The following is a 141257-nucleotide window of genomic DNA, read 5'->3' as shown; positions in this document are numbered from 1 at the left end:
TTCCCGTTGTAGCTTGGATTGTGCAGGTGATTCTGTGTAGGGTTGTTGATGGACACTCCAAGTTTTTTTCCTGGGGGACCGCTGGATAAACTCTGCTTCTTTCCCAGCTGTTGGTTCTATCATGAGATATAGGGAGTGGAGATTACACAGGAATAGTCCAAAGTTGTGGGGTTTTGAGGGGGGAAAAATCAAGCGTGCATTGCAACCATCTTGAGTTCCTGCTGGATAAAGAAAGCTTGTTTTCACACATGTGAGTTTTCCCCTGACTCCTTAGCGTGAAGGCAAAACCTGCACTTTGACTCAGTGGTGCATTTGGTGCTTCTTCTATATCTATAGGTCACCTCCCCCCCGCCCTCCAAAGAATGTGAGGCATTTTAATGTCATCTGTGACAATACCTGAAGCAGAAGCACCCAGCCAACGGCTTTCCTCTCATAGAAGGAAGGAAGAAGCTGTTCAAGAGGGCTTTTTTACACAGGTGATAGAGTTGCATTGTACTTTTTTTTTTTTATGCTATTCGTAGTGCCTCTTTCTCATAGGGACTCAAGGCGGATTACATGCAGTGAGTCACGCAGAGCTGCTGAGCCAAGCCTCTCTTCCTTCTGTTGGCTGAGGCTCAAGATGCCAGTGAGGTGGATTAGGCTGAGTGTGTGTGTTTGCCTGTGTTCTTTATAAAGTTTATATCTTCCCTGCTTGGCATTACATTTTATGACACATACGGTCCAGCCCAACAAGGTGGAGATCTGACCCTTATAACAAATGAATTTGACACACACACTCACCCCGTCCTAAAGTGAAGAACCCAGTCTTGACTTTCTTCTACCTTTTGGGATCTGGAGGTAGTTCAGAAGGACCCCAGGCGGACATTGTCTTTTATTCTGGAGAGAGCAGCCCATCCAAGCAGCTAGGTGACCCTGGAGGTCCGTTCTAACTCAATGATTCTAACTGCCTCCCAACAATTGACAATAGCCCCAGCAACCCATGGCAAGTATTTTATGGGACCGCTTGCTCCTCCCCATCCTTGAAATCCCAAAAGTGCCCGTAGGCTCAACAACAAGATTGGAGGTTCATAAAAAGAACATCAGAAGAGCCCTGCTGGATCAGGCCAGTGGTCCATTTAGTCCAGCATCCTGTCTCACACAGTGGCCGACCAGTTCCTCTGGAGGGCCAACCACAGGGCAGAGAGGCTGAGGCCTTTACAGGAAGATCAGAAGAGCCTGGTTGAATCTGACCAGCGGTCCATTTAGTCCAGCATCCTGTCTCACACAGTGGCCGACCAGTTTCTCTGGAGGGCCAACCACAGGGCAGAGAGGCTGAGGCCTTCATGAGAACATCAGAAGAGCCCTGCTAGATCAGACCAGTGGTCCATTTAGTTCAGCATCCTGTCTCACATAACTGGCCAACCAGTTCCTCTGGAGGGCCAACAACAGGGCAAAGAGGCAGAGGCCTTCAGAAGAACATAAGAAGAGCCCTGCTGGGTCAGACCAGTGAGGGTCCATCTAGTCCAGCCTCCTCTGGAGGGCCAACAACAGGGCAGAGAGGCTGAGGCCTTCATAAGAACCCTGCTGGGTCAGACCAGTGGTCCATCTAGTCCGGCATCCTGTCTCAAATAGTGACCAACCAGTCCCTCTGGAGGGCCAACAACAGGGCACAGGGGCCGAGGCTATCTTCTAATGTTTCCTTCTGACTCTGGGATTCCTCACGTAGACCAGCAGAGTCTACCCCTCTTGGTTTCACGGACCATTACTCTGCCTGCATAACCTCACCAAACTCTGCCTTTTGCGAGCCGAAAAGGAATTCTTCACGTTGGTCTTCTTGCGAAGGTGCAGGAGAAACAAACTCGTGGGCAGCTGCCGGCTGCTGTTAATGCCGCAATCATGGAATCGGTGGGCTTCCTCTCCCCCTCCCTGCCTCCTGCCATCTGTCAGCTCTGTGCTTATCTTGAGACTGTAGATTCCTTGGGAGCAGAAATTGTCTTTTGCTTAAGCCATTTGGCCCCTCTTTCTATACGAAGTTGCCTTCTATTGAATCAGACCCTCCTCGGCCCATCAAGGCCAGTCTTTACTCAGACTGCCAGCGGCTCTCCAGGGTCTCAAGTTGAAGTTGGGTTGCCGGTTCCCAGGTGGGGTACAAAAGGAGAAATCCCTGTGTAGCTCAAAAGCTGCTCTTTTTCATTCAAGTAAACATCATATTTTATCAGCGTTCATTAAAGGTACAGAAATCATCACATAATCACAAAATTCACTTGTAAAGAAAGCCACTATGTAAGTGGTGATAAAGCATTCATACTATAGTCCTTAATCAGTGTTTGGACATAAAGCGCAAAGTTTCCAAAAGCAATCTGAGCAATCTGATACGTCTGAGGCTTTTTCTCTCCGGTGACAGATGCACTGTGAGGACTACCTTGCAAGGTTGCTTTTGGAACCTGAGGAGTTAGTCGTGTGTTAGTCTGTTGCTGCAAAATAGTAGAGTCCGGAAGCTCCTTTAAGATGAACACATTTTGTCGCAGATGCGCCTGAGAGCTGTGTTTCTCAAAAGCTTATGCTACCGCAAAATCAACAAAATTTGTTATTCTTAAAAGGTGTAACTGGACTCTTTACCAGGGCTTTTATTGTAGAAAAAACCCAGCAGGATCTCATTTGCATCTTAGGCCACAGCCCTGACATCACCATTGTTTTGTACAGGGCTTTTATTGTAGGGAAAAACTCATCAGGATCTAATTTGCATATCAGGCCACACCCCCTGACATCACCAGGGCTTTTTTGTTGTTTAGCAGGAATGCACAGGAACACAGTTCCGGCTGGCTTGGCACCAGGGGGTGTGGCCTAATATGCAAATAAGCTACGGCTGGGCTTTTTCTGCAAAAAAAAATATCCCTGTACAAAACAATTGTGATGTCAGGGGGTGTGGCGTAAGATGCAAATGTGTTTCTGCTCGTCTTTTTCTACCAAAAAACCCCCTGAACATCACCATTGTTCCACAAAGGACTTTTTGTAGAAAAAGCCCAGCAGGAACCCTTTTGCATATTAGGCCACACCCCCTGATGCCAAACCAGCCGGAACTGCGTTCCTGTGCGTTCCTGCTCAAAAAAAAGAAAAAAAGCCCTGCTCTTTACTATTTTGCAGCCCGCACCTGGAGTTTGGCAACCCTACAGTATAGCAGTTGGCTTTGAGTGAGGAGGAATGGGGGGTAAATAAGAGTGGGATCAAGAGAATGTAGCATTTGCTTTAAACACTTACAATCCTGCACTTTGTTATTATTGTTATGAATTGTCACCTGCAGACATTTGACTGGTAGATGGTGTTCTGCACTTTGAGATCTAGCCAAGTGCTCGGGGACTGCAGGTGTCGCTTCACAGGCTGCTGGCTGTTCCGAGGCTTCCGGAGCTGAACTGGTGTTATTTGCTCAGTGCTCCGAATGCCCATCTGTTTCTTGAGACTTCTCGGTTCTGCTCCAGGGGCCCTGATGGCAAGTGGCGTAATAATTCTGCGGAAGTGTGCTTGCGCATGAAAGCTGATGACTTGAATAAACCTTTGTTGGTCTTAAAGGTGCCACTGGGCTCTCACTTCATTCAGCTGGCATAACGGCCACCTTTTTCTCCCGGAGGTGCTCGAAGTCGATTCATATTCGGAGAGCTTTGGTGCTGGTTAGGATGAAAGCATTTCCTTCCAATGTTCTCTATGGGAGATTTCTTCAAGTCCCCCTATAGCGAGAGACTATGGCCGATTTTGCACTCACCTTACGCCGCCGTCACGTCCGTCTTCTCAGTGCGGCATCCTCCCAATTTCCTACTATTTGCGTCGGGGCTGCAACGAACATCACGGTTTTTGCGCAGCGAACGGAAACTGGGTTTTAGCGGTTTCCGAATTGCTGCGTGAAAACCGTAATGTTTGCTGCAGCCTCGGCGCAAATAGTGGGACATCGGGAGGACACTGTGTGAGCGGCGTAAGGTGAGTGCAAAATCGGTCATTGTCTATGCGGGTTAAGCTCGCCTGATTTCATCCAGCGTATTCTATTGAACCGCCAACTGTATACTAATTTCAGGAAGGTTCTGTTAGATAGTCTTTCCTTACCATCCTATAATTAAGAAAATAGGATTGATTGCCGTTTCCTACTAAATGACAACATAACTGATATCACAAGAGCTGTTGCTAGATTCTTGGCTGAAATCGTCAAAAATCATTCTAAGCAGGTTTTATCGTGATTCTTAATCTTATTTTAGCCTTTTATGCTTTGAACAGATATATTGGATTGTTGTTTGGTTGACAAGTGTCTGTATATCTCTTTTGGTTATGCCCATAAAAGTGCGTTGTTGCTATTGTCTATTCATAGGTCTTGGTATTTGGTGCTCTTCTCCTGTTCTTTCTTTTCTAGGATTGCAATGTCAGTGGTTTGAACCCTATTTCTCATCCCGCCCCCCTACAATTGTGCTATCAGGGGTGTTATGCTCCAGTTGTTTATCTGTTTACAGTCGGAAGTCCCGAAGAATCTTTGTTTCTTCGTTCTCTGTGATCTTGTCTGGTTTGTCATTCCGTGAATTTCTGGCTGATGGTAAGCCATACTCCTTGCAAAGGTTCCAGTGCGACATAGATGCAACTCTGTTGTGAGGTTCTTTATAGCCGGTTTGAGCAATTTTACTGCAGGCATGGACTATGAAGTCAATTGTTTCATCCTTCATATGAACATATGAAGCTGCCTTATACTGAATCAGACCTTTGGTCCATCAAAGCCAGTATTGTCTTCTCAGACTGGCAGCGGCTCTCCAGGGTCTCAAGCTGAGGTTTCTCACACCTATTTGCCTGGACCCTTTTTTGGAGATGCCAGGGATTGAACCTGGGACCTTCTGCTTCCCAAGCAGATGCTCTACCACTGAGCCACCGTCCCTCCCCTGCTCTCCAGGGTCTCAAGCTGAGGTTTCTCACACCTATTTGCCTGGACCCTTTTTTGGAGATGCCGGGGATTGAACCTGGGGCCTTCTGCTTCCCAAGCAGATGCTCTACCACTGAGCCATTGTCCCTCCCCTTCATCTTGCGAAGTCGACATTGGCTGTCATCCCCGGTCTTCAGAAGCTAGGCTGTTGTACTATTCCTTTTGAGTGCCTGCTCTTGGCTCTTGTGCAGCTGGAATGAACCCTTCTGTTTCTTTCTGAAGGTGCCTTTTGGGAGCCACTTAATTTTTTTTGGGTTTTTTTAATTGATTTATTTTTTGTTAATTTATATTCCACCCTTTCCCACGAGTGGACTCAGGGTGGATAACAACAAGAGTTAAAACAATTAAAAACTACAAGCTAAAACCGTAGGATACAATGAAGAAGAAGAAGAAGAAGAAGAAGATGAAGATGATGATGATGATGATGATGATGATGATGATGATGATGATGATGATGATGATGATGATGATGATATTGGATTTATATCCCGCCCTCCACTCCGAAGAGTCTCAGAGCGGCTCACAATCTCCTTTACCTTCCTCCCCCACAACAGACACCCTGTGAGGTAGATGAAGATATTGGATTTATATCCCGCCCTCCACTCCAAAGAGTCTCAGAGCGGCTCACAATCTCCTTTACCTTCCTCCCCGACAACAGACACCCTGTGAGGTAAATGAAGATATTGGATTTATATCCCGCCCTCCACTTCGAAGAGTCTCAGAGCGGCTCACAATCTCCTTTACCTTCCTCCCCGACAACAGACACCCTGTGAGGTAGATGAAGATATTGGATTTATATCCCGCCCTCCACTCCGAAGAGTCTCAGAGCGGCTCACAATCTCCTTTACCTTCCTCCCCCACAACAGACACCCTGTGAGGTAGATGAAGATATTGGATTTATATCCCGCCCTCCACTCCGAAGAGTCTCAGAGCGGCTCACAATCTCCTTTACCTTCCTCCCCCACAACAGACACCCTGTGAGGTAGATGAAGATATTGGATTTATATCCCGCCCTCCACTCCAAAGAGTCTCAGAGCGGCTCACAATCTCCTTTACCTTCCTCCCCCACAACAGACACCCTGTGAGGTAGATGAAGATATTGGATTTATATCCCGCCCTCCACTCCGAAGAGTCTCAGAGCGGCTCACAATCTCCTTTACCTTCCTCCCCGACAACAGACACCCTGTGAGGTAAATGAAGATATTGGATTTATATCCCGCCCTCCACTCCGAAGAGTCTCAGAGCGTCTCACAATCTCCTTTATCTTCCTCCCCCACAACAGACACCCTGTGAGGTGGGTGGGGCTGGAGAGGGCTCTCCCAGCAGCTGCCCTTTCAAGGACAACCTCTGCCAGGGCTATGGCTGACCCAAGGCCATGCTAGCAGGTGTAAGTGGAGGAGTGGGGAATCAAACCCGGTTCTCCCAGATAAGAGTCTGCACACAAACAACATATATGTCACAGACCGCAGTTTCCAATTGGGCACATTATATCAATACAGCAGTAGGCCCAGAGATGGAATAATAAATTAAGATAAGACAGCATGATGACAAGTAAGGGAGGCCAAGCAGATGGAAGCAAGGATGTCCGCTGGCTCAACCAAAAGCCCGGTGGAGTAGCTCCGTCTTGCAGGCCCTACGAAATGGCATTAATTCTGTTAGTCCCGTTATCAACTTTATTCTCTCTGTCAGGGGTGGCCAACGGTAGCTCTCCAGGTGTCTTTTGCCTACAACTCCCATCAGCCCCAGCCATTGGCCATGCTGGCTGGGGCCGATGGGAGTTGTAGGCAAAAAAACATCTGGGGAGCTACCGTTAGCCACCCCTGCTCTGTCTTTCAAATATTGCCCCACAATGTAAGTGCATTTCCTTCCAGTTGTCAAAGTGAGTTTTGATTGCAAAGTTTTAATAATCTTCTTTGGTTTCTGCAACCCTAAATAAGTTTGCCTCGTATACTTCAGCTGGAAGCTTCTCTCCGCTTTTCTTGATGTAGTCATTCAGTGCTAGAAGCAGTGTGGTGATGGTGATGGTGGGGGTGAGTCAGTTATTTTGACTGGTAGGTGGTATTCTGCAATTCAAGATCTAACCAAGTTCTTGGGAATCGCAGGGGTATCTTTGCAGAATCCTTGTTGTTCCAAGCGACCCTTGGAACTGAGCTGGTGTTATTTGGTCCATGCTCAGAACATCCAGGTGTTTCTTGAGTTCTTACACTTCCATTTTTTTTTCTCCCTCCAGTTAAAATGAGGATCGATGCTGCATGGTGCTGTACCCCAAGACTGTGCTGGTTATCAGTTTGCCTGGATTCCAGCTCTAGGCTCCTTCAAGCCTTGTCCTTGCTTAGCTGCAGTGAATCTTGCCTGTGAAAATCACAATGATAAAATCAAATCTGGCTGCCAGTGAATTGGGGCAGGGGACAATGTTCCCTCTAAACTGCGGAATCTTGTGAGCAAAAATTCTATTTTGTGAGCTACTGGTATTAAAATTGTGAGCTACCGCATACATTTTTGTGCTCTGGGGTCAATTTTCCTGAGCTAAGACAAAAATGTGTGAGCTGGAGGCTAAAAATCTGTGAGCTAGCTCACGCTAACTCAGTTTAGAGGGAATACTGGCGGGAGAGAATCCTGCCAGAGAGAGGTCACCGAATGATTCTAAATGCTCCGTTCCACTTCTTTCTGCTGTTAAGCTTCTTAAGACCGCAATTTCAAGAGATCTATCCAAGAGTTCCCTTGGTGAAATTTTGGAACCCTTTTGCTTGCATACTCTTTAATGGCACATTGAAAAAAAATATCCTTAATCTCCTCTTGTTTTGCTTCTTCAGATGCGCCCAAGTTTTTCAAATAGCAGGGAGCTGCGTTTCTGCATAGGACAAAAATATCTGAATGGAAGTCTCCTTTTCAGATTGCATTGCTTTTTGTACAAGGCAGGCAGGTTGCTGATATAGAAGTGTCACAAACATACGTTTGGTTCTTAGAAGTAAGACTACATTATGGTTGATAAGATTTTTGTAGTACTTATTTTTGCAAATGGGACAGTTTGGTCCCCTTGAATATTTTGGAAATAGAGGCAGGTTGGCGACATAGAAGCATTGCAAAAATACGTTTGGCTCTTAGAAGTAAGACTACCGGTTTGTCGGGAAATAATATATTAAGTGAGCACTTATTTTTAAAATGTCCTTTAAAGAACACCACCGCCCCAGGATCTGAATTTTAAAGAGGAGAATTCATTGTTGTTCTTTGTTCTTTCTCCAGCTGTGTTTTATATCTTATATAGTTATATTCTCACAAAGAACAGAGACAGACTTTTTTTTTAAAGAAAAAGAACACATCTGCAAATTTTATTTAAAACATTATGGTTGATAAGATTTTTGCAGTACTTATTTTTGCAAATGGAACAATTTGGTCCCTTTGAATATTTTGTTTTTGGTTCAAATTTTACTTGGCAAGAAAAGACACCAAGCATGGAAAGAGAACAGGTTATTGATTTTGAGTCATCTTTTCTTCTCTCTATTTGAGCTCGAGAGATCGGTTTTATAACCACGTTCCCCCTGACTTTACAATTAGAGAGTTCAATCCAACTAATGTTAAGCACATTTAAGGCCTTTCAGTGGGGAAGTTAAGCACCTACTCTGCTCTTTTGAAGTCCGTGAAAATTTAAAGTTCTTAATTTCGGCTGCATTCTGCCTGTGCCTTTCTGATATATCTCTTATTTTAGCAAACATGTGTCACACTAGAAATACTTCCCCTGACATTTATGTAGACATAGTTTGGATTAACACAGAATTCTTTTGGCGAAAATCTGTTGGATGATCCTATGAGATCTGAAATCATTTGGGCTTCTAAACGGCCTCAATAAATACACTCACTCCTTGCCAGCTTGGTATTCCGTGCTCCTGAGCCCATCAGAAGGGCAGCTGTCTAATGAACTTGCTGTCCTTTCTCTCTCTCATTTTTAGCTCACAAATTTTGGGGGATGGAGGGAGCAGGATCGTTGGTAACATTTAAGGCTAAGGTACATACTGAATTTATAAAATCAATACAAAACGCACACGTATTTGTCAAGGAGGGAGAAAAGACGACAAGAAGCTGATTTCTTAGGGGCGTCCATCGCCTCGCTTCATGTGTCTGTGAAAAAGGTGGCAAAACCCAGTAAATTTGCACAGATGTACATATTTATTATTTATTTATTATTACTTTAGACATTTATCCCGCCCTCTCCGCAAGCGGACTCAGGGCGGCTAACAATCAGTTCAGACATCTGCAGTTATGATGTTAAAACGATAAAATACAATTTAAAAGCATTTTATTGTGCTGTTCCACTTCAGTATAGGCGGGCTCTTTCTTTCTTCTGACGGTGATCATATGATGATCGTAGTTCCTCAGTGGTTTAGGGTGGCAGTCCTCTCCTGGTTTAGGTGCTGAAGACCTGTCGAAATCATTCAGTTTTGCAGAACCCGCAGAATTGAGAAAGATCCTGTAGGGCCCTTAGGGCCTCTGGGAGGGCATTCCACATTTCTGGTGCTGCAGCTGAGAAGGCCCCCCTAGCCCGTGTAGAACACAGTCTGGCCTCCCTTGGTCCCGGGATAGATAATAGGTTTTGTGTCCCTGAATGCAGTGCTCTCTGAGGAACATGTGGAGAAAGGCCCCCGACCGTATAAAATTCAAGGCTAAAGTTTGCACACCTGGATGCACTGTGCCCAGATTAGTCAGCTCTGTCGGCACGTCTGCCAAATCAGACACCTTTGTCTGCGCCAGTCTCCTCTTAACAGCCGAAAAGGGGGCTAATTTAAGTCCGTTCACCCCCTCAGGCTGACTGCTATCAGATCCGAAACACTCTTTGGTGCATGCAGTTATGAGTTTGTTCTCCCCCACAGCACTCTGCTCACCGGTTCAAAGGTAGAGTACAGATGAGCTTACACCCCACATTCGGTTCGGAGACTTGAATTATCACACAGAACCAGCTTCCTTTTCCAGGATCAGGGTTTTGCTGTTTTGGGCAGCTGCGGAACCCAAAAAAGAAAGAGCAATATCATCAGAGATTAAAGTTCAGAGGTGCCTTTGCGGGGGAAAGGCAGGCTAAAATGTCCTAAGTAAAAACAAATAAAAACATAGTGTTATAGGGGCCGACTTTCAACTTGTACAGAGCTTTATTTTCCTGGGGGAAGAGAGGGAAGCGAAGATGTAAGAGGCAATCATATAGAGGATGGTGTAGAATTGTTTTCTGTGGCCCCAGAAGGCAGGACCAGAACCAATGGGTTGAAATTAAATCAAAAGAGTTTCCGGCTCAACATGAGGAAGAACTTCCTGACCATTAGAGCGGTTCCTCAGTGGAACAGGCTTCCTCGGGAGGTGGTGGGCTCTCCTTCCTTGGAGGTTTTTAAGCAGAGGCTAGATGGCCATCTGACAACAATGAGGATCCTGTGAATTTAGGGCGAGGTATTTGTGAGTTTCCTGCATTGAGATTCGAGTTTTCGATAGCAAGAGAGCGGCGCTTGGTGGGTTCATTTTCTTCATCACAGGAGCCTCTCTTCTCCTTTCACATCCGGTCTCTTCCAGGGAATGAAAGACGGTGGCTGCAGCCCTCCTGATGAGTGGGATGGAAGAGACCTCCTCAAAAGTACCTGGGGGAGCATCAAAAGCTAGCTCTCCACCTGGGGAAGCAGTCAATGTCGACCATTTTTATCCCTGCCCGCTGCCACTGCGCCACCAAAGCCAAAGGCAACCGAACTCAGCTATCCCTCCCCTGTTTATTAATCTACAAGAGCATTGCTGTAATACCAATCATGTGAGAACCTTGGAGGAGAGCTAAGAATGGAGCTTGCACAGTGCACCAAATTGTTTTTTGTGTGTGTGGAGGAAACCCTCCCCCTAGCACCACCGCTGCCCCCCCGCCTCCCAGGGCTTAAGAGGAGAAAATCCCAAACCTTCGGATCTAAATGCCCAGAGAAGTCCTGGGCTGCAGAATCTCTTACCCTAGCTCTAAATCTCTTTTCGATTCAGGTTAAGCTTCTCTTTTTATTACAGATTATAGGGATCTCCCACTGTATCACTTCGGGGTTATCCTTTTAACACATTTTGCTCTTTCTAGCCGGGGTTATTTTTTTTGTGGTTTCCGTGGGGTTGGGAAGACGTGGCCTTGGGCTTTTCTCCTCGATCTGTCCCCCCAGACCAAATCTCTGTTATGCTTCCTTGCAGAGGGACTCAGCGGTTCTCGGGGCGCTCACCTCGGATCTGGAAGAGATCTAGACAGAAGGTAAGAAAGCTCCCCCCCCCCCACAAAAAAAGAGTCGTGGATGGGACGTATGTGTCTAAATTGGAGAAATAACATTATGCCGTTTCTATCGCAAAGTGGTCATTGGCCATGTAGATCTTCCATCAGTGGAAATGTCCATTGGGTAAAATTATATTTCTTTTACTGGCCTGCCTTGAGTTGCGATTAGAGAATGGGTGAAAAATCCATCAATTACCTTTTGCATCTTTTCCATTCTGATGAAGAATTTCCACGAAACCCACAAGAGGATGCAGAATGCCTCGATCCTCTTTTGACGCTACAAAAGAATTGCTTCACCACCTTTGGGTTTTCCTCCAAAGGAGCAGCTAAAATCTGCTTTCCCCAAATGACGGCATAGCTCTTGTTAGCCATATGTAACTTGGAGAATCGCCACACAGAGCCAGATTCTTAGATTCATATGTTCAATGAAGGAAAGTTAGGGGAAATAAACGAAGGTTTCGCAATATGATTAACTTGCGTTGTTTTTGAGAGAAATAGTGCTACCGTGTTGACATAAATGAATGTAATTGCATTTTCTCTTCTTAAATATCTAGCTCGTAAAGATGTTTCCTTTGTAAAATAACCAGAACAAAATTCTTTTTTAAAAATACAAATTAGATTTAAAAAACTTCCATCTCCCCTAGGCGTCCTTTATGGGAAGTTTGATGGGGAAAGTCCTATACTTACCTATAGACGAGCTAAGAGTAGACGCTTTATCTCTTTGAAAACTGACATTTTGTCTCATTTAGGGGAAGAAGATGCATTTTAAGCAAAGAGTAGCTAAAGTCTGAATAAGAAAGAGATGATTCAGTTAAAGTTTGATGGTATGGATTATGGTGTTTATTTTATGCAAACGGGATCAGAACTCTACCACATCAAATATGTATTACCTTACAATCAACGAGAAAGGACTGGATTCCATTATAAACGACTTTTTAAAAGACAGGATAGACTGCTAAAAAAACCCAAATTCAGTTAGATGTGTACAAGCTACCAGTGTTCTTGGGATTAAAATGATTTAATTTTAATTTTAAAAAGCTAAACTTGGCAGGATGGCGTCTTTGAGTTTGATGGACTTTGGTCTTTTTTGCCTTTTCGAGCATACTCTTTTTTTTTTTTCCAATTAAAACTGTCGCATCTCCAGCATTGATATTGGTTTCTAAATAAGAATTCTTAAAAGGATGTAACTTTTTTTTGCTTTTTGAATCCAGTATTGGCTAGGTTTCTTTCTTCTTTTTTTTAATGGCGTTAACCTTTTGCTTAAACCGGAGGAGTTCTGAAGGTGGGTTATATTAAACTATGTATCATTTTAAGCATTCTGTATTTTGTTTCCCACATAACTCATGATTTCGAAGCATCGCCTTGATCTGCTTTATATAAAAAGAACTAACCAACAGACAAACCATCATCACTCATCTTAACTCCAAAGCTTTTTTGTTTCAAAGGATTCTCAGTCCATTCCTGCTGGGCAGCGTATAAACCTATAATCCCAGCCACTGAGAAGAGAGGGCGATGTTTTAAATGGGAAAAAAATATCTAGGGCAGAGTAACATCTGCCACCCTGAGTCCCTCTGCCCATACATTTCGCTAAAGCCAAAAGAGGGTTTATCAGTTTCCCGACCTTAAACAGTTCGTATATCCCAGGGTCTAAGATGCCCATCGCTTGTATGCTAATATTACACATTTTTCTAAAGCCTTTGCAATTATTCCCTCAATAAAAAATAAATTAAAAAAAAAATTGGTTTAAAACTCTCCAGTTTGGGAAAAGAGAACACGTCTCTCACCAGAGTTAAAAAAAGAAGAAGTCTCATTTGATTCTGTTCTATTAACAAGTAAAAGCTGAGTTGTTTTTTTTTTTTAAAGTAAATACCAATAATACAAATAAATGAAAATTCCTTTTATCGGTATTCAGCAAACTCCGACTTTTTTTTTTAACTTTATAGAACCCTTCAAAAATGACTTTGTTTGTGACAGCATTTACTTCAAAAACCATCAGTGAAGGTCTTGTGAAAATTAAGATTTTATGGAAAGGAAAGGAAAGGTCCCCTGTGCAAGCACCAGTTGTTTCCGACTCTGGGGTGACGTTGCTTTCACAGCGTTTTCACGGCAGACTTTTTACGGGGTGGTTTGCCCTTGCCTTTCCCAGTCATCTACACTTCCCCCCTCAGCAAGCTGGGGACTCATTTTACCGACCTCGGAAGGATGGAAGGCTGAGTCAACCTCGAGCCAACTACTTGAAAACTCAGCTTCCACTGGGGATCGAACTCAGGTTGTGAGCAGAGAGCTTGGACTGCAGTACTGCAGCTTTAACACTCTGCGCCACGGGGCTCTTCAAGACTGTATAGCCAAAGGGAAATCCGATATACCTAGCCTTAAGTGCTGAGGTCATCAGGATAAAATATGTACAAGATGGTGCTAGAAAATGCTGAAACCGCAGCCGATCTAAGGCGACCCAGAAGGGTTTTCAGGGCAAGAGCCGTTCAGAGATGGTTTGCCGTTGCCTGGGTGTAGCAGCCCAGGATTCCCGTGGCGGCGGCGGGGCCGGATTAAAACCTGTGATGGCCCCTAGGCAGTCGAAATCTTGGGGGGGGGGCCTTGCAGATTATCTCAGAGTCAGACCACCTGTCCCGCCGCCCGTGGCCCCCGCTGCAGCCTGCAGGCCCCTTCTTAAAAGCCCCTTTGACAAAGCTGCGGGGGAGAGGCAGAGAGAGGCAAACTTGGTGACAATGCCAGCAGCAGCCGCCCCAGGCAAGTCGGGCAAAGAGCAGCTCAGTTGCTGGCTGCGCGTGCAGGCTGGGAGGGCTGCAAACAGGGGGGAAACTGGGGGGGGAGCCATCCCAGGGCCCCTAAAGGCATGGAAGCCCATAGGCCAGTGCCTACTCGCCCTAATTGTTAATCCAGCCCTTCTCGGTGGTCTCCCATCCAAGCACTAACCATGGCTGACCCTACTTAGATCTGATGAGCTTGGGCTAGCCTGGGCCATCCAAGTCAAGGCAAGAGACGTTCGCAGGTGGTTTGCCATTGCAACCTTGGACTTCCCAGGTGCTCTCCCATCCAAGTACGAACCAGGGCTGACCCCGTTTAGCTTCTGATAGGATTGCCAAGTCCAGTTCAAGAAATATCTGGGGACTTTGGGGGTGGAGCCAGGAGATGTTGGGGGGTGGAGCCAGGAGTCGTTGTGGGTGGAGCCAGGAGCAAGATTGTGACAAGCATAATTGAACTCCAAAGGGAGTTCTGGCCATCGCATTTTTAAAGGCACTACACGCCTTTCAAATGCCTTCTCTCTATTGGAAATAATGAAGGATATGGGCACTTCCTTTGGGGCTCATAGAATTGGACCCCCTGGTCCAATCTTTTTGAAACTTGGGGGGTGTTTTAGGGAGAGGCACCAGATGCTATACTGAAAATGTGGTGCCTCTACCTCAAAAAACAGACCCCCCCCAGACCCTCAGATACCCGCAGATCAATTCTCTATTATTTCCTATGGGAATAAGTCTCCATAGGGAATAATAGAGTTCCCAGCAAACATTTCCCCCCCCCCCCGCCTCTCTCTGATGACCCTGAAGCGGGGGTGAGGGCCTCTAAACCGGGGGATCCCCTGCCCCCACCTGGGGATTGGCAACCCTAGCTTCTGAGATCTGAGAAGATCAGGCTAGCCTGGGCCACCCATGTAAGGGATATAAGGGATACTTTTCTGATTAAAAAAAAAAATTGCACAACCCATCTTATTTGAAGCAAAACAAAGGTGAAGAAAAATGGGTCACATGCCCCTACCCGCAAGGGCTCCGTCCTCCACGCTGTAGCCCCAGAACCAGAGCAAATTATGTTCCTTTCCTCCTCATTAAGGGTTGCCAAGTCCAATTCAAGAAATATCTGGGGACTTTGGGGGTGGAGCCAGGAGGCTTTGGGGGTGGAGCCAGGGTGTGACAAGCATCATTGAACTCCAAAGGGAGTTCTGGCCGTCACTTTTAAAGGGACCACACGCCTTTTTAAATGCCTGCCTTCCATAGGAAATAATGAAGGATTAGGACACCTTCTTCTGGTGCTCTTAGAATTGGACCCTGTGGTCCAATCTTTTTGAAACTTGGAGGGTGTTTTGAGGAGAGGCACCGAATGCTATGCTGAAAATTTGGTGCCTCTACGTCAAAACACAGGCTCCCCCCCCCCCCGCACCTCAGATACCCATGGATCAATTCTCCATTATACCCTATGGGAATCACTTTCCATAGGGAATAATAGAGTTCTCAGCAGACATTTCCCTCCCCTCCCCCCGCTTTCTGATGACCCTGAAGCAGGGGGAGGGCCTGCAAACCAGGGAATCCCCTGCCCCCACCTGGGGATTGGCAACCCTATTCTCATATCACCAGGCATTTGCATGTCCAGCTCTTGCATCCTATGAGAGTTCGGGAAGTCCTTTTGCAGATGCACAACTTGTACCAGGGCAGCAAAGAACCTGGCTTCCAGGGGAGGTTTGACACCCGGTGTTCTTGCGAATTGTCTGCATCGGGAGTCCACGTATGACTCAAAAGACAGATTAGAAATGTAACAAATAAGATATAATTTTTAAAATAAAAAAAATGGTTAAATTGCCCTATACTGCCCACTCCCATGCATTCTCACGTAGAAGCAGTTTCCACTTCCAACGCTTTTTCCCAAGTAAGGATTGCAACTTTTCACGTTTGTGGAAATCTTTGCAGTATCTTTTAAAACGTGCGCGTGTGAGAGTGTGCGTGTGTGTACACCTGGAAGTCATGGCGGCCTTTAAGGACTGACCCCTACAGGGGGCCTGGAGGATATGCAGGAAGATGGCTGAATAAAGCCTGCCCCTGCCTTCTGGCTCTGGTATTCCAAGGAGGTCTCCCATCCAAATACTTGCCAGCGTCGGCCCCGCATAGCTTCCAAGATCTGATGAGATTAGGCTTGCCTGGGCTATTCAAGTCAGGATTTTTTTCAGTATTCTTGAAGGGGAGAGGCAATACGTGCAGAAATGATTATTTTGTATCAAGGAATCACCCTTCTCTTCTTCCCCAAAACATCAGATAAATTGCTCTATTGACAAATTTAGGGCATTTCTCCAAGCAATGCTAATTACACCTTTTTAAAACTGGATTGTGGCTTGGTTCACACTACGGTGCCTTATCCCAAGTCAGTCCATTAGGGTTGCCAGGTCTGGCTCAAAAAATATCTGGGGACTTTGGGAGTGGAGCCAGGAGACTTTGGGGGTGGAGCCAGGAGACTTTGGGGGGTGGAGCCATGAGCAAGGCTGTGACAAGCATGATTGAACTCTGGACAGAGTTCTGGCCATCACATTTAAAGGGACTGCATTCCTTTAACATGCTTTCTCTCCATTTGGAATAATGAAGGATAGGGGCACCTTCTTTTGGGGCTCATAGAATTGGACCCCCTGGTCCAGTCTTTTTGAAACTTGGGGGTTGCTTTGAGGAGAGGCACCAGATGCTATGCTAAAAATTCGGTGCCTCTACCTCAAAAAACAGGACCCCCGCAGAGCCCCAGATACCCATGGATCAATTCTCCATTCTACCCTATGGGGAAAAGTCTCCATAGGGAACAATAGAGTTCCCAGCAGACATTTCCCTCCCCTCCCCCCGCTTTCTGATGGCCCTGAAGCAGGGGGAGGGCCCCCAAACCGGGGGATCCCCTGCCCCCACCTGGGGATTGGCAAACCTACAGCCCATTGATCAGTCTCTCAAGGTTAATATTGCCTACCCGGCTTGGCAGCCGCCCACTAATGAAACTCTCTGGGTTAGTATTGCCTTCTCTGACTGGCAGCCGTATTAAAACTTGATACCTTCTTCATGCAAAGGAAATGCTCTACCACTGAGTCATGGCCCCTTTATCACAGCAAAGGCCATAAGAATTACATTTGACATTCTTTGAGAATAAGTTCCAGACTAGTCCAGGGTTGGCCAAACTTGCTCAACGGAAGAGCCACACAGAATAAGCACCAGATGTTTGAGAGCCGCAGAGCTGGAGTAACAATGAGGCCAAGCGGGCACTGGCCTAAGGGCTCCCGTGCCTTTAGGGGCCCCGGGCCAGCTTCCACCCCCGCGCAGCCAGCAACTGAGCTGTTCTTTGCCCGACTTGCCTGGTGCGGCTGCTGCCGGCGTCCTCACCAAGTTTGCCTCTCTCTGCCTCTCCCCCACAGCTTTGTCAAAGGGGCTTTTAAGAAGGGGCCTGCAAGCTGCAGTGGGGGCCATGGGTGGTGGGTGGGCAGGTGCTCGGACTAAGATAATTTGTGAGATTAGTTTGACTGCCCAAAGATTTTGACTGCATAGGGGTCTCCACAGGGTTTAATCTGGCACTGGAGAGCCGCAAGACATGAACATCCCATGTTTGAGAGCCGCAAGGAAGCCAGTTGGCTTGGCATGGAGAAGTGATTTAAAGAATCATAGAAGCATGGAAGGGAATTCCAGGGTCATCTGATTCAACCCCCTGCACAATACAGGAAACGCACAAACACCTCCCCCTAAATTCACAGGATCATTGCTGTCAGATGGCCATCCAGCCTCTGTTTAAAAACCTCCAAGGAAGGAGAGCCCACCACGTCCCGAGGAAGCCTGTTCCACTGAGGAACCACTTTAAGGGTCAGGAAGTTCTTCCTAATGTTGAGCCAGAAACTCTTTTGATTTAATTTCAACCCATTGGTTCTGGTTCTACCTTCCGGGGCCATAGAAAACAATTCTACACCATCCTCTATATGACAGCCCTTCATTTGCCATGGCCTGCCCGTGCAGAGAGACCCTGAGCTTCCTTGGAGGTCTCCCATCCAAGCACTAGCCAGGGACGGCCCTCCTTAGCTTCCTCGGGAGGTGGTGGGCTCTCCTTCCTTGGAGGTTTTTAAACAGAGGCTAGATGGCCCTCTGACAGCAATGAAGATCCTGTGAATTTAGAGGGAGGCGTTTGTGAGTTTCCAACATTGTGCAGGGGGTTGGACTAAATGACCCTGGAGGTCCCTTCCAAATCTAGGATTCTATGATTCAGAGGTGTTTTGCCATGGCCTGCCCGTGCAGAGAGACCCTGAGCTTCCTTGGAGGTCTCCCATCCAAGCACTAGCCAGGGACGGCCCTCCTTAGCTTCCCAGATCTGATGAGATCAGGCTATCCTGGGCCATACCCGTCAGGGCTTGCAATTCAGTAGATGCCAACAATTGCTTGCCCATTACTGGGAGAATTATTATTATTTTAGCAAGTCCTTAGCACAAAAACCCAAGAGCCCCGTGGCACAGAGTGGTAAAGCTGCAGTATTGCAGTCCAAGCTCTGCTCATGACCTGAGTTTGATCCCGGTGGAAGCTGGGTTCAAGTAGCCAGCTCCAGGTCAACTCAGCCTTCCATCCTTTCGAGGTCGGTAAAATGAGTACCCGGCTTGCTGGGGGGAAAGCGTAGATGACTGGGGAGGGCGATGACAAACCACCCCCTAAAAAGTCTGCTGTGAAAACGTCACGGTGCGACGTCATCCCAGAGTCAGAAACGACTGATGCTTGCATAGGGGACTTTTGTTGTTCAGTCACAAAGTCACGCCAGGCCCTCCTGTCTTCCACCATCCTCCGAAGTCTGCTCAAATTTGTGTTAGTTACATCAGTAACGCTGTCCAGCCATCTCATCTTTTGCCGTCCCCTTCTTTTGCCCTCCGTCTTTCCCAGCATCAGGGCCTTCTCCACAGGGGACTACCTTTACCTTTTAAAAAAGGTAAAGGTAGTCCCCCGTGCAAGCACCAGTTGTTTCTGACTCTGGGGTGACATCACATCATGATATTTCACAGCAGACGTTTTATGGGGTGGTCTGCCATGGCCTTCCCCAGTCATCTACACTTTCCCCCCAGCAAGCTGGGGACTCATTTTGCTGACCTTGGAAGGATGGAAGGCTGAGTCAACCTGGAGCCGGCTACCTGAAACCAGCTTCTGCCGGGATCGAACTCAGGTTGTGAGCAGAGAGCTTGAATGCAGTACTGCAGCTTTATCACTCTGCGCCACGGGGCTCACTATCTTTGCTTTATTAGCACAAAAACTGTGATAATAAATGCAGGAGGATTTGCTGAATCGGTAGACAAATCTGATTCTCTTCTGGGTTGTACCTACTTTCTTGTCTCTTTTGCCACCGTAATTTTTGAAACTTTTTTTTTAAAAGGGGGGCAAACGTTTAAAACTCTGTCATTGTGGTTTTCTTTTCTTTTTTTTTAAAAAGGAGGTGGTGGAAATTGGGAAGTATTACCCAACAGCACTCCCGAGGTGACGGACTATCTAAGGTGCTAAAAGAGGAGCAAAAAAGGAGTCTATCAGATTGCAGGTGTGATTCTCCTTCCTTTGTTGACAAGGACAATTGAAGCCCTTGAAACTGGAAGGGAAGCCCCTTTGAAGGGGGTAGTGATGGAGTGTATCAACCTTTCAGCCACGTCTCTGGGCCGGGGAAGTGTTATCTGGAAAGCGCCCCCCCCTGCCTCCCCTGCTGTTTGTCCTTCTCCTTAAAAAGATACGGCTTCTGCTTTTCGTTTATCTCTTTAATTTCTTTTTAATCTCACAAGTTGAAGACCAAAATCATGTTGGGGACGGGGAGACAAAAGAAGGGGGAGAGGGCCGGAGAGGGAAGTCAACAACGCCCCCCCCCCCTCAGGCCCTGGGCAATAAATGAGGTTAGCCCGGGACTTCCTGATTGATTTAGGAACAAAAGGAAGAAGGCGCGGTAGGTGAGAGAAAAGCCAAAGGAGATAAGGAGTGAAGATGGCCTTTATGCTAAAAAGAGAAATGCCTGTTATAGCTTAGAGGGGTAAATAGCTATGTTGTATTAGATTAGAACATAAGAACATAAGAGAAGCCAGGTTGGATCAGGCCAATGGCCCATCCACTCCAACACTCTGTGTCACACAGAGGCCAAAAAATCCCATCAGGAGGTCCACCACTAGAAGCCCTTTTACTGCACCCCCAGCCCCAAGCACAAGAATACAGAGCATCACTTGCCCCAGACAGAGAGTTCCAACAATAAGCTGTGGCTAAGAGCTACTGATGGACCTCTGCTCCATATTCTTATCCATTGCCCTCTTGAAGCTGGCTATGCTTGTAGCCGCCACCACCTCCTATGGCAGTGAAATCCACATGTTAATCACCCTTTGGGTGAAGAAGGACTTCCTTTTATCAGTTCTAATTTCATTGAATGCCCACGAGTTCTCGTATTGTGAGAAAGGGAGAAAAGTACTTCTTTCCCTGCCTTCTCTATCCCGTGCATAATCTTGTAAACCTTTATCATGTCACCCCTCAGTTGACGTTTCTACAACTAAAGAGCCCCAAGCATTTTAATCCTTCTTCACAGGGAAAGTGTTCAAATTCTTTAATCTAGTTGTCCTTTTCTGCATTTTTTCCAATGCCATAATATCCTTTTTGAGGTGCGGCGACCAGAATTGTACACAGTATTCCAAATGAGGCCGCACCATCGATTTATACAGGGGCATTATGATACTGGCTGATTTGTTTTCAGTTCCCTTCCTAATAATTCCCAGCATGGCGTTGGCCTTTTTTATTGCAATCGCACACTATCTCGACATTTTCAGGAAGTGATCTGCCACAACCCCAATATCCCTCTCTTGGTCAGTCTCTGCCAGTTCACACCCCATCAACTTTTATTTATAGCTAGGATTTTTGGCCCCGATGCGCATCACTTTGCACTTGGCTACATTGCTATTTTTTTCCTGATTTTTTTTTTAAATTAGGCATTTAAAGCGGAGTTAGTGTAGTGTAGTGATTTGGACTTGCCAGATCAGGAGACCCAGGTTCGAATTCCCTCTTGGAGCTAGAGTTGCCCAGCTCCCCTGGCTATCGGAAGGGGATGGGGGTTTGGGTTGCCAGATCCAGGTTGGGAAACTGCTGGAGATTTGGGGACAGAGCCTGGGAAGGTAAGGAACCTCAGTGGGGCACGATGCCACAGAGTCCACCCTTCAAAGCCTTCATTGTCTCCAGAGGAAACTGATCTCTGTTGTCCAGAGATGAGCTGGAATTTGACGGAATCCCCAGGTCCCCCCTGGAGACTGGCATCCCTACTTGATGCATAGAAATTCACTGTGTGTGTCACAGTGTTCTCACACTGTCACACGTTCTCAGCCTAGCCCACCTAGCAGGGCTGAGGCGAGGCTAAAACGGAGGCGAGGAGAATCATGGAAGGCCCCTTGGGGAGAAAAGCTGGCTCTACATCAGGGGTGGCCAAATTTGCTTAACATAAGAGGCACATGGAAGAAATAAGATATTTGAGAGCTGCAAGACATGAATGTCAGATGTTTGAGAGCTGAAAAAACATGAAGGCAGGCAGGCAGGATGGCAAAGAGAGGAGGGAGGGAGAGGTGGAAAGAAAGCAACTTTAAATGCATTCTCCAAGCTTCTGGCTGGCTTGGCTCAGAGGAGTGACTTAAAGAGACAACAATGATTAATCAGTTATGTACATTTAGTACTGTAGTTCAGTACAGAATCCAAGCCCGGTCTGGCCGCTGCAAGGATGCTGTGGACGCTCTCCAGCTTTTACGATTGTTGTACAGACAGTTGCGGCTGGAGCCTCAGAGATCAGCAGAGAGCTTAGCACAGAGACATTTTGAATCTGACAAAGGGGAACCGTGAATGCAAAACTGTTGATCTCTGAGGCTCCGAATGCAACTGTCTATACAACAATTGTAAAAGCTGGCAAGCGTCTTTAAAGTTAAAGTTGTTCTCCCTCCACATCTGTTTTCCTTCCTTCCATCCCTCCTTCCTTTCCTTTCTGATGGCTTGGGAAATGCCTTTAAAGTTAAAGTTGTTCTCCCTCCCCATCTATTTTCCTTCCTTCCTTCCTTCCTTCCTTCCTTCCTTCCTTCCTTCCTTCCTTCCTTCCTTCCTTCCTTCCTTCCTTCCTTCCTTCCTTCCTTCCTTCCTTCCTTCCTTCCTTCCTTCCTTCCTTCCTTCCTTCCTTCCTTCCTTCCTTCCTCCCTCCCTCCCTCCCTCCCTCCCTCCCTCCCTTCCCTTCCCTTCCCTTCCCTTCCCTTCCCTTCCCTTCCCTTCCCTTCCCTTTCTAAATATAAATTTGAAGGAAATATCAGGCGTTCCATTATTGAATTCTAGGCCTGAAGAAGGCGAATGAAATGGATAGCCACCTAGGCCAGGGGTGGCCAACGGTAGCTCTCCAGATGTTTTTGCCTACAACTCCCATCAGCCCCAGCCAGCATGGCCAGTGGCTGGGGCTGATGGGAGTTGTAGGCAAAAAACATCTGGAGAGCTGACCTAGGCCATTCATTGCTGCTGCTGTTACTGTAACATCAACAAATTTTGTAATTTTGCCAGTGTTGTTAAAATCTGGCATCTAGTGTGGAGTGTTTTTCTGTCAATAATATTGATAATAAATGGTTTGTTTCAAAATATCGAGTAGCGAGCCAAGACTCATATCAACAGTTGTTACTTTTATACAGTTTTTCCCCCTTTTGTTGCAATATCACTTTTCTGTATAGCCATCTCTTTCTATAAGAGCCCCATGGCGCAGAGTGTTAAAGCTGCAGTACTGCAGTCGGAGTCCTCTCCTCACGACCTGAGTTCGATCCCAGCGGAAGCTGGTTCAGGTCGCCGGCTCCAGGTTGACTCAGCCAAAGTCGGTAAAATGAGTCCCCAGCTTGCTGGGGGGAAAGCGTAGATGACTGGGGAAGGCAATGGCAAACCACCTTGAAAAAAAGTCTGCCGTGAAAACGCGAAAGCAACATCACCCCAGAGTCAGAAACGACTGGTGCTTGCACAGGGGACTACCTTGACCTTTAAGAGCCCCGTGGCGCAGAGTGGTAAAGCTGCAGTACTGCAGTTGGAGCCCTCTGCTCAGGACCTGAGTTCGATCCCAGCGAAAGCTGGTTCAGGTAGCCGGCTCCTTTCATTGTGATGGCCAGAACTCCCTTTGACGTTCAATGACGCTTATCACACCCTTGCTCCTGGCTCCACCTCCAAAGTCTCCTGGCTCCACCCCCCAAAGTCCACAGATATTTCTTGAATCGAACTTGGCAACCCTATCTCCGGCAACCAGAGATCAATTGTAAAGGTGGGGAGATCTCCAGGCCCCACGTGGAGGCTGGCAGCCCTAGATACAGCTCTTGCTCTGGCGTCATCTCTTCCTTTTCTGATTTCTGCTCCCTATGATCCATCTTTCCCCCCTTCCCCTCTGTCTCCACCCCTGGGCCTTCATGAGACCATCCAAAGTCCACCCATGGTTGGGTTGCCACCAGTAGGGATGGGAAGGGTAGGGTTGCCAAAACTCCTGGAGATCTGGGGACGGAGCCTGAGGAGGACAGAGACCTCAGCCAAGGGGAATAAACTGGGCGGGGGGGGGGGGGGGCTCAAGATTCCCCGGGGTTTCTCAGAAGGGCAATGCCTCCCTCTCGGGCTGCCAGGGAGCATCATGAAACCTGTGCAGCCTCATCCTCTCCATCTATACGGAGGCCACCAACTCCACTTTCATTCTCTGGACTGGAGCATTTAATGGCTACATGGGAGCCCGTCTCCCTCCACTGCCTGGCCTTGGGTTTTTTCCCCTTGGGGTCTTTAGCAGTTCTGCCTAAAGGCCCAACTCTCGACTTGTGGGTCACCGAACTGCACAGCATACTGGAAGTTAAGGTGGTTTGGGTATCCTGGAACATAGCAGCTTTAGCTCTCTCCCTCTCTTTCTTTCTTTCTTTCTTTCTTTCTTTCTTTCTTTCTTTCTTTCTTTCTTTCTTTCTTTCTTTCTTTCTTTCTCTCTCTCTTTCTTTTCCTTCCTTCCTTCCTTCCTTCCTTCCTTTCCTTTCCTTTCTGATGGCTTGGGAAATGCCTTTAAAGTTAAAGTTCTTCTCCCTCCCCATCTATTTTCCTTCCTTCCTTCCTTCCTTCCTTCCTTCCTTCCTTCCTTCCTTCCTTCCTTCCTTCCTTCCTTCCTTCCTTCCTTCCTTCCTTCCTTCCTTCCTTCCTTCCTTCCTTCCTTCCTTCCACATCTATTTTCCTTCCTTTCAATCTTCCTTCCTTTCTTTCCTTTCTGATGGCTTGGGAAATGCCTTTAAAGTTAAAGTTGTTCTCCCTCCCCATCTATTTTCCTCCCTTCCCTTCCCTTCCCTTCCCTCCCCTCCCCTTCCCTTCCCTTCCCTTTCCAATGGCTTGGGAAATGCCTTTAAAGTTGTTCTCCCTCCCCATCTATTTTCTTCCTCCCTCCCTCCCTCCCTCCCTCCCTCCCTCCCTCCCTTGTGGCTCTCAAACATCTAACCTCCATGTCTTGAGGCTCTCAAACATCTGGCATTTATTCTGCGTGGCTGTTATGTTAAGCAAGTTTCTAGGGGATCCCCAGGACACACCCGGAGGTTGGCATCCCTAGCTCACAGCTGCATTTGAGAAGACAAATATATATATATATATATATATATATATATATATATATATATATATATATATATATATATATATTTGGCTTGTTGCGACGCATCTCGGCACGGTCAAACAGACATCCTGGGAAACACCTCCCATCTGTTAACAGTTTATGGGGATTTCGTGGGCTGTGCTTCTTATAAAATGTCGGCTGTTAAAACGAAATGAGCCGTACTCAAGCGCCGTCAACGCTGGCAAGCGCCGCCATCCTCCCCAGGGGGAGATGAATCCAACCTCCTCCTCCTTTTCTGATTTTGCAAAAAATAAAAAGTGGCCCCAAAATGACTTCCCTGAAGCAGAAGAATTCATAAGACGAGAGGGGCATTTGCAAGGGGTCAGATGTAATTCTTCTTTTCAAAGAAAACGGCCACAAGATTTCCAGCCAGTACTTTAAAACATAGGGAGAAATGAGGGACTGCTTTCCGATATGACCGTCGACATGACCACAAATTCTGAGCCAGCAGCCTTGAAAGCATTGCTTGTTTCTCAGAGCCAGTTCATGGGGAATCTCTAGCGAAGCAAAGGCAATCTACACATGCTCTATGGTCCTCTTGATCCTTCTGCGGCATAGCTGAGACTTGGCCGTTCAGGTGTCGGAACAAACACAAAAAGGAACAAGTACAATGATTGCCCATGTATCTTTACAAGGCTACATTACTTATATACAAGAAATAAAGATTCCCAGAAGCCGAGGCTCTGATACACACCAGAGGAGTTCCTGTTATCTCCCTTGGCACAGCCTGTTCAATATTCCAAACAGTCTCATCTTTGTGCTTCAGGCTTTATTATAGAATTATGGCCTGACAAAGGGTCAAAACAGATTTATAAGAACATAAGAGAACATCAGAGAAGCCATCTTGGATCAGGCCAATGGCCCATCCAGTCCAACACTCTGAGTCACAGAAGAACATCAGAGAAGCCATGTTGGATCAGGCCAGTGGCCCATCCAGTCCAACATTCTGAGTCGCATAAGAACATAAGAGAAGCCATGTTGGATCAGGCCAATGGCCCATCCAGTCCAACACTCTGTGTCACAGAAGAACATAAGAGAAGCCATATTGGATCAGGCCAGTGGCCCATCCAGTCCAACACTCTGAGTCACATAAGAACATCAGAGAAGCCATGTTGGATCATGCCAATGGCCCATCCAGTCCAACACTCTGTGTCACAGAAGAACATAAGAGAAGCCATATTGGATCAGGCCAGTGGCCCATCCAGTCCAACACTCTGAGTCACAGAAGAACATCAGAGAAGCCATGTTGGATCAGGCCAGTGGCCCATCCAGTCCAACATTCTGAGTCACATAAGAACATAAGAGAAGCCATATTGGATCAGGCCAGTGGCCCATCCAGTCCAACACTCTGAGTCACATAAGAACATCAGAGAAGCCATGTTGGATCATGCCAATGGCCCATCCAGTCCAACACTCTGTGTCACAGAAGAACATAAGAGAAGCCATATTGGATCAGGCCAGTGGCCCATCCAGTCCAACACTCTGAGTCACAGAAGAACATAAGAGAAGCCATGTTGGATCAGGCCAGTGGCCCATCCAGTCCAACACTCTGTGTCACATAAGAACAGAAGAGAAGCCATGTTGGATCAGGCCAATGGCCCATCCAGTCCAACACTCTGTGTCACACAGTGGCCAAGAAACCCCCAAGTGCCATCAAGATCCAGTGGATCCAGAAGCCCTTTACCTGTGACATCCATTGCTATGGTTTTTGCTATGTGTTGTGATCTTAGTTTTGTGGTTCAACATTGCATATGCATGTACTGCACCCTTTAAGCATAATTAACAATAGCAAGGGTCTTTGTAATTAGTGGTGGATGGTTTTTTGGGTGTGCGTTCCGTTACTACAGTGCTTTTTCAGAACCTCCAGGGGGCAGCTGGAGATCTCTTGGGATTCCAACTGATCTTAGGGCTGCCAAGTCCAATTCAAGAAGTATCTGGGGACTTTGGGGGTGGAGCCAGGAGACCTTGGGGGTGGAGCCAGGAGCAAGGTTGTGACCAGCATAATTGAACTCCAAAGGGAGTTCTGGCCATCACATTTCAAGGGAATGCCTTCCCTCCTTTTGAAACAATGAAGGATAGGGGCACCTTCTTCGGGGGCTCATAGAATTGGACCCCCTGGTCCAATATTTTTGAAACTTGGAGGGTGTTTTGAGGAGAGGCACCGGATGCTATGCCACAAATTTGGTGCCTCTGCTTTAAAAAAACAGTCCCCCAGAGCCCCAGATATTCATGATTCAATTCTCCATTATACCTTATGGGAATCAGTCTCCATGGGAAATAATGGAGTGCGCAGCAGACATTTCCCTCTCCCCCCATGCCTCCATTTTCTGATGATCCTGAAGTGGAGGGAGGGCCTCCAAACCGGGGGATCCCCTGCCCCCGGCTGGGGATTGGCAACCCTAACTGATCTCCAGGCAACAAAGAATCAGTTCCCTTGGAGAAAATGGCCGCTTTGGAAGATGGACTCGATGGCCTGATATCCCATTGGTCCCTCCCCTCCCCAAACCCTGCTCTCCTCAGACTCCACTCTGGGGGAGCTGTTTTTTGAGGTAGATGCACCAAATTTTCAGTATAGTATCTAGTGCCTCTTCCCAAAGTACCACCCAAGTTTCAAAACGATTGGACCAGGGGGTCCAATTCTATGAGCCCCAAAAGAAGGTGCCCCTATCCTTCATTATTTCCTATGGAAGGAAGGCATTTAAAAGGTGTGCTGTCCCTTTAAATGTGATGGCCAGAACTCCCTTTGGAGTTCAATTATGCTTGTCACAGCCTTGATTTTGGCTCCACCCCTAATGTCTCCTGGCTCCACCCCCAAAGTCTCCTGGCTCCACCCCCAAAGTCTCCTGGCTCCACCCCCAAAGTCCCCAGATATTTCTTGAATTGGACTTGGCAACCCTATCGCTAGGTGACCTCGGGCCTCAGATTGCCAAGTCCAATTCAAGAAATACCTGGGGACTTGGGGTGCGGAGCCACAAGACCAAGATACATTGGGGGTGGAGCCAGGAGCACGGGTGTGACCAGCATAACTGAACTCCAAAGGGAGTTCTGGCCATCACATTTAAAGGGACAGCACACCTTTTAAGTGCCTTCCCTCCTTTAGAAATAATGAAGGATAGGAGCACCTCCTTTTGGGGCTCATAGAATTGGACCCCCTGGTCCAATCCTTTTGAAACTTGGAAGGTATTTGGAGGAGAGGCACAGGATGCTATGCTACAAATTCGGTGCATCTACCTCAAAAAACAGCTCCCCCCCGAGCCCCAGATACCCACAGATCTATTCTCCATTATTCCCTATGGGAATCGGTCTTCATAGCAAATAACGCAGTGTGCAGCAGTCATTACATCCCACTGAAGTCCCTCCCCTCCCTAAACCCTGCTATCCTCAGGCTCCACCCCCAAAATCTCCAGATATTTCCTGGCCTAGAGCTGGCAACGCCTACATCTGTGCCTGGAAGCTCGCTGGGTGACCTTCGGCCAGTCACACACTCTCAACCTGTCCTACCTCACAGGGTTGTCTTTCTGTGTAGGTGCGTACAGAGGGATTACTTCACTTCCATTGTCTTTATAATCCATTTCCATGATCCTTATCTAAACACCCCTGCAAGGTAGGTCACTTTTAACGCCCCCTGGCAGACCAGGGTGGCTGCTCGCCAAAGGCCACTGAGCTGAGCTTGAAATCAAAATGGGACTCGCTCCTGAGAGACTTGCTCCTGTTTTTGATTGGTGCAGGTGGATCGCTGTCTCGGTCTGAAGCAGCAGAGCAAAGTCTGAGCCCGGTGTGCGTGCAAGAAAATGCGCTTCTATCCAGAATTAAAAAGCCAGTTTGGTGTAGTGGTTAAGTGCGCGGACTCTTATCCGGGAGAACCTGGTTTGATTCCCCCACTCCTCCGCTTGCAGCTGCTGCAATGGCCTTGGGTCAGCCATAGCTCTCTTAGGAGTTGTGCTTGAAAGAACAGCTTCTGTCAGAGCTCTCTCAACCCCACTCACCTCATAGGGTGTCTGTTGTGGGGAGGGGAAAGTAAAGGAGATTGTGAGCCGCTCTGAGACTCTGAGATTAAGGGCGGAGGGTGGGATATAAATACAATATCTTCTTCTCTTTCTCCTCCTTCTTCTCTTAAAGATTCCCCTGGATGCAAAGTTTGTTCTGCTGCTGAGGGTTGCTTACCCAAGCCACAATGTGTATATTGCATCCAGCACTGCCCCCCCCCACCCCGCCCAAGTTCAGTACTCCTTTACCCCAAAAATGTGAGGGAGGGTCTTCTCAAAGGAGCCAAGCAACAGAATTAGGTTCTGGGGTTTTGTTTTTGAAAGCATCCAATTTGCTGTTTTAATGAAGTCTCCGTTTAGTTACAAATCTCCCACCCTAGACCAAGGGGGGCAGCCCCTTCTCCCCAAAAGGACCCTGCAGAGTTTTTAAAATGTGTTTGACTAAAACTGCCTCGTTTAGGTAATAATAGACCCCCAAAGTGTGGGGCTGATGGGCCTAATGGCACCCCTTTGCTTCCCCTTTTGAGTTGCTAAAGGCTGCCCTCCCTTGGCCCCACCTCCTCTGTGTCCAGATCTCTGTATGGAGCCGTGGGGGGGATGAGTTGCAGTGTCATTTTTGACTATCAATGAGGTCCAAAGGCCTCCAAGCCATTTTGGCCAACGACTGGGGATGGGTTTAGCAGCAGAGAAGGGCTTCTGGAAGTTACTGATTGGATTAGATAAGGGAAAACCAAACCACTGGAGTCGGTCCCGGTTTCCTCCATCCCACCCAGAAAGGTGTGAAGCCCCCTCGGATCCTTGACTTCTCATTGGCCGCTCTCAACCTTCTCTCGCCGCCCCTTTCCTGCTTGGGCCCTGGCAAGCATCTGTGTTATCTTTTTCTCTTCCTCTGCAGTTCCCGCCACCCTTGGGCACCGAGTGGAAACAGGAGGATCACCTAGGGTCCTGCCCTTGGAGACCTCGAGAAGAGACCTGAAGCTCCCTTCTAACTTGCGGGAAGCCGAGCGGAATCGTTGGGGCTCCAAACCCTGCTGAGCATGATGTCCTATATCAAGCAACCCCATTATGCCGTCAATGGGTTATCCTTGGCCGGGCCAGGGATGGATCTGCTCCATTCGGCGGTTGGATACCCCAGTAAGTAGATTTCCAGTGTTCCTTTGTCTGGTCGCTTTCAGTGTCAAATCCATGCTTTGAGTCCAACGGTGCCTTTTAAGACCAACCAAGTTTTATTACTTATTTATTGTGTGTGCACCAGTGTTCCCTCTAAGCTGAGTTAGTGTGAGTTGGCTCCCAGTGTTTTAGCCTCTGGCTCGCACATGTTTGTCTCCGGTCAGGAAAAATGGCCTCAGAGCAAACTAGTTTTAATGCAGTAGCTCACAACTTTAACGCCGGGAGCTCGCAAACGACGTTCCCTCTAAGCCGTGGAGTCTTGTGAGCAAAAATTCTACTTTGTGAGCGACTGGTATTAACCTTGCAAGCGACTGGCCTTAAAAGTTGTGAGCTGCTGTATCAATTAGTGTGCTCTGGGGGTATTTTTCCTGAGCTCAGGCAAAAATGTGTGAGCTAGAGGCTAAAAATCTGTGAACGAGCTCACGCTAACTCACCTTAGAGGAAACACCGCTCACAAAGTAGAATTCTTGCTCACGGGACCCTACAGATTAGAGGGAATAGCATGCACACGAATACCCAGAACTGAATTTAGAGGAAACACCGCTCACAAAGTAGAATTTTTGCTCACAGGACCCCACAGATTAGAGGGAGTAGCATGTACATGATTACTCAGAACTGAACTTTGTTGGTCTTAAAGGTCCCCCTAGACTCCAACTTTGTTTTGCTGCGTCACACCAGCACGGCTACCCATCCGGAATCTCAATCCGTGGTTTGCATTTCAGAGAAAATCTATCTAGCACCTCTGTTCGTGATTTTGGAGGAAAGCGCCTATCCTAAAAACCCTGGGATTCAGCCAGGGCACGGATGGAGATTCGGTTAGACTTGATTATGGGATTGTTTGCGTTGGCTGAAATTAATTGTCAGATTGGGAAGGGGAAGCCGGACGGTCAACCCAATACGAAGAGGGCGGTATTGACTAAAGCTGAGTTTTTGCTTTAAGATCAAAACCAAGCGCATATTTACTGATTATATATTGAATATCTAAAAAAGGAAAGGAAAAGGTAGCCCCCTGGGCAAGCACCAGCCCTTTCCAACAACGTTTTCACGGCAGACTTCTAAGTTGGCCTTAAAGGTGCTATTGACTCCTATTTTGTTCTACTACTTCAGACCAACACGGTTGCCTGCGGGGTGGTTTGCCATTGCTGTTCCCAGTCATCTGTAAATAATAACCTTAGTTTCCCCCTGGCCCTTCTGTTTTAAAACATTCTGCTTCATAACCTTGAATATGTCTACTTAGGGAGGAACCACTGCATATCTCTAACGTGGGTGGAACTTTATGGCACTATAAAGAAATCTTAGCCTTTAATGCCATTGGTGAACTCTGGCATTACTGAGATCCCTGCCTACCCCAAATCCTACCCACCCATGTTCCACCCCAGAGCTCCAGGAATTCTCTAACTGGGAGTTGGCAGCCCTATATGGGAAACTCCTGGAGATTTTGGGTCTGGAGTCTGAGGGGAGCTGAGATTTGGGGACGGGAGGAATCGGAGATCAGTTGTAATCCCAGGAGATTCCCAGTTACCACCTAGAGGTTAATCAACAAAAAGGGATCACAGTTGATAAGACAGGCAATGAAAGAAACAAATGCTGTGATGTAGTGGCTAACAATGTTTGATAAAAGCCATTTAGAAACCTTTTTAAAATATCTTTTTATGCTTCACTAGAAATAGCCATTCACATAATAGTATTATCAAAGAGGTCCATTCTTCACATTCTGATCTTAACAAGAAAGATCCTATGAGCACCCAGATGTAAACTCATTTTGTCAGTGGAGTTCCTCAGGAGTATAATATTGTTATGTGAATGGATATTTCTCGTGAAGTATAAAAAGATATTTTAAAAAGGTTTTTAAATGGTTTTATTAGACATTGTTGACGACCTGGAGGTCGGCAGCCTTAGTACTAGGGTTGCCAAGTCCAATTCAAGAAATATTTGGGAACTTTGGGGGTGGAGCCAGGAGCAAGGGTGTGACAAGGATAATTGAACGCCAAGGGAGTTCTGGCCATCACATTTAAAGGGACCGCACACCTTTTAAAACGACTTCCTTCCATAGGAAATAATGAAGGATAGGGGCACCTTCTTTTGCGGCTCATAGAATTGGATCCCCTGGTCCAATCATTTTGAAACTTGGAGGGTATTTTGGGGAGAGGCACTGGATGCAATGCTGCAAATTTGGTGCCTTTACTTCAAAAAACAGCCCCCCCCCCAAGCCTCAGATACCCACGGATAAATTCTCCATTATTTCCTATGGGAATAAGTCTCCATAGGGAATAACGGAGTGCCCAGCAGACATTTCCCTCCCCTCCCCACATTTTCTTATGACCCTGAAGTGGAGGGAGGGCCTCCAAATTGGGGGATCCCCTGCCCCCACCTGGGGATTGGCAACCCTACTTAGTACTAGTGGGAAGCAGGATTCCAAACCACTGCCCACCAGGCCAGCTGTATGTAGCTCTGCTCACTGTACCTGATTCCTTGACTGATGAAGTGTGCTTAGAGCACACGAAAGCTTACATTCTGAATAAGACTTTGTTGGTCTTAAAGGTGCCACTTGCGTCCTGCTTTGTTATACAGCTTCAGACCAACACAGCTGCCCCTGTGGATCTAAGTACTAGTGAAGTTCTGGATAACAGAATCAATGAAACTTCAGCATGTGCTTATGTTATTGTCATCCTTTTCCCCTCTCCCCACCCCCCCCCCCCAAAATAAAACAAAATCAACCCTAATTTTGCAAGAGAATGGGTTAAAAAAAATCCGTATTACTAAATAAATAACTTCAAATTGATTCGAGGCGTATACCAGGGGTGAGTAGTTGGAGATGTTCTTACAAGTAACCGCAATTTTTATCTTGTTGTTTTTATTACCTCAGAGTAATATCGGCTAGCTTGTATTGTAATAAAACGATCCCAGAACAATTTTCAAGTCAGGGGGAGAAAAAAAGAATTTACGAAGAAGCAAGCCCGTAATTTCCATCCTATTGCCTGGCTCCAGGCCTTTGGGGGAATAGGACAGGTTCCAAAATGTATTTTAAGACCTTACAAATGAGAAAGCAGGAAGCAATGGCTAGAGCTAACAAAGCCCAAACTCGTTCTTTTTTCAATCTGCGGTCGTGTTTGAAATTTCGCTGTGTCTGGGGTGGAAATTCCACATTGCTTCCTTGGTTGCATTGTCCCCAGTAACTTCATGTGGCTCTTTTGCACATATTGCGTGGCTCTCAAAACCTTCACCACCCCCTCAGCCAGCTTGGAGAAGGCATTTAAAATTAAAGTTGCTTTCTTTCCTCCCTCTTCCCCCATCTTCCTTCCTTCCTTCCTTCCTTCCTTCCTTCCTTCCTTCCTTCCTTCCTTCCTTCCTTCCTTCCTTCCTTCCTTCCTTCCTTCCTTCCTTCCTTCCTTCCTTCCTTCTTGGGAAATGCCTTTAAAGTTAAAGTTGTTCTCCCTTCCCATCTATTTTGCTTCCTTTCAACCTTCCTTCCTTCCTTTCTTTCCTTTCTGATGGCTTGGGAAATGCCTTTAAAGTTAAAGTTGTTCTCCCTCCCCATCTATTTTCCTTCCTTTCCTTTCCTTTCCTTTCCTTTCCTTTCCTTTCCTTTCCTTTCCTTTCCTTTCCTTTCCTTTCCTTTCCTTTCCTTTCCTTTCCTTTCCTTTCCTTTCCTTTCCTTTCCTTTCCTTTCCTTTCCTTTCCTTTCCTTTCCTTTCCTTTCCTTTCCTTTCCCTTCCCTTTCTGATGGCTTGGGAAATGCACTCTGGAAAAATTCTGCCCATCCCTTTGTAGAGTGCGACCCACATCTTTTAATACTTTCTTGCACCAGTGGAAAAATCCACCTAATGCTGTTTCATAGCCAGTGAGCAAAACCGACCAAGTTTTACTGGTTCTGTATAAGAATATAAAGTTGTCAGGTCTCCTTGGGTACCTGTGGGAGATGGGCAGGGGTAGGGTTGCCAGATCCAAGTTGGGAAACTCCTGAAGTCCCACAGTGGGTCTCTACTTCCCAGGACATGGCCAATACGTGCTTAGAGAAGCATCTCTCCCCTTTGTACTTTGTGAGCTTGTACTAACGATCAGGCCTCAGATTCAGCGGGAGCTCACAGGAGCACAGCTCCTGAACCTTTCTGAGGGTTCCCCTCCTCCTCCCCACCTACCTTGTTCATTGACTAGTAGGGGCAGCTGCATAACAATCCCTGGATGAGCTCCACCACCTGTTTTTCTACAAAATGACCCCTGCTAGCAACTGTCCCATTTATAGGGCTGCCAGATCCAGGATGGGGAATTCCTGGAGATTTGGGGGTGGAGCCTAGAGAGGACAGAGACCTCAATGGGGCACGATACCATGCAGTCCACCCTCCATTTTCTCCCCGGGAACTGATCTCCGTAGTCTGGAGAGGAGCTGTAATTTCAGGGGATCTCCAGGCCGCACCTGGAGGCTGGCATCCCTAGCTGGAGTCCAGCAGCAACGTAGAAACCAAAAAGATTTTGGGGATCTGAGTTTCTAAGTTGCCGCTGGATTTGAATCTAGCTCTTCCACCGCAAACCAGCAAGGCTGCCCTCCGAAACTAATTATACGAGGGTCTTAGAAGTCCTGCAGCCATTAAAATGCCCTTCATCACCAATAACCCTTTGGTGCTTAGAGCATGAAAAAGAGAAGCGCGTGAGACAAGCAGTGGCCATTCTTTTATTTTACTGCATGAGCAAGATCAGTTGTTAGTCTTACTAGTTATGACTAAGAATTGCTATGCTTACAGGTATAAAGACTTAAGAACATAAGAGAAGCCGTGTTGGATCAGGCCAGTGGCTCATCCAGTCCAACACTCTGTGTCACATAAGAACATAAGAGAAGCCATGTTGGATCAGGCCAGTGTGGCCCATCCAGTCCAAAACTCTGTGTCACATAAGAACATAAGAGAAGCCATGTTGGATCAGGCCAATGGCCCATCCAGTCCAGCACTCTGTGTCACATAAGAACATAAGAGAAGCCATGTTGGATCAGGCCAATGGCCCATCCAGTCCAACACTCTGTGTCACATAAGAACATAAAAGAAGCCATGTTGGATCAGGCCAATGGCCCATCCAGTCCAACACTCTGAGTCACATAAGAGCATAAGAGAAGCCATGTTGGATCAGGCCAGTGGTCCATCCAGTCCAACACGCTGTGTCACATAAGAACATAAGAGAAGCCATGTTGGATCAGGCCAATGGCTCATCCAGTCCAACACTCTGTGTCACATAAGAGAAGCCATGTTGGATCAGGCCAATGGTCCATCCAGTCCAACATGCTGTGTCACATAAGAACATAAGAGAAGCCATGTTGGATCAGGCCAGTGGCCCATCCAGTCCAACACTCTGAGTCACATAAGAACATAAGAGAAGCCATGTTGGATCAGGCCAATGGCCCATCCAGTCCAACACTCTGTCACACAGTGGCCAAAAAAAACAGGTGCTTTCAGGAGGTCCATCAGTGGGTCTAGAAGCCCTCCAACTGTGCCTCCCCCAAGCACTAAGGATACAGAGCATCACTGCCTCAGACAGAGAGTTCCATCTGTACCTTGTGGTTAATAGCCACTCATGGACCTCTGCTCTATAGAAGAACATAAGAGAAACCATGTTGGATCAGGCTAATGGCCCATCCAGTCCAACACTCTGTGTCACACAGTGGCCAAAAAATCCAGGTGCCTTCAAGAGGTCCATCAGTGGGGCCAGGACACTAGAAGCTCTCCCACTGTTCCCTCCCCACAAGCATCAAGAATACAGAGCATCACTGCCCCAGACAGAGTTCCATCTGTACCTTGTGGCTAATAGCCACTCATGGACCTCTGCTCTATAGAAGAACATAAGAGAAACCATGTTGGATCAGGCTAATGGCCCATCCAGTCCAACACTCTGTGTCACATAGTGGCCAAAAAATCCAGCAGCCATCAGGAGGTCCATCAGTGGGGCCAGGACGCTAGAAGCCCTCCCACTGTTGCCCCTCCCAAGCACCAACTTCTGTTGTGTAGCTCTCAAACCAGTGTGTAAAGGAGGCGGCGGGGGGGGGGGGGGGCAAACCTGGGAATGTAACAGGCATGTGTGATGAGGAGGGAAAGTATTTGGCTTCCAAATAACCCCAAGGCCTTTAAAAAATGCTGCTTTTCTCCAACAAGAAATACAAGAATCAAGATTTGAATGCTGTTTGAAGCATCCAGAAAATGTAAAGACACATGAGAGAATCATCTTGGAGATGAAATTTAGAGAAGAGTGATGGAGGGGGGGGGGAATCTGGGAAATATCTTCTTGCCACAGTATTAGAAGAGCCAGTTTGGTGAAGTGCATGGACTCTTATCTGGGAGAACTCCATTTGCAGCTGCTGGAATGGCCTTGGGTCAGCCATAGCTCTCACAGAGCTGTCCTTGAAAGGGCAGCTTCTGGGAGAGCCCTCTCAGCCCCACCCACCTCACAGGGCGGCTGTTGTGGGGGAGGAAGATAAAGGAGATTGTGAGCCACTCTGAGATTAAGAGTGGAGGGTGGCATATAAATCCAATGTCATCGTCTTCTTCTTCTTAATTCCCCTCAAACTTTGTTCTGCTGCTGGGGATTGCTTATCCAAGCCACGATGTGTATATTACACCACTACGCCCAACGGGCTCTCAAAACTGTCCTATAACCCTGCTCTTGACAGTTCAGCTTATTGGTTGTCATAGATTTTCTGGGCTGTGTGACTGTGGTCTTGGCATTGTGAGACCTGATGTTTCGGCAGCAACTGTGATTGGCATCCTCAGAGGTATAACCCAGAAAACTGGAGTTCTCTCTGGGTCAAATTGGGAAGAAGTTGGTAGGCAGGTAATTTATATCTACTCAGGCAGGTGGGGTAAATTACTTGCCTACCAACTTCTTCTCAATTTGACCCAGAGAGAACTCCAGTTTCCTGGGTTACACCTCTGAGGATACCAGTCACAGTTGCTGGCGAAACATCGGGTCTCACAATGCCAAGACCACGGCCACACAGCCCGGAAAATCTACAACAACCAATAAACTGAACTGTCAAGAGCAGGGTCACAGGACAGTTTTGAGAGCCGTGTGGGTGTAGTGGTTGAGAATGGTGCTCTAATCTGGAGAGCTGGGTTTGATTCCCCCACTCTGCCACATGCAGCCAGTTGGGTAGCCTTGGGTCAGTCATAACTCTCTCAGAGTTCCCTCAGCCCCACCTACCTCACAAGGTGCCAGTTGTGGGGAGACCCAGCATGGAACAATGGTTAAGAACGTCAGACTCTAATTTGGAGAACCGGGTTCGATTCCCCACTCCTCCTCCACATGCAGCCAGCTGGGTGACCTTGGGTCAGTCACAGTTCTCTCAGAACTCTCTCAGCCCCACCTAACTTAATGGGAGAGGAAGTTGTAAGCTGCTCTGAGACCCCTTTGGATAATGAAAGATGGGGTATAAATCCAATCTCCTTCTCCTCCTCGTCTTCATCGTCATAACCTACCTGCCTCTGTCATAACCTCTCTCCCTTGTGAGGAACCTCCGTCTTGCATCTGTTGAAAATGAGCTCTTCCCCTAACCTTAAAAAGATAGTCCCCTGTGCAAGCACCAGTCGTTTCTGACTCTGGGGTGACATTGCATCGTGACGTTTTCACGGCAGACTTTTTACGGGGTGGTTTGCCCTTGCCTTCCCCAGTCATCTAGCAAGCTGGGGACTCATTTGACCGACCTCGGAAGGATGGAAGGCTGAGTCAACCTGAGCCAGCTACCTGAACCCAGCTTCCGCCGGGATTGAACTCTGCGCCACGGGGCTCTTCCTCCCCAAACTTTACACTGGAATAAAAACTGTCTAGTCCTTAACACTCCAAGACTGTTTCTTTTTGGCAGGAAACGAGAGTCTCTGGTGTGTGTGTTTTAAAATCAGCTCGGCATCCACAACCTTTGACATTCTGAGCAGTAGATAAACAGAGAGACGTGTGTCTTATCCTCTAGGGTTGGGTGTGGAGGGTGGAAATGAATGGTTATCTAATCAAGAGATAAAACCAGTTGATACTGACACCAGGAAATAAGTGTCCGGGGTGACAACTGATATGCAGGATTGATTTGCAAATCCCCACGCAAATCTCTAACCAGAAGTGCATTTAGTGGAAGGATGCTAGCCTCCAGGTGGGAATTGCAGCTCCCAGATTTGCAGCTCATTTACTTCAGGCTGCAATCAGTTTCCCTGGAGAAACTGACTGCTTTGGAGGGACTCTGTGGCATTGTACCCCATTGAGGTAGCTGTCCTCTCTAGACTCCATCTCCAAATCTGGATCTGGCAGTCCCAGGGGTGGAATTCTAGCAGGAGCTCCTTTGCATATTAGGCCACACACCCCTAATGCAGCCACTCCTTCGAGAGCTTACAAGGCTCTTTTTGGTAAGCTCTTGGAGGATTGGCTACACCAGGGGGTGTGGCCTAATATGCAAAGGAGCTCCTGCTAGAATTCTACCCCTGGGCAGTCCTATAAGTGGAAGGGTCATTGGTATAAACTCATGAAGTGCAAAGGGGAAAAGATGTTTTTCTAAGCACGTATTGGCCATGTGCTGGGAAGTGGTTGACCCATTGTGGCTCTTCAAACCTTGCCCTTGTGTACATGGGGACCAACTTTGCCCTTCGCACTTTCTGTCTCAGCACTGCTGCTAGAACATCCGTGGAAGTTAGCCAACTAATGAAAATATTCATAATTTTTTTTAAAAAATAATGTATTTTATTTATATCCCACGTTTCTCCCCCAATGGGGGACCCCCAAAATGGCTGACAACATTCTCCTCTCCTCCGTTCAGTCGTTACAACAACCCTGTGAGGTAGGATAGGTTGACTGGCCCAGCAAGATTCCATAGAATAGCGGGAGGATTTGAACCTGCCTCTCCCAGATCCAAGTCTGACACTTTAACCATGACATCAGGCTTGGCAATCATTAATAGTAATAATTAATAACATATATAATCTCTCTCTCTCTCTCTCTCTCGGCTTGGCTTCGCGAACGAAGATTTAAGAAGGGTGCAATAGTCCACGTTTGCTGCAGGCTCGCTGGTGGCTGACAAGACCAATGTGGGACAGGCAGGTCCGGCCACAGCGGCTGCAGGGAAAAGTCTGATTTAGGGTTGGTCCTGTAGCAGTGCGATTCTTCCTCAATCTCCTTTTGTCCTCAAGACCAGCTATGCGTGTGTTCTCAAAGGAAGAGACAGCCTGGTGGATGGTGTGCCTCCATGCTTTGCGATCTGAGGCTAGGTCAGACCACTGGTGATGGTTGATGTGACAGGTGCTAAGGGATTTCTTCAAGGAGTCCTTGTACCTCTTCTTTGGTGCCCCTCTATTTCGATGGCCGGTGGAGAGTTCGCCATACAGGGCAATCTTGGGAAGGCGGTGGTTTTCCATCCTAGAAATATGCCCTGCCCAGCGCAGCTGCGTCTTCAACAGCAGTGCCTCGATGCTGGTAACCTCTGCCCGCTTGAGGACTTCAGTGTTGGTCACAAAGTCACTCCAGTGGATGTTGAGGATGGTGCGAAGGCAGCGCTGATGAAAGCGCTCAAGGAGTCGCAGGTGATGACGGTATAAAACCCACGATTCGGAGCCATAGATGAGGGTTGTCATCACAACCGCTTTGTAAACATTGATCTTTGTGCCTTTTTTCAGATGCTTGTTGCTCCACACTCTTTTGTGCAGTCGGCCAAATGCACGGTTTGCCTTTGCCAGCCTGTTGTCAATCTCCTTGTCGATCTTGGCATCTGAGGAGATGATGCACCCCAGGTAGCTGAACTGCTGGACTGTCTTCAGAACTGATTCACCCACAGTGATGCAGGGAGGGTGATAATCTTCCTGGGGTGCAGGCTAATAAAAAAAGAAACAAACAATAAAATACGTTATAAAAATCACATTTTTAAAACCAGCCAAAAGTTTGCCCGGCGCATCATTAAAACAATTAAACTGGAGCTTATGATAACAGACAAAAACACAACAACTACAACTGAGCAGGATCACTGAGGGAATGTGAAATGAAGCAAACCGACAAAAAGTCTTTAGCTGCAGATGGCAACAGAAGGGGTTGTATTTTCAGAAATTTGCAGATTAATCTTAGCAATGGCAGAGAAGCACCCTGAAAAATCTGACGCAGGGAGTTTCGGCTCTCAATGCTCATACTCTGAAAAGCTTGCTTGTTTCTAAGGTGGTAGGGATTCAAATCCAAAGGGAGTTCTGGCCATCACATTTACAGGGACCACACACCTTTTAAATGCCTTCCCTCCATTGGAAATAATGAAGGATAGGGGCACCTCCTTTTTGGGTTCATAGGATTGGATCCCCTGGTCCTACTTTTTTGAAACTTGGGGGGGGGGGGGGTGTTTTGAGGAGAGGCACCGGATGCTATGCTGAAAACTTGGTGCCTCTGTTTCAAAACATAGCTCCCCCAGAGCCCCGGATACCCATAGATAAATTCTCACTTGTACCCTATGGGAATCAGTCTCCATAGGGAATAATGGAGTGCCCAGCAGACATTTCCCTCCCCACCCCCCTCACCCACACTTTCTGATAACCCAGAAGCGGCGGAAGGGGGATCCCCTGCTCCCACCTGGGGATTGGCAACCCTAGCTGGACCTGCCTCTTTTTCAGAGTAAGTCCCCCCTACTGGCCAGGAGATCCGCAGCAAGGAGGTGGGGCCTGGTGGTGGTGAACTTCCACAGGGGGAGGGGGTGTTTGTCAACCCTACCGCTCCTCCCTCCTTGCCCTGCTCCCAGGTCTTCGCACTGCCCCTGCCCACAGCCCGGACAGTGTATGCAGCTGGACAAAGAGGTGACAGAGCACGCATAAGAGGTTAAGTGCATGGACTCTAGTCTGGGACAGACAGGTTTTATTCCCTGCTTCTCCTCCACAAGCAGCTGCTGGAGTGACCTTGGGCCAGTCTCATCTCTCTCAGAGCTGTTCTCTCTGTGCTCTCTCAGCCCCACCTACCTCACATAGTGTCTGTTGTGTTAATCACCCTTTGGGTGAAGAAGTACTTCCTTAAAACAAATAAAAGGAAGTCCTTCTTCACCCAAAGGGTGATTAACATGTGGAATTCACTGCCACAGGAGGTGGTGGCGGCTACAAGCATAGCCAGCTTCAAGAGGGGATTGGATAAGCATATGGAGCAGAGGTCCATCAGTGGCTATTAGCCACAGGGTATATATATATGTATATGTGTGTGTGTGTGTATATACACACACACATATATTGACCACTGTGTGACACAGAGTGTTGGATTGGATGGTCCATTGGCCTGATCCAACATGGCTTCTCTTATTTTCTTATGTTCTAAGAGAAAGGAAGAAGGCTGCAGATTTATACCCCGCCCTTCTCTCTGAGTCCCAGAGCAGTTTACAATCTTCTTTATCTTCCACCCCCCACAACAGACACCCTGTGAGGTGGGTGGGGCTGAGAGGGCTCTCACAGCAGCTGCCCTTTCAAGGACAACCTCTGCCAGAGCTACGGCTGACCCAAGGCCATCCCAGCAGCTGCAAATGGAGGAGTGGGGAATCAAACCCGGTTCTGCCAGATAAGAGTCCGCGTACTTAACCACTACGCCAAACTGGCTCTCCAGGAGATTGTAAGCCGCTCTGAGTGAAGGGCAGAGTATCAATCTAATCTCTTTTTCTCTTCTCATAAGTGAGTAGGCAGGGCAATGGCATGCTGATGCCAGCCCTGTTTGAAGTTTAAGATTCAGCCCTCTATTTTGCATGTGAGTTTCTGAACCCACACCGCGCCCAGTCTGAGGTCTGGAAATTTGGCTGTCTGTTGCATTATGGGAAGTGCGCTTTCTTACCTTCCTCTGGATAAACTCCTCCCCCTTTCTATGCAGCTACTCCACGGAAACAGAGGCGGGAGCGGACCACCTTCACCCGGGCTCAGCTGGATATCTTGGAGGCGCTGTTCGCCAAGACCCGCTACCCTGACATCTTCATGCGCGAAGAGGTGGCCCTGAAAATCAACCTGCCCGAATCCAGAGTGCAGGTATGTGCGCAGAGAATGAAGGGCCGGACTGTCTCTCTCTCGGCTTGGCTTCGCGAACGAAGATTTAAGAAGGGTGCAATAGTCCACGTTTGCTGCAGGCTCGCTGGTGGCTGACAAGACCAATGTGGGACAGGCAGGTCCGGCCACAGCGGCTGCAGGGAAAAGTCTGATTTAGGGTTGGTCCTGTAGCAGTGCGATTCTTCCTCAATCTCCGTTTGTCCTCAAGACCAGCTATGCGTGTGTTCTCAAAGGAAGAGACAGCCTGGTGGATGGTGTGCCTCCATGCTTTGCGATCTGAGGCTAGGTCAGACCACTGGTGATGGTTGATGTGACAGGTGCTAAGGGATTTCTTCAAGGAGTCCTTGTACCTCTTCTTTGGTGCACCTCTATTTCGATGGCCGGTGGAGAGTTCACCATACAGGGCAATCTTGGGAAGGCGGTGGTTTTCCATCCTAGAAATATGCCCTGCCCAGCGCAGCTGCGTCTTCAACAGCAGTGCCTCAATGCTGGTAACCTCCGCCCGCTTGAGGACTTCAGTGTTGGTCACACTGTTGAAGGGGCAGACTGTACTATTGGTAAAAAGGCCAATGCAGAGGCTGATTCTCTAATAGCATTAAGCTTCTCATTTCTCTTTCAAAGAGCCTGACGTTCACACAAAAATGAGAAGCTTCATGCTGTGATTAGAGAACGGAGAACGGGGTTCCTAAATAACTGAGACGTTAAACTGAAGAAGGAATTGAAACGTCATCGAAATCTAGAGAGAGACGTCTTTTTAAGAAAGCAGCTGTGTTGAAGCCACGTTCCTCAGGAGCACCCGCATAAGAACATAAGAGAAGCCATGTTGGATCAGGCCAGTGGCCCATCCAGTCCAACACTCTGTGTCACATAAGAACATAAGAGAAGCCATGTTGGATCAGGCCAATGGCCCATCCAGTCCAACACTCTGGGTCACATAAGAACAGAAGAGAAGCCATGTTGGATCAGGCCAGTGGCCCATCCAGTCCAACACTCTGTGTCACATAAGAACATAAGAGAAGCCATGTTGGATCAGGCCAATGGCCCATCCAGTCCAACACTCTGTGTCACATAAGAACAGAAGAGAAGCCATGTTGGATCAGGCCAGTGGCCCATCCAGTCCAACACTCTGTGTCACATAAGAACATAAGAGAAGCCATGTTGGATCAGGCCAATGGCCCATCCAGTCCAACACTCTGGGTCACATAAGAACAGAAGAGAAGCCATGTTGGATCAGGCCAGTGGCCCATCCAGTCCAACACTCTGTGTCACATAAGAACATAAGAGAAGCCATGTTGGATCAGGCCAATGGCCCATCCAGTCCAACACTCTGTGTCACATAAGAACAGAAGAGAAGCCATGTTGGATCAGGCCAGTGGCCCATCCAGTCCAACACTCTGTGTCACAGAAGAACAGAAGAGAAGCCATGTTGGATCAGGCCAATGGCCCATCCAGTCCAACACTCTGTGTCACATAAGAACATAAGAGAAGCCATGTTGGATCAGGCCAATGGCCCATCCAGTCCAACACTCTGTGTCACATAAGAACAGAAGAGAAGCCCTGTTGGATCAGGCCAATGGCCTATCCAGTCCAACACTCTGTGTCACACAGTGGCCAATATATGTGTATGTGTATACACACACACACACACACACATATATACATACTGTGGCTAATAGCCACTGATGAACCTCTGCTCCATATTTTTATCCAATCCCCTCTTAAAGCTTGTGGATTTCAGCTGGACTATTTCCAAGTTTGGACTTATGTCTATTCATTTGGGGACAGGGTTTTTTTGGCCCCCTTGGGGTTTCTGTTACTTTAAAAGGCCCTAGCACCGCCGCCCTCTGTCATTATTGTATTGCTTATTATGTGTTGTACACAATCCTTGTAATATATTTTTGCAAACTGAATGCCAGTGTACTACTCGGTGGCTCTCTCAATTATGGCTCAGGCTCCCAAGCGGCTCAAAGAGTCCGTTTTGGATTCAAGAAATTGACACTTTGGGGTATATTTCCTTAAGGGGCTTGTTTCTCTTTATTGTTCTGTAAATTTATAGAAATATTAGTCACTTGCCACTATAACCTTTGGGTTGCGCTTATGTTTGAACCTCCGGGTGGGGTCTGGAGATGTCCCACTATTGCAGCTGATTTCCAGACTATAAAGATTAGTTCCCGTGGAGCAAATGGCTCCACGTCTTTTTAAGAAAGCAGCTGCGTTGAAGCCACGTTCTTCAGGAGCCCCCGCACAAGAACATAAGAGAAGCCATGTTGGGTTCCTCAGTGCTGTGCCCTACTGAGGCCCCTGTCCTCCCCAAAACCACCCCCCCAGGTTCCACCCCCAAATCTCCAGGCATTTCCCAACTCAAAGGTGGCAACCCTAAGAATAACACATTTCCGATTCATGTCCAACGCACTTTGCAACACACGGAATGGCCAGCTCCACTTGCAGATGGTCACTAGAAGAGGACCAAAGCAGGAGTCAAGTTACGCCTTTAAGACCAACCAAGTTTTATTGAGAACGTCAGCTTTCGTGTGCTCTCCAAGCACACTTCATCAGACGAGGGGATCAGGTAGTGCGGGCTGAAATGCAGGCAGTTTGTTGTTTAAGAGTGCCCACTGCTTGTGGTCACATGATAAAACAGTGTGGCTTGGCCATTGGATCTGGATGGCCATAAAAGGTAATAAAGTTCCCTGCCAATAAAGGGATGAAGTGTGCTTGGAGAGTGCACGAAAGCTTCCGTTCTCAATAAAACTTGGTTGGTCTTAAAAGGGGCAACTTGACTCCTGCTTTGTTCAACTGCTTCAGACCAACACGGCTGCCCTCTTGGATCTAACTAAAGTGGATCGGAAGTGTATAATTCGGCACGTGTGAAAGCGAAAGGCTCCGATTCTTGCCCTCTGTTGACCTTCCCACCACAAATGTTCCCTTTTCTCTGCTGTCCCGACTGCCAACTTTCTTGGTAACGGTGCACAAGTGTAAGCAAAACAGAGGATATATCCAAGCACTATGGAGGCTCTTGTCAGGGAGTGCCTAAAAGTCCTCATCCAGGCCAGCTGATATCCAGGTCAAGAGGAGCCATCCACAGGTGCGTTGCCATTGCCTGCCTCTGCATAGCAACCCTTCACTTCACTGGTGGTCTTGCATCCAAGTACTAACCAGGGTTTAGCTTCTGAGGTCTCTAACGATATTGGACCAGCCTGGGCTATCCAGGTCAGGGCAGAGACGAACAGAGGTGGTTTGCCATTGCCTGCCTCTGCACAGCAACCCTTCACTTCACTGGGGGTCTCGCATCTACCAACCAGGGCTTAGCTTCTGAGGTCTAACAATATTGGGCCAGCAGGGCTATCCAGGTCAGGGCAGAGACAGAGGTAGTTTGCCATTGCCTGCCTCTGCATAAGAACCCTTCGTTTCACTGGTGGCCTCGCATCCAAGTACTAACCAGGGCTTAGCTTCTGCGGCCTAATGATATTGAGCCAGCCTAGGCTATCCAGGTCAGGGCGGAGACAAACAGAGGTGGTTTGCCATCGCTTGCCTCTGCGTAGCAACCCTGGCAAAACCACCTTTGCTTGTCTCTTCCCCTCACCTGGATGGCCCAGGCTAGCCTGATCTTGTCAACCCTGGTTAGTATTCAGAGGGGAGTCCCCCAAGGAAATCCAGGATCTCTCCACAGAGGCAAGCAATGGCCAACCACCTCTGTTTGTCTCTTCGGCAAGGCTTGTTGCAGGGTATATATCCACCTTCCAGTCAGTTCTGAGCTTCTTGACCATCCCAGGTAGGCCACCCCAATTGCTCGTTACTGTTTTAATTCCCGCAGCGTCCCATTAAAATGGGTCCCCGCAAAAACCCAAGCCCTTCTTTTCAGTACCACCCCTGGAATTAAGTTTAAGTTTATTAGATATATAGATATATATATATATAGATATATATATATATATATATGTTTATTATATTTATATTTATTGAGATTTAAATTAAGTTTATTAGATTTATATTAGATTTATTTCAGGCTCAGGGTGGCTCACAACCAGTAAAATCAGAACAGTTCACATACACTGCATTATACATTAAAATGAACAATTAAAACAGTTAAAACAGTCTGGTGCTAATATCAGTTGACAATATTACATTTCCGATACCCCGTGACGCAGAGTGTTAAAGCTGCAGTACTGCAGTCCTAAGCTCTGCTTACGACCTGAGTTCGATCCCCAGCGGAAGCTGGGTTTTCAGGTAGCCGGCTCGAGGTTGACTCAGCCTTCCATCCTTCCGAGGTCGGTCAAATGAGTACCCAGCTCCTGGGGGGAAAGTGTAGATGACTGGGGAAGGCAATGGCAAAGCACCCCGTAAAAAGTCTGCCGTGAAAACATGAAAGCAATGTCACCCCAGAGTCGGAAACGACTGGTGCTTGCTTTTCCTTTCCTCAGTATATAAGACGTCATTCCCTACTCCCATATCAGTCATTCCAGACTAAAGGCCAGCCGGAATAGTGTTGTCTTAACGGGCTTTGCGGAACTGGGCAAGGTCCCGCAAGGCCCTAACTTCTTCCGGCAACCAATTCCACCAATAGGGGGCAGCAATCGAGAAGGCTCTCTCTCTCTCTCTCTCTCTCGTAGACTTTAATCTTGCCTCCCTCAGCGTTTTCACCTAACGCTTATTCGCTCTACCCTTTGTGCAGGTGTGGTTCAAGAACCGCCGGGCCAAGTGCCGTCAGCAACAGCAGCAGAGCACGGGCCAGGCCAAAGCGCGCCCGGCAAAGAAGAAGACCTCTCCCGCCCGGGAGACCAGCTCGGAGACCAGCACCAACGGGCAGTACAGCCCCCCACCGACCGGCACGTCCGTCACGCCCAGCTCGAGCGCCAGCGCTACTGTCTCCATCTGGAGCCCTGCCTCCATCTCCCCGATCCCGGACCCCCTGTCCGCATCCACCACCCCCTGCATGCAAAGATCCACCGCCTACCCCATGACCTACACCCAGGCCCCCGGTTACACCCAGACCTACGCCGGGTCAACCTCCTACTTCAGCGGCCTCGACTGCAGCTCCTACCTGTCTCCCATGCACCCGCAGCTGTCCGCTCCCGGAGCCGCCTTGAGCCCCATCACTACCCCGACCATGGGCAGCCACCTGAGCCAGTCGCCGGCCTCCCTGTCCAGCCAGGGCTACGGCACGGCCGGGCTGGGCTTCAGCTCCGTGGATTGCCTAGACTACAAGGACCAGGCCGCTTCTTGGAAGCTCAACTTCAACGCCACCGACTGCTTGGATTACAAAGACCAGAGCTCGTGGAAGTTCCAGGTCTTGTGAAGGGCTCACTGCTCCTCTCGCTTCCCTTCAGAGAAGCTCCTCCTTCCTTGGCGTAGCATCTCGGGACAGCTTTCTCCACCCGCCGCTCGGGGTGAGACCCACCCAGCTTGCTTCTTCTCTCGATTTCCTAGACTCTCCCCAAAAGCGGAGATCTCTTCATGCCCTCCGTGGCAGCTGCAAGGGCTTCGGACTCGGCCGTCCTACGCGGATTTGGGCACCGCTTGGTCTCTCTCTGCCGATTTTGGAAACTCTCCTCTGACCGCGGGTGGGGGAAACATGGATCCGTGCGGACGTTAGGAACTCACGAGCCGCCTTGGGCTCCGGATGCTAGGACACGCAACTCCTTTGGATCTTTAGCTGGAACGTGGCGGCTGATAGCAGATTACTCCTTTGGCAACTGGGCTGCAGTTTAGACTCTCGATCCAGGGGGAGATCTGAGCTCCAGGCTGCGCTTGACGAAAGCAAAATCAAAGCCCACCCGGTTAATGGATAGAATTTTCACTCTGCCGTTTGCCAGAAGTGGCACATTCCGCAGCAGACGAGGCTGTTAGAGACTTCTCTGCAATGTTACCTCCTGTTTTCTCTTTCTGTCGCTGTCTCTTCCGGGTTTGTGGATGAGCCACATGGGGAAGACTTTTTTCCATCATCGATGTTCTTTCTAAATACTAGAACAAAGCAGTAGGCAAGTGTCACCTTTAAGACCAACTAAGTTAAACTTAGTCTTAAAGGTGCCACTGGACTCCTGCGTTGTTCTATTGCTTCAGACCAACTGTCTTTTCAAGATAGATCCAAGCGGGCAGCTGTGTTGGTCTGAAGCAACGGAACAAATCAGGAGTCCAGTGGCACCTTTAAGACCGACCAGGTTTCATTCAGAATGTAAGCTTTCGTGTGCTGGAAGCACGGTCTGATGAAGTGTGCTTCTACCACACGAAAGCTTACATTCTGAATAAAACTTTGTTGGTCTTAAAAGGTGCAACTTGACTCCTGCTTTGTCTTTTCAAGAGGCAGGGTCGAAGGGTGAATTCACTAGGGTTGCCAACTCCAAGTTGGGAAACACCTGGAGATTTGGGGGCGGGGCCTGAAGAGGGCGGGGTTTGGGGAGGGGAGGGGCTTCAGTGGGGTACAATGCCACAGAATCCACTTTCCGACGCGGCCCTTTTCTCCGAGTGAACTGATCTCTGTCGCCTGGAGGTCTGTCGTAATCCTAGGAGATCTCCACTCCATCCACCACCTGGAGATGGGCAGCCCTAGATTTAGCAGACGGAGGAGGAACCATTTTGATTTCCCGCTTCAGGCTCTGCGTGTATTATTTTCAGGGCTTTTTTTTTGTGTAGCAGGACCTCCTTTGCATATTAGGCCACGTCCCCCTGATGCAGCCAATCCTCCACGAGCTTGCAGGGTTCTTCGTACGGGGCCTACCGGAAGCTCCAGGAGGATTGGCTACATGAAGGGTGCGTGGCCTAATATGCAAAGGAGTTCCTGCTATAAAAAAAAGAAGCCCTGATTATTTCAAGCTTCACAGTGGGTCTCTGCGTTCTGAATTCTTCTTTCTTAAATGGTCTTTTTCAAGAAAACAACAGCGGGCAGCTGGGGAGGGGGACTTGACCCTATTTCAGGGAGTCTTTTGGACTAGTGAAAAATTAATGGGCGTCGCATCGGTGATTCCACAAAACAGGTGACACCCCCCCCCCCCATTTAAGAGTGTGAAAATAGCCGACAATAATCCTTTTTGCTCCGTGTGAGAAAGCTTCGTCTTTGAGGTGTGAAACTGAAGTCCTGTAGGACGTCAAAAGACAAGCAAGATCTCCAGGGGGTAAGCCAAAGGTGGCCAAACTCGCTAAATGTAAGAGCCACACAGAATAAACATCAGATGATTGAGAGCTGCAAGACATGAACGGAAGAAAGGAAGATCCAGGTGGGCAGCTGGGTTGGTCTGAAGCAGCAGGAAAAAGGTAGAAGGAAGGAAGGAAGGAAGGAAGGAAGGAAGGAAGGAAGGAAGGAAGGAAGGAAGGAAGGAAGGAAGGAAGCAGGGCTTTTTTTGGAGCAGGAACTCCTTTGCATATTAGGCCACACACCCCCTGAGGTAGCCAATCCCCCAAGAGCTTACAGGGTTCTTAGTACAGGGCCTACTGTAAGCTCCAGGAGGATTGGCTACATCGGAGGGTGTGGCCTAATATGCAAAGAAGTGCCTGCTCCAAAAAAAAAGCCAAGGAAGGAAGGCAGGCAAATAGATGGGGGGGGGGAGGAAGAAGTGGCAAGAAAGCAACTTTAAACGCATCCTCCAACCTGCTGGCTGGCTCGGTTTGGAGAGGTGATTTAAAGAGCCTTCTCCAAGCTGGCCAACAGGGTGGTGAGGGATCAGAGAGCCACGCGATATGTGTGAATGAGCCACATGTGGCTCTCGAGCTGTAGTTTGGCCACCCCGGTATAAGCTTTCAGGCTAGCCTGATCTTGTCAGATCTTATCAGAGTGCCAGTTTGGTGTAATGGTTAAGTGCCCGGACTCTTATCTGGGAGAACCAGGTTTGATTCCCCACTCCTCCACTTGCACCTGCTGGAATGGCCTTGGGTCAGCCGTAGCTCTGGCAGAGGTTGTCCTTGAAAGGGCAGCTTCTGGGAGTGCTCTCTCAGCCCCACCCGCTTCACAGGGAGTCTGTTGCAGGGGAGGAAGGTAAAGGAGATTGTGAGCCGCTCTGAGACTCTGTCCTTGAAAGGGCAGCTGCTGGGAGAACCCTCTCAGCCCCACCCACCTCACAGGGTGTCTGGTGTGGGGGAGGAAGGGAAAGGAGATTGTAGGTCCCTCTGAGACTCTGTCCTTGAAAGGGCAGCTGCTGTGAGAGCCCTCTCAGCCCCACCCGCTTCACAGGGAGTCTGTTGTGGGGGAGAAAGGTAAAGAAGATTGTAGGCCGCTCTGAGACTCTGTCCTTGAAAGGGCAGCTGCTGTGAGAGCCCTCTCAGCCCCACGCACCTCACAGGGTGTCTGTTGTGGGGGAGGAAGGGAAAGGAGATTGTGAGCTGCTCTGAGATTCGGAGTGGAGGGCAGGATATAAATCCAATATCACCATCATCATCTCAGAAGCTAAGCAGAGTCGGCCCGATTAAGCCTTGGAGGGGAGACCACCCAGGAAGTTTGGGCTGCTCCGCAGACAGAGCGACGGCAAACCACCTCTGAACGTCTTTTGCCCTGGCGCGGGTGGCCCATTTGATCTTGTCAAATCTCGGAATCTCAATAGGGTCGGATCAGCCAGTCCTCGGGGGGGGGGGGGCGGTGCTTACGCAGAGGCTGGCAATAGCAAACCACCTCTGAGCGTCTCTTGCCTTGAAAACTGCACTTTGCTGTGACTTGACGGCAAAGAAAAACAAAAGGCTTTCTGGAGTCAGGCTGCCCTCTGCCCTCCAGAGTTGTGTGCAGATCAAGTTATTTCTGGTCCGTTCCAGACTTCTGCTATTCTAAGACGTTGCTTATTTAATGTTCAGGGCCTTTTTTTGTAGCAGGAGCTCCTTTGCATATTAGGCCACACCCCCTGACGCAGCCAATCCTCCTGGAGCTTACAGTAGGCCCTGTACGAAGAGCCCTGTAAGCTCCTGGAGGATTGGCTGCATCAGGGGGTGTGGCCTAATATGCAAAGGAGCTCCTGCTACAAAAAAGCCCTGATATTAGGCCACACACTCCTGATGTAGCCAATCCTCCAAGAGCTTCCAGGGCTTTTTGTACAGGGCCTGCTGTAAGCTCCAAGAGGATTGGCTGCGTCAGGGGGTGTGGCCTAATATTCAAAGGAGTTCCTGCTACAAAAGAAAGCCCTGATTACGTCCCATTTTGTTGATTGCACTGACTCTCTCTGTATAATCTGCCTCTAGTCCCTGTGAGAAAGGCAGACGATAAATAACTTAAAATACAAGTTATGGTTCAAGGCATAGGAACAGACCAGCCTGAGAATTTCCACCTGGTCAGCTGGCAACTGTACTGGATTCAGCACCATTCATTGCCAATGCACGAATTGCTTATGTATATTTTTAAAAATCCACATGGTGAGAATTTGTTATCCAGCTTGGATTCATGCAGAGATGGATAAAAAGGTCAAGGTAGTCGCCTGTGCAAGCACTAATCGTTTCTGACTGGGGTGACGTTGTATCACACTGTTTTTATGGCAAACTTTTTACGGGGTGGTTTGCCATTGCCCGTGGCGCAGAGTGGTAAAGCAGCAGTACTGCCGTACTGTGGCCTGAACTCTCTGCTCACGACCTGAGTTCGATTCCAGCGGAAGCTGGATTCAGGTAGCCGGCCCAAGGTTGACTCAACCTTCCATCCTTCTGAGGTCGGTAAAATGAGTCCCCAGCTTGCTGGGGGGGAAGTGTAAAAGACTGGGGAAGGCAATGGTAAACCACCCCGTAAAAAGGTCTGCCATGAAAACGTTGTGAAAGCAACGTCACCCCAGAGTTGGAAACGACTGGTGCTTGCACAGAAGACCTTTCCTTTCCTTTTTCCTTGCCATTGCCTTCCCCAGTCACCTACCCTTTCCCCCCAGCAAGCTGGGTACTCATTTGACTCGGAAGGATGGAAGGCTGAGTCAACCTCAGCCGGCTACTTGAACCCGGCTTCTGTCAGGATCGAACTCAGAGCCGGGAGCAGAGAGCTCGGACTGCAGTACTGCAGGTTTACCACTCTGCGCCCCGGGGCAGAGATGGATACAGAATCTAATTTTGTTTGGTTTGGGGTTTTGCTGATTAAAGGTAAAGGTAGTCCCCTGTGCAAGCACGAGCCATTTCCGACTCTGGGGTGACGTCGCTTTCACGTTTTCACGGCAGACTTTTTTAAACAGGGATGGTTTGCCATTGCCTTCCCCAGTCATCTACACTTTCCCCCCAGCAAGCTGGGGACTCATTTGACCGACCTCGGAAGTATGGAAGGCTGAGTCAACCTGGAGCCAGCGGCCTGAACCTAGCTTCCGCTGGAATTGAACTCAGGTGGTGAGCAGAGCTTGGACTGCAGTATTGCAGCTTTACCACTCTGCGCCACGAGGGGGTTTTTTGCCGGTTACATCTAAACAAATTTTATTTAGGGGAAAAAATAGGGTTGCTAGGTCTCTCCTGCTGGGGGTGGGACTTAACAGGAGAAAGAGGAAGACCCAGGCTACATCATCGGCATTGCACCGGAAGTGATGTCATCTCACTATGACGTCGCCCCAACACTCTGGTATTTGGGCAAAAACTCTATGGTAAAAAATGGTTCTACCATAGAGTTTTTGCCCAAAGAACAGAATGGCACCTGGACACCGCTGTTGTAATACTGTCACTTCCTGTGCACCATTGGCAGCATGTCCTACACTGTCCTCTTTCTCTGATCGTCAGCTGGGAGGTAGGACCAGGTGAATGGGGAACCACACTTTCGCTGAGGGGTCTGACAGTCCTAGGAAATGGGAAGGGGAGGGGGTGAGATCTAACTTTTTCTAGTTAAAAGTTTCCTTTGAAATCAGGATTTTATGAGAACAGAAGATGACTTTGATAAATATTTGTAAACAATATGATTAACTTTTCCCCGCTTGTGCAGTAGTATGTGCAGAAGGGATCTAGGGGTCTTAGTGGATCATACGCTGAACATGAGTCAACAGTGTGATGCGGTGGCTAAAAAGGCCAATGCAGCTTTGGGCTGTATCAACAGAAGTATAGTGTCCAGATCACATGATGCGATGGTATCGCTTTACTCTGCTCTGGTAGCACCTCACCTGAAGTATTGTGTTCAGTTTTGGGCACCACATTTTAAGAAGGATATAGACAAGCTGGAACAGGTCCAGAGGAGGGCTATGAAGATGGTGAGGGGTCTGGAGACCAAGTCCTATGAGGAAAGGTTGAGGGAGCTGGGCATGTTTAGCCTGGAGAGGAGGCGACTGAGAGGTGATATGTTCATCTTCAAGTACTTGAAGGGCTGTCACATAGAGCAGGGGTGGCCAACAGCTCTCCATATTTTTTTTGCCTACAACTCCCATCAGCCCCAGCCAGCATGGCCAATTCCTGGGGCTGATGGAAGTTGTAGGCAAAAAAAACATCTGGAGAGCTACCATTGACCACCTCTGATATAGAAGATGGTGTGGAATTGTTTTCTGTAGCCCCAGAAGGTAGGAACAGAACCAATGGGTTGAAATTAAATCAAAAGAGTTTCCGGCTCAACATTAGGAAGAACTTCCTGACCGTTAGAGCGATTCCTCAGTGGAACAGGCTTCCTCCTCGGGAGGTGGAGGGCTCTCCTTCCTTGGAGGTTTTTAAACAGAGGCTAGATGGCCATCTGACAGCAATGAAGATCCTGTGAATTTAGGGGGAAGTGTTTGTGAGTTTCCTGCATTGTGCAGGGGGTTGGGCTAGATGACCCTAGAGGTCCCTTCCAACTCTATGATTCTATGATTACAGAACTCAGTTTTTAAATTAAAAAAACAATAATACAGGTTCTGTTTTGTAAACACTATTAGAAATTTCTTAGTCCTAGTTTTGCTAGTTGTAAAAAAAACAAAACAAAACAGGAAATTATTCCTTTTGCTGTAGATGAAAAACATGTCCACGCAAGTTTTATTTTTTTTTTGACAGCTCTAAATATTTATTGTCTTAGTCCGTGACGAACAATTTCTTGTACAGTTCCAAAAATTGTTGGTGGTTTAAAAAAAAAAAAGAGGAAAAATGTTAAAATGTAAAAAACAAAAAAATAGATGTAAAAAAACCCATGGCTCAGTGTCTTTTTTTTTTTTAAGAACATAAGAGAAGCCATGTTGGATTAGGCCAATGGCCCATCCAGTCCAACACTGTGTCACATAAGAACATAAGAGAAGCCCTGTTGGATCAGGCCAATGGCCCATCCAGTCCAACACTCTGTGTCATATAAGAGAAGCCATGTTGGGTCAGGCCAACGGCCTATCCAGTCCAACACTCTGTGTCACACAGTGGCCAAAAAAACCAAGTGCCATCAGGAGGTCCACCAGTGGGGCTAGAAGCCCTCCCACTGTGCCCCCACAAGCACCAAGAATACAAAGTGTCACTGTCCCAGACAGAGAGTTCCATCAATACGCTGTGGCTAAGAGCCACTGATGGACTTCTGCTCCATATATTTATCCCCTCTTGAAGCTGGCTATGCTTGTAGCCGCCACCTCCTGGGGCAGTGAATTCCACGTGTTAATCACCCTTTGGGTGAAGAAGGACTTCCTTTTATCCATTCTAACTCGACTGCTCAGTAGTTTCACTGAATGTCCACAAGTTCTTGTATTGCGAGAAAGAGAGAAAAGTACTTCTTTCTCTCCCTTCTGTATTCCGGCTGATAATTAAAACCATTGAATTTGCAAAAAAAAAAAAAAAAAGGGAAGCCATAATGGATAATATGAGTTGTTCACTGGAAAAGAGAATAACGCTACGAAAAGTTGCAGGCAAGAGAAGAAGATGCAACATGAGAAGTCGCAGCCTGCAGTTTGCAGAATCCAAGCAAGGCTCTTTTAAGATACAGCATTTGGGACATCATTCATTCACAGGGTCTCCATATGTTGGAAGTGACTTGATGGCACTTACCACAAACACAATATGACTTGGGTGACGGCACCAGATTGACTGTGGGTTTGTGTCTGGGATGGAAAGCACTGGACATACATGAACAGATTTGAGGATTGTTTTCTCTTACTCTCTGAGTTACATGAACATATATGAAACTGCCTTATACTGAAGCAGACGTTTTGGTCCATCAAGTATTGTCCACTCCGACTGGCAGTGGCTCTCCAGGGACTCAGGCAGAGGTCTGTCACATCATCTCCTGCCTGGTCCCTTTTAACTGGAGATGCCAGGGGTTGAACCTGGGACGTTCTGCATGCCAATCAGACGCTCTACCACTGAGCCACAGCCTCACTTCATAGCCCTCCAGGGTCTCAGGCTGAGGTCTTTCCCATCGCCTCCTGCCTGGTCCTTTCAACTGGAGATGCTGGGGATTGAACCTGGGACCTTCTGCATGTCAAGCAGATGCTCTGCCACTGAGCCACAGCCCCACTTCCTGGCTCTCCAGGGTCTCAAGCTGAGATCTTTCCCATCCCCTCCTGCCTGCGTCCTTTTAACTGGAGATGCTGGGGACTGAACCTGGGACCTTCTGCTTACCAAGCAGATGCTCTTCCACTGATCTACAGCCTCACTTCATGGCTTTCCAGAGTCTCAAGGCTGGGTCCTTCCCATCACCTCCTGCGTGGTCCTTTTAACTGGAGATACCAGGGATTGAACCTGGGACTTTCTGCACGCCAAGCAGAGGCTCTTCCACTGAGCTACAGGCCCCACTTCATGGCTCTGCAGGGTCTCAGGCTGAGGTCTTTCCCATCCACTCCTGCCTGGTCCTTTTAACAGGAGCTGCTGGGGATTGAACCTGGGACCTTCTGCATGCTCAACAGAAGCTCCAGACCGCTAAGCCACAGCCCCTTCAATTGCTTTGGAGCCTGTCAGGATCTGGAATAAGAGTTATGCATGCGGGTCAGGTTGGTGGGAGACTGGGAGGGAGGTCAGGATGTCAAATTGACCAGGAAAAAAAAAATCCATCCTGGCCTGGCCATGTGATTGAGCTGAGGAAAGCAAAGCTTTTCCTGGCACAGAAACCGGCCTTGTTACCTGCTGATGTCCGTAGAGCAGGATGCTGTTTAGGACACAGTAACCGGACAGCTGGCAACCCTGGACCAGGTGAAAGCATGCACAAGAATTTTGAAGCAGGGCTGTAAGGGCTGCTTGCGTTACAGCCCCGTCCCCCCTGTCTGAAAATTAAAAGTTTATGGGCAGGATTCTTCAAACTACACCAACTTGGCCATATAGAGGTTCTACCCTTTTAATGTTTGGACCTAGTGTTGCCACTTCAGGTTGGAAAATTCCTGAAGATTTGGGTTTGGGGGAGGCAGGGTTTGGGGAAGGGAGGGACATGATAAGAACATAAGAGAAGCCATGTTGGATCAGGCCAATAGCCCATCCAGTCTAACACTATGTCACATAGTGGCCAGAAAACCCAGGTGCCATCAGGAGGTCCATCAGTGGGGCCAGGACACTAGAAGTCCTCACGCTGTTTCTCCTCCCAAGCACCAAGAATACAGAGCATCACTTGCGCCAGACAGAGAGTTCCAACAATCTCCGCTCCATAGGTTTATTCAATCCTCACTTGAAGTTAGCTATGCTTGTAGCTGCCACCACCTCCTGGGGCAGTGAATTCCATGTGTTAATCACACTTTGGGTTAAGGACTTCCTTTTATCCATTCTAACCCGATTGCTCATCAATTTCATTGAGCGGCCAAGAGTTCTCATATCGTGGGAAAGGAAGAAAAGGACTTCTTTCTCTACCTTCTCTATCCCACGCGTGATCTTGTCAGCCTCTGTCATGACACCCACCAGTTGATGTTTCTCCAAGCTAAAGAGCCCCAAAGCGTTTTAACCTTTCTTCATAGGGAAAGGGTTCCAACCCTTCAATCATTCTAGTTGCCCTTTTCTGGGCTTATTCCAATTCTATAATATCTTTTTTGAGGTGTGGTGACCAGACCTTGGCTGGATATAATAGAGACCACCCTCTAAAGCAGCTGTTTCCTCCAGAGGAACCAATCTCTGCAATCTGGAGATCAGTCGTAATTCCGGGAGATTGCGAAACCCCACCGGGAAAATGGCAAATCTAGTTTTGTTGTACTTCCCCATCATTTCTGCCAGTTTGGTGTAGTGGTTAAGTGCGTGGACACTTATCTGGGAGAACCGGGTTTGATTCCCCACTCCTCCACTTGCACCTGCTGGGATGGCCTTGGGTCAGCCATAGCTCTGGCAGAGGTTGTCCTTGAAAGGGCAGACTCTTATCTGGGAGAACCGGGTTTGATTCCCCCACTCCTCCACTTGCAGCTGCTGGAATGGCCTTGGGTTAGCCAGAGCTCTGGCAGAGGTTGTCCTTGAAAGGGCAGACTCTTATCTGGGAGAACAGGGTTTGATCCCCACTCCTCCACTTGCAGCTGCTGGAATGGCCTTGGGTTAGCCAGAGCTCTGGCAGAGGTTGCCCTTGAAAGAGCAGACTCTTATCTGGGAGAACCGGGTTTGATTCCCCCACTCCTCCACTTGCAGCTGCTGGAATGGCCTTGGGTTAGCCAGAGCTCTGGCAGAGGTTGTCCTTGAAAGGGCAGACTCTTATCTGGGAGAACAGGGTTTGATCCCCACTCCTCCACTTGCAGCTGCTGGAATGGCCTTGGGTCAGCCAGAGCTCTGGCAGAGGTTGCCCTTGAAAGGGCAGACTCTTATCTGGGAGAACTGAGTTTCATTCCCCACTCTTCCACCTGCACCTGCTGGAATGGCCTTGGGTCAGGCAGAGCTCTGGCAGAGGTGGTCCTGGAAAAGGCAGACTCTTATCTGGGAGAACCGGGTTTGATTCCCCACTCCTCCACTTGCACCTGCTAGAATGGCCTTGGGTCAGCCATAACTCTTGTAGGAGTTGTCCTTCAAAGGGCAGCTTCTGTCAGAGCTCTCTCAGCCCTACCCAATCTGGTGTAGTGGTTAAGTGCATCGACTCTTATCTGGGAGAACTGGGTTTGAGTCCCCACTCCTCCACTTGCAGCTGCTGGAATGGCCTTGGGTCAGCCGTAGATCTGGCAGAGGTTGTCCTTGAAAGGGCAGACTCTTATCCGGGAGAACCAGGTTTGATTCCCCACTCCTCCGCTTGCTCCTGCTGGAATGGCCTTGGGTCAGCCGTAGATCTGGCAGAGGTTGTCCTTGAAAGGGCAGCTGCTGTGAGAGCCCTCTCAGCCCCACCCACCTCACAGGGTGTCTGTGGTGGGGGGAGAAGATATAGGAGATTGTGAGCCGCTCTGAGTCTCTGATTCAGAGAGAAGAGCGGGGTATAAATCTGCAGGCTTCTTCTCAGCCCCACCCTCCTCACAGGGTGTCTGTTGTGAGGGGAGAAGATATAGGAGATTGTGAGCCTCTCTGATTCAGAGAGAAGAGCGGGGTATAAATCTGCAATTCTTTTTTTCTCCTTCCTCCTGCTTTCCGACTCTTTTTGCTCCTGCTTTCTTTCGAGATGGCTTTCCACCTCCCGGACTCAGCAACCATGCGTGCGCACACACCATTCATCGTTGTGTGTTTTTTTTACTTATCTAATTTAGCAAATGCCCCAATCCTCTTAAGACCGCAGCCCGCCCTCCCTCCGGCCCAGGGCCCTGCGCAGATTGGTAACTGAATTAGAGGGAATTAGGGAGCCCGCTAAGGATGACAAATTGGTTCTTCGATGCCCGGCGACAGCTGACCCCCCCCCCCCCCCAGGAGCTGCCAGCCAAGTCCCCCTGGGTAACCTCCTTTTAATTAAAGAGAACGGGAGCCCTCCGCAGAGCGGTGGTGGCACATGGAGATTAGAGGCCCGGGGAATGGCAGGACAACTTGGAAGCTCTTTGGCCTACATACTCTTTGGGCAGCCTTCGGTGGAAAGAAGAGCAGTGCCTCGGGGTCACGAGCACGGGGACAATTGGAACCAGAGGTGGGCAACTTATGGCCAGCCCTGGGAAGGGAGGCCCACGTGGGACGAGGCCCACGGGGACTGTTCATCCGGCCCTCAAGCTGCTGAACTGGTTTTCTCTGGGACATCAGCTTGAACCCGTGCTTCTAACAAAAGGGCTTCACCGTACTGCTTAGGGTGGCCAGGTCCAATTCAAGAAATATCTGGGGACTTTGGGGGTGGAGCCAGGAGACTTTGGGAGTGGAGCCAGGAGACTGGGGTGGAGCCAGGAGCAAGGGTGTGAGAAGCATAATTGAACTCCAAAGGGAGTTCTGGCCATCACATTGAAAGGGACCGCACACTTCTTAAATGTCTTCCCTCCATTGGAAATAATGACGGATAGGGGCACCTTCAACACCTCATGAAAAACAGAATAACAAATTAAAAATCAATGTAACTTAATACACAGTTCTTTACATCATAAAGGTTCACATTTGAATAAAGATTTTTAAAAAGGTCGTCCCCTGCGCAAGCACCAGTCGTTTTCGACTCTGGGGTGACGTTGCTTTCACAACGTTTTCACGGCAGACTTTTTACGGGGTGCCACATGGCTCAGTTCAGTCCTGCAATCCCCAAGGGCCACACCAAGTGACCTCGAGGGCCATATACGGCCCTCAGGACGGAGCTTCCCCACCGCTGCTATAGGATATAATGGAGAATTGATCCGTGGGTATCTAAGGCTCTGGGGGGGGGGGCTGTGTTTTGAGGTAGAGGCACCACATTTGTAGCACAGCATCCAATGCCTCTCCTCAAAACACCCTCCAAGTTTCAAAAAGATTGAACCGGGGGGGTCCAATCCTATTAGCTCCCAAAGAAGGTGCCCCTATCCTTCATTATTTCCAATGGAGGGAAGGCATTTAAAAGGTGTGCAGTTCCTTTAAATGAGATGGCCAGAACTCCCTTTGGAGTTCATTTGTGCTTGCCACACCCTTGCTCCTGGCTCCACCCCCAAAGTCCCCAGATATTTCTTGAATTGGACCTGGCAACCCTAGGCTGCCATGTGATTTGGCCAGTATCCTGCAGAGAACTCTCATCTTCATCAGTTCACCTTGATCAGTTCCGCAGGGCCTGCAAGACCGTCCTTTTTAAACTTGCACACTTGGACTGCTAGGAAGATCGGTAACTAAGATCTGCCAATGCGGTTTGAAGATCTATACCGCCGAATAACTGTACTTATTAGATTGGTTTTTAATGTTATTAAGTTTATTGTTAATGTTTTATATTGTTAAATTTAAAGGCTTTTATCCATTATTGTATGTTCCCATAAAATGTTGTTAGCCGCCCTGAGCCTGCCGAGGTGGGGAGGGCAGGATAGAAATAAAATTTATTATTATTATTATTCATAGCCTGGCTTTGGGCTGCTGTGGTGCAGACAATCGAGCATTCGCCTCCTTTGGACCTTCTTGCCAACACTGTTCCTGCAGCATGGGACCATCACTCGGGGGGCTGGAGACTATGGGCTGGAGTTTGCATCCTGCGCAGCAGAGACCTGGTGTATTTCACCTTGGAAGGTGAGGCAGGAAGCGGTGAAGGTAGGGTTCCCAAGTCCAATTCAAGAAATATCTGGGGACTTTGGGGGTGGAGCCAGGAGACTTTGGGGGTGGAGCCAGGAGACATTAGGGGTGGAGCCAAGATCAAGGCTGTGACAAGCATAATTGAACTCCATAGGGAGTTCTGGCCATCACATTTAAAGGGACGGCACACCTTTTCAATTCCTTCCTTCCATAGGAAATCATGAAGGATAGGGGCTCACAGAATGGAACCCCCTGGTCCAATCTTTTTGAAACTTGGGGGGCATTTTGGGGAGGGGCACTGGATGCTACAGGGAAAATTTGGTGCCTCTACCCCCAAAAACAGCCCCCCCAGAGCCTCAGATACCCGCGGATCAATTCTCCATGATTTTCTATGGGAATAAATCTCCACAGGGAATAATAGAGTTCCCAGAAGACATTTCCCTCCCCTCCCCCTGCTTTCTGACGACCCTGAAGCGGGGGAAAGGCCTCCAAACCAGGGGATCCCCTGCCCCCACCTGGGGATTGGCAACCCTAGGTGAAGGGGTTGCTGGTCAGACTGCACAGCCAGTGAGTGAAGCTGCACCAGTCAAAATTCTCTCTTCTGCACACTAAGGAGGATCATAGCCAAGGCTCTGCCTTGCGTTTGTCTACTCAAGGACTCTGCTGTTGAATTTTCAATTGCCTTTTATTGGAGTCCTCAAGTTGCACCCTCTACTAGAAGATGGAGACCTGGCCCCTGTTGTCCGCACGGCCTGGATTTCCAGACTGGACTACTGCAACACTGCCTATTCGGGGCTCCCCTTGAAGACAACCCGGAAGTCTCACCTAAGTGCAAAATGCCGCTGCTGGATTACTGACAGGGTAAAGCGAGCGTGTTTATATGCTGCCCAGGGGTCAGTTCATAGAAAAATAGGTGCCGGAGTTCATTTGCAGAACTCATTTGCATATGCCACACTCCCCCTGGGCATGGGCTCTTATCTGGGAGAACCGGGTTTGATTCCCCACTCCTTCACTTGCACCTGCTGGAATGGCCTTGGGTCAGCCATAGCTCTCACAGACCTATCCTTGAAAGGGCAGCTTCTGGGAGAGCTCTCTCAGCCCCACTCAGTTTGGTGTAGTGGTTAAATGCACAGACTCTTACCTGGGAGAACCAGGTTGGATTCCCCACTCCTCCACTTACACCTGCTGGCATGGCCTTGGGTCAGCCCTAGCTCTGGCAGAGCTTGTCCTTGAAACGGCAGCTGCTGGGAGAGCCCTCTCAGCCCCACCCACCTCACAGGGTGTTTGTTGTGGGGGAGGAAGGTAAAGGAGATTGTAGGCTGCTCTGAGACTCTTCAGAGTGGAGGGCGGGATATAAATCCAATATCTTCTTCTTCTACCTGTCAGCTTTATGTTTTGATTACTCTCCCATTTTTTGTGGGGAAAAATATTAGAAAGTTTGTAGGTGGGGAAGGCGGGATATAAATCGAATAAAATGGAATGGATTCTTAAAAGTTCAGCAAAATTCTCACAGAGGGTTTGAACGGTGGAACCCAGAAGCAAGTTTTTTGTGGGGGGGGGGGGGGAGGGAAAAAGAGAGCACCATAAAATTTAGAGGTTCTGGAGCTCCGCTCCTGCCCAGAATAAGGCCTGGTCGCCCATTTTCAATTGTCTTCTGAATCTGATCCATTTGGAGATTCCAGTCCAGGTGGTAAAAGATTTTTCTTATTTCTGCCGATACAAATAGGCTTCCCAATCCCCAGGTCCCAGAGGGGGATACCCCGGTTTTACAGGCTTCCCCCCTCCCCCAGCCAGCTGGCCGGCGGGGGAAGCCCCACCCCCACAGCCATCATGCACCTCCATGAACAATTCCCATAGGGAATGATGAGGAATTGATCTGCGGGTATCGGGGGCTCTGGGGGGGCTGTTTTTTGAGATAGAGACACTAAATTTTCAGTATAGCATCTAGTGCCTCTCCTCAAAATACCTCCCAAGTTTCAAAGAGATTGGACCAGGGGGTCCAATTCTATGAGCCCCCAAAGAAGGTGCCCCTATCCTTCATTATTTCCTATGGAAGGAAGGCATTTAAAAAGATGTGCAGCCCCTTTAAATGTGATGGCCAGAACTCCCTTTAAGTTCAATTATGCTTGTAACACCCTTGCTCTTGGCTCCGCCCCAAAGTCTCCTGGCTCCACCCCCAAAGTCCCCAGATATTTCTTGAATTGGACTTGACAACCCTAGATACAAACGTGAGGAGTATTTAAGGCCCATGCAATAACTTTCAATTTACAGGATAGATTCTGCTCTTCTGGCTACAGGCCTGGCATTAATTCCTTTCTAAAAACCGTCCCCCTTCTTTGCCTCCTGTTTCCAGGAAGCGAGACTGGTCAGTCACGTGAGGACTTACATCACAGCGGGGATTACAGCACTAATGGATTTGAAATGTTGTTCCAGGACAGATTTAATAGTTAAAGGAAATGGATTTTCCTCCCCCTCCCTCCCGACTCATCAAAGTAGCTGAAATAAAAATGTGTTGGAGGAGGGGAGACACCAGCGAGTGCGAGTCTTCCAAACGACAAAGGGGCCACGCTTCCACCAACCAACCTCTTTGCCCCACCCCAGCCTGCGAATCCTGTTCTCTAATCTCCAATTTGTGCAAAAATTCCCAGTTGGGAGACCAGACAGCTCACGCCAAGGAATATTATTTGAATAAACTGTGTCCTGAGATATAAAATGTTGGCTGCTCTTTGCACTGTTCTTTGTCCTACGTGGGTGTCCCCAGAACTCCTTCCCCAGTACAACACATCCCAGAACGCTTTTGGTTCCTACTTGGTGTACGAGGCTAACGAAGGTTAGGGAATTTGTTTTTACTGGTGCCCTTTAATACAGAGATGGAGAAATGATGGCTACCAGTGCTTTTCATCTGGCCCACGGTCAGACGTCAGCCCACTGGATCTGCTGCTAGAGCTGCCAGCCTCCAGGTGGTAAAGGACTAAGAACAGGGGTCGCTGTGTAGAAAAAGAGGTGGTGGAGCTCATCCAGGGATTGTTACGCAGCTGCACCTCCTATTCAACGGACAAGGTGAGGGGTGGGGGAGAAGGGGGAACCCTCAGAAAGGTTCAGGAGTTGCGCTCCTGTGAGCACCTGCTGAATCCGAGGCCTGACTAAGAAGTAAACCATGATATAATAACGAATACAATTGATTGCTATTACGAAATATTTCCTTTACATTCTTTGTAAAATAACTCAGTTTGCAATTACAATAAATACTACATCTTTTCCAACATAATTTCCGGGTGATGCACCAACGACAATACACATTTCCCACACCACACAGTCACACTTTCAACCTTAGACCATAGCCAATAAATTCATTGACAAGAGAATTCCGTATTTTTTCCCTATTTCGTGCGGGAAAAGTGCTTGTGCAAAAAGAGTGCTTGTACAATAACAAGTGTTGGTAGCATGGATCCAGCACTTTATTGTACAAGCACTTTTTTTGCACAAGCGCCCTCTGCCCCATTGGCCAGCTTGGAGAAGGCATTTCTCTCTTTGAATCCCTTCACCAAGCCAGACTGTGGAGGGAGGCAGTTGCTTTCTTTCCACCTTCCTTCCTTCTCCCTCCCTCCCTTCCCGTCCTGTGGCACTCAAACATTTGATGTTCATGCCTTGCGGCTCTCAGACATCTGATGCTCATGTCTTGTGGCTCTCAGACATCTGATGCTCATGTCTTGCAGCTCTCAGACATCTGATGCTCATGTCTTGCAGCTCTCAGACATCTGATGTTCATGTCTTGCGGCTCTCAGACATCTGATGCTCATGTCTTGCGGCTCTCAGACATCTGATGTTCATGTCTTGCGGCTCTCAGACATCTGATGTTCATGTCTTGCGGCTCTCAGACATCTGATGCTCATGTCTTGCGGCTCTCAGACATCTGATGTTCATGTCTTGCGGCTCTCAGACATCTGATGTTCATGTCTTGCGGCTCTCAGACATCTGATGCTCATGCCTTGCGGCTCTCAGACATCTGATGCTCATGTCTTGCGGCTCTCAGACATCTGATGCTCATGTCTTGCGGCTCTCAGACATCTGATGTTCATGTCTTGCGGCTCTCAGACATCTGATGCTCATGTCTTGTGGCTCTCAGACATCTGATGCTCATGTCTTGCGGCTCTCAGACATCTGATGCTCATGTCTTGCGGCTCTCAGACATCTGATGCTCATGTCTTGCGGCTCTCAGACATCTGATGCTCATGTCTTGCGGCTCTCAGACATCTGATGTTCATGTCTTGCGGCTCTCAGACATCTGATGCTCATGCCTTGCGGCTCTCAGACATCTGATGCTCATGCCTTGCGGCTCTCAGACATCTGATGTTCATGTCTTGCGGCTCTCAGACATCTGATGCTCATGCCTTGCGGCTCTCAGACATCTGATGCTCATGTCTTGCGGCTCTCAGACATCTGATGTTCATGTCTTGCGGCTCTCAGACATCTGATGCTCATGCCTTGCGGCTCTCAGACATCTGATGCTCATGCCTTGCGGCTCTCAGACATCTGATGCTCATGCCTTGCGGCTCTCAGACATCTGATGCTCATGTCTTGCGGCTCTCAGACATCTGATGCTCATGTCTTGCGGCTCTCAGACATCTGATGCTCATGTCTTGCGGCTCTCAGACATCTGATGCTCATGTCTTGCGGCTCTCAGACATCTGATGTTCATGTCTTGCGGCTCTCAGACATCTGATGCTCATGCCTTGCGGCTCTCAGACATCTGATGCTCATGCCTTGCGGCTCTCAGACATCTGATGTTCATGTCTTGCGGCTCTCAGACATCTGATGCTCATGTCTTGCGGCTCTCAGACATCTGATGCTCATGCCTTGCGGCTCTCAGACATCTGATGCTCATGCCTTGCGGCTCTCAGACATCTGATGCTCATGCCTTGCGGCTCTCAGACATCTGATGCTCATGCCTTGCGGCTCTCAGACATCTGATGCTCATGCCTTGCGGCTCTCAGACATCTGATGCTCATGCCTTGCGGCTCTCAGACATCTGATGCTCATGCCTTGCGGCTCTCAGACATCTGATGCTCATGTCTTGCGGCTCTCAGACATCTGATGTTCATGTCTTGCGGCTCTCAGACATCTGATGTTCATGTCTTGCGGCTCTCAGACATCTGATGCTCATGTCTTGCGGCTCTCAGACATCTGATGCTCATGCCTTGCGGCATGCTCATGTCTTGCGGCTCTCAGACATCTGATGTTCATGTCTTGCGGCTCTCAGACATCTGATGTTCATGTCTTGCGGCTCTCAGACATCTGATGCTCATGTCTTGCGGCTCTCAGACATCTGATGTTCATGTATTGCGGCTCTCAGACATCTGATGCTCATGTCTTGCGGCTCTCAGACATCTGATGCTCATGTCTTGCGGCTCTCAGACATCTGGTGTTCATGCCTTGTGGCTCTCAGACATCTGATGCTCATGTCTTGCGGCTCTCAGACATCTGATGCTCATGTCTTGCAGCTCTCAGACATGTGAAGTCTATTCTATGTGGCACTTACATTAAGCAAGTTTGGCTACTCCTGCTCCAAAACATCCATTTTCTCCAGGGGAATTGTTGTCTGTAGCTTGGAGATGCGCTGAAATCGCATGAGATCCCCAGGCCCTGCCTGGAGTCTGGCATCCCTAACTGACAAATCACCTCTGAACATCTCTGGCCTGGAAAACCCTATGGGGTCCCAACAAGTTGGCTTCCAAGTAACTGCACATCCTCAGACACATGGCCTCTACTCCAGGGGTGACCAACGGTAGCTCTCCAGATGTTTTGCCTACAACTCCCATCAGCCCCAGCCAGCATGGCCAATGGCTGGGGCTGATGGGAGTTGTAGGCAAAAAACATCTGGAGAGCTGCTATTGGCCACCCCTGCTCTACTCTGTTTGTGCTGGCTGTTCTTTTGCACAGTAGAGTTCCCAACGCTGGGGCAGGTAATTCCTGGAGATTTGGGGTTCAGAGCCTGGGAATCGCGGTGTTCAGGGAAGAGAGGCGACTCCGTGGGGTATAATGCCAGACAGTCCATAAGAACTTAAGAGAAGCCATGTTGGATCAAGCCCAATGACCCATCCAGTCCAATACTCTGTGTCACACAGTGGCCAAAAAACCCAGGTGCCATCAGAAGGTCCATCAGTGCGACCAGGACACTGGAAGTCCTCCCACTGTTGCCCCTCCCAAGCACCAAGAATACAGAGCATCAGACATAAGAACACAAGAGAAGCCATGTTGGATCAGGCCAATGGCCCATCCAGTCCAACACTCTGTGTCACACAGTGGCCAAAACCCAGGTGCCATCAGGAGGTCCACCAGTGGGGTCAGGACACTAGAAGCCCCCCTCACTGTTGCCCCCCCAAGCACCAAGAATACAGAGCATCACTGCCCCAGACAGAAAGTTCCAACAATACACTGTGGCTAATAGCCACTGATGGACCTCTGCTCCATATGCTTATCCAATCCCCTCTTGAAGTCATCTATGCTTGTAGCTGCCACCACCTCCTGTGGCAGTGAATTCCATGTGTTAATCACCCTTTGGGTGAAGGACTTCCTTTTACCCATTCTAACCTGACTGCTCAGCAATTTCACACAGTGCCCATGAGTTCTCGTATTGTGAGAATGGGAGAAAAGTCCTTCTTTCTCTGCCTTCTCTATCCCATGCATAATCTTGTATCATGTCACTCCTGAGAGCCAGCCTGGTGTAATGGTGAAGTGTGCAGACTCTTATCTGGGAGAACCAGGTTTGATTCCCCACTCCTCCACTTGCAGCTGCTGGAATGGCCTTGGGTCAGCCATAGCTTTCACAGAGGTTGTCCTTGAAAGGGCAGCTTCTGTCAGAGCTCTCTCAGCCCCACCCACCTCACAGGGTGCCTGTTGTGGGGGGAGAAGATATAGGAGATAGGCCATGAGTCAGAGAGAAGGGCGGGGTATAAATCTGCAGCCTTCTTCTGTCAAGGTTTCTCCAAGCTAAAGAGCCACTTTCCATAGCAGCCCTTTTCGCCAGGGAAACAACCAATCTGGGAGATCTCCTGGCCCCATCTGGAGGTTGGCAGCCCAAGGGGGAAGACGCGGATGGTTCAAGGAAGAAGGAACAAGCCTGATGCTGACAGGATGGATTGAAAAGGAGACGGGATGCGGCTGTGTGGTGAAGGCGAGGAGGGGGGGGGAAGAGTCAGAAAATTTAATCCGTAAACCTGTCAGCAGGTTTTAAAGCACCAAAGTAGACTGGCAGATTGGGCGTTAATCTCCCCTGATCCCCCAGAGACAGATGGGCGGAGGCGATGCCCACAGAGGAGACCTTGAGAAGGTGAATCTCGGAGAGGAGCACCAGCGTCTGTCCCTCCTGGGCCTGGAGAGGAGGAGGACTGAAGGAGAGAGAGAGAGACCGGGAGGGGAGACGGGGAGGAGAGATAGGGAAAGAGGGTTAAGCTTGGTTGACATTTCCTAATGAAGGGGATAAGCGAGGAGGCAAAGGCTCCAGCTGGGCCTGGCAACAGGAGAGACGACCTTGCCCCTCTCAGGACTAGGGTTGCCAAGTCCAATTCAATAAATATCTGCGGACTTTGGGGGTGGAGCCAGGAGACTTTGAGGGTGGAGCCAAGAGACTTTGGGGGTGGAGCCAGGAGACTTTGAGGGTGGCGCCAGGAGACTTTGGGGGTGGAGCCAGGAGACTTTGGGGGGTGGAGCCAGGTGCAAGGGCGTGACAAGCATAATTGAACTCTAAAAGGAGTTCTGACCATCACACTTAAAGGAATTGTCCACTTTTTCAATGTCTTCCCTTCATTGGAATAATGAAGGCTAGGGGTGCCTTCTCTGGGGGCTCACAGAATTGAACCCCTAGTCTGATCTTTTTGAAACTTGGAGGGTATTTTGGAGAGAGGCTCTGGATGCTATACTGAAAATTTGGTGCCTCTAACTCAAAAAACAGCCCCTCCCAGAGCCCCAGTTACCCGCACATCAATTCTCCATTATTTTCTATTGGAATAAGTCTCCATAAGAAATAATAGTGTTCCCAGCAGACATTTCCCTCCCCTCCCTCTGCTTTTTGATGACCGTGAAGCAGGGGGAGGGCCTCCAAGCTGGAAGATCCCCTGCCCCCACCTGGGGATTGGCAACCCTACCCCCGACTCCCCCAGCTGTCGACAGAAGGGCTGTGGCACCTGATGAAGCATCACGCACCATTTGAGACGATCGATTGGTGAAATTGGTATAAATGGGCATATGAACATATATGAAGATATGAAGCTGCTTTCTACTGAATCAGACCCTCAGTCCATCAAAGTCAGTATTGTCTACTCAGACTGGCAGCGGCTCTCCAGGGCCTCAAGTGGAGGTTTTTCACATCTACTTGGCCTGGACCCTTTTTAATTGGAGATGCTGGGGATTGAACCTGAGACCTTCTGCCTGCCAAGCAGAGGCTCTACCACTGAGCCACAGCCCCACTTCATGGCTCTGCAGGGTCTCAGGCGGAGGTCTTTCCCATCTCCTCCTGCCTGGCCCTTTTAACTGGAGGTGCCAAGGACTGAACCTGGGACCTTCTGCTTACCAAGCAGATGCTCTACCATTGAGCCACTGCCCCTCCCCATAAATAATATGAACGCATGAAGCTGCCTTCTACTGAATCAGACCTTCAGTCCATCAAAGTCAGTATTGTCTACTCAGATTGGCAGCGGCTCTCCACGGTCTCAAGCGGAGGTTTTTCACGCCTACTTGCCTGGACCCTTTTCAGTTGGAGATGCCGGGGATTGAACCTGGGACCTTCTGCTTACGAAGCAGATGCTCTACCGCTGAGCCACCGTCCCTCTCCCAGCATCTACAAGCAGCAGCCCCTTGACTTGGATATTCCAAGCAAGCCCAGTCTTGTCAGCTCTCAGAAGCTAAGCAGGGCCGATCCTGGCTAGTATTGGGGTGGGAAACCCGCAAAGAAGTCCAGGGTCACTGTGCAGAGGCAGGCAATGGCCAACCACCTCTGTTCCTCTTTTGCCCTGACATGGATAGCCCAGGCTAGCCCAATCTTATTACATCTCAGAGGTTAAGCAGAGTCGGCCCCGGTTAGCACTGAGGTGAGATTTCACCAAGGAAGTCCAGGGTTGCTATGCAGAGGCAAGCAATGGCAAGCCACCTCTGCTTGTTTCTGCCTGACCTGAGTAGCCCAGGCTAGTCCATATGAAGCTGCCTTCTACTGAATCAGACCCTGGGTCCATCAAAGTCAGTCTTGTCTCCTCAGACTGGCAGCGGCTCTCCAGGGTCTCAAGCTGAGGTTTTTCACACCTATTTGCCTGGACCCTTTTTAGTTGGAGATGCCGGGGATTGAACCTGGGACCTTCTGCTTCCCAAGCAGATGCTCTACCACTGAGCCACCGTTCCTCCCCTAAATCCAATTTCATTAACTCTAGGTTTGATCACGATTAGTATTTGGATGCGAGATCACCACCATGGAAGAATCCTAGAATCACAGAGTTGGAAGGGACCTCCAGGGTCATCTAGTCCAACCCCCTGCACAATGCAGGACACTCACAAACACCTCCCCCTAAATTCACAAGATAGACTCCTAGAATCACAGAGTTGAAAGGGACCTCCAGGGTCATCCGGTCCAACCCCCTGCACAATGCAGGAAACTCACAAACACCTCCCCCTAAATTCACAAGATAGAATCCTAGAATCACAGAGTTGGAAGGGACCTCCAGGGTCATCCAGTCCAACCCCCTGCACAATGCAGGACACTCACAAACACCTCCCCCTAAATTCACAGAATCTGCATCACTGTCAGATGGCCATCTAGCCTCTATTTCAAAACCTTCCAGGAAGGAGAGCCCACCATCTCCCAAGGAGGAAGCCTGTTCCACTGAGGAATCGCTCTAACGTTTCAGGAAGTTCTTCCTAACGCTGAGCCGGAAACTCTTTTGATTTAATTTCAACCCATTAATTTCAAGACCAGGGTTGCTACGCAGAGGTAGGCAAGGACAAACCACCTTTGAACAACTCTTGTCTTCAAAACCTTAGCTGCGACTGATAACTGAAAAATCCGACAAACATACAGAAATAGCTTAGGACAGTTGAAGATGCTTCATCATTAGGTGTTCACTGGGGTGGAATTCCAGCAGGAGCTCCTTTGCATATGAGGCCACACCTCCCTGATGTAGCCAATCCTCCAGGAGCTTACAGGGCTCTTTTTTTGTAAGCTCTTGGAGGATTGGCTACATCAGGGGTGTGTGGCCTAATATGCAAAGGAGCTCCTGCTAGAATTCCACCCCTGGGTGTTCATATCATAGCAGAAACCCTCTTAGACTAAGAGTCAGAAAAGCTGGGTTCAGAATCCCCACTCGGCCCCCCAAGCTCACAGACCACTTTGCACTCGCTCCGCCTTTCAGCTTGATGCACCCTGCAGGATTGTTGTGCAGATAAAAGGTTGGGAACTGTGAGGCCATCTCAAGTTCTTTGGAGGCAGGGCAGGATTGAAACAGATCGGTCTGAGAGGAGTCCCTTCCGGTGTGCAAGAAAGGGGGGGGGCACTTCTTCCAAATAAAATAACTGCATCGCCTGAGCTAGTTTGGTGTAGTGGTTAAGTGTGCGGACTCTTATCTGGGAGAACCGGGTATGATTCCCCCCTCCTCCACTTGCACCTGCTGGAATGGCCTTGGGTCAGCCATAGCTCTGGCAGAGGTTGTCCTTGAAAGGGCAGACTCTTATCTGGGAGAACCAGGTATGATTCCCCCCTCCTCCACTTGCACCTGCTGGAATGGCCTTGGGTCAGCCATATCTCTGGCAGAGGTTGTCCTTGAAAGGGCAGACTCTTATCTGGGAGAACCGGCTTTGATTCCCCACTCCTCCACTTGCACCTGCAGGAATGGCCTTGGGTCAGCCATAGCTCTGGCAGAGGTTGTCCTTGAAAGGGCAGCTGCTGTGAGAGCCCTCTCCAGCCCCACCCACCTCACAGGGTGTCTTGTTGTGGGGGAGGAAGGGAAAGGAGATTGTGAGCCGCTCTGAGACTCTTCGGAGTGGAGGGCGGGATATAAATCCAATATCATCTTCTTCTTCTTCTTCTTGATCCAGAGGTGTCAAATTCGTTTGTTATGAGGGCTGGATCTGACATAAATGAGAACTTGTCGGGCTGGGCTGGGCCATGTCGGGCCGAGCCATGTGTGAACCTATTTAAGATGAGTCAGCAAAGATGTAAACTTCTTAAAGGACACAGACAAACATGACTAAAGATTTAATTAAAAGGAAAAAAAATTCTTAAAACATGAGCACTCATTGGTCTTAAAGATGCTTTCTTTGTATTTCTCCCAGGGGATCCGGGATACTGGGCAAGGAAGCTCGGGCTCTTTCCTTCCTTCCCCAGGGGACCGGGAGGGGGGAGGAGCCTCAGCCAATGGAGAAAAATGAGGTTTTGCCCTATTGCTCCCGAGTGATTGAGCAAGCCTTGCAAAGCAAGCTGAGATGCAGAAGGAAGCGAGAGAGAGGGAGAAGGAAGCAGATGACAGCCAGTTGCTCGGGGGTCTGATAGAAGCTGGGGGAGAACAGGGACCTCCATGGGTACAACGCCATGGAGTCTACCCTCCAAAACACCCATTTTCTCCAGGGGAACCAATCTCTGAGGTCTGGAGATGCACTGCAATCTCAAGGGATCCCCAGGTCCAGGGGTGGGATTCTAGCAGCAGCTTCTTTGCCCATTAGGCCGCACACCCCTGACGTAGCCAATCCTCCGAGAGCTTGCAAAAAAGAGCCTTGGGGCATTAACGACATCAGGGGTGTGTGGCCTAATATGCAAAGGAGCTCCTGCAAGAATTCCACCCCTGCCCAGGTCCCACCTGGAGGCTGGGGTCCCTCTTTTTAAGGAACATTGATTAAAAAAAAAAAAAATTAAAATGTTACTTTTCTGCCTCCCCTCCGGTCTTTTCTGTTTGCCACCAACAGGGTTCAGACCACAGTCTCCATGGAAGACACCAGTGGAGAAGATAAAGGTCCAGCCCCTACGGTTGCCAACTCTCTTTGGGAAACACATGGAGATTTGGGAGGTGGAGCTTGAAGTGGGCGGAGTTTGGGAGGGAGCTTAACAGGGTACAATGCCATATACAGCCCACCTTCCAAAGCAGCCTTCCCCCCCCCCCGCCCACGATTCCTGTTGACTGGAGATCAATTGAAATTGCAGATCTCCAGCCACCACCGGGAGGTTGGCAACCCTGGGCCCGGCAAGGGTTGTGGGCGGGGCTAGCAGGCCCCCCTCCTATTGCCCCTCCTGTGATTAGCCTGCCCGGCGTCGCAATGGAAGTTCCGGGGAGAGTTTGACGCGCCTCTGGCGCCACCTGCTGGTCAAGTTCTCGCCACGCTTGATCTCCTGCGAATATTTCGCTTTGAGCAGCAAAATCGGTCCTATCCTCTTTCAAAACGTGAAGGAATCGGGCGTGCTGGGTCACATTCCGAGCCGTGCAGCCTAGCAGCCTGTTTCCAACGACGAACCAGCCAGAATTACCCGAGAAGTGGTAGCTTCTGCAGAACCATCTTCGAATCCAGGGGCGCCTTTAAGCCCAACAAAGTTTAACTCTGCGGAAAGTTGCCAAGTCCGAATCAAGAAATATCTGGGGACTTCGGGGGTGGAGTCAGGAGCAAGGTTGTGAGGGTAGGGTTGCCAATCCCCAGGTGGGGGCAGGGGATCCCCCAGTTTGGAGGCCCTCCCCCCCCCCGCTTCAGGGTCGTCAGAAAGGGGGGGGAGGGTAGGGAAATGTCTGCTGGGAACTCTATTATTCCCTATGGAGATTTATTCCCATAGAAAATCATGGAGAATTGATCCGTGGGTATATGGGGCTCGGGGGGGGGCTGTTTTTGGGGGTAGAGGCATCAAATTTTCAGTATAGCATCTAGTGCCTCTCCCCAAAATACCCCCAAGTTTCAAAAAGATTGAACCAGGGGGTCCCAATTCTATGAGCCCCAAAAGAAGGTGCCCCTATCCTTCATTATTTCCTATGGAAGGAAGGAATTGAAAAGGTGTGCCGTCCCTTTAAATGTGATGGCCAGAACTTCCTTGGAGTTCATTTATGCTTGTCACACCCTTGTTCCTGGCTCCACCCCCAAAGTCCCCAGATATTTCTTGAATTGGACTTGGCAACCCTATGTGAGGAGCATAACTGAACTCCAAAGGGAGTTCCAGCCATCACATTTAAAGGGACCGCACACCTTTTTAAATGCCTTCCCTCCTTTTGGAAATAACGGAGGCTAGGGGCACCTTCTTTGGGGGCTCATAGAATTAGACCCCCTGGTTCAATCTTTTTGAAACTTGGAGGGTGTTTTAAGGAGAGGCGCCAGATGTTATGCTGAAAATTTGGTATCTCTCCCTCAAAAATCACCCCCCCCCCAGATACCCACACATTAATTCTCTATTATACCCTATGGGAATCGGTCTCCATAGGGAATAATGGAGTGCCTAGCAGACATCCCCCCCCCCCTTCTGATAATCCTGAAGCGAGGGGAAGGCCTCCAAATCGGGGGATCCCCTGCCCCCACCTGGGGATTGGCAACCCTAATTCTAGGCAGAAGCTTTCGTGTGCGTGCATGCTTCCTCGGGGATCTTTCTTCCGGCCCTGCGGAGAGGCGAGGCGAGTTCTGAAGTCCGGTGCATGCACAGGAAAGCTTAACCCCAGAATTCAACTTTGCTGGGCTTCAAGGCGCCGCGAGACTCCAAACTTGGTTCTGCTTTTTTCAAACCAACGCTGCCGCCTACCTAAATGTTGTTTCTGCAGGCAGCTATGCGGGTCTCCCAAAAGCGCAAAGGAGGCTCTCCAGATCCCAGGCAGAGAGCCACGTCTTACCCCAAACCTACAACCACGACCCCCTTTTCATCCCAAGGGACCACACCGAGGATCGAACCAGGGACTTCCCGCCCCTAAAACCCGGCTTCCTCCTTCTCATAACACTGCGCTCGAAGCCCAGACCGTGTACCCTTTTGGAGAAACTTGAAGAAGAAGACTGCAGATTTGTACCCCGCCCTTCTCCCTGAATCAGAGTCTCAGAGCGACTCACAATCGCCTATATCTTCTCCCCCCGCAACAGACACCCTGCGAGGTAGGTGGGGCTGAGAGAGCTCTGACAGAAGCTGCCCTTTCAAGGACAACTCCTGCCAGAGCTATGGCTGACCCAGGGCCATGCCAGCAGCTGCAAGGGGAGGAGTGGGGGAATCAAACCCGGTTCTCCCAGATAAGGGTCTGCTCACTTAACCACTACACCAAATAAACACGTGCAACCATTTCGCTGGTTACCGAAAGGACCCTCTGATTTTCCCCCTGGAGCGGTTTAGGGCGAGAGGATAAAGAGAGGAAATACAGGTAAGGCCGGGGAAAGCCTGACCCGCTAGATTTCTGCCTGCAGGGGGCGGCTGTTCAAGCCCCAGCCGCGCGAGATCCCACCTGAGGGTCATCCTTTTTTTGGAGCTGAGCCAGCGCGCAGCAAAAGCGCACAGCAAGCAAAAGGGGACTTTTGAACCCCGGGCCAAACTCCTCCCTTGTGGGTCAAGAAAGGAGGGTCGGGGTGGGAGGGGCAAAGGGTCATGTGAGAGAGGAGCCTTTTTCTTTGAATTTCAAGCGCTGGGGCAAGGAGTTTAAATTGACCAGCCCTGGTCAGTTTCTGTCTTTCGATCCTGCGGGGAGGCGAAGAAGCGAGATGGGCGCCTTGAAACTCTCCTTCGGGGCTTGCTTGCTCCTGCTGCTCTCGGTAGCCCAGGCGGGTGAGTCTCGAAACCGTCGCTTTGGCAAAGTTTTAGCACCGGAGCTGGGAGAAAGCCGGCCGGGCGTGCAGTTTGTTTGGTGGTTTCCCGCCTGGGCTGTGTGGCTGCGATGCAGCGCGCTAGCCACAGGGCTGGTTTCCCAGCCGGAGTGCCCCAGCTCCATTCCCCCCACCCCCAATCATTGGGGTTTTCCCCTTTCCTCAAAATCGGAGAGTTCATCTTGTTATCTCCCCATCCAGTTGTTCCAGTAAGTGTCAGGGGTTCCGTAAAAGCCTAGGCTTTGGTGTTTTAGAAAAGCAAGCCTCTACCATCTTCTGTTGCCTTTCCTGTTATATCTCCGCAGCTGAAAGGGCCAGAGACTGACTTTTTAAAAAAATGAAAGCTGGGAATTATATTTATGCATCATGCAGTTGTTAAAGGTCACAGGGGGAGTAAAATTGGTATCCCCTTGCAAATCGACAGCCAACTTTTTAAGAAGTTGCAGTTGGATTTTGCAAATCGACGCCTAACTTTTTAAAAATTTCGCTGTTTCTACAGCTGGCCCAGTCTTAGGGAAGGGTGTGTTGCCAGGGCTATGTCAGGAACCCCTAGAGTCAGTGGGTGCTTCACCCCAGCAATGACCGCATCCGTATACAGTCAGGATTGGGAACCCCATAAAATAACCTCTTTCCTGCAAATGAACCTTGTCTTGGTGATTTCCTTGATGTGAAGCTAGACTGGAACTCAGAGCCAGTAGTGAGCATCTGGGCTGAATTCTGGAATACATCAAATAATAATAATGCAGAATACATGCACAACTACGGTGCCTTTCTTTCCTACAAAAAAGCCAAGGTCTATCTTTGTTCCAAACCTCTTTAAATGAAATTAACATTTGGGTCTTCTGCAGTAATGGGTTAATTTCTCCTACTCGCTAGATGCCATTTGTAACCCCTTTCTACCACCAAGCACCAGTGTGGTGAGTAGAGTGCTAGCTAGGCTTGCCAACCTCCAGGTAAGCCCTGGAGTTCTCCAGGGACTACAACCGATCTCCTGAAAACAGAGATCAGTTCCCCTGGAGAAAAAAAATGGCAACTTCCAAAGGTGGACTCCAGGTTCTCTTGCCCCTGTCCATCTCTCTCCCCAAACTCTGCCCTTCCAGACTGCACTCCAAACTCTCCAGGAGTTTCTCTACCAGGAGTTGGCAAGCCTAGTTTCTGGCTTTGGAAAGAGCTGAGTTCAGATGCCGACTCTGCTTTAAAGCTGAGTGGCTTGGAGGTCATTACTGCCTCTCAGCCCACAGGGGGGTTGTGAGGATAAAAAGTGGGGAGAGAACCATGAATGAAGAATAGGATTTTTTAAAAGGGGGGCTATAGATTGGGGGGGGGGGGAGGTGTAGCTCTCTCCCTTTGTGGGGACACGATAAGCACAAATGCTGATGCGGGGGGGCATGCAAATCCAGAAAAGAGCATTGTAGAATTATAAGCCCTGTGGTTCGCAGCCTCTGACTCTGGGTATTCAAGGTAGAGAACTCACACAGTTACATTTCCCTCCCTCTGCCATACTGGAAGGCCGATTCACAGGCACCGCGTAGTGTATTTGGACAGAGTTTGCCAATACGCATCAGGTCAGCTGGAGTCCTTAGAACCGGGGTGGCCAAACTGTGGCTTGGGAGCCACAGGTGGCTCTTTCACACATAACTACGTGGCTCTCGAAGCCCCATCAGCCAGCTTAAAGGAGGCATTTCTCTTTTTAAATCACTTCGCCAAGCCAGCTGGCAGCTTGGAGAATGCATTTAAAGTTGCTTTCTTTCCACCTCTCTCTCCCACCATCTATTTTCCTGCCTTCTTTCCGGCATTTACTCTAGAAGCCAGTTGGGTGTAGTGGTTAAGTGCGCGGACTCTTATCTGGGAGAATCGGGTTTGATTCCCCCACTCCTCCACTTGCAGCTGCCGGAATGGCCTTGGGTCAGCCATAGCTCTGGCAGAGGTTGTCCTTGAAAGGGCAGCTGCTGGGAGAGCCCTCTCCAGCCCCACCCACCTCACAGGGTGTCTGTTGTGGGGGAGGAAGGTAAATAATAATAATAATAAATTTTATTTATATCCCGCCCTCCCCGCCTAGGCGGCTCAGGGCGGCTAAGGCGATTGTGGGCCGCTCTGAGACTCTGTCCTTGAAAGGACAGTTTTTGGGAGAGCTCTCTCAGCCCCACCTACCTCACAGGGTGTCTGTTGTGGGGGAGGAAGGTAAAGGAGATTGTGAGCCTCTCTGAGACTCTTTGGAGTGGAGGGCGGGATATAAATCCAATATCTTCTTCTATGTGACTCTTACATCAAGCAAGTTTGGCCAGCCCTGCCTTAGAACATATTTTACCGGAGTTTGAAATCTGATCCAATTTGAAAGAAATGCGTTTGTCCTCCCTCTTAGCTGGTTAAGTAAATCCATCCTTTAAAAAAAAAATCCATTTTTTTCCCTTGTTGATGAGGATTGGAAAACCACCTTAGCAGTTGCTATAATGGGGCTTGCCTGCAAGAAAAGGTGATCTCCATCTATTTTAGACCTTTGAGTCAAAAGGAGGGTAAGATAACAAGAAGGCAGAAGCTGGGGGTGGGTAGGTTTGGGAACAGTCCGCCCCCACCCCCCCATGGCAGCCATTTCCTCCAAGGGAAACTGTACTCTGAAAATCAGTTGAAGAAGTGAGCGGTGACTCCCAAAAGCCCTGCCACAAATGTTGTTAGTCTTTAGAGTACTACTGGTCTCTTGCTCTTTTCGACTGCTACAGACAGACTAACCACCCATCTTGATCTATCGCCATGGAGATCAGTTATAATTCCAGGGGATCTTCAGGCCCCACCATAAGGTTGGCAACTCTGGGCCTAAGGACATTGATGTGAAGAGCCAGTTTGGTGTAGTGGTTAAGTGTGTGGACTCTTATCTGGCAGAACCGGGTTTGATTCCCCACTCCTCCACTTGCACCTGCTGGAATGGCCTTGGGTCAGCCATAGCTCTGGCGGAGGTTGTCCTTGAAAGGGCAGACTCTTATCTGGGAGAACCGGGTTTGATTCCCCACTCCTCCACTGGCAGCTGCTGGAATGGCCTTGGGTCAGCCAGAGCTCTGGCAGAGGTTGTCCTTGAAAGGGCAGACTCTTCTCTGGGAGAACCGGGTTTGATTCCCCACTCCTCCACTGGCAGCTGCTGGAATGGCCTTGGGTCAGCCAGAGCTCTGGCAGAGGTTGTCCTTGAAAGGGCAGACTCTTCTCTGGGAGAACCGGGTTTGATTCCCCACTCCTCCACTGGCAGCTGCTGGAATGGCCTTGGGTCAGTCATAGCTTTTGTAGGAGTTGTCCTTCAGTTTGTAAAAACAATTTTTATTATTCTACAACATATTATATCACTATTTCAATTACTTTCCACCTCCCCATCCCCATTTTCAAGACTTCCCCGGTCTTACTTACAATATAAAAAACTAAATGTTCTTCACTTTATATCCCAAAATCTTTGACATTTCTTGGTGGATCATTTGCCAATGTTGTATATCCCTTTCACAAGTCCACCAGATATGGTAGAAGGACCCTTCATGTTTTTTACATTTCCAACATCGATCAGACATCTGATGGTTTGTTTTTGACAGTTTTTTTGGTGTCATATACCATCTATACAACATTTTGTAGCAATTTTCTTTTATGTTATTACATGTCGATATTTTCATAGAGATCTTCCATAAATATTCCCATTGTTCCATCTGAATTTCCGTAGGAGTTGTCCTTCAAAGGGCAGCTTCTGTCAGAGCTCTCTCAGCCCTACCCAATTTTGTGTAGTGGTTAAGTGCATGGACTCAAATCAGGGAGAACCAGGTTTGATTCCCCCCCTCTTCCACTTGTAGCTGCTGGAATGGCCTTGGATCAGCCATAGCTTTTGCAGGAGTTGAAAGGGCAGCTTAGTGTAGTGGACTCTAATCTGGGAAAACTGAGTTTGATTCCCCACTCCTCCACTTGCAGCTGCTGGAATGGCCTTGGGTCAGCCATAGCTCTGGCAGAGGTTGTCCTTGAAGGGGCAGCTGCTGTGAGAGCCCTCTCAGCTGCACCCACCTCACAGGGTGTCTGTTGTGGAGGGGAGGAAGATAAAAGAGATTGTGAGCCGCTCTGAGATTCGGAGTGGAGGGCGGGATATAACTCCAATACCATCATCCGTACTGCAGTCCCTCTGTTAGCCTTTCAGATGCCGCAAGACTCTCTTCATGGGCTTGAGAACAAGTTTGGAGGAGGACGGGGAGGGGAGAGGGAGAGAGACTTTTTGCAATGGGCTATCTTCAGCGTACATTGCTCAGAGATTGGCCCTTCCTTTGTACCCGTCCTGGATAAGCATGAATGAAAGACTCTTGGCCGCTGAGTCATGTGAATGTGTTGCAGCCAGGGAGACAGGGAAGTGATCTCTTTGTCCTCCAGAGATCAGTCTCTTGATTGATTTGATTCGTCTACCGCCCTTCCCTGCAGGCAAGGCTCAGGGCGATGAACAGCTGGGGGACCAATTTATGTCCTTTCGCTGTGGGGGAGAGAAGAGATGGGAGAGGCCAAACTCGATGACAAAAGCATCCGTGTCCTCAGTCATCCGTGGGCCTGCTGGAACATCTCTGGCTTACAGGCCTTGTGGAAGTTCCACAGTGTAGATTCCAAAGGGCATGGGTGTCATCAGACAGAGAGTTCCAGCAGGCCGAGGTCAGGGCCAAAAAGAACCTGCTGTGGTGGAGGACAGCTGGATGAGGAGAGCCAGTTTGGTGTAGTGGTTAAGTGTGCAGATTCTTATCAGGGAGAACCTGGTTTGATTCCCCACTCCTCCACTTGCAGCTGCCGGAATGGCCTTGGGTCAGCCATAGCTCTGGTGGACGTTGTCCTTGAAGGGGAAGACTCTTATCTGGGAGAACCGGGTTTGATCCCCCACTCCTCCACTTGCAGCTGCTGGAATAGCCTTGGGTTAGCCATAGCTCTGGTGGACGTTGTCCTTAAAAGGACAGTTGCTTTGAGAGCCCTCTCAGCCCCACCCACCTCACAGGGTGTCTGTTGGGGGGGAGGAAGGTAAAGGAGATTGTAGGCCACTCTGAGACTCTGTCCTTAAAAGGACAGTTGCTGTGAGAGCTCTCTCAGCCCCACCCACCTCACAGGGTGTCTGTTGTGGGGGAGGAAAGGAAAGGAGATTGTGAGCTGCTCTGAGACTCTTTGGAGTGGAGGGCGGGATATGAATCCAATATCTTCATCTACCTCACAGGGTGACTGTTGTGGGGGAGGGAAGGAAAGGAGATTGTGAGCCGCTCTGAGACTCTTTGGAGCGGAGGGCGGGATATAAATCCAATATCTTCTTCTTCTCAGGGGAGGGATCACCAGGAGGGTCTTCTCCCCAGAGCATAATGCTCTTCTGGGGATATACCATTACAGGCAGTCCCAAAGATACATTGGAATTCTGGGAGGTCTCCAGGCCTCACCTGGAGACTATAACAAATACTAAGGCACCACGAATAATCAATAATAAATGGGGGGTTGTATTTTTTTAATTTTAGGGGGGGGGGTCTGCATAAAAGCCCGTGGCACAGAGTGCTAACACTGCAGTACTGCAGTCAAACTCTCTGTTCACGACCTGAGTTTGATCCCAGCGGAAGCTGGGTTCAGGTACCGGCTCGAGGTTGACTCAGCCTTCCATCCTTCCGAGGTCGGTCAAAGGAGTCCCCAGCTTCCCATGGGGAAAGTGTAGATGACTGGGAAAGGCAATGGCAAACCACCTCGTAAAAAGTCTGTTGCAAAACGTCGTGATGGGACGTCACCTCAGAGTCGGAAACGACTGGTGCTTGTACAGGGGACTACCTTTACCTTTGTGCATATCTGCATCTGGAAGGCATGGCAAATTCTGGTGACTGACCCCTACGGGGGGCCTGGAGGATATTCAGAGAGGTGGCTGAATAAAGCCTGCCCCTGCCTCCCAGGTCTGGTATTCCAAGGTGGCCTCCCATCCAAGTCCTTGTCCAGAGTTGATCCTGCCTAGCTTCTGAGATCTGATGAAACAGGGCTTGCCTGGGCTATCCAGATCAGGGCAGTAAATCATTTCTTGATATAAAGACACTGTGTTAAATGTTGTGCAAGAAGCAGTGTGTGCAATATAGAAACTTCTGTGCAATATCCAAGAATTCACATGAAACTTCTATTTCCAAAAAATCATAGTGCAACAAAATAGGTTTAGATGAAAAGCTTGCAAAGCAGCCAGATATCCATGTTCTTCATTTTTGGGGACGCTTGCAAGACAACGGGGTGGGGTGGGGTGGAGGGGGGCGGGTCACAGAGCTGTAAGACCCGAGGAAACCTTAGAAACGGGACCTCTGTGACCGGCCCCCTGTTTAGAGATACTTCGTTGCATGATGATTTTTGGAAATAGAAACTTTATGGGAATTCTTGGATCTTGGATATTGCAAATTCAGTGTAGATATTGAACACACTGCTTCTTGCACAGGAACTAACACAAGGGTGGCCAAACTTGCTTCATGTAAAAGCCCTGTAGAATAGACTTCAGATGTTTGAGAGTCACAAGACATGAATGTCAGATGTTTGAGGGAGGGGAGGGAGGAAGGGAGGAAGGTAGATGGGAGAGGGAGGAGGAAGAAAGAGGTGGAAAGAGAGCAACTTTAACTTTAAATGCATTCTTCAAGCCTCCACTGCTAGCAGCTGGCTTGGCTAAGTGATTTAAAGAGACAAATGCCTTCTCCAAGCTGGCCAGTGGTGTGGTGGGGGCTTTGAGAGCCACACAATACATGTGAAAGCCACAATTTGGCTACCCCTGAACTGACACAATATCAGAATCTTTATATCAAGAAATGGTTTGTTACTGATTATACATGGTGCTTTAGTATTTTTCATCATCTCCTACACATTCTGTGTTACTTATTCCCACCTGGAGACTGGCAACCCCAGTTTTGCCACGCCTCTCCTAAATTTCTGCCCCTTCTCTTCTTCTGCTTTTCAGCTCTGGGAGAACTCCCTCCAGGCCCCACCAGGAGGTTGGCAACTCTAGGCTTAAAGGCATCCATGCTGCCATCTTATCTGTCAGCCTTTCAGATATCACAAGACTCCTTTTGTGGAATTGCAAACAAGCTGAGAATCAAGGTGGGGCGGGGGGTGGGGGAAGAGATGGTTTTCACAATGCGCTATCTCCAGGGGATGTTGCTCAGAGATTGGTTTTTCCTTTGTCAGCGTCCTGGATAAGCATGAATGAAAGACTCCTGGCCCCGAGTCATGGGAATGTGTTGCAACCAGAGAACGGGTTGGAGCAGCAGTCAGCAATTCTGACATCTCATGTGTTGCTGAGCGGAGCTTCTCGGAGTCCAGACGCCACGCCGTGCTGCTTGGCGGAGCGCAGGCAAAGCGTAGCCCTTCCTTTGGGTTCCTCCATCCCGTTATGCAGCCCAGTTAACATAAACTAACAAGCGCCAAGCCCCAAATTGTGCTCCTTTTAATCCGCTCGCAGACGTTTCCGCGATTTTGCCTGCAGATCGACTGTCCGCTTTCTCTCTATTTAGGTTTGCCATTCCATCCTATTGTCTGATGTGGAGCACACGAAAGCTGACCTCCTGAATAAAATGTTGTTGGTCTTAAAGGTGCCGCTGGACTCCTGCTTTGTTCCATCCAGTTTGTTCTCTCTAGTACAGCCCCGCTAACCTCATCACAGTGGAGACAAAACCGTTGTTGGAGCTCGCTGACAGGGTTCCAAAAGGGATCCAGCTGGGGTGAACCTTGACTTCCTCGATGTTCTTATCAAACAAGTTGTGCCAGTTTTGCATCCCGACACTGCCGGCTTTGTTTGGTGATGGAGGAAAGGGCCCTCAAGTCACAGCTGGGTTATGGCAACCCTGTAGAGGAGGGGTGGCCATAATCTGTGGCTTGCGAGCCCCGCGTGGCTCTTTCATGCATGTTATGTGGCTCTCAAAGCCCCCACCACCCTCTTGGCCAACTTGGAAATAGCTTTTCTCTCTTTAAATCACTTCTCCAAGCCAAGCCAGTCAGCAGCTTGGAGAATGCATTTACAGTTGCTTTCTTTCCACCTCTCCCACCCTCCATCTGTTTGCCTTCCTTCCTCCCTCCCTCCAACATCTGACATTCATGTCTTGTGGCTTTCAAACATCTGACATTTATTCTATGTGGCTCTTTATGTTAAGTGAGTTTGGCCACCCCTGTAGGGTTATCAAGGCCAGAGATGTTCAGAGGGGCGGTGGCTCAGTGGTAGAGCATCTGCTGGGTAAGCAGAAGGTCCCAGGTTCAATCCCCGGCATCTCCAACTAAAAAGGGTCCAGGCAAGTAGGCGTGAAAAACCTCAGCTTGAGACCCTGGAGAGCTGCTGCCAGTCTGAGTAGACAATGCTGACTTTGATGGACTGAGGGTCTGATTCAGTATAAGCCAGCTTCATATGTTCATATATATGTTCATATGTTAGGGAGGGACGGTGGCTCAGTGGTAGAGCATCTGCTTGGTAAGCAGAAGGTCCCAGGTTCAATCCCCGGCATCTCCAACTAAAAAGGGTCCAGGCAAAGAGGTGTGAAAAACCTCAGCTTGAGACCCTGGAGAGCTGCTGCCAGTCTGAGTAGACAAGACTGACTTTGATGGATCCAGGGTCTGATTCGGTAAAAGGCAGCTTCGTTGCCTGCCTCTGCCTCGTGTCCCTGGACTTCCTTGGTGATCTCCCATCCAAGTACCAACCAGGGCTGACCCTGTTTAGCTTCTGGAGTCTGATAAGATCAGAGCAGCCTGGGCCATCCAGGCCAGGCACCAACATGTTTTATCAAAACCAAAAATGAGATCCTCTCTGTCTCCAGCCTGAGAGACTTGGCAGTCATTCTTGTGTCGCTAATACCTGCTTCTCCCTCTTAAAAACAGGGCTGGGGTTTACAGACAGAGCAGCTAACGAACAAATGAGGTTAAAGGAGGAGACCAGGGCCAAACAGGCAGGCAGCTGCAGAGAAGAGAAGCTACTCTTGGATTCTAGAACTACTAGCCTCTTTGAACCTTAGCAATAGAGCCAGTCCTAGGAGTTGTCCTTGAAAGGGCAGCTTCTGGGAGAGCTCTCTCAGCCCCACCCGCCTCACAGGGTGTCTGTTGTGGGGGAAGGAGATAAAGGAGATTGTGAGCCTCTCTGAGACTCTGAGACTCTTGATTCAGAGTCTCTGAGACTCTTGATTCAGGCAATTGGGGGGAAGCTGTCTCAGAGACACCCGCTTCATTGTGGGGTGCCTCAGGGGGCAGTTCTCTCCCCGACATTGTTTAACATCTTTATGCGCCCCCTTGCCCAGCTTGCCCGGAGGTATGGGCTTGGTTGTCATCAGTACGCTGATGATACCCAGCTCTATCTATTGATGGAAGGCCGGACTGGTGATGTCCCTACAAATTTGGACCGGGCGTTACAGGCCGTGGCTGACTGGCTCAGGCTGAGCGGGCTGAAGTTGAATCCAACGAAGACTGAGGTCCTTTGCGTGGGTCGGGACGGACCGGGGGGGGAGATTACTCTGCCAGCTTTTGACGGTGCGCCACTGACACCAGTGCGCAGGGTCAAGAGCCTGGGGGTGCTACTGGAACCCTCGCTATCAATGGAGGCCCAGATAGCTACCACCGCAAGATCCGCCTTCTTCTATCTCAAGAGGGCGAGGCAGTTGGCTCCCTTCCTGGAACGCGACGACCTAGCAACTGTGATCCACGCAACGGTCACCTCAAGACTAGACTACTGCAATGCCCTCTACATGGGGCTGCCCTTGTGCCGAACGCGAAGACTTCAGGTAGTGCAGAACGCAGCGGCCAGGCTGTTGATGGGACTACCTAGGTGGGAACATGTGCGGCCGGTGCTGCGGGATCTGCATTGGCTACCGGTCGTCTACCGCGTTCGGTATAAGGTGCTGGTTATTACCTTTAAAGCCCTATATGGCCGAGGACCTGCCTACCTCAGGGACCGCCTCTCCCCATATATCCCCAGGAGAGCGTTAAGATCTAGCTCCCAAAACCTCCTACAAATCCCTGGGCCAAGAGAGGCTAGAATGAAGATAACTCGGGAGCAAGCCTTCTCATTAGTGGCCCCGCGCTGGTGGAATCAACTCCCAGAGGGGGTGCGAGCCCTGCGGGACCTGAACCAGTTCCGCAGGGCTTGCAAAACCTCTCTTTTCCAACTCGCATTTGAATTAGGACCAGACTAACTTGATAAAATCATTCTAACTCTAGCCATCTTATGTTGTAACTGAAGCTGATAATATGTAATTGTGACACCAGAAATTATAGCACCTATTTTTATGTATTTTAATCTATATATGTAATTGTATTGTATTCATAATGTTTATCTGCTTTTAATTGAATCATGACGTAGTCATGTCTGTGAGCCGCCCTGAGCCCGCCTTTTGGTGGGGGAGGGCGGGATATAAAAATAAAATTTATTATTATTATTATTATTATTATTATAGAGAAGGGCAGGATATAGATCTGTGGTCTTCTTCCAGAGAGCACGACTGCTTTGAAAAAGTGCTTTTGTCTCAGCAGAGTGTTTTCCTTCTGCCTTTTGAGTCAGCCAGGAGCATTTGTTTCTTCTGGCCCGTAGCTGGGGTGGCCGAGAGTCTGCCCTGGGTCTTGGGGTCTGCTACTGATTAACCATGTTTAGAATCTTGTGGAATAAGAGCAGCTGACACCCTAGAGCCAAACTTTGACCCTAGCTGTACAACAACATGAGCCAGCACCTGAGAGGGGTTCAAAATATCTATTTTCCTGGGGCCAAATCTGGGGGAGGAGGGATTTTTTTTCAAACCACATGATCAGTTAAAAAAGGCAGGTCAGGTTTTTTTTTTTTAGATATAAATAATTTCATACAGGGCTTTTTTTGTAGCAGGAGCTCCTTTGCATATTAGGCCACACCCCCTGATATAGCCAATCCTCCAAGAGCTTCCAAAGGAGAGCGTTGGAATTCTAGCAGGGGCTCCTTTGCATATTAGGCCTCACACCCTTGATGCAGCCAGTCCTCCTGGAGCTTACAGGGTTCTTCTGACAGGGCCTACTGTAAGCTCCAGGAGGATTGGCTGCATCAGGGGGCGCAGCCTAATATGCAAAGGAGTTCCTACTACCAAAAAAAAAGCCCTGATTTCATATTTAAAGAGTTTAATATGCATTAATGAATGTGGGCCAGGTTTATCCCTGTGTCCTCCCCTCTTCCTCCTAGAACCTGAGAACTCTATGCTCCAGTTCCATCCCCAAATCCCAAACTGAACACAAACTGAGCCCAAAACTGAACACAATACTCCAGGTGAGGTCTTACCAGAGTAGAGTAAAGCAATATTATCACATCAAGTGATCCGGACACTATACTGAATTGGGTCTTTTCCAATTTGTACTTTATTCTATGAATTTTGGAGATGTTGTCGTTTTTGTTGACTGTTTGAGGCTGGTCATTGCGGAAGCCCTGTGCTTTGATGCTCTTGTGCCTGGAGGTTGGCATCTCGAAAGCATAGTGTAGGATTGTGCCTTTCAGCTCCGCCTTTGTGCTTAGAGAGCCAGTTTGGTGTAGTGGTGAAGTGTGCGGACTCTTATCTGAGAGAACCGGGTTTGATTCCCCACTTCTCCACTCGCAGCCGCTGGAATGGCCTTGGATTGGCCATAGCTATTGCAGAGGTTGTCCTTGAAAGGGCAGCTGCTGTGAAAGCACTCTCAGCCCCACCCACCTCACAGGGTGTCTGTTGTGGGGGAGGAAGATAAAGGAGATTGTAGGCTGCTCTGAGACTCTGTCCTTGAAAAAGCAGATGCTGTGAGAGCACCTCTCAGCCCCACGCCCTCTCAGACACTCAGTGTGTCTGTTGTGGGGGGAGAAGATATAGGAGATTGTGAGCCGCTCTGATTCAGAGAGAAGGGTGGGATATAAATCTGCAGTCTTCTTCCACTTCTTCTCAGCCCCACCCACCTCACAGGGTGTCTATTGTGAGGGGAGAAGATATAGGAGGTTGTAAGCCGCTCTGAGTCTCTTGAGCTCAGAGAGAAGGGCAGGGTATAAATCTACGGTCTTCTTCTTCTTCCACCTTCAGGCAGACATTTTCAGCTGTATCGCCAGTACGTCCTGCAGCAGCGGGAAGAACGGGCCATGAAAGACGCCTCGCTTCACTCGGACTTGCTGCCTCGCAGGCCGGTGCTGGGGTCGTGGCATCGCCTCATCGAGAGCACCCTCCGCCAGCCCTTGGACCACTTCAACCGGCAGAACCCTGCCACGTTCAATCAGGTAAAAGGCGGCAGTGCAGCGTGGCCCAAGATGTACTCCTGGGCTGGGCAGGTGTCTCCTTGAGAGAAAGCAGTTCGAGCTTGCAAAGTCAGGTTGCCAACTCCGCGCTGGGGAATTCCTGGATATTTGGAGGTGAAGCCTCAGAAGTAGGGTTGCCAATCCCCAGGTGGGGGCAGGGGATCCCCCAGTGTGGAGGCCCTCTCCCCGCTTCAGGGTCATCAGAAAGCAGGAGAGGGGAATGTCTGCTGGGCACTCCATTATTCCCTATGGAGAACGATTCCCATAGGGCAGGGGTGGCCAACAGTAGCTCTCCAGATGTTTTTTGCCTACAACTCTCATCAGTCCCAGCCAGCATGGCCAATAGCTGGGGCTGATCGGAGTTGTAGGCAAAAAACATTTGGAGAGCTACAGTTGGCCACCCCTGCCATAGGGTATAATGGAAAATTGATGCGTGGGTATCTGGGGCTCTGAGAGAGCTGTTTTTTAAGGTAGAGGCACCAAAGTTTCAGTATAGCATCCAGTGCCTCTCCCCAAAGTACCCTCCAAGTTTCAAAAAGATTAGACCAGGGGGTCCAATTCTGTGAGCCCCCAAAGAAGGTGCTCCTATCCTTCATTCTTTCTAATGGAGGGAAAGCATTTCAAAGGTGTGCGGTTCCTTTAATTGTGATGGTTAAAACTTCCCTTGGAGTTCAATCCTGCTTGTCACAACCTTGCTCTTGGCTCCACCCCCAATGTCTCCTGGCTCCACCCCCAATGTCTCTTGGCTCCACCCCCAACGTCCCCAGATATTTCTTGAATTGGACTTGGCAACCTTATTGGCAACTGACAACCAACAGGTTTACAACCAACGGGATGTTTTTTCCTTCTGGATTTGTAATGGGCTATTATATGTTGTAGATGTTAATATAACCTCGTGTATAGTGCTACATGGTTTGCTTTGTTCTTTACTAATCCCCAGCAGGGAGCAGGGGATCCTCTGGATCACCTCCCATCAGTGCTCCCCTTAAGCTGTGGAGTCTTGTGAGCCAAAATTCAAATTCCTGAGTTGCTGGCATTAAAGTTGTGAGCTACCGCAGCTACCGCGCTGGGGCCGTTTTCCCTGAGCTAAGACAAAAAGGTGTGAGCCGGAGGCTAAAAAATGGTGAGCTAGCTCACGCGAACTCAGATTAGAGGGAACACTGCCTCCCGTCTTGTCCTTCTAACTAGAAATGCCAGGGATTGAACCTGGGACCTTCTGCATGTCAGCAGAGACTCTCCCATTGAGCCACGGCCCCTCCCAAAACTGAGATTTGTATTTTCAAATGAGAAGTTTTCACTTTGAACACAAATGAAGCTGCCCTGAGCCCATTAGGGGAGGGTGGGATATAAATTGAATAAAATAATAATAAAAAATTGAAAATACATCCAAGGGAAAAGGTAAAGGCAACCCGCCCTTTTGTGTAACGATACCTGTGTGTCCCATTATGCATTTCCCCCCCATCTCTTTCCCAACCCACAGCGTTTCTGGATCAATGCGAAATATTGGCGACGTCCTGATGGGCCTGTCTTTCTCTTCATTGGGGGAGAAGGCTCTCTTTCGAAGTATGACGTCCTGTCAGGTAAGGGAGGCACCACGGTCTTGGACTGTGTGAATGCTTGAGGTGGGAGGGAGCCCCTAATGAAGGGGCTGTTTCAACCAGGACTCACAGTGACTCTCGGTTCAACCCCCTCCAGTGCAAGCTTGGCTGTGCGACCTACATTGTGTTGGCCCCGCGGCTTCTCTATGTAGGGTTGCCAATCCCCAGGTGTCAATTGCACTGAAGGCTGAGAATAGAACAGTAGAGAATGGATAAGGATTGCTTTTGAAATGAAATAAGCTTTGGCTGGGATAAAGCACAGAAGTGAAATGGGAAAATTAAATCGATGAATCCTGTGGCATGTATGATTAATCTCCTGTAAATAATAACGTATGCGGCTGAACAGGAAGAACACACAGAAAAATTTTGTCTGTGGAAAAGTTACTTGTAGATTCGGTACAATCCACACTTTTCTAAAGCTTATGGCAGGGGTGGCCAAGGGTAGCTCTCCAGATGTTTTTTTGCCTACAACTCCCATCAGCCCCAGCCAGCATGGCCAATGGCTGGGGCTGATGGGAGTTGTAGGCAAAAAACATCTGGAGAGCTACCCTTGGCCACCCCCTGCCTTATGGCTTCCTTTAATAAATTCAAGTTTGTTTATGGACACAGTTAAGTGAAAGATATTTTGGAGGGCGGTTTATACACGGAACCTTGTGGTTTTTTCCCTTAATCCCCAGGTGGGGGCAGGAGATCCCCCCCGTTTGGAGGCCCTCCCCCACTTCAGGGTAATCTGAAAACTGGAGGGAGGAGGGAAATGTCTGTTTGGCACTCCATTATTCCCTATGAAGACCAATTCCCATTGGCTATAATGGAAAATTGATTCATGGGTCTCTGAGGCTCTGTGTTTTGAGCTAGAGGCGCCAAATATTCAGCATAGCCTCTGGTGCCTATTCTCAAAACATCCTCCAAGTTTCAAAAAGATTTGGACCAGGGGTTTCAATTCTATAAGCCCTTAAAGAAGGTGCCCCTGCCTGTCATTATTTCCACTGGAGGTTTAAAAGGTGTGTGGTCCCTTTCAATGTGATGGCCAGAACTCCCTTTGGAGTTCAGTTAAGCTTGCCCCTGGCTCCACCCCCGAAGTCCCCAGATATTTCTCGAATTGGACTTGGCAACCTGATCTCTGTAAAAGGCATCAGTCTGTGTTTTAAAATTAGGTTTGCCAGCTCTGGGTTGGGAAATACCTGGAGATTTTGGGGGCGGAGCCTGAGGCGGGTGGAATTTGGGGAGGGGAGGGGCTTCAATGAGGCGTAATGCCAGAGGAGTCCATCTTCCCTGACAGGATGACGTCACACAGAAATGAGGTTGTTGCATCAGTGACATCATGAGGCAACGCTCTGCTTTTTTGAGCAAAACTCTATGGTTGGAGCCCAATTTTAACCACAGCGTTTGCCCAGAAAGCACATCATCACCCCTGACGTCACCAGCGCGATGACATCACTTCCGTGTTATGTTGTCGCATTTGGGAGGTCCCCATTCACTCCCGGACCACCCCCCAAATCCCTCCCCGCCGGCGCAACAATCGTACCTGGCAACCCTAGCTCCACCTCCTGTGGCAGCCATTTTGTGCTGGCTCCTCCCCATTGCCTCGAGAGTTCTTGAAGGGCCCCCAAACTCCAAAAGCTTGGAGATCCTTGGCCTAAATGAACAGATAATGGGTTGGAAATGACTTGAACCTCCTTGGAAGACGAGTTTGGGGGTGGCGGCCAGGACCGGATCTACAGTACGTGTTTTTTGAGAGGGCAAAATTAAAAAAAATGATGCCCCCTTTTGGGCCCTTCTATCTTATGATCCCAGAGAATACAATGGACTCCATACCCAATTTGACGCCCCCTCTCCGTCGGCGCCCTGGGCAAGCACCCGCCTCTGCCCCCCCTAGATCCGGCCCTGGTGGCAAGACGATGACTTGCCCCGTCACTTGTGACGCACTGTGGCTTTGCTTCTGTCGCACTAGGGTTGCCAAGTCCGACTCAAGAAATATCTGGGGACTTATGAGGTGGAGCCAAGAGACTTTGGGGTGGAGCCAGGAGACATTGGGGGTGGAGCGAGGAGCAAGGGTGTGACAAGCATAATTGAACTTCAAAGGGAGTTCTGGCCATCACATTTAAAAGGGCCGCACACCTTTTAAATGCCTTCCCTCCGTTTAGAATAATGAAAAACAGGGGCACCTTTTTGGGGGGCTCATAGATTTGGACCCCCTGGTCCAATCCTTTTGAAACTTGGCGGGTGGTTCTGGGGAGAGGCACTGGATGCTATGCTGAAAATGTGGTGCCTCTAGCTCAAAAAACAGTCCCCCAGAGCCCCATATACCTATGGATCAATTCTCCATTATACCCTATGGGAATCGGTCTTCATAGGGAATAACTGCCCAGCAGACATTTCCGCCCCCCCCCCCCACTTTCTGATGACCCTGAAGTGGGGGGAGGGCCTCCAAACCAGGGGATCCCCTGCCCCTAAGTCACAAAAAATAACTGTGCCAAAACCAAAAACTCTTCAATACAAATTCAATAACACACAAGGAGTTTCTAAGGACTTGAAAATGGGCTTTAATGAGGGCTTGTCAGAATGACGTTACAAGGATATTTATTTGGCTTACGAAAAAGCTGTGTACAGTGAAATGTGGTAGAAAGCTGGCGATCACGTGAGGTGATTTTTCCCTTGGAAGCCGATGTCTATGGTTGGACCCCTCGTGTGCTATCGAAGAAGAGGGAGTTCTATACCCCTTGAAGATTATAAATTTCTTAGGAGTCGACAGATAGAAAGGCCGATTTTTCTGTGGGACGTCTTGTTTTTACCCACTTCGATATTGTAGGAACTTGAGTTGCTTATGCATGTATAAAATTGTTCATAATTTGTATTGGAGAGTTTTTGTTTTGGGCACGGTTGTTATTTTTTGCGACTTTTTAAAACTGCGCTGCCACTGTTGTGTTCCATTTCCTTCACACCTGGGGACTGGCATACTCTGAAGGCTCTGCACGGCTTGTTTCTCCGGGCTGCGTGTGCCTGGAGTCTGTCCATGGTGGGGTGACTCTAACAGAAACACTCCGTCTTCTTTGCCCTGATTTCAGGACACCACGTGGAGCTGGCCAGGAAGTTGGGGGCTCTGCTGTTGGCCTTGGAGCACCGCTTCTATGGAGCCAGCATCAACCCGGATGGGTTGCAGGGCCAAAACCTCATGTTCCTCTCCAGCCAGCAAGCGTAAGTCGGCTCCTGGGGTTAAAACCATAGGGGAGAGAGTTGGGCTGTGTGGGGCTTGTCGGCCTCCGGGGGGGAGCAAGCAATAGGAGGTCCATGGGAAAAGTTAGCAACCAAAGGAAACCCTATGCCATGAACATATGAAGCTGCCTTATACTGAATCAGACCCTTGGTCCATCAAAGTCAGTATTGTCTTCTCAGACTGGCAGCGGCTCTCCGGGGTCTCAAGCTGAGGTTTTTCACACCTATTTGCCTGGACCCTTTTTTGGAGATGCTGGGGATTGAACCTGGGACCTTCTGCTTCCCAAGCAGATGCTCTACCACTGAGCCACCGTCCCTCCCCATGAGCCACCGTCCCTCCCCATGGAACAATAACGAACAACTGACAAATGTACCATCGTGATTTATATGAAGTGAATGTGATTGTCTATAATAAATAACCACATTATTATTTTGGCTTTGCTTCTGCTACGCTCGGAAGTCTCTACACTTCAAATTATTAAGATCAGGTACAGTTCCAATACCCAGGCCTTTTTTTTTTTTTAGAAAAGGCCCAGCAGAAACTCATTGCAAATTAGGCCACACTGTCTACATCACCATGGTTTCACACAGGCCATCTAGCCCAACCCCCTGCTCAATCTCTTATGTTCTTATGTCTGGAGCAGTGATGCTCTGTGTTATTGGTGCTTGAGGGGGCAACAGTGGGAGGGCTTCTAGTGTCCTGGCCCCACTGATGGACCTCCTGATGGCACCTGGGTTTTTTGGCCACTGTGTGACACAGAGTGTTGGACTGGATGGGCCAGTGGCCTGATCCAACATGGCTTCTCTTATGTTCTTATGTGACACAGAGTGTTGGACTGGATGGCCTGATCCAACATGGCTTCTCTTCTGTTCTTATGTGACACAGAGTGTTGGATCGGATGGGCCACTGGCCTGATCCAACATGGCTTCTCTTCTGTTCTTATGTTTGGAGCAAGTGATGCTCTGTATTCTTGGTGCTTGGGGGCGGGCATAGTGGGAGGGCTTCTACCCCCACTGATGGACCTCCTGATGGCAACTGGGGTTTTTTTGGTCACTGTGTGACACAGAGTGTTGGACTGGATGGGCCATTGGCCTGATCCAACATGGCTTCTCTTCTGTTCTTATGTCTGGGGCAGGAATGCTCTGTATTATTGGTGCTTGAGGGGGCAACGCTGTGAGGACTTCTAGTGTCCTGGCCCCACTGATGGACCTCCTGATGGCACCTGGGTTTTTTGGCCACTGTGTGACACAGAGTGTTGGATTAGCCTGATCCAACATGGCTTCTCTTGTGTTCTTATGTCTGGGGCAGAGATGCTCTGTATTCGTGGTGCTTGGGGGTGGGCACAGTGGGAGGGCTTCTACCCCCACTGATGGACCTCCTGATGGCAACTGGGTTTTTTTTGGCCACTGTGTGACACAGAGTGTCGGACTGGATGGGCCATTGGCCTGATCCAACATGGCTTCTCTTATGTTCTTATAAATGAAATAAATGGTAGCTGAGTGATCCTGAGAACTGCCCACCTGGTTTCCAAACTTTGCCTCTGTTTCCCTTGCAGCTTGGCTGACTTGGCCTCGTTCCACATGTTCATCACCCAGAAGCTCCACCTGACACAAAACAACACCTGGATTGGTTTTGGGGGTTCCTATCCTGGCGCCCTCGCAGCCTGGTTCAGACTCAAGGTATGGCCCTGAGGGTCTCTCGGGGGGGGGGAGGGCTGTGGAAATGGGGAAGGTCTTGAACTTGTTACTTCAGTGACTACAGAGTGCGTTCAGAATTCCAGCCTCTGCTGCATTCTGTAGAGAAAACAGATAAATAATAATGCTTAGCAGAGATGGAATTCTAGCAGGAGCTCCTTTGCATATTAGGCCACACCCTCTGATGTAGCCAATCTTCCAAGAGCTTACAAGGCTCTTTTTTTGTAAGCTCTTGGAGGATTGGCTACATCAGGGGGTGTGGCTTAATATGCAAAGGAGCTCCTGCTAGAATTCCACCCCTGGAAGTCATATCCATGCCACGTCCGGACTGTCCAAGCTTTTCCTCTTGCCCTTGATCCGTTTTACCAGTTGTTGCAAGGCTTAACTAGTGGCAGGATAGCCAGCTCTGGGTTGGGGAGTCTGAGGAGGGTGGGGTTTAGGGAGGGGAGGGACTTCAGCAGGGTATGATGCCATAGACCAGGGGTGTCGAACTTATTTGTTATGAGGGCCAGATTTGACATGTTAGGAGGGCGTTTGTTAGGAGGGCCGGGCCATGTGTGTACCTATTTATGTAGCAGAGATATAAACTTTATAAAAGACACAAACATCATTAAAGATTTTTTTTTAAAAAAAAACCCTGAAAATAAAACATACTTCTCCCATGGGATCCAGGGAACTGGGCAAAGGAAGCTCTGGCTCTTTCCTTCCTTCCCCAGGGCACCAGGAGGGGGGAGGAGCCTCAGCCAATAGAAGAAAGAGAGACTTGGCTCAGTAGCTCTGCTATGTGATGGAGAGAACCTGGCAAAGCGAGCTGTTCCTCCCCCCCCTTCCTTCCCAAGAGAGGAGCCTCAGCCAATGGAGAAAACAGAGGCTTTGCTCTGTAGCTCCTGTGCAATTGAGCAAGCCTGGCAAAGCAAGCTGTGATGCAGAAGGAAGCAAGAGAGAGGGAGAAGGAAGCAGATGACAGCCAGTTGCTCGGGGACCTGATATTCGGCCCCCAGGCCAGATTTTTGACACCCCTACCCTAGACTACACCCTTCCGAGCAGCCATTTTCTCCAGGGAACAGTCTTTGTAGTCAGGCTATGAACTAAATCTGGGGGATCTCCAGGCACCTCCTGGTGGGTTGGCAGCCCTAGCAAGCAGGACAATGCTTCTGAAAAACTGTTAAGGAACATGAGGGCCATTGAGGGCAGCAAAGGAAACAGAGTCACATGAGGGTCTTGGCCCGCCTCAAAGGGCTCCCATGTTGGATGCCCATTCGTCCTGCTTTTGCTGCTGCCTTTGCTCAAAAGAGGAAGAACCACCTTGGACCACCTCCCCTCGCCCACAAGCCAGCTGAGACCCTGATGCAACACCCACCCCCACCCCCATGCTGAAAAACTCGCTCCTGCCCGGTTCACAGCTTTTCTTCCTTTCTCTCCCACCAGTTTCCACATCTGGTGTTTGCAGCTGTCGCCTCTTCGGCCCCCGTCAGAGCCCAGATGGATTTCACAGGCTACAACAAGGTGAGGTGCAGGAAGCAACCACACAAGACACGTGCCCTGGGAGAATTGCTCAGCTTGCAAGCCAGCAGTCTTTATTTTTATAGGATTTTGGTCTTAGATTTTGTCATCACAATCACAAGACTCGCACAAGGGACGTGCAAAACATTTACCGAAATACCAAAATCTACCATGACAATTATCCAGAAATAACTTGTCTCAAGGTGACAGACGTAAGAACATCTCTGTTTCCCCACATTTGAGAAAGTCCCTGCTGACCTTTGTCTGGGTAGCTAGACTCGTGATCTTCCCACCCATCTAGTGGTTGCTAGGTCAAAAAGTCATGTAACTGCTCTCTGTAACTGGGGCAAAGTATCAAGTCTCTACTGCATGATGGGCACGTGCAATGTGTTACTGGTTTGAGGGTCCCTGTTCATGGTGTATGGTACTATAGTGAGGCCTTGCCCAGAACCGTATTTAGCCCTAAATGGGCCACCCAACCCTGCTAGATTCACCTTTGGTGATAGTGATATATTGCCCCAATAATGAAGGGGAAAAATTGGCGGGGGGGGTCAGAATGTTCGGTTTTAATGTCCTTTCTTTTCTGAGGGGTGTCACGATCATTACCTTTCAGTTGAATGGGACCCACCTATCCTACAGTGGTGTTCCCCAGCATGGTTCCTCTCTGGGTGACATCATGTATTCCACTTGGGGCCTGTGGAGCTTTCCAGAAAGTGGGCGGAGCCATTGTAAGGCAGGGCTTTTTACGGGGTGCCCTCATTCAAACGAAAGGGCTTTCCGCTGGAGGATGGATAAGTCTTCCTTAGTCACTGTGTGGTTCCATGACCTCTCGGTATTCCATTGGATTCCACCTCCTGTGGAAGCCATTTTGAGTTTGGCTCCACCTTCTCTGGAGGCCATATTTGTGTTGACGCTCATCACCACCTCCTCTTGAAATTCCAAATATGTCCACAAGCTTAGACATGTCCTAGGGCCATTTGACTTGATCTGCAGGTATCTGGGGCTCTGGGGGGTGCTGTCTTTTGAGGTAGAGGCACCAAATTTTCAGCATAGCACCCAGTGCCTCCCCCCCAAAACGTCCTCCAAGTTTCAAAAAGATTGAACCAGGGGGTCCAATTCTATGAGCCCCCCAAAGAAGATGCCCCTATCCTTCATTATTTCCAAATGAAAGCATTTAAAGGGCATGTAGCCCCTTTAAATGTGAAGGCCGGAACTCCCTTCGGAGTTGAATTATGCATGTCAGAACCTTGCTTCTGGCTCCATCCCCAAAGTCCCAAGATATTTCTTGAATTGGACTTGGCAACCCTATACTGGGGGCAGGGATCTCCCTGCAAGCCTCCACCCTTGGAGGGAATTCGGATGCCTAAAGCAGGGGTGGCCAACGGTAGCTCTCCAGATGATTTTTGCCTACAACTCCTATCAGCCCCATCCAGCATGGCCAATGGCTGAGGCTGATGGGAGTTGTAGGCAAAAAAAATCTGGAGAGCTACCGTTGGCCACCCCTGGCCTAAACTATGAGCCGACAGTTTGATTCAGCATAAGAATTCTGCACAATTCCTTACCCCCTTTTTCTTTTGCTCCTGATTCTCTAGGTTGTTGCTGAGAGCTTGTCGAATCCGGTGATCGGTGGTTCCAAAGAGGTCTGTATTTCATTCACGTGCAATGGAAGGGTTGGCCAGGGAAATGTCTTACACTATAGTGGGGTATTTGGGCGCCTTGGGTCTGGTGGGAGCAGCTGCAGTTTCTGCATGAAGGGAAGGAGGGGTGGGGGACGGGGGGCGGGAGCCAGCTTCCACTTGATTATCCCAGATGGCGGGGCCTAATGTGCTAATATCAGGGGGTCTGGCCTAATATGCTAATGAGTTCCTGCTGGCCCACGAATGATATTATAAGTTTCTAAGTGGCCCTTGGCAGAAAAAAGGTTCCTCACCCCTGGTATAGAGTATCCAATTCAGGGGGTTTTTTTCCAAGCAGGAACGCACAGGGTCGCAGTTCCTTGGCTTGATCTCCGAGGGTGTGGCCTAATAGGCAAATGAGTTCCTGCTGGGATTTTTCTACAAAAAAAAGCCCTATGTGAAACAATGGTGATGTCAGGGGTGTGGCCTAATAGGCAAATTATGTCAGGGGTGTGGCCTAATATGCATATGAGTCCCTGCTGGGATTTTTCTGCCAAAAAAGCCCTGATCCAGTTCAATATGTTTTCTCTCCAAATTAATCGTTACGTCATCGAGACTGCATTGCTGACAAAATAGAAATGCATCATGCTTACCAATAAAGACTCACACCCTGAGTGGTGTGTGAAACGTCTGCTGAGCACTCCATTATTCTCTGTGGAGACTGATTCATAATGGAGTATAATGGAGAACTGATTTGCGAGTATCGGGGGCTTGGGCGGGGCTCGGTTTTTTTAAGGTAGAGGCTCCAATCTGCTACATAGCATCTGGTGCCTCTTCTCAAAACACCCTCCAGTTTTCAAAAGGATTGGACCAGGGGGTCCAATTCTATGAGCCCCAAAAGAAGGTGCCCCTATCCTTCATTATTTCCAGTGAAGGGAAGGCATTTAGAAGGTGTGCGGTCCCTTTGAATGTGATGGCCAGAACTCTCTTGGAGTTCAATTATGCTTGTCCCAGTCTTGCTCCTGGCTCCACCCCCAAAGTCCCCAGCTATTTCTTGAATGGGACCTGGCAACTCTACTCCATGGTCTGGGACAACCCTTCTCCTGCCTTCCCCAGAAGTGACTCTTTGGCTCTTCCCGTGCAGTGCCGTGACGGGGTGGCCGAGGCCTTCTCCAGCGTAGACAGCCTGATCCAAACCGGGCAGCTGGAGAAGCTAGCAAAGGACTTCCGCTCCTGTGAGCCTCTGAGCGGGAGCGCCAACATCTCCAATTTCGTCAGCGGCCTGGCCGACATCTTCATGAGCCTCGTGCAGTACAACGGCGAGCTGGGCAGCGTGGAGAAGCTGTGTCGGATCATGACCAACCGGACTGTCTCTCCCTATCAGAGGCTGGTCGCTCTCAACGATGTAAGTTTGCATTCTCCCCTGGGTCCTTGAGTCTGTTTGCGGGGTATGGTTGCCAGTCCCCAGGTAGGGGCAGGGGATCCCCCGGTTTGGAGGCCTTCCCCCCGCTTCAGGGTCATCAGAAAGCAGGGGGAGGGGAGGGAAATGTCTGCTGGGAACTCCATGATTCACAATGGAGACCGATTCCCAGAGTATAATGAAGAATTGATATCTGGGGCTCTGGGGGGGGGGCTGTTTTTTGAGTTAGAGGCACCACATTTTCAGCATAGCATCCAATGTCTCTCCTCAAAACACCCTCCAAGTTTCAAAAGGATTGGACCGGGGGGTCCAATTCTATGAGCCCCTAAAGAAGGTGCCCCTATCTTTCATTCTTTCCAGTGACGGGAAGGCATTTCAAAGGCGTGCGGTCCCTTTAAATGTGATGGCCAGAACTCCCTTTGGAGTTCAGTAATGCTTGTCGCAACCTTGCTCCTGGCTCCACCCCCAAAGTCTCCTGGCTCTACCCCCAAAGTCCCCAGATATTTCTTGAATTGGACTTGGCAACTCTAGTCCCAGGAGTCTCCCAGATTGAGTGCTGCAAAGAGATCTTGACTTCTTTTGTGGAGGCTGTACAGAAAGGAGGAGGAGAAGAAGAGAGAGACTCCAGCTCTTAGGGGGCGGGAAGTAACCCAAATGCCACCACTGTATTTTGCACTAATAGCTTCAGGGGCAGACCCCTGAACAGAAATGACGCCCTCCAGGTGACTTCTCTTGTTTCAACAGAATTTCCTGGACGGCATGACGGTTGGCTGTGTCAACAATTGTTACAAGTGCTCCATGGAGGAACTGCGCAATACGACCGTCAACATGTGGGGCGTTGGCGAGAGGCAGTGGGTCTTCCAACAGTGTACTGAGTTCGGATACTGTGAGTGAGAAAGCAGGGTCCCCGGGACTTATTTTGAGCAGGAACGCGGTTCCGGCTGGGCTGGCGGCAGGGGGCGTGGTCTCATACGCAAATGAGTTCCTGCTGGGCTTTTTGTACCAAAAAAAGAAGCGCTAGTTGCTATTCTGCAGGTAGTAAAGCAAAGGTGGAATTCTAACAGGAGCTCCTTTGCATATTAGGCCAAGCACCCCTGGTGGAGCCAATCCTCCAAGAGCTTACAAGGCTCTTTTTTGTAAGCTCTCGAAGGATTGGCTACATCAAGGGGGTGTGGCCTAATATGCAAAGGAGCTCCTGCTGGAATTCCACCCCTGTGGTAAAGCAGTGAACAGATCCCTGAGTAAAACTACTCCAGTAAACTACAGAATTTCACAAGGCTTAAACAATGCGTCTCTGTTGAATTCATAGAAATACAACACCATCTTTACCTTGCAACAGGAGTCCCCAGGCTGCGGACTGGTTCCGGTCCATGGCCTATTAGCAACCGGGCCGTGAGTTGTATAATTATTTCATTATATATTACAATGTAAGAAGAAGACGGCACCGGATTTATATCCTGCCCTCCACTCTGAATCTCAATGTGGCTCACAATCTCCTTTATCTTCCTCCCCCACAACAGACACCCTGTGAAGTGGGTGGGACTAAGAGAGCTCTCCCTGCCCTTTCAAGGAAAGCTCTCTCTGCCCTTTCAAGGAAAGCTCTGCCAGAGCTATGGCTGATTTAAGGCCATTCCAGCAGCTAGAGGAGTGGGGAATCAAACCCAGTTCTCCCAGATGAGAGTTTGCACACTTAACCGCGGCACTAAAATAAAGTGCACAATTGTAACCACCACCACCACCACCACTCCTGCCGGTCCATGGAAAGATTGTCTTCTACAAAACCGGTCCCTGGTGCCAAAACCGTTGGGGACCACTGCCTTACAACAGTCACTCATTCCTACCACAGGATGAAGTCATGGGCGCTTGGGAGTAGGCAAGGTAGGCCCTTGCCTAGAGCGCCATCTGGTGGCCAGGGTGTGCTCCTGTAGCGGAGAACACATGGCTGGCAGAGAAGGAAGTTCACATGTGGCTTCACGGAACTTCAGCAGGGCTCACTTTGTAGCAGGAGATCCTTTGCATATTAGGCCACACCTCCCTGATGTAGCCAATCCTCCAAGAGCTTGCAGTAGGCCCTGTAAAAAGAGCCCTGTAAGCTCTTGGAGGATTGGCTACATCAGGGGTGTGTGGCCTAATATGTAAAGGAGCTCCTGCTACAAAAAAAGCCCTGCAGGAAAGAGCATTATTATCCTCATAATCAGATGGTGTTCTGTTTCTAAGAATTCAACAGAGACTCATTGTTTAAGCCAGGGGTGGCCAAATTTGCTTAACATAAGAGCCACAGAGAACAAACGTCAGATGTTTGAGAGATGCGGAACATGGACATCAGGTGTTTGAGAGTAGGAAGGAAGGAAGGCAAGTAGATGGGGAGGGAGGGAGAGGTGGAAAGAAAGCAACTTTAACTTTAAATGCATTTCATTAGAGAAGTGATTTCAGCGGGGCGTAATACCAGAACGTCCACCCGCTGAAGCAGCCATTTTCTCCAGTTGACCTGGAGAGCCAGTTTGGTGTAGTGGTTAAGTGCGCGGACTCTTATCTGGGAGAACCGGGTTTGATTCCCCCACTCTTCCACTTGCACCTGCTGGAATGGCCTTGGGTCAGCCATAGCTCTCGCAGAGGTTGTCCTTGAAAGCTGCTGTGAGAGCCCTCTCAGCCCCACCCACATCACAGGGGATCGTCTGTTTTGGGGGGAGAAGATATAGGAGACTGTAAGCAGCTCTGAGACTCTGATTCAGAGAGAAGGGCAGGGTATAAATCTGTGGTCTTCTTCTCCTCTATGTTTTGCACCCACCCGGAGGTCAGCAGCCCAAGGTACATCCTTTGTGTGAGCATCTCCACTGCAGGATAGAGAGAGGAACATGAAGGCACCAAGAACACTCTGAATTGGTGCTGCACAGTCTCTGGGCTTCTCTGCTTGCTCCTGCGTTGTTGGGAGGCTTCAAGGGGGGGGACTTCTGCTGTCCTCGTCGAATTTTGGAGGCTGGGGCAGCTCCTGATAAGCCTGAATTGCTCTCTCCCCCCCTCCAGTCCAGACCTGCGAGGACTCCAGCTGCATTTTCTCCCGCTTAATCGATCTCCAGTATATGGCGGACGTATGCGTGGAAGTCTTCAACATCGCCCAAGACAGGATCCAGGAGGGAGTGGGCTTCACCAACGAATACTACGGGGCCGACCACCCCAAAGCCAGCCGTGTCCTCTTCGTTAACGGTACGGAGAACGGGGCGGGTGAGCGGGGCTTCTGGCTTGGCATGTTTAGGGTGCAGTTAGGGTTGCCAAGTCCAATTCAAGAAATATCTGGGGACTTTGGGGGTGGAGCCAGGAGATTTTGGGGATGGAGCCAGGAGACACTGGGGGTGGAGCCAGGAGCAAGGGTGTGACAAGCATAATAGAACTCCAAAGGGAGTTCTGGCCATCCCATTTAAAGGGACCGCCCACCTTTTAAAACGCCTTCCTTCCATAGGAAATAATGAAGGATAGGGGCACCTTCTTTGGGGGCTCACAAAATTGGACCCCCTGGTCCAATCTTTTTGAAACTTGGGAGGGATTTTGGGGAGGAGGCACTGGATGCGATACTGAAAATTTGGTGCCTCTACCTCAAAAAACAGCCCCCCCGAGCCCCAGATACCCCCGGATCAATTCTCCACAATTTTCTATGGGAATAAGTCTCCGTAGGGAATAATGGAGTGCCCAGCAGACATTCCCCTCCTCTCCCCCCGCTTTCTGATGACCCTGAAGCGTGGGGAGGGCCTCCAAACCGGGGGATCCCCTGTCCCCACCTGGGGATTGGCAACCCTACTGTACTTGGGCCCTGGAACCGTGGCCAGCTCCGCTTCTTCTCTTGGATTTGTGCTGCCAGGATCAGCGCTGCCCTTTGAACTGGATCCTGCTATTCACGTGACCCTCTCTCATTGAAATCTCTCTGCCCGCCTAGGTGACATCGACCCTTGGCACTCGCTGAGCATCCTCAAGAACCAGTCCAGCTCCGAACTAGCCTTGGTGATCAATGGCACAGCCCACTGTGCCGACATGTTGCCCTCTTCGTTCACAGATCCGTTGCCCTTGGTCCAGGCCAGGAAGGTAAGGGCGGCCACGAAGCCTCGTGTGGAAATCTTGGCAGGGGATCGTCTGGAATCTTTTCTGGTGCCAGTTCCATTTTCCCCTGGTAATTCCTGGCCCCTGGCTTTGCAGGGTCGTCAGCCACAAAAAACCTTCTAAGTTATACTCCCTCTAAGCTGTGGAGACTTGTGAGCAAAAATTCTACTTTGAGAGCCAGTTTGGTGTAGTGGTTATGTGCACGGACTCTTATCTGGGAGGACCAGGTTGGATTCCCCACTCCTCCACTTTCAGCTACTGGAAAAGCCTTGGGTCAGCCATAGCTCTGGCAGAGGTGTTCCTTGAAAATGCAGACTCTTATCTGGGAAAACCGGGTTGGATTCCCCACTCCTCCACTTTCAGCTGCTGGAAAGGCCTTGGGTCAGCCATAGCTCTGGAAGAAGTTATCCTTGAAAGGGCAGACTCTTATCTGGGAGAACCAGGTTTGATTCCCCACTCCTCCACTTTCAGCTGCTGGAAAGGCCTTGGGTCAGCCATAGCTCTGGCAGAGGTTGTCCTTGAAAGGGCAGACTTTTATCTGGGAGAACCATGTTTGATTCCCCACTCCTTCACTTTCAGCTACTGGAAAAGCCTTGGGTCAGCCATAGCTCTGGCAGAGGTGTTCCTTGAAAATGCAGACTCTTATCTGGGAAAACCGGGTTGGATTCCCCACTCCTCCACTTTCAGCTGCTGGAAAGGCCTTGGGTCAGCCATAGCTCTGGAAGAAGTTATCCTTGAAAGGGCAGACTCTTATCTGGGAGAACCGGGTTTGATTCCCCACTCCTCCACTTTCAGCTGCTGGAAAGGCCTTGGGTCAGCCATAGCTCTGGCAGAGGTTGTCCTTGAAAGGGCAGACTTTTATCTGGGAGAACCATGTTTGATTCCCCACTCCTTCACTTTCAGCTGCTGGAAAAGCCTTGGGTCAGCCATAGCTCTGGCAGAGGTGGTCCTTGAAAGGGCAGACCCTTATCTGGGAGAACGGGGGTGGATTCCCCCACTCCTCCACTTGCAGCTGCTGGAATGGCCTTGGGTCAGCCATAGCTCTCGTAAGAGTTGTCCTTGAACGGGCAGCTGCTGTCAGAGCTCTCTCAGCTCCACCCACTTCACAGGGTGTCTGTTGTGGGGGAAGAAGATAAATAAAAATAAATAATAATAATATATTTTATTTATATCCCGCCCTCCCTGCCGAAGCAGGCTCAGGGCGGCTCACATGCAAATAAAGGAGATTGTAAGCCCCTCTGAGTCTCTGATTCAGAGAGAAGGGTGGGGTATAAATCTGCGATTCTTCTGCTATTGGCATTAAAGTTGTAGGTTACTGCATAAATTAGCTTGCTCTGGGGCCATTTTGCCTGAGCGAAGACAAAAATGTGTGAGCCAGAGGCTAAAAAACCGTGAGCTAGCTCACGCCAACTCAGCTTAGAGGGAACGCTGATTCTAACATAAGAATGTATGTCCTATGCTGGATTAGATAGTCCAGTCTTACTGGCTTTTCAGTTCCTAGAGTAGCCCATCTGGAGTTTGCTAACAGATCATGAAAACAACATCTCTCCCTTTTTCGTTGTTTCCAGAATCTGGTACTCAGGGGTATACTTCTTCTAAACATGGAGGTTCTGTCTTTTGGGGGCCACTCAATACATCCTAAATATACTCATGTAGAGAGTGATTAAAATGTGGAATTGGCTGCCAGAGGATGCAATGATGGCCATGGGAATAGATAGCTTTAAAAGGGAATTACATAGATTCATGGAGGATATGTCTGTCAGTGGCTACTAGCCATGGGGACTGAGGGGAACCTCCCCATTCAGAGACACTAAACCTCTGAATCCCAGAGCCAGGAGGCAACACCAGGGAAGGCCTCAGCCTCTGTGCCCTGTTGTTAGCTGTCCAGAGGAACTGTTTAGCCACTGTGTGAGACAGGATGCTGGATTAGATGGACTATTGATCTGATCCAGCAGGGCTCTTCTTACGTTGTTATCAGGGGAAGGCCTCAGCCTCCATGCCCTGTTGTTGGCCCTCCAGAGGAACTGGTTGGCCACTGTGTGAGACTGGACTAGATGGACCACTGGTCTGATCCAGCAGGGCTCTTCTTATGTTATTATCAGAGGAAGGCCTTGGCCTCTCTGCCCTGTTGTTGGCCCTCCAGAGGAACTGGTTGGCCACTGTGTGAGACAGGATGCTGAACTAGAGGGACCGCTGCTCTGATCCAGCAGGCCTCTTCTGATGTTCTTGTGAGGGGAAGGCCTCAGCCTCTCTGCCCTGTTGTTGACCCTACAGAAGAACTGGTTGGCCCCTGTGTGAGACAGGATGCTGAACTAGAGGGACCACTGCTCTGATCCAGCAGGACTCTTTTTATATTCTTAGGAAGGCCTCAGCCATTCTGCCCTGTTGCTGGACATCCAGGGGAAGTGGCTGGCCACTGTGTGAGACAGGATGCTGGACTAGATGGACCACTGCTCTGACCCAGCAGGGCTCTTCTTATGTTATTATCAGAGGAAGGCCTTGGCCTCTATGCCCTGTTGTTGACCCTACAGAAGAACTGGTTGGCCATTGTGTGAGACAGGATGCTGGACTAGAGGGACCAGTGCTCTGATCCAGCAGGGCTCTTTTTTAATTCTTAGGAAGGCCTCAGCCATTCTGCCCTGTTGCTGGACGTCCAGGGGAAGTGGCTGGCCACTGTGTGAGACAGGATGCTGGATTAGAGGGACTCTCTCGGGTCTGACCCAGCAGGCCTCTTCTGATGTTCTTATGTATGCTTCCACTGACAGCAGTTAAAACCAGAAAGTCATGGTGGTGTCGTGGTTGGCCTAGGGTCGGAATCTTGCTACGTGGTCTCCAGGGGAGCATTTTGTCTCAACCATGGCAACTCTATAACTAACCCTGGCTTTTCTCTCTCCTGCCTTCTTTCTGTGCAGTTCATCGATGCCCAGGTGAGCGAATGGCTGGAATTAGCGCAAAAGATGACCGGAGACCTCTGAGTGGCCAAGTGGGAAAAGGAGTTTTTACTTGTTCGATTTGTTTGATTTATTTGTTTGAATTTGACCCATCTGTACTGCCAGAGTCCCCTCTGGAGGAATTCTGTGTGGACATCCCCCCCTGAGGGAGAATCTGTGCATCCTCTTGTTCCTCAGTCCTGGAGACTGGGCTTTAAAAAATTTTTTTTATATATATAAAAACTTTTAAAATACAGACTTTTAAAACATTTTATTCGAGTCTTTCCAAATTTGTCTGTGTGTGTGTGAGAGAGAGAGTGTGCATGGACACCAGAGTCTTGTGAGCGAAAATTCTATTTTGGGAAATACTGGTATAAAGTTGTGAGTGTACCGGATTCGTTACAAGGTGCTGGTTATTACCTTTAAAGCCCTATATGCCCGAGGACCTGTTTACCTGAGGGACCGTCTGTCCCCACACGTTCCCCGGAGAGAAGATGATATTGGATTTATATCCCGCCCTCCACTCCGAAGAGTCTCAGAGCGGCTCACAATCTCCTTTACCTTCCTCCCCCACAACAGACACCCTGTGAGGTAAAAGAAGATATTGGATTTATATCCCGCCCTCCACTCCGAAGAGTCTCAGAGCGGCTCACAATCTCCTTTACCTTCCTCCCCCACAACAGACATCCTGTGAGGTGGGTGGGGCTAGAGAGGGCTCTCACAGCAGGTGCCCTTTCAAGGACAACTTCTACAAGAGCTATGGCTGACCCAAGGCCATTCCAGCGGATGCAAGTGGAGGAGTGGGGAACAAACCCGGTTCTCCCAGATAAGAGTCTGCCCTTTCAAGGACAACCTCTGCCAGGGCTATGGCTGACCCAAGGCCATTCCTGCAGGTGCAAGTGGAGGAATGGGGAATCAAACCTGTTTCTCCCCAGATAAGAGTCCGCACACTTAACCACAACGCCAAACTGGCTCTCCAGTACTAAGATCTGGATCTCAACATCTCCTAGTGATCCCCGGGCTGAAAGAGGCGAGACTGTCGACCACCAGGGATCGGGCCTTTTCAGTGGTGGCCCCCTCCCGGTGGAATCAACTGCCGGAAGAGGTTAGGGCCTTGCGGGACCTCGCTCCGTTCCCCAAGGCCTGTAAGAACGCTCTCTTCCGGCAAGCCTTCAGTCGACTGTAGGAGAATACTGGAACAACTGGCGCCCTGAGAATACGAGTAACCTCTAATTTGTTAGCACCAGCTGTAGATTGTTTTAACTTGTACATTAAACAGTACAAGTTATTATAATAAAACCATTAATTGATTTTTATGACTGCAATCATAGTATACTATGATTTGATGTAAGCCGCCCTGAGCCCGCCTCGGCAGGGAGAGCGGGGTATAAGTCAAATTAAACATAAACATACTGCATTGTGCTCTGAGGTCATCCTTCCTGAGCTAAGACAGAAATATGTGAGCTGCCAGGCTAAAATCTATGAGCAAGATCACGCTAACTCAGCTTAGAGGGGACACTGGCGGGCACCTGGAGGTCATGGTGACCAGCCCCTACTGGGGGTCTGGAGGATATTCAGGGAGGGGGCTGAATAAAGCCTGCCCCTGCCTCCCACCTCTGGTATTCCAAGAAGGTCTCCCCTCCAACTACTTGCCCAGAGTTGACTCTGCGTAGCTTCTGAGATCTGATGAGATCGGACTTGCTGGGGTGCAATCCAGGTCACGGCCATTTCATTCAGTCTTGTTGAAGTTCTATTAATGAATCTAGATCTACTTGTTAGGGGCAGAAAGAGAGCCAGTTTGGTATAGTGGTAAAGTGTGCGGACTCTTACCTGGGAGAACCGGGTTTGATTCTCCACTCCTCTGCTTGCAGTTGCTGGAATGGCCTTGGGTCAGCCATAGCTCTCGCAGGAGTTGTCCTTGAAAGGGCAGCTTCTGGGAGAGCTCTCTCAGCCCCAGCCATCTCACAGGGTGTCTGAGGAGGGGAGGGAGGTAAAGGGATTGTGACCGCTCTGAGATTCAGAGTAAAGGGTGGGATATAAATCCAATATCTTCTTCTTCTCCTCCTCCTTCCTCCTTCCTTCCTTTTCTTTCTTCTCTTCCCCTTCTGTCTCAATCAGTACTCCCTCTAAGCTGTGGAGTCTTGTGAGCAAAAATTCTACTTCATGAGCGACTGGCATGAAAGTGGTGAGTGAGTGATTTAGCTCCTGCAGAAATTATTGTGCTCTGGGGTCATTTTTCCTGAGCGAAGACCAAAGTGTGTGAGCTGGAGGCTAAAAAATGGTGAGCTAGCTCATGCTAACTCAGCTTACAGGGAACACTGGTGTCAACTGCAGCCTAGAAATCCGAGAGGAAGTGTTCCCATCGCTTCAGTTCTGTGACAAGCAAAAAAAAGAAGCACCTTCATTTCTTTGTGGCCAGCAGTGCGTTCAGGGCATTGGGGCTGGCTAGCAAAAAGCTGCAAAACGAAGTCAAGAAAAGTGTGTCTGGGCTGCTGTTTGTGGAGGAGTCTTGCTAGAGCCATGAGCTATGAACAGCTCTCAGACGCAGGAGGAAACGTGCAAGGGGCAGTTGTTATTTGCCCTCTGACATTTCAGAGTTTCTTTATCTTGTTGCCCGCCTAGGGCTTGGCAGACTCCACTGCTGACTGTAGGGTAGCCAACCTCCAGGTGGACCCTGGAGATCTCCTAGAATTGCCACTAATTTCCAGCCTACAGAGATCAGTTCCACTGGAGAAACTGGCTGCTCTGGAAGGTGGTCTCTGTGCCGTTATACCCCACTGAGGTCCCGTCCTTCCCCAAACCATGCCTCCTAAAGCTCCACCCCCCCCAATATCCAGGAATTTTCCCACCTGGAGTTGGCAACCCTAGTTATGGCGATCAAGCCTGCAAATTCTTCCAGTCCCCAAGTCCCAGGTGTGTCGATTGTATTTGCACACCTGGCTGTCATTTCAATCTATGGCCGTTCAAACCCAGGAGGAGTTCCCCCTCCATTTTCAGATGGTGAGTTCGAAAGCTGCCACGGCTTCTGCAGACGGGAAGTGCACTGGCGGGCCAGCACCTCCTCCGGCTTGCCCTTGTTCTTCGGCAAACGGCTCCTCTGCAGACAAGCCCTCCTGCTGCAGCTCTCTCAGGTCCTGGATCTCCAAGGCGAGGGCGTGCAGCTGGTCGAAAAGCGCCCGGTCAGCCTGCCGCACCCTACGCTGGACGGCAAGGGAAGAAGGGTTTGTTTTCTTTTTGCACTGCAATCTGCCGAGCACAGGAGTATCTCTAGCGAAACAAAAGAAGGCCTTGCTCGGCTGAGTAAAGAGGGAGTGGCGGAGTGCAACCGGTTTCACGCTTCTGTGCAGTGGAAAAGGAAAGGTCCCCCGTGCAAGCACCAGTCGTTTCCGACTCCGGGGGTGACGTTGCTTTCACAACGTTTTCACAGCAGACTTTTTTACGGGGTGGTTTGCCCTTGCCTTCCCCACTCTTTTAAAGATAAAATTTATTTGGTTTGAGGAGCCAGCCAGACTCATTTTTCAGCCTATCTCAGGTTTATATTTAAATAATCAAATGCTCCAATTGTTGCTACCCTAATCTTAACCTATTAATGCTTTCTTGCAGTTTTATTAAACTATGACAGATATTGTATATAAATAAATGGAGGCGCACCCCTGGTTCTTAGTGACCACAACAAAAAAAGCTATCCTCTAACCCATACTCCCTCTAGTTTTTGTGAGCAAAAATTCTACTTTGTGAGCTACTGGCATTAAAGTTGTGAGCTCCTGCATAAATTAGGTTGCTTTGGGGGCATTTTTCCTGAGCTGAGACAAAAATGTGTGATAAGGTCAAGGTAGTCCCCTGTGCAAGCACCAGTCGTTTCCGACTCTGGGGTGATGTTGCTTTCACAATGTTTTCACGGCAGACTTTTTTATGGGGTGGTTTGCCATTGCCTTCCCCAGTCAGCTACACTTTCCCCCCAGCAAGCTGGGTCCTCATTTGACCCACCTCGGAAGGATGGAAGGCTGAGTCAACCTCGAGCTGGCTACCTGAACCAGCTTCCACTGGGATTGAACTCAGGTCATGAGCAGAGAGCTCAGACCACAGTACTGCAGTACCGCTGCTTTACCACTCTGCGCCACGGGGCAATGAGGGTGTGCTTTATCTGGCAGGGGGTGGCCAAACTGGCTTAATGTAAGAGCCACATAGAATAAATGTCAGATAGTTGAGAGCTGGAGGGAAGGAAGGAGGGAGGGAAGGAAGGAAGGAGGGAGGGAAGGAAGGAGGGAGGGAGGGAGGAAAGGAAGGCAGGAGGGAGGGAAGGAAGGAGGGAGGGGAGGGAAGGAAGGAGGAAGGAAAGGAGGGAGGGAAAGAAGGAGGGAGGAAAGAGGAAGGGAAGGAGGGAGGGAAAGAAGAAGGGAGAAAAGAGAGGGAGGGAAGGAAGGAGGGAGGAAAGGCAGGAGGGAGAAAAGAGAGGGAGGGAAGGAAGGAGGGAGGAAAGGAGGGAAAGAAGGAGGGAAGGGAGGAGGGAGGGAAGGAAGGGAAGGAGGGGAGGGAGGGAAGGAGGGAGGGAGGGAAAAAGGAAGGCAGGAGGGAGGGAAGGAAGGAGGGAAGGAGGAAGGAAAGGAGGGAGGGAAAGAAGGAGGGAGGGAAAAAAAGGAAGGAAGGAGGGAGGAAAGAGAGGAAGGGAAGGAGGGAGGGAAAGAAGGAGGGAGGAAAGGAAGGAGGGAGGAAAGGAGGGAGGGAGAAAAGAGAGGGAGGGAAAGAAGGAGGGAGGGAAGAAAAGGAAGGAAGGAGGGAGGAAAGAGGAAGGGAAGGAGGGAGGGAAAGAAGGAGGGAGGAAAGAGGGAGGAAAGGAAGGAGGGAGAAAAGGAGGGAGGGAGAAAAGAGAGGGAGGGAAGGAAGGGAAAGGAGGGAAGGAAGGGGGGAGGAAAGGAGGGAGGGAAAGGAGGGAGGGAAGAAAAGGAAGGAAGGAGGGAGGGAAAGAAGGAAGGAGGGAGGGAAAGAAGGAGGGAGGAAAGGCAGGAGGGAGGGAAAGAAAAGGAAGGAAGGAGGGAGGGAAAGAAGGAGGGAGGGAAAGAAGGAGGGAGGAAAGGCAGGAGGGAGAAAAGAGAGGGAGGGAAGGAAGGAGGGAGGAAAGGAGGGAGGGGAGGAGGGAGGGAAGGAAGGGGGGAAGGGAAGGGAGGAGGGAGGGAGGGAAGGAAGGAGGGAGGGAAAGAAGGAGGGAGAAAAGAGGGAGGAAAGGAAGGAGGGAGAAAAGGAGGGAGGGAGAAAAGAGAGGGAGGGAAGGAAGGAGGGAGGAAAGGAGGGGGGAAGGAAGGGGGGAAGGGAAGGGAGGGAGGGAGGGAAGGCAGCCGACTTATGGTGACCCTCTTATGGGGTTTTCAAGACAAAAGACGTTTAGGGATAGTTTGCTGCTTCCTGCCTCTGCATAGCAGCCCTGGACTTCCCAGGTGGTCTCCCATCCAAGTCCTCACCAGGGCCAGCCCTGCTTAGCTTCCGAGATGTGACACGATCAGGCCATCTGGGTCAGGGCAGAGACAACCCGAGGTGCTTTGCCCTTGCCAGCGTCTGCACAGCAGCCCTGGAGTCCTTTGGTGGCCTGGTCTCCCGCCCATACTAACCAGGACTGACCCTGCTTCGCTTCCAGGATCTGGGGAAGAATTGGGGGAGGGGGGGGGCTCACCATTTCAGCATACAACCAGGTTATCTTGTCATGTAGACTGGAACATTTTCTTTCGGTCCCCTTGGCCACTTCCTGCCCTCTCCCAGGCGGGAGGAGAGGATGAAGGAGAAGAGACAGGCTCCCTGAAAACTTTCGGTAAGGGAGGGAAGCCCTTGAAGGGAATCTCCTTGTCAGCGTCCATTGGGGGATTCTCTGTTGCTCACCCAAAGCCTGGAAGTGTACAAAGAAGGCTCTGTTAGGCTTCCCACGCCCCAGAGAATCTTTTCTTAAAGGAAGGCACTTGAAGCCATAACACAGAGATAATGCAGAAGAAGAAGACTGTAGATTAATAACCTGCCTTTTCCTCTGAATCAGTCTCAGGGGGCTCACAATCTCCTTTATCTTCTTCCCCACAACAGACATCCTGTGAGGTGGTGGAGCTGAGAGAGCTCTCACAGCAGCTGCCCTTTCAAGGACAACCTCTGCCAGAGCTATGGCTGACCCAAGGCCATTCCAGCAGCTGCAAGTGGAGGAGTGGGGAATCAAACCCGGTTCTCCCAGATAAGAGTCTGCCCTTTCAAGGACAACCTCTGCCAGAGCTATGGCTGACCCGAGGCCATTCCAGCAGCTGCAAGTGGAGGAGTGGGGGAATCAAACCGGTTCTCCCAGATAAGAGTCTGCCCTTTCAAGGACAACCTCTGCCAAAGCTATGGCTGCCCCAAGGCCATTCCAGCAGCTGCAAGTGGAGGAGTGGGACTCAAACCCGGTTCTCCCAGATAAGAGTCTGCCCTTTCAAGGACAACCTCTGCCAGAGCTACGGCTGACCCAAGGCCATTCCAGCAGGAGCAAGGGGAGGAGTGGGACTCAAACCCGGTTCTCCCAGATAAGAGTCTGCCCTTTCAAGGACAACCTCTGCCAGAGCTGTGGCTGACCCAAGGCCATTCCAGCAGCTGCAAGTGGAGGAGTGGGGAATCAAACCCGGTTCTCCCAGATAAGAGTCTGCCCTTTCAAGGACAACCTCTGCCAGAGCTTTGGCTGACCCAAGGGTGTTCCAGCAGCTGCAAGTGGAGGAGTTCTCCCAGATAAGAGTCCATTCCATCAGCTGCAAGTGGAAGAGAAACCCGGTTCTCCCAGATAAGAGACCGCTCATTTAACCACTGCACCAAACTGGCTCTCTCATTTGCTCGACACGGATGTGACATAAATGTCACCTTGTTTTGCCAGGGCATGTGTGCTGTAAAATGTAATGTCAAGTATGGGAGACATAGATTTTATAAAGGACACAGGCAAACCTGATTAACAATACTAGTTTTTTAAACTCAAAATACAAGCATGCTTTCAACGCGAACACTCTTTTGATATTTCCTGAAAGCATCTCCTTGATGCCCATTCTTCCACTTCCATCCCCTGTCACGCTTTAGCACAGGGACAGTATACAACAGGGGGCGCTAAACCGCGGCTCAGGAGCTACATGTGATTCACACACAATGTGTGGCTCTCAAAGCCTCCACTGCCCTATCAGCTGGCGAGGAGAAGGCATTTGTCTAAACCAGGGGTGGCCAAGAGTAGCTCTCCAGATGCCTTTTGCCTACAACTCCCATCAGCCTCAGCCATTGGCCACGCTGGCTGGGGCTGATGGGAGTTGTAGGCAAAAGGCATCTGGAGAGCTACCCTTGGCCACCTCTGGTCTAAATCACTTTTCCAAGTCTAGCCAGCCAGCGGCTTGGAGAAAGCCTTTGCTTGTTTGTTTATATCCTGCCCTCCCACCGAAGCAGGCGCAGGGCGGCTCACAGCAATGAAACAATAAGAACAATAAATAACCATCTAAACAATTCATCAGTTCTAGAATTTGACAGTTAAAACAATTAAACAATCAACCATTTTGGTGCTAGAGTAATTAACGTCGGGCGTCATTCGAGCCCTCTCAGGTATCCTCTTGTACTGCTCTAAGTTCAGTTGAAGGCGAGCCAAAATGACGTGGTCTTGCAGGCATGGCAGAACTGGGCGAGGTCCTGCAAGGTTCTTACTACTTCTGAAAGTTGCTTCCAGCAATAGGGGACCATGACTGAGAAGGCTCTGTCTCTGGTGGTCTTCAATCTTGCCACTCTTGCCCCGGGGATCGCTAATAAAGTTAAAGTTGCTTTGTTTCCACACCTCCCTTTCCCCATCTATTTTTCTTTCTTCATCTTTTCCATCATCTCCTAATCCTATTAACAGGAGATGCTGGGGAGTGAACCTGCTGCATGCTAAGCAGACACTCTTCCACTAAGCTACAGCCCCACTTCATGGGTCTCCAGGGTCTCAGGCTGAGGTCTTTCCCATCACCTCTTGCCTGCTCCTTTTAACTGGAGATGCTGGGGATTGAACCTGGGACCTTCTGCATGCCAAGCAAGCTCTTCCACTGAGCTACAGCCCCACTTCCTGGCTCTCCAGGGTCTCAGGTGGAGGTCTTTCCCATCACTTCCTACTTGGTCCTTTTAACTGGAGATACCGGGGATTGAACCTGGGACCTTCTGCATGCCAAGCAGATGCTCTTCCACTGAGCTACAGCCCCACTTCAAGGCTCTCCAGGGTCTCAGGAAGAGGTCTTTCCCACCCCCTCCTGCCTGGTCCTTTTAACTGGAGATGCCGGGGATTGAACCTGGGACCTTCTGTATGCCAAGCAGAAGTTCTTTCACTGAACCACAGCCCCACTTCATGGCTCTCCAGGGTCTCAGGCTGAGGTCTTTCCCACCCCCTCCTGCCTGGTCCTTTTAATTGGAGATGCTGGGGATGGAACCGGGGACCTTCTGCATGCCAGGCAGAGGCTCTGCCACTGAGCTACAGCTCCAGTTCTTGGTTCTCCAGGGTCTCAGGTGAAGTTCTTTCCCATCCCCTCCTGCCTGGTCCTTTTAACTGGAGATGCCAGGGATTGAACCTGGGACCTTCTGCATGCCAAGCAGAGGCTCCACCACTGAGCTACAGCCCCATTTCATGACTCTCCAGGGTCTCAGGTGGAGGTCTTTCCCATCACTTGATTCTTTTAACTACTGGGGATTGGACCCGGGACCTTCTACATACCAAACCGGTGTTCTACATCTGAGCCAGTGGCCCCTCCCCAGCTCTGCCTTCCAAGAGGGGGAATGGGAACCACAGTTGCGTGGTTATGTCAAATCACCTGTCCTTGTTCCTGCTGGTCGAGCCTGTCTTGTTGCAGCTTCCCTTCCCAGTTCTGCTTGCTTCCTGGGGACCCCTATGACGGGACGACAGAAGATGCCTTCCGGATAGATGAGGCACAGTCAGGATGTAGGGAAGAGGTCCCAGGTAGGCTGGCTGAGTCTCTGGCGACAATGGAAGGCGGTGGCTTTTACCTGGAGAGGAAAGATCCAGGAATGCAGCCCCTTAGTCTCATGGCAGGTGACTCACCGAGGAGGGGAATCCACCTTCCCTATTTGCTCCGGTGCTGGAGGAAAAGAGGAAGGGGGGGAGTTTCAAGCAGCGGCCGCACCTGAGCAGGTGAAGACAGGTAGGCACCCGATACTCCAAGCGTGCCAAAGTCCTCTGTGAGATAGGCTGGCGAGTGTTGAGTGTCGGAAGTGATATGCGTTTCCCCAGCAGCAGCAGCTGATTCCAAGAATGCCTTTGAAAGGCTTGGGAGGGACACACCCCGCCCGGCGGCTGCCAGCAGGGCTGTGCTTTCAGAGTTCAGGACAAGTGACTGGCGTCTTCACACCTTTCTCCACCTGTCCCGAGGCAAAGGCCTCAGCGACTCCCTGGCCAGGACAACCCTTTGAAAGTGATTGGCAGGAGCAACGTGGAGTTAGCGCAAGCTAGCTCACAGGTCTTTAGCCTCCAGCTCACAGGTTTTTGTTACAAGAAGATGATGGTATTGGATTTATATCCTGCCCTCCACTCCGAATTTCAGAGTCTCAGAGTGACTCACAATCTCCTTTACCTTCCTCCCCCCACAACAGACGCCCTGTGAGGTGGGTAGGGCTGAGAGAGCTCTCCCACAAGCTGCCCTTTCAAGGACAACCTCTGCCAGAGCTATGGCTGACCCAACGCCATTCCAGCAGCTGCAAGTGGAGGAGTGGGACTCAAACCCGGTTCTCCCAGATAAGAGTCTGCCCTTTCAAGGACAACCTCTGCCAGAGCTATGGCTGACCCAAGGCCATTCCAGCAGCTGCAAGTGGAGGAGTGGGGAATCAAACCTGGTTCTCCCAGATAAGAGTCTGCCCTTTCAAGGACAATTCCTGCGATAGCTATGGCTGACCCAAGACTCTTCCAGCAGCTGGAAGTGGAGGAGTGGGAAATCAAACCCGGTTCTCCCAGATAAGAGTCCACACCCTAAACCACCATGGCAAACTAATAGAAATAAAGTGCACAATTGTAGCATCCCAAAACCATTGCCCTCCCCCTCCTCCAACCCTTGGAAAAATTGTCTTCTACAAGACAATACAGACTTTGATGTCTTTGATGACCAAGGGTCTGATTCGGTATAGGCAGCTTCATATGTCCTTGAAAGGGCAGCTGCCGTGAGAGCCCTCTCAGCCCCACCCACCTCGCAGGGTGTCTGTTGTGGGGGAGGAGATTGTGAGCACTCTGAGACTCTTTGGAGTGGAGGGCGGGATATAAATCCAATATCTTCTTATTATTATTATTACTACTGATCTCTGGGTGACAGAGATAAGTTCACCTGGAAAAAATGGCATTTGTGGACGTTGGATTCTATGGCATTATGCTCCAAACCCTACCCAGGGTTTGGGACATAATCGCATAGAATCCAACTCAGGATCCCCCCCCCCCATGTCCAGGTATTTCCCAAGCTGGAGCTGGCAAGCCTTGAGAAGATGGGGCTTGGACAGAGGATCAGCCTCCATGGGATATAATGCCACCCCGTCCATCCTCCAAAGTAGCCATTTTCCACAGGAGATTCCTTGTCGATGAAGTGTGCTTAGAGCACATGAAAGTTTACATTCTGAATAAAACTTTGTTGGTCTTAAAGGTGCAACTCGACTCCTACTTTGTTCTGGAGATCAGCTGTGATTCTGGAGGTGGGCGTCGCCAGGGCTTACCTGGAGGTTGGCAACTAGTGTTATCTCGAAGCTGAGCGTGAGCTAGCTCACAGATTTTTTTAGCCTCCAGCTCACACATTTTTGTCTTAGCTCAAGAAAAATGGCCCCAGAGCACGGTAATTTCTGCAGGAGCTCAGAACTTTAATGCCAGTAGCTCACAAAGTAGATTTTTTGCTCACAAGACTCTGCAGTTTAGAGGGAACACTGTTGACGACCCTGTGTCTTCATCTGCAATTCTTAGTGGAGTTTTCAGAAGAATTTGTAAGCATTCAGAATCCCGCCACTCTATCTGCTTCAACCTCCCTTATAGTTTTGCACCGCATCTGCCTCCGTTTCACCCCCGTGTAAACGATTCTCTGCTAGGCATGCATTTTTGAACTCCGGGTTCCAAGTAAGGGCAAGAGAACCACCGCGGGCTTCAGTCGCTGCAGCTGAGCCTGCCCAAGAGGACACGCGCATGCTCTGTAACATCGGGCGGGGAAAACCTGGAACGCCGGCCTCCTTCCCTCGCGCTTGGCCGGGTGATCACGTGACTAGTCCAAGATGGCTGCGCCCAGGACTGTAAGTGACCCGCCTTGTTTTTCTTGGCAAGAGGGTGTTGAAGGGGGGAAAGCTTGACCTTGCGGGGGATGGTGGGACTTAAAACTTCCCAATAGCTCTCTGGCATTGTTGCCTTTCTTTTACAGGGCACAGTGAGCCTGGGGAAAGGGCTGTCCATCCCAGGAAGTGTGTTGCTGCTGCTATTAGCCGGCTTCCGTTCTGTCTATTTAACCTGGCTCGGCTTTCTGCAGCATTTTTTAAAATTTTATTTTAAATTTAGGTAATGTATACTCTGTCTTTCTCGAGACGAATTACATAATGCAAGTATGGTCCAGGTGAGCAGCTCTGTTGGTCTCAAGCAATGTTCCTTCTAAGCTGCAGAATCTTGTGAGCAAAAATTCTACTTTGTGAGCGACTGGCATTCAAGTTGTGAGCTACTGCAGAAATTAGTGTGCTTTGGACTATTTTTTCCTGAGCTAAGACAAAAATGTGTGAGCTGGAGGCTAAAAATCTGTGAGCTAGCTCACGCTAACTCAGTTTAGAGGGAACACTGGACTCAAGTTAGGGTTGCCAATCCCCAGTTGGGGGCAGGGGATCTCTTGTTTTGGAGGCCCTCCTTCCACAGCAGGGTTATCAGAAAGCGGGGGTGGGGAGGGGAGAGAATGTCCACTGGGCACTCCATTATACCTTATGGAGATTGGTCCCCATAGGGTATAATGGAGAATCTGTGGGTATCTGCCTTGCTGAGGAAGGGGGTGGCTGTTTTTTGAGGTAGAGGCACCAAATTTTCAGTATAGCATCTGGTGTCTCTCCTCTCCCCCGCCCCCAAGTTTTAAAAAGATTGGACTGGAGGATCCAATTCTATGAGCCCAAAAGAAGGCAGCTCCCTCGTCCTATTGACTGTAAAGGTAGTCCCCTGTGCACTGTAATGACCATTATTTAACGCACAGAGGGCATTTAAAAGGAGCATGGTCCATTTAAATGGGGTGGCCAAAACTCCCCCCAAAACTCCCCTTGGTGTTCAATCATGTTTTTCAAGACCTTGCTTCACCCCCAAAGTCTCCCCCAACAATTTCCTGAGTCAGATCTGGCAACCCTAATGCACGTCAGTACAGTCAACAGGATGAGGGAGGAGACATAGTAAACAAGGTAACGGGACTAGGAGGTTTCAGAAATCTTAAATAAGGCACAGGTGTTATAAATGATGTGTTCATGCAAAAAAAGAAATGGTATTAGAAATGGAATGCAGCGAGAACAAGTCAAAAATATTCAGGAACTGATAATACAGATTAATAGTATACCCCACTGTCTCGGTCTCTCAGTTGATGCATTTACTAAGAACAGCCTGAGATTCAGAAATCAAGCACAGGGAGAAATCAGAAATCAAGCACATCATACCTCCTAGTCCCATTACATTTCTTACTATGTCTCCTCCCTCATCCTGTTGACTGTACTGATGAGTTGCTGATGAGTCAGATAGGGTTGTCAGCAGGGAGGTGGGTCGTGTAGTCAGATCAAGGTTGGGAAACTCCTGGAGATTTGGGGATGGAGCCTGGGGAGGACAGGAACCTCAGGGGGGTACAATGCCATACATTCCACCCTCCAAAGCAGCCATTTTCTTCAGGGAAACTGAGCTCTGTAGTTGCCGGAGATGAGCTGTAATTCTGGGAGATCCATAATTCTCAGAGCCAGTTTGGTGCAGCGATTAAGTGTGCCGACTCTTATCTGGGAGAGCCGGATTTGATTCCCCACTCCTCCACTTGCAGCTGCTGGAATGGCCTTGGGTCAGTCATAGCTCTGGCAGAGGTTGTCCTTGAAAGGGCAGCTTCTGTCAGAGCTCTCTCAGCCCCACCCACCTCAAAGAGTGTCTGATGTGGGGGAGGAAGATAAAGGAGATTGTGAGCCACTCTGAGTGGAAGGTGGGATATAAATCCACTATCTTCTTCTTCTTCTATAAATCCACTATCATCATCATCTTCTTCTTTTTCTTCTTCTTCTTCCTCCTCCTCCTCCCCAGGCCTCACATGGAAGCTGGCATTCCTACTCAGTCAGCTGCCAGTCAGAGCTGACAATACAAACGACTGACAACAGTACTCAGTATTGCCAGCTGTGACTGGCAGCAGCTGTCCAGGGTCTCTCACCGTCCTGCCTGATTCTTTTATCTGGAGGTCCCAGATTCAGTCCTTTATCTGGAGGTCCCAGGTTCAGACCTTCTGTGTGCAAAGCAGGTGCTCTACCACTGAGCCGAAATCCCACTCTGAATTAAACTGGTGATGCTTCTTCCCTTCCCCTGTATTTAATCCCTAGCCAGGTAAAGCTTCCTTGGTCTCAGATGAGAAGTGCCGTGGAATGCCCGCTTATGCTGAGGCAGCCCTTTGGTCCGTTGTCTAATCTAGCTAGCAACAAGGGAAAAGTTCTTGTAATTTGTAGAGTTTAGGGAGGATACTGCTCAGCTGCTGTGGGGCTGCGGCCAGTTGGTGGCACTGTAAGTATGCAGAAGGAAGGTCTGGTTTCTCCATAGTAACATTCTGATTATACAGGACTTCTCATTTGTAAATCTGCTGCTTTGGGGTTGGGTTTCTGTGCCTTTAACAGCCGCATGATGGACACACACAAAAATGCAGTGCACGAGGCTTCCCCCATTTCTGGATTTCCTTGTCAAGAACTCTCTACCTGTCAAGCTTCTGGCTTTACTGTACTCTGGTTAATCCACTCAGTCAGCTCAGAAGCTCTTGCTCATCTCTGCCAGAGATATTTGTGGAGACATGAGCATCCACAGCATATGTTATTCCAGCCGACATTAACAGCCCTACAGATGATTTAACGAGGGGTCTGCCTAATGCTGTTGGCTGTTCTGCCCTTTAGGGCAGGGGAATCGAACTCATATGTTATGAGGACCGCATCTGACATAAATGAAACCTTGTTGGGCCGGGCCAGGTGTGTACCTACTTAAGATTAGGTAGCAGAGACACACATTTTATAAAGAACACAAACACATATTTTTAAAAAACTTAAAACATGCTTAAAACGTTAGCACTTTTTGGTCTTAAAGGTGCCTGCTTTGAATTTCTTCCACGGGATCGAGGGAACTGGGCGAAGAAAGCTCTGGCTCTTTCCTTCCTTCCCCAGCGGACTAGGGGGGGAGCCTCAGCCAATAGAAGGAAGAGAGGCTTGGCTCAGCAGCTCCACAGTGCAATTGAGAGAGCCTGGCAAAGCAAGCTATTCTTCCCCCCTTCCTCCCCAAGGGCAGAGCCTCAGCCAATGGAGAAAATAGAGGTTTTGCTCTGTAGCTTCTGTGAAATTGAGCAAGCCTTGCAAAGCAAGCTGTTACGGAGAAGGAAGCAAGATATAGGGAGAAGGAAGCGGATGACAGCCAGTTGCTCGAGGGCCTGATAGGAGCCCTCTGGGGGCCTGATTCGGCCCCTAAACTGCATGTTTGACACCCCTGCTTTAGGGTGTCTGCTAGCTTTGCCAACCTGCAGGTGGGTAAAGGGAGAGAGGTCACTTGTAGGCTAAAGACAGCACAACTGAAGTTACAGTGACCAAATAACTAAGAATGTATTGAAACAAAATCATACAAATACGTTCAATAGAAGACTAAATAGCAATAACAATTCCCCAAAAGTTTCGCAGTTCCATCAAAGGAGTCCCAATGAACAGGAGGTTGACTTGATTATTCCTTCTTCAAATCCTCTTCTAGCATAGGGGGCTCTGACCACATATCTCAACCAAAGGCAAAAAGCTCAGAAAAAATATCAGCGTGTTTCTGATGCATCAGTAAGTTGCAAAAAGCTGCAAAACCCACAAGATTCTTTTTCAGCGCGTCCGAAGACTGCACATAGAATTCCCAATGGACAAATGGGACAGAAAGACTCCAGTAAGATTTCAAAACGGCACTAAACTCCAAAAGGCTAATGGATCTGTCGACTAATGGATCACGTTTTGCACAAAAGTGCTTTTTCATAGAGCCATTATGTTCTGTACTACTGATCAATTGATGTCAAGCTAAGACTTCTTCATATAATTCACATCAGGCACAAGCTGATCCAATAGTCGACTGGCACGTAAGGAGAAAGAAGCCTTTGGAGCCAATGTCTTTAAAGGAACTGAATACCACACAGTAAATGGTGAAGGACTGTGACTGTATGTCTCTTATGAAGGAGAAGAAAATATTGGATTTTTATCCCGCCCTCCACTTTGAATCTCAGAGTCTCAGAGCGGCTCACAATCTCCTTTATCTTCCTCCCCCATAACAGACACCCTGTGAGGTGGGTGGGGCTGGAGAGGGCTCTCACAGCAGCTGCCCTTTCAAGGACGACCTCTGCCAGAGCTATAGCTGACCCAAGGCTGTTCCAGCAGGTGCAAGTAGAGGAGGGGGGAATCAAACCCGGTTCTCCCAGATAAGAGTCCGCACACGTAACCACTACACCAAACTGGCTCTCAAACTGAACATTTCTGCATATGAACTGGATATTTTTGGGGAAAACTGGATGAAAAATACTCATATTGTGAAACCTTTGGAAATATATTTTTGTACTGTGTGTGAGGGGTATCATTGAAGAACCAACAGAGACTTTTCTGTATTTGTTTATAAATTTTTTATTGTTCATACACACACAGTTGCTGTTGTTTGTTACATTTTTGTCCCTGGCAATACAGTAGAGATAACAATAGCACACTGGGGGAGAAAGTGTAGAGGACTGGGAAAGGCAAGGGCAAACCACCCTGTAAAAAGTCTGCCGTGAAAACGTCGTGGAAGCAACGTCACCCCAGAGTCGGGAACGACTGGTGCTTGCACAGGAGACTACCTTTTCTTTGATTACTTAGTTATTTCTCATGGCTTGTTCTTGGCTTTCCAAGCCCTCGACTCAGGTTAAAAACTGTCTTTGGATCTGCAGGCCTAAATCTTTGGCTCACTGATAAAAATACCTACAAAGGGGAGGCAATTTTGACTGCTCCCCCAAGTACCTGTGAGATAAGGAAAGCTCCAAAGGTTTACCGGATCCCCTCCCCCCAGTGTCTCAATAAAACACCCCTTCCTGCTAAAGTAACAAAGCCCTACCCTCTCTGTTTGTTCTTTCTCCAGCTCTGGCATGGCAGACGACTTCCCTCATTGCTGCATGCTTGCCGGCGGTATAGCAGCCGTTCAACCGGCCCCGCCACCGGCCTCCTGAAAGGACAGATCCTTCCATATTTATACAACCGCTTCTACGACTTGGAAGCCTTCATTGATTTTGGCATGAAGCTGAAAAGTTGGAAGGTGGAAGCAAAGAACAAGTACGTGTGGCCTGGTCTGGTTTTCCTGCCAAGTTTCTAGTCCCTGTGGAGGTAGATCTTTTATTCTGTCCCCTTTTAGCTGTCTTTTTGGTGTAGAGCCAGTTTGGGGTAAAAAAAGCTCTCTCAGCCCCACCTACCTCACAGGGTGTCTGTTGTGGTGGTGGGGGGAGGTAGAGGAGACTGTGACCGCTCTGAGATTCAAAATATAGGGCAAGATATAAATCCAGTATCATCGTCGTCATCATTTCTTCTTCTTCTTCTTTTTTCTTTTTTTTCTTTTTCTTTTTCTTGTTCTTGTTCTTTTTTTTTCTTCGTCTTCTTTTTTCTTTTCTTTTTTTTCTTTTTCTTTTTCTTCTTTTTTCTATTTTTCTCTTTTTCTTCTTTTCTTCTTCTTCTTGGGAGAGCCAGTTTGGTGTAGTGGCGAAGTGCGCAGACTCTTACCTGGAAGAACCGGGTTACATTCCCCACTCCTCCACTTGCAGCTGCTGGAATGGCCTTGGGTCAGCCATAGCTCTGGCAGAGGTTGTCCTTGAAAGGGCAGACTCTTATCTGGGAGAACCAGGTTTGATTCCCCCACTCCTCCACTTGCAGCTGCTGGAATGGCCTTGGGTGAGCCGTAGCTCTGGCAGAGGTTGTCCTTGAAAGGGCAGACTCTTATCTGGGAAAACCGGGTTTGATTCCCCACTCCTCCACTTGCAGCTGCTGGAATGGCCTTGGGTCAGCCATAGCTCTTGCAGAGCTGTCCTTGAAAGGGCAGACTCTTATCTGGGAGAACCGGTTTTGATTCCCCACTCCTCCACTTACAGCTGCTGGAATGGCCTTGGGTCAGCCATAGCTCTGGCAGAGGTTGTCCTTGAAAGGGCAGACTCTCATCTGGGAGAACCGGGTTTGATTCCCCACTCCTCCACTTGCAGCTGCTGAAATGGCCTTGGGTCAGCCGTAGCTCTGGCAGAGGTTGTCCTTGAAAGGGCAGACTCTTATCTGGGAGAACCGGGTTTGATTCCCCACTCCTCCACTTGCAGCTGCTGGAATGGCCTTGGGTCAGCCATAGCTCTGGCAGAGGTTGTCCTTGAAAGGGCAGACTCTTATCTGGGAGAACCGGTTTTGATTCCCCACTCCTCCACTTACAGCTGCTGGAATGGCCTTGGGTCAGCCATAGCTCTGGCAGAGGTTGTCCTTGAAAGGGCAGACTCTCATCTGGGAGAACCGGGTTTGATTCCCCACTCCTCCACTTGCAGCTGCTGAAATGGCCTTGGGTCAGCCGTAGCTCTGGCAGAGGTTGTCCTTGAAAGGGCAGACTCTTATCTGGGAGAACCGGGTTTGATTCCCCACTCCTCCACTTGCAGCTGCTGGAATGGCCTTGGGTCAGCCATAGCTCTGGCAGAGGTTGTTCTTGAAAGGGCAGCTGCTGTGAGAGCCCTCTCCAGCCCCACCCACCTCACAGGGTGTCTGTTGTGGGGGAGGAAGGTAAAGGAGATTGTGAGCCGCTCTGAGATTCTTCGGAGTGGAGGGCAGGATATAAATCCAATATCTTCTTCTTTTCTTCTTCTTCTTTTTCTTTTTCTTCTTCTTTTTTTCTTGTAATGTCTCGGGGCTGGAGGCAAGGGCCCAGGCTCTTTGGCCGAGGGGCAGCCGAAGGAGTAGGGGAGTGGAAACTTTTATCCACTGAGACAATCAGACAGTGACTTCCTAGCTGGAAAAATGACTGGAAAAGGCTGCTGAATCAGCACCCTGGACAGTTCCTGAAATTCAGTTAGTGGTACAGCTTAGGACTGTGCCAACTCCTGAGTTTCACAGAACACTTCAGCATCATACGGAACAGAAAAGGCATGTCGCTGGTGAGCACATGCACTTCTCCTGATAGGCCCAGGTGAGGCCCAGGTATGCACGTATGGAGCTGGTGTACTTCATTCCTCCCCACCTGTCTCCCCAGTGAGGACACAATGCAACTCCCATCATTCTCCTCTCCTCCGTTTTATCCTCACAACAACCCTGCAAGGTAGGTTAGGCTGAGAGAGCATATGAGAGGCCAAAGATCACCCAACAAACCTCCACAGCAGAATGAGGATTCGAACTCGGCTGTCCCAGATCTGATCTCACAGAGTTTTCTCCCTTTTGGATGCGATGACAGTGGGAAAGCCTGGTTTTGGTGTAGTGGTTAAGTGTGTGGACTCTTATCTGGGAGAACCAGGTTTGATTCTCCACTCCTCCCCTTGCAGCTGCTGGAATGTCCTTGGGTCAGCCATAGCTCTGGCAGAGGTTGTCCTTGAAAGAGCAGACTCTTCTCTGGGAGAACTGGGTTTGATTCCCTACTCCTCCACTTGCAGCTGCTGGAATGGCCTTGGGTCAGCCATAGCTCTCACAGAGTTGTCCTTGAAAGGGCAGCTTCTGGGAGAGCTCTCTCAGCTCCACCCACCTCACAGGGTGTCTGTTGTGGGGGAGGAAGGTAAAGGAGATTGTGAGCCACTCTGAGATTCAGAGTGGAGGGTGGGGTATGAATCCAATATCATCATCTTTGCAGGACCTCGGCTACCTGGTAATGTCTGGAGAGCGCACTCTGGCTTTGGAAAGGCCACTTTAATGTATTTATTTATACGTTCAGGATATTTTTATGCCACCTCTCCAGGGAAATTAAAGTCAGAAAGCTCCCAGAAACGGCTGCAATGCAATAAACATAACTCTCTAAAATGCAGTGTACTACACAGTAATATAAGTCTAGAAATGACAATATGTCTACGCAGGGGTGTCAAACTCATTTGTTATGAGGGCTGGATTTGACATAAATGAGACCTTGTCGGGCCGGGCCTAGTATGTTACAAAATGTAATGCCAGGTAGCGGACATATAAAATTTATAAAGGGCACAGACACACAATTAAAGAATTTTTTTTTGCTTAAAACATGCTTAAAATATTAGCACATTTGCAATATTTGTTTTACAATGTCGCCTCTTGCTATGAATTATTGCATCAAAAACTGCAGACAATGTCTGAATGTGTGCTGTTCAGGTGTGCACAACTGCAAGTTGCAAACCTACTTTTGATTCATTGACATTCATTACAGACATTTTGTGGTCAATGCTTTGAGCCTAAGAGCCAGAGGAACATGAAGCAGCTGGGCACTGTGAGCTTTACAGAAGTTGCTTCACGTACTAGTCAAGAACATGTGAAGGCACCATGGCACATACTGGGGGCTATGTGCTTGTCTACAAAACTATCATTTTCCCGAGAAAAAATCAAAGGAAATGTGAAAGAAAAATTAAGGAAAATTTGCTGGGTAAACCTAGGGTGGAACATACTCTCAGCCTAATGCTGATATTTCTCTTCTAAATAGTTCACATGCTTTCCTATTGAGAAAGACTGGAAGGCATGAGTACAGTGAAAAAGAGTAGGGGAACCCAGTTACACCCACAATACTTTACACCCACATGCTTTCCTGTTGAGAAAGACTGGAGGGCATCAGTACAGTGAAAAAAGAGGAGGGGAACCCAGTTACACCCACAACAATGTCAACAAAACTCTCTCTTTCTGTGTAGCAAGGCAAAAAGTTCATACCTTCACTAAAACGTTGCTAGTCTTAAAAATGCTCTTTGTAGCTCTCCTGATGGTGGGGACTATGCAAAAGAAGCTCTGGCTTTTTCTTGCCTTCCTCAGGGCATGAGGAGGGGGAGGAGCCTCAGCCATTCATTAGAAGGAAGAGAGGCTTGTCTCAGTAGCTCTGCAGGGTGATTAATTGAGCCTGGCAGAGCTATAGAGCCAAGCTCCCTCATTGGCTGAGGCTGCTACTCCCTCCTCCTCCTCCTCCCTTTGGGGAAAGGGAAGGGGTAGAGGAAAAAGCTGTTTTGCTGCTCTGGTTTATCCGGGGAGAAATATAAAATGGCAACTGAAAAAAGCAGGCAAGGGAAAATGAAGCAGAAGCCAGTTGCTGAAGGGCCTGATTGGAGCCCTCTGTGGGCCGGATCTAGCCTGCAGGCCGTATGTTTGACACCCCTGATCTACAGTCTTAACACTTGCAAGATATAATCTAGTAATACAATCACAAAATATGCCCACAGAACTAAACTGAAAGAGAGTCCAATTCACAGATTACATCAGGATACGCACAAAAGCTATCTGCTCTTCAGATAAGTCAGCAAAAAGTCCCTTTCGTAGCTGGAATGCATGCCTTTCCAAAAGTTGTCTAGCTGACCGGTGATTGACTCTACAGTCTGGTTTCAAATATCTTTATCTTGATCTCCAGCTGTTTTCTGATAAGAGCAACATCCTCTTAAGCTGTAAAATTTTTCATAGTAGAGGAAAATGCCATTCAAAGACGGAACACCTAAAGCCTCTGGCATTTAGTACTGAGTTTCACCAAAATTCACTGCCACAGGAATTCACTGCCACGGGAGGTGGTGGCAGCTACAAGCATAGCCAGCTTCAAGAGGGGGTTAGATAAAAATATGGAGCAAAGGTCCATCAGTGGCTATTAGCCACAGTGTGTGTGTGTATATATATGTATGTGTGTGTGTATAATGTTTTTTGGCCACTGTGTGATACAGAGTGTTGGACTGGATGGGCCATTGGCCTGATCCAACATGGCTTCTCTTATGTTCTTAAATTTTTCAACAGGTGTGACCAGGGGTCATTTTGTAGGAAAATAGGTGGTGGAGCTCATTAGCATAACTCATTAGCATATGCCGCCCCCCCCCCACCGCCAAAAGCAATCCAATGGAAGAAAGGAGAGCCCCAGGTGAGCGAGGCATTCTTGGACTGGCTAGAGATCCAGCCAGCCCAAGCAGGCCTCGCTTGCCTGGGGCTCTCCTGGGCCACCCCCCCTCCAGTCAAAAGGCCAGCAAGCCACCCACTGCCCAAAACCACATAAGAAGAGGAGAAAGGGTGGTGCAGGCTTCTCCAGGGGTGAATGAGGGCTGCTGAGGGTGTGGCAAAGCCCCTGGTGGCTGGATGGCTGCCCGCTCTCCTCATCCAGGGATTGTTATGCAGCTGCACCTACTATTCACTGGGGTAGGTAGGTGGGGAGGAAGAGAGGGAACCCTCAGAAAGATTCAGGAGCTGTGCTCTTGTGAGCTCCTGCTGAATCTGAGGCATGGGCGTGGCGTCTTTCAAGATATTAAAAACCGGACTGTAGCGTCGATCACCGGTTACTCTAACTCTAGAAATCTTTTTCTTTTGCTTGTACCTCTCCAGGGGAAGCTGCCTGAGGCAGCCTTACAAAATAACATAATAAAGGAAAGGAAAGGTCCGCTGTGCAAGCACCAGTCGTTTCCGACTCTGGAGTGACGTTGTTTTCACAACGTTTTCACAGCAGGCTTTTTACGGGGTGGTTTGCCATTGCCTTCCCCAGTCATCTAGGCTTGGAAGGATGGAAGGCTGAGTCAACCTCGAGTCGGCTACCTGAAAACCCAGCTTCCACCGGGGATCGAACTCAGGTCGTGAGCAGAACTTAGGACTGCAGTACTGCAGCTTTACCACTCTGCACCACGGGGCTCTTCATAATAAAGCATCACATTAAATGCTATAAAAGGAGGGGGGCAACTTAAAAAAAACACCCAGCCGAAGAATAACAAACAAGTAATTGTCTTTCTGGGTTTCTCCTTCGAGTAGCACCTGACTATGTTTTCCATCCACAGTCACTATCTCAAAATACAGAAAAAGTATGGCAACGAGATGGCAGCTGCTGCTTTTGCCCTGATGCTCAAAGGAGGTGTCAGGTACGTGGGAGCTGGTTCCATCACGGTGTCCTTTGGCAGCAGGTGGGACCTCGGAAGGAGCTTCCGGACTCCCTCTTGGACTCTCTGATCTGAGACTCTGATTCAGAGAGAAGGGCAGGGTATAAATCTACTGTCTTCTTCTCCTCCTCCTCCTTCTCCTCCTCCCTCTCCTCCTTCTCTTCCTTCTTCTTCTCCTCCTCCTCCTCCCCCCTCTCCTCTTCCTTCTCCTCCTCCCTCTCCTTCTCCTTCTCCTCCTCCTTCTTCTCCTCCTCCTCCCTCTCCTCCTCCTTCTTCTCTTCCTTCTCGTTTTCTTCCTTCTCCTCCAACTTCTCCTTCTTCTCGTCCTCCTTCTTTTCCTTCTCCTCTTCCCTCTCCTCCTTCTCTTCCTTCTTCTTCTCCTCCTCCTCCCCCCTCTCCTCTTCCTTCTCCTTTTCCTTCTCCTTCTCCTCCTCCTCCTCCTTCTTCTTCTCCTCCTCCCTCTCCTCCTCCTTCTTCTCTTCCTTCTCGTTTTCTTCCTTCTCCTCCAACTTCTCCTCCTCCTTCTTCTCGTCCTCCTTCTTTTCCTTTTCCTTCTCCTCCTCCTCCTCCCTCTCCTCCTTCTCCTTCTTCTCCTTCTCCTCCTCTCTCTCCTCCTCCTTCTTCTCCTCCTCCTTTCTTTCTCTTCCTTCTCCTCATTTTCTTCCTTCTCCTCCAACTTCTCCTCCTCCCTCTCCTCCTCCTCCTCCTCCTTTTCCTCCTCCGTCTCCTTCTCCTTCCTCTCCTTCTTCTTCTCCTCCTCCCTCTCCTTCTCCTTCTTCTACTTCTCCTGCTCCTCCTCCTCCTCCTCCTTCTTCTCTTCCCTCTCCTCATTTTCTTCCTTCTCCTCCTTCTTCTCGTCCTCCCTCTCCTCCTCCTCCTCCTGTTCCTCCTCCATCTCCTTCTCCTTCTTCTACTTCTCCTCCTGCTCCTCCTCCTCCTCCTTCTTCAACATTATTTGAGTGCCTTTTATTACAAACCGCTCATTGCCAAGGTGGGATCTTGGCACAAAGCTGGCGGAGGGCTTACGTTGCCAGTTCTTCATTGCATCCATGATTCTGTTCTTGATTTCAGTTGACATGACAAGGTCTGGAGGACTGGGTGGGAAAGCCCTCATAAGAACAAGGAGAGACCTGTTGGATCAGATGGGTGCTCAATCTAGCTAGCATCTCTATCTCACACTGTTGCCAACGTGTTTCCTCTGGGAGGCTAACAAAAGGTTATAGAGGCAGCTGGCTTGGCTTGGAGGAGCAATTTTAGAGAGACCAGTGCCTTCTCCAAGCTGGCTGATGGGGTGGTGGGGACTTTGAGAGCCACACAATATGTGTGAAAGAGCCCCCACGTGACTCCCAAGCCACAGTTTGACCACCTCTGTTATAGAGACCTCCCCTTTGCTCAAATGGATTCGGGCCCCTTTGTTTTCAAGCACAGCCTCGTGAGTTCTTTGGAAAGAGGGTAGCAAAAACAAATATACATTTTTAATCTTTTGTATCAGGAAAAGCTGTACTTGGCAACATGGATAAATTCTTCTTCTAATCTCAGGTTCCATGTTTACATTCACCTTCTCCTTTTGCTTGAGGTGCCCAGGAAAGCCTTCAGGGACAGTTTGATCAAAGTATCAAAGAGAGCCAGTTTGGTGTGGTGGTGAAGTGTGTGGACTCTTATCTGGGAGGACCAGGTATGATTCCCCACTCCTCCACTCGCACCTGCTGGAATGGTCTTGGGTCAGCCATAGCTCTCGCAGAGTTGTCCTTGAAAGGGCAGCTTCTGTCAGAGCTCTCTCAGCCCCACCCACCTCATGGGCAATGCTCCCTCAAAGCTGTGGAGTCATAAGAGCAAAAATTCTATTTTGTGAGCTCCTGGCATTAAAGTTGTGAGCTCCTGCATAAGTTAGTCAGTTTGGTGTAGTGGTTAAGTGTGCGGACTCTTATCTGTGAGAACTGAGTTTGATTCCCCACTCCTCCACTTGCTCCGGCTGGAATGGCCTTGGGTCAGCCATAGCTCTGGCAGAGGTTGTCCTTGAAAGGACAGCTGCTGTGAGAGCTCTCTCAGCCCCACCCACCTCACAGGGTGTCTGTTGTGGGGGAGGAAGGTAAAGGAGATTGTGACTACTCTGAGACACTGAAATTCGAAGTGGAGGGCGGGATATAAATCCAGTATCATCTTCTTTTTTTGGAGCCATTTTTTCTAAGCTAAGACAAAAGTCTGTGAGCTGGAGGCTAAAAATCTGTGAGCTAGCTCACACTAACTCAGCTTAGAGGGAACACTGCTCACGGGGTGTCTGTAGTGGGGGAGGAAGATAAAGGAGATTGTGAGCTGCTGTGAGACTCCGAGATTCGGAGTGGAGGGTGGGATATAAATCCAATATCTTCTTCTTCCCCCCACCCCCTACAGGTTCCAGGGGCAAACTGAATGGTACCGAGAGCACAATATAAAGCGATATCGTGTGGACCTGGCACGTTACCTAAGATTCCCCTTGGAAGCGATCGACTTCAGCGATTCGATCATCAACTATGATGGCCTGGGCTGCCTTGGTGAGACTCTGGCCGCGAATCGAGGCCGGTGGAGATGATTCTTGCCCTTTTTTGAACATTCAAAAATGTGTTTTCCTCCCCAAGTCCTTTCGGAAAGCGTTAAGCAACCGGCAGTCCTGAATTCAAATCGGGCCCCATGCTGCTTTCCCAGTTTGCCTCCCGATTTCTTCCTCCTATAGACTAGGGCCGTCGTTTTCCTATGCGAAGCTTAGAGAGTGCTTCCTCTGTTGGTTTGTACTGTTCACGGCTGGTTTTCTGGCCATGTCACCTGAGCGGTTGGATGAAGGGGGTGCTGACGTGCCATGGGAAGGGGGCTTGGCTCATACCCAGCTGCCAGCCACTCAGGAGACGATTAGGATCTCCCAGGGCTTTTTTTGGAGCAGGAACTCCTTTGCATATTAGGCCACACCCCCTGATGTAGCCAATCCTCCTGGAGCTTACAGGAGGACCTGTACGAAGAGCTCTGTAAGCTCTCGGAGGATTGGCTGCATCGGGGTGTGTGGCCTAATATGCAAAGGAGCTCCTGCTAGAATTCCACCCCTGCACACACCCCTGATGTAGCCATTCCTCCTGGAGCTTACAGGAGGACCTGTACGAAGAGCCCTGTAAGCTCTTGGAGGAGTGGCTACATCAGGGGTGTGTGGCCTAATATGCAAAGGACTTCCTGCTCCAAAGGAAAAAAGCCCTGGCATCTCCTTCGGGGCTAGCGCATCTGTTGGCCAGTCCAAGCCAAGCAACGCAGGCCTGGGGGGAGTGATGGGTGTATTATGCTGGGGGTTCCACAGAGAACAAATTCTGGAGGAGCAGTGGACGTTCTGTCAGAATTAAGCTCTGCCCCCTGACCTCAGGGCCTCCCCGCCTTCTGGGACTGCTGCACGCCCAGCCCATCTCTCGTGCACCTCTGGGTTGCCATGAGGGCAAGAAACTTAGTTTTGCAAGCCTTGGAAGGTTAAATTCTGTGCTGAGCCTGGGAATACATCCTGCGGGTTCCATCCTGTGCACTCATAGTTGCTAAGAGAGCCAGTTTGTGTCGTGGTTAAGTGCGTGGACTCTTATCTGGGAGAACCGGGTTTGATTCCCCACTCCTCCACTTGCAGCTGCTGGAATGGCCTTGGGTCAGCCATAGCTCTCACAGAGTTGTCCTTGAAAGGGCAGACTCTTATCTGGGAGAACCGGGTTTGATTCCCCACTCCTCCACTTGCAGCTGCTGGAATGGCCTTGGGTCAGCCATAGCTCTGGCAGAGGTTGTCCTTGAAAGGGCAGCTTCTGTCAGAGCTCTCTCAGCCCCACCTACCTCAGAGGGTGTCTGTTGTGGGGGAGGAAGGTAAAGGAGATTGTGACTGCTCACAATGAGTAAAGGGAATTTCTTCTTCTTCTACTACTGCTACTACTATTACCTGGAGCCAGTTAAGAGCAAACCCAAGAACTGAAGCAGGGGAATCGCTGCCTTGCATCTCCCTCTCAGCCTTTGCACGGTGCTAGTCCTCAAAAAGATCGAAGTCAGGTGTCTTGTGTAAATTACACCCAATTGAGTTACATTTAATATATCGATTCGCTGATCCTATTAGTTGCAGGGGCGGGGCGGAGCTCTGATGCTTCGTTAGGGAGTCAGGAGGCCCCCATCCAGGTTATGCCTTGTGCCGCCACGTGCTTGCAAATGAAGCACAGCCGTTATTGACCACCCCCTTCTCTTCTGCCACCCGCAGTTCACCTGAAAGCGCTGAAACATCTCAATCTCAGCCGATGCCCCAACGTGGACGACTGGTGCCTGAGCCGGCTGCACGTCTTCGGGGACACGCTGGAAGAGCTGTCCCTTGCGGGCTGCCCCCGGATCACCGAGAGGGGGCTGGGTTGCCTTCACCATCTGGAGTGAGTCCATGCCGCCAGTGTGCACATTTCTGCTTTTGGCTCCCTTTCAGCATCTGCTTCATGCAAAAACCAGCTCACTTTCAGTGAGACGCATGAAGCCGCCTGGTACTGAAACAGAGCTTCAGTCCTCAAGGTCAATATTGTCTACTCAGGCTGACAGCGGCTCTCCAGGATCTGAGGAATTGCTTCGTTCAACTGGCAACAGCTCCCCCAAGGTCGCAGGTCTTTCACCTCCCACCTGGTCATTTTTAACTGGAGATGCCGTGGATTGAACCGGGGACCCTCTGCATGCCAAGCAAAGGCAGTACCACTGAGCTACAGCCCCACTTCCTGGCTCTCCAGGGTATCAGGCTGAGGTTTTTCCCATCCCCTCCTGCCTGGTCCTTTTCACTGGAGATGCTAGGAATTGAACCTGGGGCCTTCTGCATGCCAGGCAGATGCTCTAGCACTGAGCTACAGCCCCACTTCATGGCTCTCCAGGGTCTCAGGCTGAGGTCTTTCCCATCACCTCCTGTCTGCTCCTTTTAACTGGGGATTTAACCTGGGACCTTCTGCATGCCAATCAGATGCTCTACCACTGAGCTACAATCCCACTTCCTGGCTCTCCAGGGTCTCAGGTTGAGATCTTTCCCATCACCTCCTGCCTGCTCCTTTTACCTGGGGATGCTGGGGATTGAACCTGGGACTTTCTGCATGCCAATAAGATGCACTACCACTGAGCTACAGTTCCACTTCACGGCTCTCCAGGGTCTCAGGCTGGGGTCTTTCCCATCAACTCCTACTTGGTCCTTTTAACTGGAGATGCTGGGGATTGAACCTGGGACCTTCTGCATGCCGACCAGAGGCTCTACCACTGAGCTACAGCCCCACTTCATGGCCTTCCAGGGTCTCAGGCTGAGGTCTTTCCCATCCCCTCCTGCCTGGTCCTTTTCACTGGAGATGCTGGGATTGAAGCTGGGACCTTCTGCATGCTGAGCAGATGCTCTTCCACTGAGCCACGGCCCCTCAGCCCAAAGTCCCTCAGAGGACTATTGTTGCTTCCGCCAGCATCCTCAAGCTCCCATCCTTTGTTCAGGGGGTGGAAAAGGAGCAGGGCAAATTTGCCAGGGACCACAGAATCCCCATGACCGCTGGACACTTCACAAAACAGGCCCAGCTTCCTACACCTGCTGGCCTCTTTTGTCAGGCTCGAAGCCAACAGACTGAGAATGTTTTCTGAAGCCAGGAATCGCGAGATGCTTGCCAGGTGTTGGGTGGAGGCAGCTGGAAAACCAGATGAGCCAGAGTATGCTCGGGCAATGGGGTATCCCTTTCGTTCGGGAGTGTGAGTCACTGCTGGTATACGGGCGTGGCGTTGGCAAGATTCTTTTGTAGTCCTGCCCCGTGGAGATAGTGATACCAATTTCTACAGGGTGATCTACCCTTTCCCGCTGTTTGTGTGATCCCCCCACAAAAAAAACCCCCTGCCCCCCTTCAAACTGGGACAGAAAACTTGTCCTAACAGGGCCCAATTAGGAGTAAACGGTTTTGAAATGTGTGGTTGGTGAGAGAAGATATTAAGGGAGGAAATGGGCAGTTCCTTCCTCCTTTCTAATCCTAGAATTCTGGGTCACCCAGTGAAACCCAACAGCGGTCCAATGAAGTCTTGCTTCGACTAATCAGCTTTTGGAATTCCCCGCCACATGATTCAGCGGTGACCTTTCTCCTTGGTTGCCTTTTTTAAAAAAAAAAATAGAGCAGGTGGATTCCCAGGATGAAGCTCATTAACTATGACGGCAGAATGGAGCCTCCTCCTTTAGGAGCAGCGTACCTCAGAGTTGATCTCTCATTTCCTGTTTCAGTTAACTCCCTGGGCCCCAAAAAACAATTCCGAAACAAGTAAGGATATATTCCCCTCACAGGGCCTGATTAATTAAGAGCATCAGAAGAGCCCTGTTGGGTCAGACTGGTGGTCCCTCTAGTCCAGCATCCTGTCTCACACAGTGGCCAGCCAGTTCCTCTGGAGGGCCAACCACAGGGCAGAGAGGCCGAGGCCTTCCCCTGAGAAGAACATCAGAAGAGCCCTGCTGGACCAGACCAGTGAGGGTCCATCTAGTCCAGCCTCCTGTCTCACACAGTGGCCAGCCAGTTCCTCTGGAGGGCCAACCACAGGGCATGGAGGCTGAGGCCTTCCTCTGATAAGAACATCAGAAGAGCCCTGCTGGATCAGACCAGCGGTCCATTCAGTCCAGCATCCTTTATTACATAGTGGCCAGCCAGTTCCTCTGGAGGGCCAGCAACAGGGCAGAGAGGCCGAGGCCTCCATCTGATAAGTCCATAAAAAGAGCCCTGCTAGATCAGACCAGTGGTCCACCTAGTCCAGCCTCCTGTCTCACACGGTGGCCAGCCAGTTCCTCTGGAGGGCCAACATCAGGGCAGAGGACGAGGCCTTCAGAAAAACATAAGAAGGGCCCTGCTGGATCAGATGAATAGTCCATCCAGTCCAGCATCCCCTCTCACACAGTGGCCAACCAGTTCCTCTGGAGGGCCAACCACAGGGCATTCAGGCCGAGGCCTTCCCCTGAGGTTGCCTCCTGGCTCTGGGATTTGGAGGATCAGTGCCTCTAAATGTGGAGGTTCTCGGTCACCAGGGCTAGTAGCCATGGATAGACTTATCCTTCATGATTCTGTCTGATCTCCTTTTCAAGCTGTTTATTCCAGTGGCCGTCACTAGAACCTCTGGCAGCAAATCCTACATTTTAGTCACTCTCTGGCCTTGTTTACACAGTGTGTCGAGTCCGTGTTAAACTGACCCGGTTCTGTTCCGAATATCTTTGTTCCGGATATTATCGAGCAGACTGCCATGCTGCAGTTCGAATCACTCCGCGGTGAAACCGTCTTCTGCTGTCCACACGATGGCACCACGCAGTTCTTTTTTGGATTCCTCCGCTGTTATGCGCATGCGCGCATTATGCACACACGCGCAGACGTTAAAACATTATGCGGTTATGTGCATATCGCTAAGTAGTAACAAAAAAATGGCAACCGTTAACCGGTTGTCTGAGGCTCCTTTCGCTCTGGGACAGCCTTCAGACATCTGGAAGTTGGTTAATATTGCAGCAGAACTTTCCAGACGGAGAAAACTACGAGGTGAAACCGGACAACTCAAAAAGCACCACAAAGGAGCAGATAACAAAATAATCCGGTTTGGAGAAAGATTGGCAGAGGGGCGACAACAATTGACTAACGGGAGGCAGATGTTGCTGTCTGATCAGCCGCTTTTAATCCGGTAGGAAACAGCAGCGACAACTGATTAGACTGTGCGTCTGAACAGGCCCTCTGTGTAAAAGCCATATATATATATATTTTTGTCTGTCCTGAATCTGCTCCCATCAGCCTCATGAGATGCCCTCGACTTCTAGTATTTGGGTGAAAGAGTAAGGTTTCCCTTTGTCAACTCTGTCCACCCCATGCATAATTTTGTAAATATCTGCCATGTCCAGCGTTCCCTCTAAGCTGAGTTCGCGTGAGCTTGCTTACAGATGTTTAGCCTCCAGCTCACACATTTTTGCCTTAGCTCAGGAAGGATGACCCCAGAGCACCATGATTGCTGCAGCAGCTCACAACTTTAAAGCCAGTAGCTCACAAAGTAGAATTTTTGCTCACAAGACTCTACAATTTAGAGCAGGGGTGCCCAACCCCCGGGCCGTGGACCGGTACCAGTCCGTGGCCTGTTAGCAACCGGGCCATGAGTTGTATAATTATTTCATTATATGTTACAATGTAGTAATAATACAAATAATAAGACGACGACATTGGATTTATATCCTGCCCTCCACTCCAAATTTCAGAGACTCAGAGCAGCTCACAATCTCATTTACCTTCCTCTCTCACAACAGACACCCTGTGAGGTAGGTGGGGCTGTGAGAGCTCTCCCAGAAGCTGCTCTTTCAAGGACAACTCTTGCGAGAGCTATGGCTGACTCAAGGCAATTCCAGCAGCTGCAAGTGGAGGAGTGGGGAATCAAACGCGGCTCTCCCAGATACGAGTTCGCACACTTGACCACTACACCAAACTGGGTGGGGCTGAGAGAGATCTGACAGAAGCTGCACTTTCAAGGACAACTCCTGCAAGAGTTATGGCTGACCCAAGGCCATTCCAGCAGCTGCAAATGGAGGAGTGGGGAATCAAACCCGGTTCTCCCAGATAAGAGTCCACACCCTAAACCACCATGGCAAGCTAATAGAGATAAAGTGCACAATTGTAGCATCCCCAAACCATTGCCCTCCCTCTCCTCCGACCCTTGGAAAAAATGTCTTCCACAAAACCGGTTCCTGGTCCCAAAAAGGTTGGGGACCACTAGTTTAAAGGGAACATTGGTTCCCCCTTAGGGGTCTCTTTTCTAAAGTGAAAAATCCCAGATTCTTCAACCTTTCCTCATAGGGAGGGAGTTCTAACCATTGGGTAACCTCCTCTATACTTTTTTGGACTCTGCCGTTTCCTTTTAGTAGAACAAAGCAGGAGTCAAGTGACACCTTTAAGACCAACAAAAGTTTTATTCCAAATGTAAGCTTTCGTATGCTAGAAGCACACTTCATCAGACAATAGGGTGGAATGCCCAGCAGTCCAGAGAAAGCGGGCAGTGTTTGTGTTGACTGGGCTGAAACAACAAGGAGGCAATATAAGTCAGAAAAGCAAATTGATGTCTATGTCATTAGGTGTGAAGTGCGAGTCTGTAGTAATGTTAGCTCTGGGTCAAAATGAAGGCGTTAGTTTCCTCAGGGTTTTAATTGAAACATGTAACACACACACAAACACCAGTCTAGTTTGCCATTAGAAAAAAGAATACATTAAAATATAGTGGAAGATGGGTTAGTATATGTAATGAGATAAACGGCTCATATCCCTTATGTCAGTACAAAGAACCAGTTCGGTGTAGTGGTTAAGTGTACAGACTCTTATATGGGAGAACCGGGTTTGATTCCCCACTCCTCCACTTGCAGCTGCTGGAATGGACTTGGGTCAGCCATAGCTCTTGCAGGAATTGTCCTTGAAAGGGCAGCTGCTGTGAGAGCTCTCTCAGCCCCACCCACCTCACAGGGTGTCTGTTGTGGGGGAGGAAGTCACAGGAGATTGTGAGCTGCTATGAAACTCTTGAGTGGAGGGCGGAATATGAATCCAATGTCTTCTTCAAAAAGATATTATTCTGATAATGTCCTTTTAGTTAAAGCTTTCTGTAAAAGCCGCCTATTTGAACTTTGCTGCCCTGCTTACGGTGGGGGAGGAACAGAAAGGCGTGATAACAATGACACGCACTGGTCTTTGTTCCAGGATTACATGAAGACCAAGTTCTATGAAGAAAGGTTGAGGGAGCTGGGCATGTTTAGCCTGGAGAGGAGGCGGCTGAGAGGTGATGGGATCACCATCATCAAGTACTTGAAGGTCCTATAGATGAGGGTGTGGAATTTTGTTCTGTGGCCCCAGAAGGTAGGACCAGAACCAATGGGTTGAAATTAAAAGAGTTTCCAGCTCAACATTAGGAAGAACTTCCTGACAGAGCGATTCCTCAGTGGAACAGGCTTCCTCGAGAGGTGGTGGGCTCTCTTTCCTTGGAGGTTTTTAAACAGTGGCTAGATGGCCCTCTGACAGCAATGCAGATCCTGTGAATTTAGGAGGAGGTATTTGTGAGTTTCCTGCATTGTGCAGGGGGTTGGACTGGATGACCTTGGAGGTCACTTCCAACTCTATGATTCTATGAAGTCTGGAAATGTGGCTTTATTAACGCCTTCCCCTCCCTCACAGAAGCCTCAGACGCCTGGACGTCTCCGACCTCCCCTCCGTCCCCTACAAGGGTCTGGTCCGGATCTTGCTGGAGGAGATGTTGCCCCAGTGTGAGGTCGTCGGGATCCACTACGATGAAGAACTCGCTCTGCCCACTGAGCCCAATGCTCACCAAGGTCAAATAGAGGAGCCGCAAGGAGCAGCCTACATCCCGAAAACCCGAGAGAGCCCTGCATGAGTGGGGCAGGTGGAGGGTCAAGAGAGGTTTTCCCTTCTCCCCCCTTCTCTCCTTGGATCCCTCATTGCACTCAGGCTGTTAAGAAGGAAGCAAAAAATAAACAAAAAATTGGGTAGTTCTGAACTACCCCCGGACTTCTGTAAGTTAGTATTCCCATCGGTTGCCCTTATATCCAGGCCCTGAGGGATCTGCTCAAGTTCCACAGGGCCTGTAAAACAGAGCGCTTTTACCAGGCTTTCAGCTGAAGCTGTGGATGTCAGTTGTTACCGGCCTCCCCCCCCTGCCTCATTCCATCCCAGTGCTATAAGACCTCTTGCACCTGGACAATAGGTCATGTCTGTGAGGCAGAACCTGCCATTCTAGTCTCTTATCAATACTCTGTAGTTTTAGATTTTATATGTTTTAAATTGATCTTTTGTTGTTTTTGCTGTCGATTGTTTTTATGATGTAACCCGCCCTGAGCTTGTCCTACGGGAAGGGTGGGCTAAAGATCGAATAAAATAAATAAATATCATAAATGGTGCCTCCATGTTCAGAGACAGGGGTGGAAATCTAGCAGGAGCTCCTTTGCATATTAGGCCACACACCCCTGAGGTAGCCAGTCCTCCAAGAGCTTACAGGGCTCTTTTTTCTAAGCTCTTGGAGGATTGGCTACATCAGGGTGTGTGGCCTAATATGCAAAGGAGCTCCTGCTAGAATTCCACCCCTGTTCAGAGGCTATATGCCTGTGGATTCTTTGGGTGAGGGACCAAAACCATCGAAGTAGCCAGAAATAAACAAGCAGCCCATGCCCTTAACTTGCGGGCTTGCCAGGGAATCAACTCAACCTTCGCTTTGACTGATCTGCTGATAATCTCAAAGGTGCTTTTATTGTCTCGCACGCTGAATTGTGTGTAACTTCCTGGAACGTTTCTTTGTTTTTCTTGGAACAGGGGGAAAGTGCCCTGTCTTGATCTGATTCCAGCCTAATCTTTATCTGATTCCAGACTAAGCGCTGCCCCATCCGCGAGAGCGAAAATTCCATCTAGGCAGACGTTCTGTTACGACCAAGTACAGCCCCGCGCTGCACATGCTGTAGATAACCTCATAAGCGTGCCGTAAAAGGCAGCAAACTTCTCAGGTTGCCTATGCAGCATCGAGGAGTTCAGGTAGACTGTTTCTGAATATGGTGGCTAAATCACAGTTTAGGTTTGTTTTCCTCTGAGCAGAGCCTACACTGCTTATCGTAAGGCAGCGTGGCTGGGCAGGCCTCTCAGGTTGCTTTAGCAGTATCTGGGAGTTAAGGTGGACCGCTTCTGCACATGGAGGTTCTATCATGGTTCGTGTTCGTTTTCTTCTGAGCAGTACCTGCGCTGCTTATCCGTCAGGCGACGTGGCTATTGGAGTCAGCCAGAATCGGCCCCACAGGTGGACCTCCTGATGGCACCTGGGATTTTTTGTCCACTGTGTGACACAGAGTGTTGGACTGGATGGGCCACTGGCCTGATCCAACATGGCTTCTCTTGAGTTCTTATGTCTGGGTTAGTGATGCTCTGTATTCTTGGTGCTTGGGAGGGGCAACAGTGGGAGGACTTCTAGTGTCCTGATCCCACTGATGGACCACCTGATGGCACCTGATTTTTTTTGGCCACTGTGTGACACAGAGTGTTAGACTGGACGGGCCATTGGCCTGATCCTTACATGGCTTCTCTTCTGTTCTTATGTCTGGGGCAAATGATGCTCTGTATTCTTGGTGCTTGGGGGGGGGGGCAACAGTGGGAGGGCTTCTAGTGTCCTGACCCCAGTGGTGGACTTCCTGATGGCACCTGGGTTTTTTGGCCACTGTGTGACCCAGAGTGTTGGGCTGGATGGGCCATTAGTCTGATCCGACACAGCTATTGTTATGTCCTTATGTTCTTAATGGTTGCGTCACTTGTTGCTTTTCCGGTGTTAATGCACTTTGCCCCAAAAAACAAGCGTCATGCCAACTACACACCGGGAATTTGAGCAAAGGCAGGCTGATCCCGGATGCGGCTTTTCACAGCTCGTATGATAAATGGATGTGGAGGGAAATGGTTTTTTTGTTTTTGTTTTTAATTTCACTTCCCAATTTGTGTTAAGTAAAAACCACCCCCTTCCTCTTGCCGGATTGCGGCCAGGTTTCTCACTCTGTGCTAATTGGTTGCACGCGCTTTGGCAGCTGAAGGTGCTGCCGTTTGCCGGTCTCAGCAAGACGCGGGCCCGTTGGCCGCCTCGACCCCTTGTTGACGCTCTCCGTTTCGGAGCCCCAGATGTGGCACAGATGAGCCCCGCCTGCCAGGAGCTTAGCAGTTGTGCTTGTTGACGAAAACACAGGAAGCGATTCTGCAAGTCTGGACTGGTCCTAAAATGCCCCAAACCCTCCAGGAATACGCACACTCGCTGCAGCCACAAAAGAGAACTTGAAACAGTTGGGTTTTTAAAAAAAACTTCACGTGTAACTTTCAACAGCCGCGTTCTCTGTTTTGACACTGAAATGAATCTGGATAAAAAGAGGAATCGTGTGGTGCTGATTCTGATGCCAGAGCTCAGGGAGAAAAACCGTTTTCCCGTTGAAATGTTTGGATTTTTCTGCTGTAGTCCGTGTTCTGGATTTTTCTGCCGTAGTCGCAACACTTTTTAACACGCGCGCACCCATCTTGTAGAGAGATCCAGATAGACAGCCGTGTTGGTCTGAAGTAGTAGAACAAAATAGGTGTCAATTGCACCTTTAAGACCAACTTAGTTGCCAAGTGGTACAAAGTTAAAAACCAATAGCAGAATAGTACCACTTCGTACCACTTGGCATTCCAAACCGCACCAGCTATATGTGGTTCTGCTTACTGTACCTCATTCCTCGTCTGAAGAAGCGTGCATGCACACGAAAGCTTACGTTCTGAATAAAACTAAGTTGGTCTTAAAGGTGCAATCGACTCCTATTTTGCACCCATCTTGTGCAGTGGACAGGCTGTTGGGCGTTGAGTGAGGAGATCCAGGTTTAAATTCCTCCTCGGCCATGAAGCACATGTCATTCTCAGCTTGATTTACCTGTCAAAGTGTTTGCAAGGATAAAGTACAAGACGGGGGCTACCGATACTGCTCCTGAGCAAGGGGGGGGGGGGAAATGTAAGACATGCATTTTCCTTCATATCCTCAAAATCAAGGATGGAGAAGGGTTCTACCTGAATTTTGATTCTCTGACCTATGTGTACTAAGTAAATTTTGCAAAATGGCTGCTTGTCGTTTATGCTAGGCCATTCCATTTCCTGCTAATTACATTGAAAGGAAAAGTCCAATCTAGGAAAATCTCTTGTTCTAGGGCGAGCATTCCAATGTGGACTCCTTTTCTGGTGCTGGTCAGACATTGTAAGCAAGTGGGTGGGATCAAGAAGAGCTTTTACCCAGCAAGGTTTTTGATTGGCTGTGAAGAGATTTGATTGGCTCTGAGGATTTTTTAAAATGTTCCTTTGGCAGCGACTGCTGCCACAGTGCAACAGTCTTCACT

The 141257-nt window shown here is 49.3% G+C and overlaps 3 protein-coding genes and 2 non-coding genes across 6 annotated transcripts; 3 read left to right on the top strand and 2 right to left on the bottom strand.

Moving 5' to 3' along the window:
- Window positions 1-29576: 29576 nt before the first annotated feature.
- On the top strand, window positions 29577-47154 carry LOC132586049 (homeobox protein otx5). The gene is made up of 3 exons (XM_060257978.1): window positions 29577-29716; window positions 41576-41727; window positions 46418-47154. Exons 1-3 carry the CDS (start codon window positions 29620-29622, stop codon window positions 47039-47041), a joined length of 873 nt encoding a protein of 290 aa, XP_060113961.1. The 5' UTR covers window positions 29577-29619; the 3' UTR covers window positions 47042-47154.
- A 7823-nt stretch (window positions 47155-54977) lies between these two features.
- Window positions 54978-55049, bottom strand: TRNAV-GAC (transfer RNA valine (anticodon GAC)). Its single transcript has one exon. It is a non-coding gene; the product is annotated as a tRNA-Val (tRNA).
- A 13761-nt stretch (window positions 55050-68810) lies between these two features.
- TRNAT-CGU (transfer RNA threonine (anticodon CGU)) lies at window positions 68811-68877 on the bottom strand. Its single transcript has one exon. It is a non-coding gene; the product is annotated as a tRNA-Thr (tRNA).
- A 5492-nt stretch (window positions 68878-74369) lies between these two features.
- On the top strand, window positions 74370-105388 carry PRSS16 (serine protease 16). Its single transcript, XM_060257545.1, has 12 exons — window positions 74370-74797; window positions 86844-87034; window positions 88533-88632; window positions 91716-91845; window positions 93420-93543; window positions 94987-95064; window positions 96654-96701; window positions 97822-98082; window positions 98842-98983; window positions 101122-101301; window positions 102026-102171; window positions 105099-105388. The coding sequence occupies exons 1-12, from the start codon at window positions 74734-74736 to the stop codon at window positions 105159-105161; spliced, it is 1527 nt and encodes a 508-aa protein (XP_060113528.1). The 5' UTR covers window positions 74370-74733; the 3' UTR covers window positions 105162-105388.
- Window positions 105389-116322: 10934 nt separating this feature from the next.
- DMAC2 (distal membrane arm assembly component 2) lies at window positions 116323-138273 on the top strand. 2 transcript variants are annotated; one of them, XM_060258060.1, is made up of 6 exons: window positions 116323-116375; window positions 121441-121631; window positions 127259-127339; window positions 129749-129888; window positions 131595-131757; window positions 137539-138273. In XM_060258060.1, exons 1-6 carry the CDS (start codon window positions 116358-116360, stop codon window positions 137753-137755), a joined length of 810 nt encoding a protein of 269 aa, XP_060114043.1. In that variant the 5' UTR covers window positions 116323-116357; the 3' UTR covers window positions 137756-138273. The 2 variants fall into 2 exon arrangements, with proteins under 2 accessions (XP_060114043.1, XP_060114044.1); XM_060258061.1 differs by lacking the exon at window positions 116323-116375 and adding an exon at window positions 116382-116689.
- The last annotated feature ends 2984 nt before the right edge of the window (window positions 138274-141257 follow it).

Source organism: Heteronotia binoei, chromosome 17, assembly GCF_032191835.1.
Source record: "Heteronotia binoei isolate CCM8104 ecotype False Entrance Well chromosome 17, APGP_CSIRO_Hbin_v1, whole genome shotgun sequence".
Taxonomy (NCBI): Eukaryota; Metazoa; Chordata; class Lepidosauria; order Squamata; family Gekkonidae; genus Heteronotia; species Heteronotia binoei.
The sequence above is the reverse complement of the archived record's forward strand: the minus strand, read 5'-3'. Positions and strand labels throughout refer to the sequence as shown.

Coding starts and splice junctions, on each gene's coding strand:
- LOC132586049 (XM_060257978.1), top strand. CDS start 29,620: ATGATGTCCTATATCAAGCAACCCCATTATGCCGTCAATGGGTTATCC. Junction 29,717..41,575: donor TTCGGCGGTTGGATACCCCA/GTAAGTAGATTT, acceptor CTTTCTATGCAG/CTACTCCACGGAAACAGAGG. Junction 41,728..46,417: donor TGCCCGAATCCAGAGTGCAG/GTATGTGCGCAG, acceptor CCCTTTGTGCAG/GTGTGGTTCAAGAACCGCCG.
- PRSS16 (XM_060257545.1), top strand. CDS start 74,734: ATGGGCGCCTTGAAACTCTCCTTCGGGGCTTGCTTGCTCCTGCTGCTC. Junction 88,633..91,715: donor GAAGTATGACGTCCTGTCAG/GTAAGGGAGGCA, acceptor CCCTGATTTCAG/GACACCACGTGGAGCTGGCC. Junction 98,083..98,841: donor GGCTGGTCGCTCTCAACGAT/GTAAGTTTGCAT, acceptor TTGTTTCAACAG/AATTTCCTGGACGGCATGAC.
- DMAC2 (XM_060258060.1), top strand. Junction 121,632..127,258: donor AAGGTGGAAGCAAAGAACAA/GTACGTGTGGCC, acceptor TTCCATCCACAG/TCACTATCTCAAAATACAGA. Junction 131,758..137,538: donor GGTTGCCTTCACCATCTGGA/GTGAGTCCATGC, acceptor CCTCCCTCACAG/AAGCCTCAGACGCCTGGACG.